The sequence below is a fragment of the Colletotrichum chrysophilum genome, assembly GCF_026319265.1.
Source record: "Colletotrichum chrysophilum strain AFK26 chromosome Unknown scaffold_1, whole genome shotgun sequence".
Lineage (NCBI taxonomy): Eukaryota > Fungi > Ascomycota > Sordariomycetes > Glomerellales > Glomerellaceae > Colletotrichum > Colletotrichum chrysophilum.
The window spans coordinates 620,302-753,269 of record NW_026517288.1 but is presented as its reverse complement, the minus strand read 5'-3'; the positions used below and the strand labels follow the sequence as shown (position 1 = coordinate 753,269).

The window sequence follows — 132,968 nt, the reverse complement described above, 5'->3', positions numbered from 1 at the left end:
AGAAGACATATCAGCATCCCGAGAGCGACGAGAATCGACCAAATTGGCAGCTCTGAACCAAATATCGTCATAGTTGGGTTCGTGTCTTGATGAGCCCCGGTCCATACTGCGCTGCTGCGGTGAACCCCCAAGATAGCGACGTCGTCAAAGGACCAAATCACAAGCCGCTAGTAGCATACTTATCGCAGGTTGTTGGGCACATCCAAGAGCAATACAACTCTTGCCTAGCGCGATGAGAGCAATTCGGGGCGCTAGAACGGCCGAGGAAGCATGCATGGAAGTCCTCAAAACGCCATTTCACGGCAAGGGGGGTCTAAGCCTCACTCGATGCAAAAAGTCCTCAACCGTTAGCGCGTTCACCGGCCCATTCCCGTTGACGAGTTAAAGTCGATTTTGCCGTGGCCAAGTGCCCGCCTCCCGCCATCCGTCAACCGTCACCTAACGCGCGAACTGCTCCGGCCAGAACAGCCAACCAGTCAAAGGAGGTCAAATGAGGTTGATGCGATGTTGTCATCTGCTCCCATCTACTCCGAGCCAGCAATCTTTCCACGACCTTTAATGGCTAGCACATCTGTTTGTCGCCCTAGACCTCAGAGGCGGCTATCCGCAGACCACAAACAGACGCCCCCAACACCCCCTTCCCACCACAAGACACAGCACCCCTGGTGCCATTTGAACCCTATCACACTTCGATGGTCTGATTGGAGGCGGCGGATAGTTATGACTGTCAACACCATCTTTCGTTGCGGCCTCTCACACGATGCAACGAGAGCCTTCACCAAGTGTCTCTGAGAACAGGTCTCTGGGGAGACTACGTAGCCTGACGGATGACTCACGACGCCCGCTGTGTTCCTGCCAATCACTAAAGGACATACATCATAGCACAGAACCGAACATGATCTGTCTTGTGTGAGCCCACCGCCACTTCGCAACCCCAAAACCTGCCCTCCGATCTAGCGCTAAATGCCTGGTGAGGTGAGCGGAGGTGACCCCCAATTCTCCCCGCTCAGCCTAGCCCTTCACGCAGCGTTCACCACCACAAGGATGGCAGGAATCCACGCAGGACAGCGACATGCAGCACTAGAGTGCGAAACCATGGTTCCTCTCTCAGGCTACCTCTCTCAGGCTACCTCACGTCAGGTCATGGTGCACATTGGACCCCCCCTTGTTCAGGTGGCCGCAAAGCGCCACGACCGTCATCGAACACATCAACAACATCTTCACAAACTGCTGATGATGACCTGTGCCATCCCATCATCCCGCGCGCCGCTGGGAGGCCTGTTGACAGCACGCTTTGGCCGGGATTCCTGGCCTAATATCAATCCCTGCCCACGAGCTCGCTAGGCACTTGGACGTCGATGTTCACAGCCTTTTTCACCGACTGGCTCTGCCCGAGGTCAGATACCTGCCATTGTCCCTGCTCGGAAATTTGCTGCCGCCCTGACACTGGTGGTTTGCTGGCAAGCTCGCTTCGACGTTAGGTGCGGGCACGGCCCCATCGCCTGTTGGCATCCTTGACATCAGGGGCCTTCATGCCCCGCGGATGGGTAATGGAGATCGCAAAGAGAATCACGGCTTTCGTCACTCACAAGCCCTTCTCCCACCAACTTGTTCCGAAGCTGTGATCGTCGCTCGGTTGGCTTTATTTATCACATCGTAGCAAATCGTCTCGCCTCAGGACTTGGTTCAAGTTAGATTTGCCGCTATCTCATTGGCGTTGCAACGTTGCAATCACGATCTCAACACAGACAAGCGTGCTCTGGACCTAACGAATGACAGGCGCCTATGATCGTGTCCAATGGGGTCGAGCTGAGACTGCGAAGTGGAGTAGACTTCATAAAGGGTCCTCCACACGTTTGAGTGGAGGATTAGTTCTGATCGACTCCAGTTCTAGACCGGTAGCCCGCCTTCATTCCCGATCTCACTGGTGGCGCTACTCGGACCTGTTGCGTCTGACCATTCGTTCGGATACACCCATCTATCCGACTTCCTGCGGCACCAGAAAGTCCACACCGAGCCGTACAATATCTATTGCTGCTCTGTAAACTGTGGCCTGGTGTTAAGGCAACAATCAGAATTGTCAGCTATGACAATTACGTTCGGTCTGGTTCGCTTGCTGATAGAGCTTACATCAGTCTAGTATCAACCTCAGAACCCCAGCCTGATTGGCGCTTCGTCTTCCAACTCAGAGACTTACACGTACTCTAACACAGGTGACCGAGAGGATCTAGTTCGCTAAATGCGTCTTTTCTCCCTTCATTCACAGGAAGGTTATCCAGTCTTCATGCATCTGCATCTTCTCTCATGACAGGCTCAACTAGCGAGACGCCACTTTGATCTAGCCAACGGTTACTTCACCGTCGTCGCGTGCCTTTTATCGACTCTCACCTTTCCCCGCAAAGTCGGGTGCGTCCCGTGGCCACAGCTTCATCCCCAGCTTTAACCTTACCTACGATACCGACAGAAAGGAATTTGACAAGACGCCATGACTAAAGATGAACCTCTAATTTGCTAATGCCAATGTCACGAGCTTCTTTCTCCGCAGGCGCTCACAGTCGATTGGCGGCACTTTCACATAACTGTGATTCCACATGGGACTCGGCCTCGATGATGAAGGGGCCGGACGAGTCCTCATGCGGTTCCATAACCGTTTCCCCGCATTGCCTTTCCAACATCCGTTGCACACAACCCTTTCCCAAGCAGCCTCTCATCTTGGACGTGAGGCTAGCCGGCACGCTATCTCGAATCCCGTTCTTGGCGAATTGCCGCCTCGGCTTCGTTCAGATTAGGGGTTCAACTGGTCGTTGCTTTCCAATCCGATGCCCCTTGACGCTCTGCGAGTACTGCCCCTCATCGTGGCGTTTCAACCGTCCTGAAATGAAGATCGTGGCTGGGATTGTTCATCTATGAGGGAAATATCCCCGAGAATGAGTGTTTCCTCTCACGAGGAACCTTTGACGCCAGAGACAGAGCCTGGTTGACGCTGCAGTTTTCGTCCCACGCCTAGCAACAAAAGCTCGGGTACGTCAGGCACAGGATGCCAGGTCCAGCATCCACTGCTCGAGCTCTTTGCCCGATTCGGCGTTGGACTGGGCTTGCGGGGGGGTGTTCTTGAGTGAGGCCTGACCCCCGCTTGGCTTCCACAAAAGTTCCCAGCCGGCTGCCGCAGGCCCGCATCGGCACAGGGGGGTCAAGCAGAAGCAGGGGACGCACATCATGTACCTGCTCGCACACGGATGGAACACTTTGTTGAGCGGTTCGTCAAGAGCCACAGGACCTCCTGACGTGAATGGGCTCTCGCGTTCCTTCCGGTGAAGCAAGCAAGCGATGGATTTTGCTCTTCGTCCATTGCGCATCATTCATTCACCATCTTGCTTGGCTGCCTTGCAGAACCGAACTCAACGCTGTCAGGAGGATGTATGCAACCCTACTCGGCGCGTGTGGACCAGTGACCCAATGAACGATATCGAAGGGTCCTGATCCTTCCCTCTGTGGCCGTTGACCGTCGAGATCTACTACTCCAGCAGTGCTCAACAGGGCGAGATTCTCGACTTGTGACGCGGTCGAGGCCCATCGTATGAGGTCTACGGTATCGTTGATCTGCGACATCGGACGACTTTGAACGATTGCAAGAGGCCATCGCCACACCTTCTTCCCATTATCCTCCTCTTCTAAGTGGAAGACTCACTACTTGGCCAACATCTCGATGTCTAGACCTGCAAAGCCACTTCTCCCGGCGCTCGCCGTGGGGCGGTGCGTCACACTGCGACGCAGGATCGCATTTCCTCTTCTTCATGCTCATGAACGGGGTGGGCACGGTCGTAAATGAAGCGAGCGGCATCTGCGGTCGCTGCCGTGCAAGGCAAGCAGGTCTTGGCTGGGCCCGTCACTTCTCACGAGGACCACATGCTTGAAGAGAAATGAAGAAGGAAAAACAGAAAAGCACGGTTGCGGGCCAAGCCCCTTCTGCGCGCGAAGGCCCGCCGTCTGCTGGTGACCCCCATCTGTATGGAAGCCAAGTCGGCGGCTATGACCATCTGTGGGTTCTCTTCAGACTTTTTTTCCTTTGCAAGATATCGCGAGGGAAAATACGAGGAAAAATTGCGTCTTCGCCATTCTCTTTTTCTATGGCGTTATACAAACTAGCAGGCCCTCTTGTTTATCTGAATGGCCTCCCTGCTCTGCAAAAGTTCTGCTCGGGGGTCCGTCCGTGAGGCTTTTCAACCCTCGTTGCCTCGAAGACGCAGGCCGAGAGGCAAAAAAGCTTGGGTCGACGTGGTACAGAGCACCGGCCACCTTGGTTTTCATTACTTGATCGCTCCAGGGCTTCGGTAGTTGCCTGCTCTAGCGAAAGTCTTGAGTTGCAAGTGGGTTTTCTGATGTGTTCACGCCGTTGCTACACGCCATGAGGGTGAGACATTTCGATGCCTGGTGGAGAGAAAGGGACGTGTTTTCTTGACGTGCTGAGATGAGATGAGATGCGGCGGCGGCGGCGCAGTGTCACGGCGGACGGACGCCGTGGGGGGCGGCGATTGTCACACCGGAGTCACATGGCGGCAGTCTCACATCACTTTTTCGGTCCTTATTGTTTTTTGGGTCGTGGGTTGCGCTTTCTGTGTGACGGCCTAGGTGGCCTTGTCATACCCTTTGGGTGGAAGCTGTGCCAGTCGTTGATGTTAATCGTATATCGATGGTGTGTCTCGTGATGCTGCGTGCTGGTGGACCGCGAGTGCGGCTCTTCTTCGTGTTGCGATGTCTCGGTCTGTTGGTGCTGAGCATGCGGGTAATATCGTGCCTCGTCTTGGCCATGTGGTGGTACTGCGTTAGACTTGGACGTCGGTAGTTTGTTAGCTAGTATGGGCCAACTAGCTGTTGGTTGGAAGTTTGGATTACACTGTGAATGGAAACATGAGATTATACATTTGATTTATGAAAGTGTTGCGTAAGTCTGGCCGAGCTATGGATACGACAAGAGATTGGTCTTTGCGAGCAGTATTGTAGCTGTCACAACACCTCGTATCCCTTCAGGAATCCTCCAGCCTTTCGTGATATCCCACACGACCATGTTTTTCCCCTGAACTGGACGAAGTCGGGCTTTACTCCGAGGCTGTTGTCAAGGTTTCGTTCTAAGCTCTCGTGAGACGCAGACCCTCACTACTCCTGCCTTCTGATGGAGTCCCGCAACGACCATTCATGGTGTGAATGTACAGTGGTCCATGCCTCATTGCGATCGATACGGCGCCGGATCAGCTTCCTCGGCACAAGGGATACCTGAAGTGAAGACTGTTTAAATGATTGTCTTTCAGGTGCTCATGTAACCCATAATATCGCAAGAAACTTATTGTCATGGCGCAAGCAAAATAGCCAGATATTATCAACCAGCGCCTTGGGTACGTTCGGCATCGTGTTCGTTGAGAATTCTGGGGCGAGAAGCATCTGCCTCTCCCTCGAGCGCCTTCCTTTCCCATGTATTACTCCCAATACTTCCTATCCCAGAGGGTCTTTGTAGCTCGCTCACGGCAGATTCCCTTGTCATGCTTGAGTTATTAATCAAAGATGACTTCAAGAAATTTGTGACACAGTTGTAAGATTCGAAGACCCAAACCAGAGCCGAGCGCACTGTCTGCTGTTTCTGAATCTCGTAGACGACTCCTCATATACTACAGCTGTCTCATATACAGCTTGTTTCTATCCTATAGACTGCCGAATAAGTTCCTCGTGTGGGCTCACTGGGTATATATATACCAAGAGAGATCAACAGTCACCGGGTATCTTCGGCAATGGCGCGTTGGTATGCTTTCTTACAATTATCGGCTTAGCTATAAAGTCTTCAGAGCCAGGCATGAAGGTACGATCTTCCTGTTTCCACTTCTGACGAAAGCTGAGCTGCCTGTCTCTAGTAATTACCATTTCTGCTTGTCATGCGAGTATATCAAGATGTATAATTAATATGGCGCCGGATATACCCTCCAAACGAGAGTGAGAATTCTGAAGAGTAAACACGTGGCTCTATTGTACTGTCCGGGAAGGTGTTGTGAGCTTTTTGTACGATCGCAGGATGACATCTGGACCCAGCGAAAGTTGGTAATTCGACCGTTCTAGGGCTGAAGAGAGCTCCGATCTTTTAATACTTCTCAACACCTTGCGCTTGCTTCATGTTAGCCAGGATATCCAAGCAATAAAACGACTCCGGCTCAAGATCAGCACTATGCAAAAGATTCCGATAAAGCCGCAGGGGCTGCAGAGAGCTCTTTGCTGTGCTTATAATTCCACAACCCAAGAGGTTATGTTCAGTAGCAGACGGAGGAAGTGAATGATTCCAAGACGCTCTGGGACCATCCGGGACAACCGGACGGGAGGTCGGGGACTATGGTCGTTACAAATAATGCCATCACTGCCGTTCCGGCACCCATGGGTGTCACCGTGCTTGTCTGAAAATGTATTTCGAGTTCTTTTGTCCATAGGGTATCATTGTACAGATAAGCATGAGATGATAGGTATGCTGAACGAGAAAACGCGGAGGAGCTTTGGATGACCCTCCGAGTTCGTGACTTGAGACGATGCAGGGTAGAGACGAGAAACAGCACATCCTAAATCGAAGGAGAAAGTGAAGTGTGGCATCGATCCATTCTGGGTTGCTGCTGATGAAAGCAGTTTGCTGGCCTTTTATCAAGGCCACAGCTTGCCATGTTTATCACCGTGTCTACATAAAGCACATAACGTTATGTACAAGGTCGAAATGACTTTATGCAAAGATCAACTCCTCGGGTGTTTCTGTAGGACGGAATGAATGGCAGGTAAAGTGTCTTAAGATAGATATATCCAGCACTATACCATGTTTAATTGCATGGATTGATGGCATCATTTCATATGGGCTGAATACTGAGAAAAAGACACGAATGGTGGACAACATATTGATACATTGAACATGATCTGGTCTCTTTTGTCGATGGGAGGCTCTCTTGCATACTTTTGAGTGACACTGTATCTAGCAGTTACGCGAACTGTAAGCTAGAGCATAGAGTAGTCGCGTAGGTAGCATTGTCTGCTCGGCTTACGTTCCATTCCATGTCCGTGTTTAAGTGTCTTTAAGTGTCATTAAGTACCTTTAATCAAAATGATTAAGTCTACAGCTCAAGACTGTCGCAAGTCCCTTAATGATAGGAGTGTCATCTACAAATGTAGTATGTCTTCTCTCTTATCTAAGACAAGGCTTTTTCCAGCTTCACTCCAAGGATTCAACCCTTGGCTCGCCGTCGGTTCTTCTGTTTCCAGCAAGTGTGTTCAGAGTCAGATCCTGCAGCCTTCATCGGGAAGCAAGCTACACGATACCTTAGTGTTTCTAGAAACTTGTGATTGTGGTAAAACATCATGTGCTATAAGCCCGCCGTTGATACTTCATCGTAGAATACGTGGCGGACGCGAAGCGTATGCTTCGAGATCGTGGCTTACGACAGTGCCCTCACTGCAATCAACCTTGAGAAAGAGCTCATTCCTTCGCGCTGACGTTGATTTTCCTGGAGCACGAAGCCTAATGTAGGAGACTCTTGGTCATGTTTTAGAACAAAGAGTCTGGCCTGAAGCTTCGGGCATAAAACTTGCGCGTATATTGAATCTCTTGAAGTCTTAATCTTCAGAATCTGAACTACGGGCGAGTTTCTCAAGTTTTATGCAAGACATCATTCAAGACGACGAGGTCTCGGATCATTGGAATCATAGGTGAGGACCGCCTGGATTTGGCTTCGACGAGAAGACATACCGACCCATACAGTTCCTCTTCTTGGCAGAAAAGTAATCTGACCCCATCTTATGGTTCTCCAGGCATCTCGTGCTGTACAGCATTTCTTCTGCCTTTTGAGGCATTGCTGTAGTATACAGAAACGGTCCTTGCGTAATGGAATACATGCGTGCCCGCGATTTCTGTATAGACTGCTATGCGTGGGATTTGATGCTCTCTCGTGGAAAGAATGTGGTTCAAGAATACCTTCATTTGGTCTACTTCAGAGAATGAAATCCTTTTATCTCCTTTATAATGAAGGTGCCAATGAAGTGAGCACTCAACTAAGGTCTTTGCCGATCAGTGAGCATTGCCCATAAGCATAAACGTATTATTGGCCGAATATTGCAGCCTTCTTGAGTGCTCGTCTCTGAAAACATAGTTTTGCATTCTTGCGCTGAAGAAAGCCGCATATAGGTGCAAACACTGAAGCCTAGACAGAGAGGTAGTTCCAAACAAGGGGTGTACAGCTTGAAGTCGTCTGTGTCCGAAGTCTCTACTATAACAATAGTATTCCCAAGATGAATAACTTGAAGGGAACACGCAGTCAGTCCGCTTGAATGTCGAAGGAGAGACGTAAAGTTTCACATGCTCCATCCATGAAGTCAGGTCTTAAATGAAACGACACAATGTCTCCGAATGCTGATATTATGTGCTGTTTCGTTCTCTCGAGAGCGGACGATCTCGTTTTTATGCGCGCCATTAGGTACACCCTTGGTTGCAATGGGTGTCAGACTTAAAGCTGCAAAGCATCACTGGATATAAAACACATTAAAGCTGCGTCTGCAGCTTATTTCTCGCGCAAGATTGAGTGTCGTCTTCTCCCAAAGACCAACTCAGAACATGGGTATGAAGGGCGCATGTTAGGAGTGTGCATCTAAAGCCGGGGTCATTGCGGGGACCCTATCCAAGAATACAGTCGAATAAACGAAGAGAGAGGTTGAAAAACGGGCACGTCAGGATAGGTGTTGATGTGGTAAAGACGGGATAAGTATTAGTTTTGAGTGTAGATGAGCTTGAGCGATACGTGCCGAAAAGTCAGAAACAACCTCTCGATTCTCTAAGCTTCGAAGCAATTAGAGGAGAGCATGGCTTAATATGAATTGCCACGTCAATGACGACGCAGGCCTCCCTTCAGCGCTGCGACTGATCTCAACGAGGATCATTAGACGCAGGCATCTTGACGAAATGTCTTCCTGTACGATTTGCAGAAGAAAATAAAAGTCTATGCGGGAGAAGAAGTTGAAGCCTGCAACAACCAACTGTTGTTGAACGCTCTTGCTGTAGTATGTGCTACGACTCGGAAGATGGGGCTGAACGGGGTTGTAGCCTGAGTCCACAGCTCTCAAAATCCGCAAAACACGGTCTCATAATCAAGATGTCCTTCTCCAGAGTTATCGGAAGAGTATTTGCCAGCTTCGCTGCTGTGTATTCCTTGATTGCCCATCGTCAGAGTACGTCTGAGCAAAGTCAACCCGCATACTAGAACCGGTGAACTAACTTCAGTTGCAACCAAGCTTCCGTGCCATGGAGCCCAACTTCTGCCCAAATTACGATTGGCGTTATGGCATAACTGTGACCCGCCCTCTCTGGGTTATTTATTCCAACCTGGGTTATGGAGTTGCCGCTCGCATCTGCGGCCCATGCGTGTCATGATTCCACCCACATGTGAGCTAAGTGGTGACATGGGAAACTTCATTTGTCTGTAGCCTCTGAAAACATCCTACTTGAGTTGTCATTTCCTTGAATTAGATACTGGCAGTCTAGAAAATTGGTTAGGTGAGAAGGATATGGAAAGGTCCCTAGAGACATGACGCGTGGCTTATCGAAAAGTATCTTTCGTTTGTTCAACCGCACATAACAGCATGTCAGCGGAAGTCTAACAGAGCATGCAGAGCACGTACCAGGACCCTGAAGAGTCAGTTCCAGGCACAACAGAAACAGCGACGGGAACAAGTTTCATCAAGCACGTGCCAGGCATGTCGTCAGCGTCACATGTTTGATTGAACGCGTCATCATTCGTGACTTCAGGTGGATGTTATCGTGGGCAGCGCGTTGCGTAGTATTTTGTGGTACGGGGTGAACTTGCATCACGTCGCCAGCGGGATTAGGCAATAATTCTATTGATTCATATCATCAGATTCTCCCCAGAGCAAGCTATCACGCCGCATCATTACAGCTCGTCTCCTCACACACAAGGTATCAATTTGGTCACTCTTTCACGCTCGCACTTATTTCTTCTCCAGCTCCTCGAGGATGGGCTTCTCGAGGCTCTCGGGCTTGGTGGTGCTCGCCCAGCGGCCCTTGACCTGGCCATCACGACCGATCAAGAACTTCTCAAAGTTCCACTTGATGCGCTTGAGGCCCATGATGCCGGGCTTCTCCTCCTTGAGCCACTGGAACAGGGGGTTCGCATTGTCGCCATTGACGTCGGTCTTCTGCATGATGGGGAAGGAGACGCCGTAGTTGACCTGGCAGAAGTTCTGGATGTCGTCGTCGGAGCCGGGCTCCTGGCCGCCGAACTGGTTGCAGGGGAAGCCGAGGATGACGAAGTCGTCGCCGTGCTTCTCCTTGATGTCCTTCCACAGCTTCTCGAGGCCGGCGTACTGCGGGGTGAAGCCGCACTTGGAGGCCGTGTTGACGACGAGGACGACCTTGCCCTTGTAATCGGCGAGGGGGACCTCCTGGCCGCGCTCTGTTGGGGTGGGAGATGTGGTCAGCAATGCATGATTGGGGTGGGATGCAGGTAGGCGGCAATGTCAGGGGGAGCGCGCGCGTGGGAGAGGTTACGTGACGTACTGTCAAGCGGCTTGAAGTCGTAGAACTTGGTCGCGGAAGCCATTGTCGCGAATGTTTTGATGCTGTGGTTGTGTTGTTTTTTCGCAAGAAAGAAATTACCCCGCTATCGGAATGTCGTCAGTATGCACACTACAGCGCCGGTTCCGCAGTGGATTGCGGCAGGGCGGGAAAACACACGTGTGGTACAGAGGTTGGGATTAGTTTGTTTGCGAGGTTGGAAGAAGGCGGGAGGTCAAGCTGCGGAGGAAAAGCGTGTTTAAGGGAGGGAGAAGTCGGGAACGTATGTGTAGTAATGCGACGAAACATGCCACGCGTGACGATGAAATGCATCGGTAGGTGAGCAACGGTAGTACTTGTATACATTTGTGTTGGATGTTCGTCCTGCCGGGACGAAGTTTCAATCCGGTTTCCAATGGGGCCCGGACGCACGGGGCGTGCACGCCTTGCACTGCCGCTGTGTCTGTGATGGAACCCTGGACTTCTATTTGCATTCCATCGCCTTCAGCGTTCGTTGGCCGCTAAACTATTTACACAGTTGGAGGGGCCCAACAACTACTCAGTAAGGATGCAACTGGCCAGGGCTGCTGTCGGCTGTGACGGGGTCTCGGTCAGGAGTGGGGCCCGGCCGTTGCGATTGAGGCGGGAGGGTCCTGTCGCTCTTCATCGACCTCGGTACGGGACCCCTGACCCGAGCTTTTTTGTTCGAGCTTCGCTCCAGCCTGCCCCGGACGTCGACAGTACGGATACGTCGCAGCTTTGGTTTCTGGGTGTTCCGGATTACTAATTGCAGCAAGTGATGGCCAAACGGTGCTGCTATTCATTACTCACACCTACAATGTTGCGCCACATCCTCAATAGACATGGTGCGATATGATAGAATCAACAAACTTCACTCCCAAAGACCTCCCATGCCGGCGAAGCTGTCATGTGAGAGTGGATCCAATCGGCCCAATGCGTTGTCCCGGTCGCCGAGTCCGTTGCGTTCAGTCTGGATCTGGACCGGGTCCCTGATGCTCTTCAATTCCTCTCTTCGGCGTAGTCACGAACAGAACCTCTCAGCTCCGGGTCTTCCGTCCCGGCCGATGACTCCAACTAGAGGCAACTAGACCGAAGGTGCACGGCATCCCGCTCCATTGGATCGCCGCCCACATCCCATTGGACTAAGCTCAATCCTCCTCGGCGCCGACCTGCTCATTGGACGTAGAGCTGCGGATCAATAAAGCACCTGCCCCGATATGACTTGCGCCCAACAAACTCCCGCCGAGGTGATTTCCAGATCTGGACGGCTTGCATCCCCATCTTGCAGTCACCTCAGCCAATGTTCTCGGGCCAATTACTGACCCGAGGACGAGCATCGCTCTCAATCCCGCAGCTTGTTCCCGTCTCGAACCACTCAAGTCGACTGGTAATTGTTAATTCCGCCCTGGCCAACAGCTGCACCCCGCTGCTGCTTTATCGATAACGGAAATCTACCCCGCCTGAGCACAGCACCACACCACCGAGCCCGCAGCTCACCCGGCCCCGCGGTGACGACACCGAAATGACATCCCCCGTCAAGAAGCCTCCGTCAACGGCCAAATCCAAATCAAAAAAGTCCGCCCTGCAGCAACGCGCCAAACTCCTGCAAGAGGCATTGAACCTCCCTCAACCTCCAACAATGGACCCCCAAGCAAAGCGCAACATCGTCATTGTCGGTACGTCTCCCACCACCTCCCTCCCTTTGCTCATGCGCCCCTGAAGCTAAGCACCGTCCACAGGTGGCGGCATCATCGGTTCCACAACAGCCTACTTCCTCACCCGCCACCCGAAATACAACCCCGCCCTCCACCGCATCACCGTCCTCGAGGCGTCCTCCGTCGCCGCCGGCGCCTCGGGCAAGGCAGGCGGCCTGCTCGCCCTCTGGGCTTACCCCTCCTGCCTCGTGCCGTTGTCCTACCGCCTCCACAAGGAGCTCGCTGAGGAGCACGGCGGTGAGAAGCGATGGGGCTACCGCCGCGTGCAGTGCGGCAGCTTCGAGGCGCGCATATCCAAGACGAAGCTCGAAAAGATCAGACAAGCGACCGCCGCCCTCAAGCCAGGTGTCATCGCACCGGGCGCAAATGACGAAGCGCAGGAGAAGGACTGGGAGAAGCTGCCCAAGCAGGACGAGAAGGCCGAGGCGCTGCTCGAGGAGTCGGTGCTCCCCCGCGACCTGGACTGGATCGACCGCGGGGCTGTGACGTCGTACGCAGAGATGGGCTCCCCCGGCGCCACGGAGACGGCGCAGGTGCACCCCTTCCACTTCACGACCTCCATCGCGGCGCTGGCGCAGGAAAAGGGCGTCGAGGTGCGGACTATGGCGCAGATGAAGAAGATCCATTCTTCGAACAGTGTTGGTTTGCACAGCGTGGAGTACCTCGACCGCGAGTCCGGCGAAACCAAGACGATTGAGGATGTCACAGACGTAGTTGTCTCCGCGGGGCCGTGGACGGGGCGGCTGGTCCCCGGATGCAAGGTCACGGGGCTGCGAGCGCACAGCGTAGTCTACAACGCCGACGTCAGCCCGTACGCCGTGTTCACGAGCATCGAGCTTCCCGCGGATTTCGTGCCGGAGCACCGGGCGAGCAAGGGCCAGAAGAGGAGGCACAAGAGGGTTGTCGACCCGGAGATCTACGCGCGACCCTTTGGTGAGGTTTACGCTTGTGGCAAGTTCCTTCTCTCCTCCCCCTTATGCATCTGGACGAATGGCTGACGGAGGCGTGCAACAGGTGAACCGGACAAGAACGTCCCGCTCCCAGATACCGCGGACAAAGTCCAGGTCGACGAGGCCAACTGCGACGACATCATATCCTACATCGCCACCTTCAGCCCCGCGCTGGGCGCCGCCCCGATCAAGGCCAAGCAGGCGTGCTACCTGCCTCAAGTCGATTATGGACCGCTTGTAGGCCCGACGTCGGTCCCCGGGATATGGGTCGCGTCTGGACACACCTGCTGGGGAATACAGAACGGGCCTGCGACGGGCAAACTGATGTCGGAGTACATACTGGACGGCAAGGCGACCAGCTCCGACATTTCCACCCTAGACCCCAGGAAATACAAATGTTAGACGGGCATTATCACGAGTCCTTGAGTGGCACCCGTGGTAGGGACAGAATACGGCTGGGCGAGGTTAATAGACACTAGACAGCATGCGATGAATGAATGATTGATGACGTTAAATTTACCCTTAGGACTTGGAATTCTGAACAGCTGCATTAAACAGAGCTTCGTCCCTTGATGTCATTTACTCTAAATCGAGTCTCAATCATGAGCACAGCCGAAGCACCATGACTTTAAAATCACTATTCGGCGCGGAAACATTAAAATCATGATTTCATAAATCTATTAACGAGTCCTTTGGATGCTAGTCATCAGGTGCACCGCTAGCCTGACCTGCACAGGCCCGGTGAATGCAAAACCCATCATCCCAATCGTAAATATCCCAGCGTAACTCCCTGTTCGAACTATCGACAAAATGCCAACCCGAATGGTTTATTTTTTGAGCGAACTCTGGTACGGGGCTACCACGACCTCGGGGTATCATCGTCCCGGGTATTGACCCGAGATCGTAGCCCGGACCACCACGGCCGTGATCGGTGGTCACTATGCCCCACCAACCTGCCATGCCGGAACTGGTCACCCGCACTTGTGTTTTTTTTGTGTAAATTATCATAAGAACATTGAGAGAGTCTATCGTTTAAAGGGACTTCTCAATCTCCATGACCTCACGGATGCCCTCCTCAATGGAGGTAGTCCTAGCCTGCTCGAGGCGTCTGAGAGGACGTCTGGGGTATCCACCGTAGCCAAAGTAGCTGTGGATGGCGCCCTTGGTACCGGCAATGGCAGCCTTGGTCAGAAACCAGTCGCCGCGGGAAAGCTTCTTCTGGAGCTCAATGGCCTCGTCACGCTTACCCTCGGCGTATAGGTTCCATACCTTGACACAGACCTTGGGCATGACGTTGGCACCGCCGGCAATGATGCCGCTGCCGCCGCTGGCAAGGGTCTGGGCAGTGAAGTCGCACATGCCACCAAAGGCCATGTAGCCAGAGCCCTCAGACCAGGGGGTCTTGGCGTCGGTAGCCAGTGCGACACGGGTGAGCTTGCCAGTGTTACCGCACGTGAACTTGGTGCCGATAATGTTGGGGTGCTGGGCGAGCTTGATGAGGAGGTCGCTGTCCATGTCGATGCCGGAGACGGCGCCAGGGTAGTTGTAGAGGACGAGAGGGATAGGGCTCTGGTCGGCGACGGCGACGAAGTAGTCGTAGATGGTGGTCTCGTCGACCTGGGCGCGGTAGTATGAAGGGGGGAGGATGAGGGAGGCCTCGGCACCAGCCTCAGCACAGGCCTTGGAGAGCTCAATAGTGCCGCGAACACTGCTCTCGGTGGCACCGATCAGGACGGGGACGTTCTGGAAGCCGGCGGCGTCGAGAGCCTCACGGGTGGCCTTTGTGACGGCAACCTTCTCCTCTCGTGTGCAGTGGACAGCCTCGCCGTTGGAGCCCATAACAACCAAACCGGCGAGACCGGCCTTGGCCAGACGCTCAGCGTGCTTCTTTATGGTAGGGATATCGATATCTTCCGTCTCAGGGTTGAAGAAGGTCATGGTGGGGGCGTAGATGCCGACGGGGAGGCCGCGGCGGGCGGCGTTACCATTGGAAGCAGTCATGATGGGCTGAGAATGTGTGTGAAGAAAGGAGAGGTGGTGAGAGACTGGCCGGGAGTAGAAGGCAGGCAGGACAAGCTTGGAGGGGTAATGAGGGGTGAAAGGACGGGAGAAGCAGTGGGAGGAGGCGGAAGGTATATTTATACGAGAGGAGAAAAAGAGGCGGCGAGGAAGGTTTGTCATGAGCTGATAGGCTTGCAGGCGTCTGCCTGCGTGGGGTGGGATAAGTCTGGAAATAAATATTTGACGTGTCGCGAGGGACTGCTCGTGTGGACATTGGCCCGAACTATCGAACATCGTGTTGAGTCGAGGCCAAGACCGGAGGAGCTAACAGCATGTACTACGGGGCCGGCCATCCTGGGATGGGTGCTCCCTTGCACCCCGGTTGGGGGAGGGGGGGACGTGGATCGGAAACTTGAGGAGCAGGACGCTAAGAAAGATGGAGATTGGGGGTGGAGGGGCAGTCTGGAAATCCATCGCCGAAGCGTTGATGTTCCTGAATTGTGATGTTGAACATCGGGATTGTAGTCAGCATCTAAGCGACCCAAAGGGCTTCGGACAACGCAGATGTACCCCGGCCTTGGGTGTAACATGGCAGATTGTCGAGACGGAAACCGGCAGACTCATGTTAGCTTTCAAAGTGCCTTCTATTTCCCTACTGCACAAAGCCAATGGTACTGGCCAACACTTGACGCTGTGACATCCGGGGAATTCCCTAGGGATGTCGTAAATCGCGGGGGCTTCTTGGTCTTGGAGGAAAGCCGTCACAAGACGAGCAGCATCCGAGACAACAAGGGACTTCCCTCGATCCCCTCAAATGCCCCGGGCTGGCCCAAGCTAAGGCCAGATACCCACGTCCATGGTCCGTGGGCCCCGGTAATAGACGGTAGCGACGATGCATCTAGCTGTATCTGTGGCCCTGTGTTGGCCGTGGGATCTGCTGGAAAAGATAGATTCAGATTCTGCACCGCGCATCGAAGTGGTTTGCGCCAATAGAGGCAGATGTTTCCCGGCCGGCGCGGCGAGATCTGCGCTGAGGCAGCCCGTTGCGAGTCCGGGCTGATGGTCCGTTCAGAAATGCTGCGTTGGAAGCGAAGGGAAACGGTAAATGAAGACGAGGTTGCCATTGGAAGAGAAGCCGTAGTGCCACACATCGCAAGGCTTGTCGGGCCCGGCCTGGACATTAGCGTGGAGTGGGACATGCAAGCTGCAAGACGGAGGTGCCTGGCCATCTTCCGGCCATTGGCTGCCGCGTCTCGGTGTTGCTCGCCTGAGGTGCATGACATGAAATTTTTGTTCGTCACAGGTCTTGATCTGTTAATGAGAAACCACCCGCGAGTTGGTTGACGCGAAACCCGACTTCGCTGCGGTGAGTTGCAGGGCTGCCGAGCCACCAAAGCAATAAGAGATACAGTTGATCGATACACTTCTGCGGTCAGCAAAACATGCGTCAAGCTGACAACGGACAGAGAAGCAAGCAGAGCGAGTCCCCTTGGTCCATGTTTCAGTGCCGCAACTGACCGGGCCGGGTTGCAGACCGGCTCAGTGACGTTGATGGCTGGTAGCCGGTGTGCAAAGTCAGAATGGGCAACAATTGTTGAGCAAGTAGAATACACTGCGGCGCATGGTCTGGGGACTGCTTGAGATTTTGGACAAGTGCAGTTCCACTGGAAAGGTGTCGAAGTCGGACGGAATCGCGGTGGTGAGTGGTCTGCTGTTGGAGGAGAGGTCGGACGTGATGGAAAATGGAGATGCTCTTATTGGACGGAGAAATTGCGAGGAAGATATTCCGCCAATGAGAGCAACGCTTGATTTTCTGGCAAGGCAAGTGGGGTCTGGCGCATTAGTCCGAGGGTTGGAGAGCAGGAATGGAGGGGCACGAGGGGCATCGAGCTAGCCATGACAAGCCTGGACCTGTCCTGACGGGAAGATATCCGCAGACGACATTTGCACCAAGTATTCTCTTAGCGACTTGAAGGAACTGTCCTGTATTATCTTCCTGGAACACCAAAATTTGCAGGTACTTTGGCCTTCTGTACCGATTCTTGACGCTCATGGCACCTAAGGTACTGTGTATGTAAGGCTCTGAGGGTTCTCTGTGTGAAGCCTCCCGGTACTGAAACACAACCTCACGCGCGGAAACCTGCGGGTGGTCGCTTTTAGCCGAAAAGACGTTATTAACTGCAATAAAAAAGTATGAGATGTTTCTTTTACTGAGTAACAAAAATAGAAGACCATGGAAGAAGTAACATTGGCTCGCAAACACTCGAGACAGTTGATGCAACAACTTTGCAGCGGTCAATCGCAGAAAAGCGGCATCAACTGACTCTGCCGTCTTCAACCGTCCTGAGCCCGATGCCCTGTTTACTAGGTGCCTGTCCTACACATATTTCACAGTGAAAGACACATATCCTTGGCCAACTTCGCGTCTTAGCGCACTCCGGAAGACGTTCGAGGGACACACCGTTCCACGACAGCGGGCATCCATGTCACGGGGCATTGCGGGGCAAACGGGGTGGAGGCTGTACGTGGGGGCGGGGAATTGGCCATAGCAACCGTGACCGCTGCAACATTTGGGCTCCGAATGAGCTACCTTTTTCTCTGGATACGGGCTTCACTTTTCCCATCTGCTGACTTTTATCAATTGCGAATTGGTATAACTTCAAACGAGGGCTCGCTCCCGAATTGTTCCAAGAAATTGCTTGTTACTGCTAATACCGAGAGTAATTCTCTTCGGCCATTGAGGATCTCTGTGTTGATGTTCTGAAGGCTTTGGCTCAAAGCAAACATGGCCGAGGGCATTACCGGCGTGAATTGCTCCAACAGGACACAGTTCTTTTTCTCACTCGCCTCAATGAGTAAAACCGGCATAATTCTCCATTGGTTCCAGCCACTGCGTAGCTTGAGAGCAGGGAATCCGAGCCCCATTTCAGCCCCACTGCAGAGTTGGAGAAGCCCCTCCCCCTCCCCCTCCTCCTTCCCCTCACCCCTCCTTCTTTTCTGCCCCTCCAAGTCTCATCATCTTCAGCGCCTCGCCGCAAAGAAGCGCGCTGCAGACCTTTGTGGGATGTCATTTCCAAGGGTACCAATTGCACACAAGAAAAAGATTTCGCAGATACAGGTTCGAAATATTCCGAGCCATGCCACGAGTTGGCGAACTGGGCATGGCCTTGGCGTGAACCTTCATGCGCCAGCTACTGGGGGCTCCGTGAACCGGCGCCTGGGTACGATGCGACGACTTCGGGCGTGCTCGGTATTGACCATTCGGGAGCGGCACCAAGTCCCCAGTTATTAGCTACAATGCGTTTCCCAGCTACCATCGAATACATCCACTGGTCCAGCGTTGCGCCTGGTCGTATGCCTGACTTTTTCGTCACTGGTGACGAAGAATGAATGCAACGCCCTGGCATCCTCCAGTGCTTTACATACCACTATGTGTCTTCCAGGCCACATCTGCACAACTGCGCAGCGCCGAGACCAACGTCAATTAGGCAAAATCGTCTAACGATACGCACCTACGGATACTCTACGGAAATCTCACGGAAAGGTATCAGAGCAGTCGGGGACTGGGAAGCTGGTGCACGGCGGCGTGCGGGGCAGATAAATCCCTCCAATTGTCTTTTCCCCTCCTGCCCCTCAATTTTTCCGGGTCCTTGACGTGGAGGAGCTACCTCGTCCTTACCAGACGGGAGCTACCCTTGAAGACGGCTGGAGACTGGAGCCTTTGGGGCGAGCTTCATCCAAAACATCCCTGGCCCGCTTGCCGCTGCCCATTGTCACGTCTGTCGCGTACTTTTTCCTTCGTGGATCGCCCGAGCTCACGCTGTGCTTGGCCTAGGAAATAGTTCCCTTAAATAGACCGTGGCCCACGCGCTTGCTCTCCAGCTTTAGGATCTCGTCTTCTCCATCCCCAAACTTTCCTCCCCTCCTCACACAAATCTTCCAGCCATTGAATCCTCAGAATCGGTCATAATGGAGCCGCTCAACGTCTTGATGGTATGTTCTATGCTTCTGGCCATCCAGATCACCTAAAGCTGACGTTTTCCAGGTCGGTACCGGCGAGTACACCACCGGCTTTGTCGGCGGTGGTGCCTCTGGCTCCGACAAGAAGGTTGGTGTTGTCGGTCTCACTCTCTTCGACCTGAGGAGGCGAGGCAAGGTCAACCAGCTGGGCATGGTCGGCGTCAACGGAACCAAGTTCCCTGCCATCAGTACGTTTAATCCACAGAGACCACGGCCGTCAGTCATTAACCAGACGCAGGGGAGCATCTCAACAAGAACATCACCCAGGTCTATAACGGCCTCGATACCTCCTTCGACTCATTCCCTGCCAACGACAAGAAGGACCCCGACTCCTACAAGACCGCCATTGACGCCCTGAAGCCCGGTGACGCCATCACTATCTTCACACCCGATACCACTCACTACCCCATCGCCCTCTACGCCATTGAGCGCGGCATCCACGTCCTGCTCACCAAGCCCGCTGTCAAGGAGCTCGAGCACCACCAGGCTCTCATCGAGGCCGCCGAGAAGAAGGGCGTCTACGTCTTTATCGAGCACCACAAGCGTTTCGACCCCGCTTACTCCGACGCCCGCTTCAAGGCCCAGAAGCTCGGTGACTTCAACTACTTCTACTCTTACATGTCTCAGCCCAAGTCTCAGCTCGAGACTTTCAAGGCCTGGGCCGGAGTTGACTCCGACATCTCCTACTACCTCAACAGCCATCACGTCGACATTTGCGAGTCCATGGTCACCCAGCAAGGCTTCATTCCCGTCAAGGTCTCTGCCTCTGGCTCTAAGGGTATTGCCACCGATCTCGGCTGCGACCCTGCCACCGAGGACACCATCTCCGTTCTCGTTCACTGGGAAAAGAAGGGCGACCCCAGCAAGAAGGCTACTGGTGTCTACACCGCCAGCTGGACCGCACCGCAGCGCGCCGGTGTTCACTCGAACCAGTACTTCCACTACCTCGCCGCGAACGGCGAGATCCGTGTCGACCAGGCCAAGAGAGGTTACGACGTCGCTGAGGATTCCGCTGGCCAGCTGATGTGGTACAACCCCTTCTACATGCGCTACGCCCCCGACGAGGACGGCAACTTCAACGGCCAAACCGGCTACGGATACATCTCCCTCGAGAAGTTCGTCGACGGCTGCAGGCAAGTCAACTCTGGCCAGCTGAAGCCCAAGGACCTGGACGCCAAGGGTCTGCCCACTCTCAAGAACACCATTGCTACCACTGCCATTCTGCACGCCGGCAGGAAGAGCATAGACGAGAACCGTGATATCAAGATTGAGATCAACGACGGTGTGTGGAAGCTGGTGTAAGTGGGTTTTATGATGAGTGATGATTTGTGGATATGTGCATAGGGATTTATATACCATCTGCTTTGCGGTTCAATAAAATTTAAATGATGATCAGAGGACTTCACGTAACTTGGATCGTCATGTTCTCCCAACTGTGAATTGGCTCTCCGAAGCTGTCTGCAATATCGAAAGACAGTTAGGGTACGTCCACAGGCGAAGGACTTTGCAGAAAGAACGAACGTGCTTTTCTCCGCCAAACTTCACATAATAGGGAGAGCAGGTCCCTCACACGCCTACTTATCCACAAATAAAAGGACTAACACTCGAAGGCCAAGAATACTATCCAGGACACCTTGATGGCATTATCGGTGAGGAACCAATACGATCCTGGCAGTCGAAGTATGTAAGTGCCCTCACGTGATCGTCAACGGCCGCCAGTCTCACACATAATCTCGGCATAGGCACCCGCGGAGCAAGCTGCATGCCAACCTAAAGTCTACCTCGCAAACGGTCTCGGGGAGGTCTGCCGCCCGAGGTACCTCGGGTCCTCGATAGAACACCCTAAAACCCAGTCTCAGCATCTGGTGTTTAGATATGGCGGTTAGATAACAGCATCCCCATACAAACCGGCCAGCTTGACCAAGACGCGATGGCTAACATGGATCTAGACCAAGAGATCAACACCCACCAAGATGGATGTCGAATTACCCAGAAACCGGACAGGCGGTCTTCCTGCTCGCGCCCTGCAGGAGCTCTGCCCGTCTAAAAACCCGTCTCCCTGATTGAGGGGTTACATTACCCCAAAAGCCGCCCGTCTCAACGTTCAATTGACTTCCTATCTCCTCATTGAGCCTAGCGGGCCAGCAGATACGAAAGAAAGTTGCCCAGCCTGCGAGCAAATTTCACTCGTGTGGCTTGGCCCCTGGACCATCCCCCCTCGACGAACAAGCCTGTGATCAAGGCCACTTGCAACAAGTACCGTTCACGGCTCGTGGAAGGATTCTTGCCAGTGACGACGGTGGCTTGTCCGTCGCATCGTTCCTGTCAAACCCACATCTCCTGGGCATGGCATAGCGAATCATGGCATAGCGAATCAGTAACACGATAGAGTAAACTACACAGAATAGGGAACAAAACAAAAGCATAGCGAATCAGCCATCCGGTATGCACTTGATCCATTGACAAGCGCCGTAAGGCTGCCTGACACCATGCCCTATCCAACAAGAAGCTTGGACATCAGAAATTCAAAGTTTGGGTTCCGATTTACTGTTCCCTCGAGGTGGAGGCTGCGCAATCATCCCATCTCTACCTGCGGAAAGATTTGACCGCGACCCCCGCCAGCATCGTTTCGACACCGAACCATCCGTGCCGAACCCCCAAAGTTTCGACGGCCGGCCCAAGCAAAGTAAAGCTTCATCTGCAGTCTGGTCTCTAATACTCGACCCCGCGCGTCTACATCTGAATGAAGACAAGGAGGGCCCTACCAAGGAATAGTCCGGACGGGGCGACAACGTTTCCCGAGGGGCATCGTTTATTGTTTGATTTTGTGACTCGGCGATCTCATCCAATCACGACGCCGACAATTGTCAATGTCCAACCCTGGGGTCCTTTTGACAACGCCCCCCTATCTGGAAACTACCATCGTGCCTCCTGGGCAGCAGGGCGCGCGTAGATATCTAAGGACGAGCAAAGCAAGGTTTCAAACTTATCTCCTCACCCTTGGGCGAGAGCTACGGCGTAGAGAACTCTGGTTGGTTCCTTGCTGGCGGCCGACGTGCGGCATGGGTGACTATTTGACATCCCGTGCTGAGTGGCGTACGGCAGAGACATGGAATGCCTCGTTTGCAATCAAGTCTTCTTACCCCAGGAACATAGCTCGAAAGTACACCATGACATGTGGTAGATGGTCTGGAGGCTGCATACTATGCAGTAACTTGTGTTGCTGGCAGACCCGTAGAGGAGCTAGCGGGCACACATGGCTTACACCCCACCGTTCCAAACATCTGACGGGGTTGATGCAGCATCATACCTAGATTGATGATCCTGAACTGGGCTTAGAGCCGGTAGGGTATTCGAGGTACCCCTGACGTTGACTGGTAAGATAGAGGGACATGCTTTGAGCTTGTTTGTGTCTCGAAGCTATCTATATAGCTTGTCCCAGCTGCTTGTTTCCGAAGATCCAGATATTGGTCGTTAGAGAACAGCATCTTTAGACCACTGTTTTAGTCTTAGTGTTACAAGAGCATAGATAATACCAACACTTAGTCCAGCATCATGGGAAGCCTCCAGATCCCTTCATACGACACCGCGTACTGCACGGTAAGCATCACACCCCTCTCTCATAGACATCCAGTGACTAACACACCAAAGCTGGTAACAAACGATGGCTACGTCGTCGGTACGCTTATCCCAACTCCCCTCCCATCGTCCCCAAACTAACCACCACAAGCCGCCGCCGTCCTCGCCCAGTCCCTCCGCAAAACATCAACCCCCCTCCCCCTCTGCGTCCTCGTAACCCCCTCCACAATGTCCACCAAAGCAATCTCCCAGCTCCAATCCGTCTTCGACCTCGTCATCCCCGTCACCACCGTCACGGCCCTCACAAAGGACAACCTCTCCCTCATCGGCCGGCCTGACCTGCACGCCACCATGACCAAGGTCCAGCTGTGGTCCCTGACGCAGTTCACCCGCGTCCTCTACCTCGACGCCGACACCCTCGTCATGTCCAACCTCGACCACCTCTTCTCCCTGCCGCTCGACATCCCCTTCGCCGCCGCCCCGGAGATCGGGTTCCCCGACTGCTTCAACAGCGGCGTCATGCTCCCCCGCCCGGACATGGCCACCTTTGCCGAGCTCACGGCCTTCGCGACGCACGTTGACTCCTTCGACGGCGGGGATCAGGGTCTGCTCAACGTCTTTTTTGGTGATGGCACGCGGAACCACCCGTCGACGCTGCTGCTGAAGAAGTCCAAGGGTGGGCCGGGGAAGGAAGCAAAAGAGGGCAGCGCAGAGAGAAACTGGTACCGGCTGAGCTTCACGTACAACATGGAGATGCACAAGGTGTACCGCTTCTACATCCCCGCGGCGCTGCGGTACCGCGACGAGCACAAGATCCTGCACTTCATCGGCAAGGACAAGCCGTGGCACTTTGACGAGGGGAGGGTCGAGATGGAGGAGGACGCGGGGCCGTACCAGCACTTTTACGCGGACATGGTCGGGAAGTGGTGGGATACGAGGAGGTCCATCCAAGCTGCCATTTGACGTTGTTCATAGACTGTCGATGATTCAAACACTTTTACTATACCCTCTCTGGAATTACGTATTTGATGTGAAAGCTCAACCTATATGCACTTAAAGCATACGCTTCTACATCAGATACGTAACTCTAGAGAGGGAAAATTCTAAACTGAAGCCTAGTAATGGGGTAGTGTAAGTTGTGTGACGATGACATGCGATCCTGAAATCGGCACCGTAGAAGAGTAGGCCCATGTGAAAAGTAAGAAGTTCTCTTAGAACATGCTACTCTGCCTAAAATTTAACACAAATCTTGCGTGATGTATCGTTTTTTTTTGTTTCTTAGAGTGAGATGATGGAGCTGTAAGCTGCTCACCGAGCCATCCTCGGTCGGTTTCGGTGTGTCGCAGAGAGCTGGTCCGAAACAGGACTAGTTCCCACCCGATAAGATAAGAACCTCAAAAAATTCAAGGTCAACTCCCAAGCCAAAACCTCAATACCAATCGCCATCGCCTCCAACCTGTAAACCCATCACCATACCGCACCCGTCGCACAACCTCCAGCAAAATGGGCCGAGACCTCCAGAAGAAAAAGCGCCGCGCCGGCCAAAAGACCAGGCAGCCCAACAGGCCCAAGAAACTCCTCAACCCCCTCGGCAACGACATCATCGCAAAGAACTGGTTCGTCCCCCCCATTCTTCTCCCAGCCCGCGCAAGCACAGCTAACAATTCTTTCCCCGTCCAGGAACAAGAAGGAGACCCTCACGCAAAACTACCGCCGCCTAGGCCTCACAGCCCGCCTGCGCAACCCGACAGGCGGCGTCGAGAAGACGCTCTCCCAGGTCGAGCGCCTCAAGTCCGCCAAGCCGGCGCCGAGCCCCTTCGACATCGCCCCGATGGAGCAGGCCGTCGTCGACGAGGCGCGCATCGAGCGCGACGAGAACGGCAAGATCGTCAGGATACACTACTCCAAGTCCAGCCGCGCGAACCCGCTCAACGACCCGCTGAACGAAATCGAGGCGGACTCTGACGAGGAGGAGGAGGAGGAAGAAACTGAAGAGTGGGGCGGCATCGACGACGAGAGCCGCCCTGAGGTCATTCGTCTGCTGGAGAAGGAGGCGTCGAGGGGAGAGCTGAAGAAGCCGAGGCACATGAGCCAGCAGGAGAAGGAGTGGTTGGAGAGGTTGATTGCGAAGCACGGCGACAACGCGGAGGCCATGGCGAGGGACCGGAAGCTGAACCCGATGCAGCAGACCTCGGCGGATATCGCTCGTAGGCTGAGGAGATTTCACGGAAAGGCTTAATCGGAAAAGAATGCGTCTAAAGGGGTTGTAGCATGGCGGGGAAGCCTGGAAGATATTCCCTGGAGTTACGGCGTTTTCACCAAAACAAAAACCTGCAAATATCACTTCACTTGGTACACGAAATGACTATTTCTAAATGTATCGTCATGCCATCAAATTGATGTCTACCTAGTTCATGCCTGGTATCTTCTGTGTGAATACCGTTACAATGGGACGCCAACAACACCCCCTAAGCCGAAGCCAAAAGAAAAACCCAAGCTGTCTATGTGAACACGGGACTCGGTCCCCGAACAATTTGGCAGGCCGTGGCCCTGCCGCTGTGTCTCAACTCAACTCGTTCCCCACTGGGGAGACGTTTACCTCATGGTGCGGTCGTAGTTACCAGCAGGGAACTGAGCGGGCCTGTCGTCATCGTAGGCGGGCGCGGCAGTGTAGGGCTGGATAGTAGACGAGGAGTAAGGGTCATTTGCAGGCGAGGCGGTAGGGTGCGGGTGCGGTTGCTGGGAGTGGTACTCGGTCTCGCTGTCAAACATGGCGGCGTTCTGGCGCGAGGGGAGAGAGCCGTAGCGGTTCGGGTCGTCGTCCTCGGGGCCGTAGTTGACACCTCCGTAGGCGGAGTTGCTTCCGTAGCGGTCACCGTAGCTGCCAAAGTTGCTACCGGCGCCGGTGGTGGGATGGTCGTCGGCGTGGTCGTCCATGTTGACAGGGGCGTAAGCCTCCTCGTCGTGAGGGGCCATAGAGAAAGCAGCCTTATCGGGGTCGATGTTGTCGCCGGCGATCTTCTGCTTGTCATAGCCCGGAAGACTACCGTGGAACTGGTAGTGCTTGAGGGTGTAGAGACTGACGAAGGTGCTGACGCCGAACAAGAGGCTTGGACTTGCCGTTAGCAACAGGACTGGCAAGCATGCGTCGCAGAAACTTACGTCACGAAAACGCCAAGACCGACGATGGCCTTGCTGAGGTTGCAAGCATCACCGCACTGGTTGGCGGTGTTGTAGGCAGCCTGACTGGCGAAAGCGGACAGCCAGATGATGGTGAAGACGGCATCAACGATGACCATGGCGTAGGGGTTCGCAAGCTTTCGGGTTCTCGGCCAACGGGGCGCCATAATTAGGTATATCCACGCAGGAATAGAGAGGAAGCACTGTGTCGCAAAACTGTCAGCATGCACGCTTCGAGATGTAGCCCGTCGCATCATCAGGGTGATTACTGACCACTCCAAAAGTCCAGCCATTGTTGCCTACGATCTTTGCATTGTCGGCTCTGAAAACAGCAATTTCCAAGCCCCAGATAACGAAGGACAGGATGAACTGGAAGATGTGCAGGCCCAGCTTGACGCCGGGGACGTACTCGGGGTCGAAGTCGAGGTTTCCGAACATTGTCGTGGTTCGGTCGGTCGGTTCGGTATAGGTGTTCGGTTGATCTCGCAGTGTTGAACAAGCTGCGTTTGGTGATCGATTCGTTCGAAAGGGGAAGCCTGGAGGTGGTGGGTTGGGGGAGGTTGTGAGCAGCTATCGGGCTTCAGCTCCCCTGCTGTTTTTTTAATACTAAATAAAGATCAAACTCAATCCGGCTCGGCAACGGGTTTGGCGAGACGACCCAAGTTTGCAGGACCAGGTGGGGTGGCCAATCAGGTGGGAGATGAGGACCGTTTTAATGATGCAGTGGCCGCTCTCAAATGAATGAATCTGGGACCAAAGAGGGTGACGATGCTGTCGGCGACGATGGTGATGTTGAACGGGAGAGAAAGGTTCAGAAGGATGGGGACACGGTGGAAGAGAGAAAAGTCAATCAGGCGCAGCAGCAACTTCTGGGACTGTGGTCGTCGGGGACGCGTCTGCCTTTTTCTCTTGTTTAAAACGAAACAGCCCCGGCTGGACTGGGCGTTGAACTGCGGCAGTGACGAGACGTGGATTCAGTGGGCAACGACTCGTTACCTCTCGCAGTGTTAGTGGACCTGAGTGCACTGGGTGCAGTGTGGCCGCCGGCAGTGGGGTGGGCCCTTGGAGCTCCTCCCGGCCAGTAAGTGTCCAGCGTGTTTTACGTTACAGTGTCCCGTCATCATGAGTTGAGTCTTTCTTGTTGATTCCAGGGAGGCTCTCTTTCGCTAGTGCTGCGTAAATGCAGCCCAGCACGCGGAATTATGGGACGGCTGCCACGGGATCGGGGCGCTGCCCACGCAGCAGAGCGCAGCGCAGCGCAGACGGCAACGCGGACAGGCTGCGACTTCGGTTGAACCAAGCCACTGAAGCGCTGGGTTTCACTGCGCCACTGCTGCATAGGCAGCGAATCCCAGCCCTCGAGCCGCGAGCAGCTGAGCATCAGACCCCTGCAAGCCACGCCTCCCGAGCAGATAGTTCAGTCCAGGGACGGGGCAGTTCGACTTCTCTTTCGTCCTATTTTTTGCCTTTGGCCCTACGGCGGCGGGAACAGGTACCGTCGGTAAGACGCTCGAGGTTAGGTTGAAAGGATTGATGAACGAAACAGAAGATAGGGTGTACTTTGGTACAAGCCAACCACTATCGCGGCCGCCGTTTCTCGCCCGTAGCAACCGTCGCCGCCGTTTCCAAGCTTGATTACCTGATTTTCCTGCTGTGCCTTGCCGCACTGTCGAGGCTTTCCTTTCTGGTTTCTGGGGTGATGCGCGGAGGCGAGGCAAGGGGGAAGATCGTCAATGATGACAACCTGCAGCGGCGGGGCTACAATGGAACCTCCGTTTTTCCTTTGACGGTCGCGGCAGAGCCAGTCACCTCACCTCAGCCAGTCGTCGGTCGACCAACAGCGACAGCGTCAGCAAATGGACCGGGCGTCGTCCGCTGGCGCCCGGCTGGCAGATACGACCTCGACCTCACTCCCCCGCAAACTGGAAACACCCAGTCTCGCGTTGCCTGGACACAAACGCTGTTGTCTCGTACGAGGGACCTGAGGGAGAAGAGGCGGCCAGAAGAAAAGAAAGACAACCCCCGAAACGGATGGATGCGAGATCCGGGCATCTCACTTCAGTTCTTCTCCATCAGCTTACTTCGTACCTAGGTCTACAAACTCACGGACCCCAGGGTGCATCCATCGCGGCAAGCCTTTTGCACATTGGCACTCGGTTGACACCAACGACAGCAGTCATTGGGTGCGCACTGAGTTCCCTGCGCAGAAATAGAGTCGCGGTGGATACCATGGCGTAAGTCTTGCCGCCCAACGTCCCTCCCGCTGCTGAGATAAAAGACATCTCCATACAATCTGGCTGCCTGCGAACGTCGTCCCGCTGCTTGGCTTCCGCGAGCCACCGTGATTGCGCGTTGTCAATATGTGCTGCCGGGTTGAGCCTTATGATATGCTTTTCGACTACCCGGCATTCCCGATTATGTCCGTCTACAGGCCGTCTAACATGACTGTCAGCTCTGGCGCAATCGTTCGGAATCTTTCTGAACGACGACAGACATCTGATGCATGTCAGTAATATGCCCTAGCTTGCGGCTGAATACGCCGGAATTTTTGCACAGACCAGGAGGCTTCTTGGATGTCTAAGGCGACATCGCACTTGTTTCTCACCCCTGACCATCATCCCTCATCAGTCAATTGATTGAACTCACGAGATTCCATGTTCAGTTTTTTTTCAATTCACTATGGACTTGCGTTGGGAATCGCTGGAAACTTCACGTCGACAGTGCTGAGTGTACTGTATTTGCCATAGAAACCCCACATTAACACAGTGCATCTATCTCACGACACTGCCACACATGAAATTTCCGTGAAGCTTCAACACCGAAGGTCCCCTCCCCACGCACAACATCCCTCACCTACAGCCATCCCAAGCCCCTACAACCTGCACAAAGCCATGGCCCATACGACGTCACCGGCCCTGTCGGACATCATCTTCCCGACGACCGCCAACCACAACTTCTCGCACATCCTCACGGACCTCAAGCGGTCCAACCTGTCCATCGCGAACCGCCTGCGCTCCTGCAAGCAAGATGCGGAGTTCGTGAAGGAGGTCGCCACGTGCTACAACCGCCCCCTTGTGGCTAATGAACGGTGTGGGAGCTGGTACGTCCGGCCCGAGGAGAAGGCGGCGAGCGCCTACTTCAAGAGTACCGACGGCCACACCAATGCCTGGAAGTTTAGCACGCGGAGGTTGAACCTGCACTTGCTTGAGGTTATAGGAAAACATGATGGGTGAGGCTTTGTGCTACACTTACATGATACGGGAGTACAAAAACTGACAACACCAGCTGCATCATCGTAGATTCAACCCGCCGCGGCAAAAGTAAGATTCCATTCTCATTTGCTTCTATTCTCACTAACAACCTCAGGAATGCCCGACGCTCTCAGCAAAACCATCCCAGTATGGTGCACCGTCCTCAACATGGCCCTCTTCCAGGACCATCCCAAATCATCCCTCCTTCACACCCCTCCCAACGTCGTCTCGGCCTCAGAACACTCCCAAATCGCAGCCCTCCTCCCCTCCTTCCTCGCCTCCCTCAAAGCCCTCAACCTCGACCTGTCCACTGCTAGAGCCCACATCTCTAAGCCTCTCCGTCCCTTCTGGATCACCCAGGAAACGTCCCTTTCGGAAACGTCCACCGTCTTCGAACATCACCACCCCGTCATCTGCCTGACCTCGTCCCGCCGCGTCGCCGGCACGGAGCTCTCCGAAGCGGGCTACATTCAGGGCGCCGGCGACGACACGGAGAACTGGGCCCTCGGTCTCACCGCGGACGTCTTCTGGTCCAACGTGGACACGCTCCTCTCGGCGCCCGAGGCGGACCTGCCGGCTCTCGTCACGGATCTCGTCGCCAGGAGCAAGCAGACCGTCAAGACCACGGCCCCGAAAGAGGTCGCCCCTAAAATCTCCGTATGCCCCCTCCCCCTAGACGATGATTCTGATTCACCCGAGGACGCAGCGGCCGTGTGCAGGGTCGCACTCACACAAGACGTGACACAGCGCGAGACGTGGGTGAAATCCTCGAGGCACATGCAGGTTGACCTCGGGAAGCACAAGGTCGCCAGCCGGAACCTCCGCCAGGCACTTCCCGACGTCTGCGCCTTCGTATCGCGATTCTTTGACGAGAACAGGGACGGTAGCGTCGTGTTCGCGTGCGAGACGGGCAAGGACCTGGCCATTGGTGCGGCGCTGGCCGTCTATTGCTGGTGTTTCGATCAGGAGGGCAACTACCGCGCGGCAGACTCCAAGACTTTCTTCAACAAGGACATGATCCGCGTCAGGCTGGGAACTATCATGACCACGTACCCTGAAGCCAATGCCAATAGGGCCACTCTGCAAAGCGTGAACAGCTTCCTCATGGATAGGAGATGAATTCGTCTAAAGCGAAATTCTACCTCTATGTAGGCGTAGATGCCTCACCGAGACCCTCCGGCCAGAATGCCGCTGGAGCAACCACAAAGGAAACGGCCCTCTCACAGAGAAGCCTTCTCACCGCCGGCTAGTCAAACACTCCCACTCTCAATCTTGGCCAGGACATCAGGGAACTCGCTCCACTCCTGCATAATGACCACCGCCCCAGCATCCCGCAGCACCTTCTCCATCTCGGCCTTCCTCTCCTCCGGGTACGGCCCGACATACCCAATGACCTTGATGCCGGCGCGGGTGCCGCTGAGCGTGCCGCTCTTGGAGTCTTCAATCGCGACGCACTCCTCGGGCTTCTTGCCCAGCTTCTCCATGGCCCACAGGTAGATGGCCGGGTCGGGCTTGCTCGTGGGCTTCGGCAGCGATGTCGCCGCGCTGAAGGTCTCCTCCTCGGAAAAGTACTTGTCCTGCCCGACCTTGACCACGGAAGCCCACACCCTGCGCTTCGCCGACGACGAGACGACGCTGAGCTTGTACTTGCCTCCCTTCTGCAGCTGCTCCAACTGCTCGTCGACGCCCGGGCACGGCTTCAGCGAGGCCTTGAGCTTGGCGATGACGGCGTCCTCCTCGCGGCGGACGTACGTCTCGAGCTCGTCGTCGGTCATCTCGAAGCCGTAGCGCTTCTGCAGGCCAAGCATCATGCCGCGGAAGTTCTGGCCGACGAACTCGACGATGAGCGACTCCCCCGTGAAGCGCTGCTCGATGTTGCGGCTGCTGCAGATCTCGTTGATGAGGTCCGCGCACGCCTCGAAGGCGAGCTCCTCCGAGAGGACGAGCGTGTTGTCGCAGTCGAAGAGGAGCGTTGTGATCTGCAAGGCATGAGATTCCCACTTTTGCCCGTCGAGGAAAGGGAAGAGATATTCTGCTTACCTGAGGCATGTTGGGCGGTATTTACGGGTCTTGTCTGGTTAGATCTGTTGTCAGTCGACGAGAGCGGGGTTCGAGAGCTGCGGTCTCTACCAAAGCTTACCTTGCAAGGTCTAGGATCAATGCTCGATGGAAAGCAGCGTTTTCAAAGGGGACGCTGAGTCGGGGAATAAAAGATGGGGTTCCAGAACTAAGGTAGGCACACTAGGAAGATGACGGGGAACGAGGGAATAATAAATAAAAAGCCAACGCGGACAATTCTCCCGGGAAACCCAAGCAAGCCCGGATGGAATTCCATGGGCCTGCTCTCCCAATCGAATTCCAGCACCACACAAGCCGCAACACCACCGCGCCTTTCTTCTCTTCGCGGAGGACCTTCCCGAGTCTGGGCTTGTCAAAGAACCGCAGGCACCGCCCCACCCCAATTACCCCTCCCCACGGGCAAAGTAGTGTCGCCAAACGACCCCTCCATCCGCCAAAACACTCCAGGCCCATGTGAAGTGTCGTCATAGCCAACCGCGGGGCGCCGTCCTCCTCCGGCCTCTCGTCGGCTCACTTCACTCATGCCATGTGGCTCTGCACGGCAACGGACAACCTCGAGCCGTCGGCTGCTGTATCTCATGCAAGTCACTCATAACCAAAAGAAGAATTAAATCCCTCTTCCACATCGACATGCAAATGCAACCATGGCAGAGGCATCAGCCTCGGGGCACAGGAACCAATCCCGATAACCCCTCCCCTGATAGGTAGTGCGACGCCGCACCCGCAACCCGCACCCGCCCGCAAACCTTCACCCCGAGCAGCCCTCCCTTCCCCACGTCCCAAGAAAAAGGCCAGTAAGCACAAGGTTAAGCCGAAAAGTGACGGGGAAACCGGGTAAAACAGCACAACGTGCATAGCAGGTGAAGAAGCCCAAGAAGAAAAACGCGCTTGGACGGCGCGTTGGTACTCGCTGCCGGCCTGCGTTCTTCAGCGTCCCAATCATGTCGTCCCTCTTCTCCAGCCGGGGCATCGTCTGTTTCCGTCAACGTACTTATACAGGACGCTACCCGACCAAGTCATCCGTTACAAGACGTTGGGCAGGCTTCATCACTCCATTATTTTACATACACAAGGTAGCGCTACGGATACATGTAGGGAAGGTTCGGTCCCACTTACACTCAATGACAGTTCGTCGGCCGAGATGGAGGGGACATCCCGGGACCGGCTCTCTGATGGCACTTCGTAGACTGGGGTAGCTTTCCATGCAGTCGGACAGTTCGCTCCGGATGTTCGCTGATTAAGGGAGGTTGGACGATGATGCATTCGCTGAGTTGTGACTTTTCGTTTCGGAGTCAGTTGCGATGCAACTTCGCAGCCTCTGAAAAGCATTCGTTTTGTACGTGGAGGCATTGACACAGAGTTATGGTCGTGCATATCACTCGTTACAAGCACTTGAACATGAATGCATATAATTCCTTTTCAATCTCAGAATTACCTAATACCTATGTACTCATCCGTAGGCATTCGTTTGACAAGAGACCAATCCGCAATAGCCTACGCGAAATGCTCAAAGAGGCCCACCGTGCCGAAGCTCAATACGCCCAAAACTCCAGGTCATGATAAACATCCCGTCGTCCCCAATTCATCCCCTCATCGCGGCGCCAAGCCGCTCATTCACGCACGCTTCACATCTCTATCCATGCCGTAACAAACGCTTACAAAATCTCCCTCAACTTCTGCTTCTGTTGGGGCGTAAGGCTCGTGGGGAATTTGACGTTGTACTTGATAATGAAGTCGCCCCTCGTGCCGGGCTTCTTTGAGATGGGCATGCCAAGGCCGGGATACTTGTCGAAGCTGCCAGGCTGCGTCGGGCCGTTCTTGTCGATGTTGAGCTGCTTGCCGTCGATGGTCGTAACGGTACGCTTCCAGCCCGTCAGCGCCTCCTTGAGATCCAGCTCAACGGTGTGCACCAGGTCGTTATCCTCGCGGACGAAAAGCGGGTGAGCTTTCTATTTACTTGTTAGTCACTGTTTTCTTCTCATCTCGTTGTGGGAATGTGCGACTTACCTCCTCCAAGATGAAGTGCAAGTCCTGCTGACCGCCCTCTTCTTGGTCACCGACACCCTTGAACTTGATCTTGCTGCCCTTCTTCAGACCAGGCTTGATGGGCACCTCAAGCACCTGATCTGTGGTCGTCCTCTTGCCCTGATCATCGAATGTCTTGCGCTTGATCTTCATCTTCTTCGTTACGCCGCGGAAAAGCTCCTCAAGCGTGAGCGGCAAAGGCCTCTCAACAGTCGTAACTTCGGGGGTAGCTTCCCTCGGTCTGGGTGCGTCAAAGCCGCCGCCAGTGCTCCTCATGCGCGTGGACCTTCCGCCAGAGGACCTCGGCATGCCTCCGCCGCCAAATGCCGTAAAAATGTCGGCAAAGTCGTCCATGTTTCCGGCACCGCCACCACCACCGCCAGTGTTAGACCGCATGAAATCCGCAAAGATATCATCTGCATTGCTGAAGCGGAATCCACTGCTGCCGCCGTCGCCTGTGCTGAAGTGGAATGAGCGAGCGCCGCCGCCACCGCCCTGGGGCATGCCTCCAAAGTTGAATCCGCCGGGCATGCCACCAGCACCGGCGAAGGGGTTCGCGCCGCCGGCATCTGGAGGCGGGGCACCGCCGCCACGGAGGAGGAACTCGAGACCGTAGTCGTCGTATGTTTTGCGCTTCTCGGGGTCGGAGAGAATCTCGTAGGCTTGGGAGCACTCCTTGAACTTCTCGGCGGCTTCCGGGTTGTCCTTGTTCTTGTCAGGGTGCCACTTCAGAGCGGCCTTGCTGTTGCACGTGATGCGGTTAGCTTCTCTTGTTCGTGAAATTGGGCTGAGGTTGGGCGGTGATGGGGAAAAAGTGGGAGAAGGTGAGGGGCGAAAGTCACTTACCGATAGCCCTTCTTGATTTCATCTTGAGTTGCGGTGGGCTTGACGCCCAGTTGGTCGTAGAGCTTGGTTTCTTTCACCATGGTGAAGACGAGGCTGTGTGTCTCGCGATCGACCAGTCAATTCGAAGGTAGGTTGTGGATATATGTAGCTGCGATAAAAAAAAGTATCGTCTCGAAGCGATCGATTGATCGAACGATTGCTTGCTTGTGTAGCAAGTCTGGCTTTATGTTTGTGTGAACCCTTCGTGGGGTTGTTGTCTGCAGTTGACGTATGCAAGAAAAGCAATCGTTTGAGAAAAGTAGTAGTGAAGAGGAGGAATCGAAAAGAATGGTTGGATGCTGGCGCAGAGCAGGTCTGGGAAACTGCGTGATATGTATGTATGCAGGCTCAGAAATACTACGGCAAGGTCACTACGTAGGTCCTTACTCTGTAAGGTCAAGAAGACTGGGGCGGGAAGAGCCCAACTGGCTGAAGAGGCCCCCGGCCGTTCTTAATGGAAGAAACAGGGCGTGGTTGTGGAAGGTTCGGTCTCCTTCAGAAGCCCAGGGAGCCATGGCCACCGTCCCCGTGCGACTAAAACCTGGCGGGGCGTCGAATCGGGTGATCTCACTGGGCTGATTTGATGGAAGTGCACAGAAGGCTGGCGGGGGCATTTCTGCATTTTGCGTCCAAGTTGCCGTTTAGGCCTGTATCGCTTTCCATTTGCACTTGATGATTGACTTACGCCTGGGATTCCAAGTGTACATCAACCCGTTTTACGCCGTTCCCGCGCAGGTTTGACTCGTTCGCAGAGCTGTCAAGCTGCCGACATTGAAGAGCATTCAACTGTCAGGCAGGGAAGAAGTTGGCAGACTACAGACAATGACGAATGGCGGGGTGTTTGCCGGGCGGGAATAGCGGAGTCAGGCTCAAGCCGTGGCTCGTGCGCCGCACTAGACAGGCCCCGGTCCTGGCGGATACAGGGATACCTGATAGCTGCATATAGAACCTTCGAGAACCTTCTACGGCGATATGCGTCAAAGGTCAGGCGTAAGGTTGAACCATCGCCAACACAGCCCCTGGGCCATGCACTTATTGGGGTATCAAACAATTGGTATTGCACTGCCGCAATTATCATGTACAATGGAATAAGTTATTGCGCTGCGCAGCAGACCGTATAGCCAATGCTGCTGTGTGCCTGTCAGCGACTCGCCATGATGCGAATGCCATGCCGCTATATCCCTGTTCCTATCCATAGTCGTGTTCCTCTGATGCTCTAGTCTTTCGCTACTGATGCTCATCAGGCATTTCCATATCCATAATCTTAATCGTCTTTTGTTCGTCTCTGGGGTCGTAGGGTGGTGGTGACCCAAAGTGTATTGAACGCCTTGCCATGAAAGGTGATCCGCCCCCATTGCTGCTTCGCTCCTGCATCTCAGGTCCCTTAGGCTGATCCTCGAAATCCGGCGTGACTGTGCGACTAACATCCACACCACCGCTGGCTGAAGCTTCGTTAGAGCTTTCTGTAAGCTGCGGTACCGATAGTATGTCGGAGGTTCCTGCTGCCGGGGCTCCGCCGGAGTACATGACCTCGGCAAGGCTCTTGCTGTTGTCGATAATCTGGCTGTGTGAAAGGTCCGGCATAGCGATGTCTCCTACGCCATCCCCGGCACCGAAAACATCATGGTCCAACTCGAAGTCTCCATCTCTGGAATTTGTATCGCTGCCTCCCAAGGAAGCACGGTTGGTGTCCATCGAGTCCACGCTACCAGACCGATACTGTCTCTTCGCGGGCGACACCCGAGATGTGTTTGCGTTTACGTCCCTCGCTTCTGCGGCTCCATCTGTTGTTTCCCGGCTCAGCTCTTGGCGGAAGTTCTTGTTCTCAGCACGAACGAAGCGCTGGAGGGCGTCCGAGAGAGGCACAGGAGTTTGGTTGATAGCGTCTTCCGTGGCGTACACAAACATTGGCCTGCGTGTTTCTTGGAACATTTGTCGCATCACCAACTCATAGGACACTCTCTGTTAAAGGTCAGAAAATGTGTCGATACCTGATAGACATGAGCCTCACCTCTGCTTTTGCAGGCTGAGCGTCGCCTGTAGTATAGGACAGCCGCCACCACTGATCTACTGGACCAGAGTTTTCATCAAGCTCAATGAGGCTTGGCTCCTCCCTCTTGCAAACATATGTCACATCTTTGCCAGTGGACACACCTCTGAGGAGGTACTTCTTGCCAATGAACGGCTTTGATAGCCCCCGATGGTTAGGGTCTGTGAGTAGCTTGCCCAGAGATCGTTGTCTCTCCGTGAGCCGCTCTCGCTCCCACTTGAGCTCTTGGCAGGGTTAGCATTTATTCATTCATGTCAGCGAAACTTGACTTACTGGCGAGCTTCGCCTCTTGTTCGGACAGAAGTTGACGGCACCTCTTGACCATTTGTTCTGCGGTTTTCGACAGTTCTTCTTCTTCCGCCGTCTTGACGCAGGGCACATCCTCCGGCCGGACAGACTGCTTCTCGTCATCGGCAAGCTTTTGCAGCTCTCGGAAACGTCCAAGTCCGTCGAGATATTGAACCTGCCCCTCGTACTCCTTGATAGTCTTCTCCAACATCTCCTTGACATCGTACACCTTGTAAGTGTCATTGTCCACCCAATTGGTGGCCTCATACTCCATCGAGCCTGCCTTGTAGAGACGGTTAAAGACCCACGCGATGTGCTCCTGGATCACCCTCGCCTCCTCTTTCCGACCAGCAAGGTAGCGCTCGGGGTACCAGACCTCCGGGATATCCATTGACTCGGGAGGCTCAGTCCCGTCGATGGCCATGATCATAACTTCACCAATATCGTCGAGATAGACCATTTTGGTCTCTGGTGTGATTTCAGTCCATGTACAGGCGTCGTTCCATACCACCCAATCCAAAGCTTCATACAACGTCTTGGTCTTCTCATATTGATCTTTCTGAAGCTCGAAGCTAAGGTAGGAGAACCTTGAAGGCTCTTGGTAGTTCTCGAGCGTCATCGTGTAGATTGTGTGGGCTGAATGGGTTAGTGGCTTTATGACTTCAGGATCTGTGTGATCGTGCAAGCTGTCAAAGAACTGCCTCTCAAGAGGATAGGAAGATGCGGGCACGAGGTAGGCCATCGCCTCGACGGATCCGTAACTTCTCTCCGTTTGATCCAAGAAGGCCATGAGGCGATGGATCTCCTCGTGAAAGTCCGGTTTTGCGTCATCACCCCACTGGAGTTCGTCCCTTTCCATGGCGGCCAGTACATGGGGTTTGTATATAGGTTGACCTTTCCACCACTCGCTATTGTAGCCATATGACGCCGCCTGCTCGCCAGCTGATAGAAGAGCATTTCGAACTAGAGGGATCTCGTGAAGAATCGTCAGAATGGAGCCCAACCGGTGTTGTTCGGTACGCGAATGCGGCTGCTGAACAAGAAAGGCGGGGGCACCCGGCTCTCTCTTCCTAAGTGAAGGCGCGGAATCGTCGTTACTCTTAGATTCCGACGAATCCACTCCGGTAGGAACCATAGCCCAGCTGTTGGAGTCGTAGTCAGCACGGTTAGCAGGTCCGAAATAAGCTGCATTGGCGCCGGTGTTGGTTACGCCGGCTTCCTGCGGCGTGAGACCTGACTCAATGGCAGAATTCCGAATAGCTGCCTGGAGGTCTTCGTCTTCTTGAGCCGCGCTCGTCGGCGCGCCTGTACGCACGTCAGCTCTGGCTCCCCACGGCACGGAGGGAAGTACCGGAAGCATCCCCGGCCGTCCAGTCTATCATCCTACCAAGCGGCGATCGATTGTTTGTTCTCGATGGCGGTCGTGAGGGGGCCCCGGCAGATTGGCCGTAAAAGTTGTCGGGAGCTGGCGCAACGCCCTGTATAACGGCACTGTCGGGCGCTTCGATGTTGAAGGCTACGCTACAAAGTCAGCCACAATGCCCATGTGAGAGGGAAGCATTTAACGTGCCTATGCCAGTGTTATTGGCAGCCCCATCTCGGTCGGCACCGAACGCAGTGTCATCCCACGTGTACTTCTTACGAAACTATGCCCTTGTTAGCTCGAATGTTCCCTCGTTGCTCAGAAACACATACCGCTTCGGGGCCATTGTAATACTCCTCAACGAGTTGGTCTACGCTTCTGCCGGACTATGCGATGCGTCAGTGGACTCGAAGCCATATAAACAGGCTCGGCAACGCACCTTCAAGGCCACCGTCGCCATAGCACGATCATGATCAAGAATTATGCCTGTTCCCTCAGCTACTAAGGCTGTCCATTCGCAAAATGTAGCAATATCTGCCTCCGATGGCTGCCCCGCCATCTTGTCGGCTCGTCCCGCAGGAAAATTACAGCTATCGTATCGAATTGAGCGACTTCGTCGGTTAGAGTCGTTGTTCTAGGTATGTTCGAGGCATGCGCATGTCGTCGGGAGGCGGAAGAGCTGGGGCTACGAGAAGCCAGGCGGGCGAAGCTACGAGTTTGGAGCGGCTACTGAGGTGAGGTCAAACGGGCAAGAAACACCTGCAACAGTGATGCACCGACAGGCAGGTTCGAGCTGTCTGGGCTCCGTTTGACAAAGGTGCGGGGGCTACGAAGAGAACAAGTAGTAGACGGAAGGCAGCTATGATAGCTGGAGGGTTCAGTCGTCCCGTCCCGTATCGTCTTTTCGGGACGCCTGAGCTGTGTTTGGTGGAAGCTGCACCGAGACTCGACTGGGGAGGCTTGGTGAGCTTCCACTCGTTGCGGCGGCTCACAGTGCGGTTCCAGAGACGTATCCACTATTAGCCCCCCACTTGACGACGTGACGTCCCGTCTTCAGTGAAGAGGCAACTAACTACGCTGTTTACGACTCGGATCACTGAAAATCTACGATTCAAGGACAGTTCGGGTCTGAAGTTGAGATATTCTACAGTAGCATGCTACAGGCCGGGGTGCATAGCTTACCTTACCTCTTTTTCTATTTCAAGAACATGTTCAGTGGTCTGGAATCTGGCAAGACATACGACGACGAGTAAACGATGTTAGCGGGGCAGGCGTCCGTACCACCATGCCCTTCTGGTGCTCTGATTGTCCACCCTGTCGGAGGGCAAGCGCGGCTTTCCGTCCCTGTCGGCCCCCTCCATTGCTGCTGGCGCTCACAACCCTGCGGGGATGCACAGGCCGCGGAAGGGTGGCACCGGCAGTCATAAGCGCAAATCCGACATTGCGTCACTCGCGCGACCCAGATGCTTGTGAGGGTATCCGTAAGCCCCTCCAAACGCCCGATAAACTCTTCATGCTTTACAAACAGCAGTCAAGGTAGGTATGATCCAAAATTTTCAGCCCTAGGCTTTGTCGGAGCATGCGGCAAACAATGCTTGATTCATTGGCTTATATGATACCTTTTTTGTGGTGCCTCCGTCGATGACCGCTGCCAAAATCTAGTCGCTGTTCCCTCGCCGTAGAGCCAAATGTGAAATTCCATCCCTGCTGCGAAACACCCTCCCCAGTAAAATCCAATGATGCCAGAACCCAGGAAACGAGACTCCGTTCTGATCACCTAAACAGGCCGGGCAAGACAGCCGGCAAAACGCCTGGGGCCGTCGCTATGCATCATCCATCATGCGTATAGGTTGTGAGAGGGGGAAAAAAAAAGAGTAAAGTAGAGAGAGCCAGCCCAGTGCACAACTCCGCTATGCTTAAAGAGGACGTTGAGTCGGTGAGATGAAGTCATATGAGTAGTGGTTTTCAGCTGTGAGCCGGGCTTGGCTCAAGGCTTTTGAGGCTTCTCGTCTTCGTCGTCATCCTCGTCATCGTCGTTGAAGTCATCCATATCCATATCACTGTCGCTGCCTCCCAAGTCAAAGTCGCCCTCGTCGTCTGTCTCGTTCCAGAATGCGTCATCGTCCAACGGCTTCTGAGGAACAGGCTCCAAGTCCGCTGTGGTAGGGAACTTCACGCCTGCCGGGATATCCTTCTTGGACTTTTCGACGGTCTCGCGGGCCCTTTTCTGATACTCCTCACGCTTATCACGGTACATGACGCCAGCATCGACGTTTGCAGGCGAGTTGATCTCGGGGTCGTCCAGCAATAGCAGTACTGAACGCAGCACAGACTCAACACCTTGCAGAGGCGTCCACCTCTCGCAGGCGAGCTCGCCGGACTGTTCGTCCTCGCCGGGAGTATGCAGAATGGAGATGCACAGCTTGCCGTCGGGGTAGATGTTGGGATGGCAGATCCAGCGGGTGAGGAAGCGGAAGGTCGGCGGCTGGATCGGGTAGTCGCGTGGGAAGGTCATCTCCGCCTGGACTCAGCGTTTAGTCGATATGCCCTTGTAGGCAGGCATGTTAGAAGTCAACTCACTCTAAGATAGGCCCCATTAAAGGCACTGTCGGGGTTAACGACCATGAGGCCGATCTTCCACATCAAGACATTGCGGTCGTCGACGTCAATGTGCACCCATTTCTCCTTCTGCAGTGTTTGCAGCTCGCTCATCAGTCGCTTCTGCGCCATGGTGGACTGTTGGTTGTGGACGAGGCGGGGTCTGTTGGAGAAGAATGGGTAGCAGCGGAGTGTTTCGTCGTGAGCGGCGGTGACTACAAGCGGCAGAAGTCGTCGCGGTGGCACTAAGCACTCTTGAGGAGATGACGGTGGTCAAGTCGGCCGTTGAATCTCGCAAGAGGCGTGATCGAAGCGCAGGGACCCTAACGTCGAGGAGGGACGGAGGAGGGAGGGATGACTCGTCTTGTATGGACTGACTCGGCGCGAAGGAGATAAGATAAGGCGAGGGACCGTGGAGGCGGTAAGTGGCGGTTGCGAGCAGCCCCGTGGAAGATGGAAGGGTTGAAGTCGGAGGAGGGAGGGAGGAAGGTGAGAGGTGGGGGAAACGTGCTTGTAAATGAAATAAAATCCGAGTTGCAGTCAGAAAGGGCAAGAACGGAGAAGATCAGGGTAGGAACGAGAGAGAAAAGAGGTGACGGGAGATTGTCGCGGTTTATCAAGGTTCCAGGTGCATCCAGTAGCGAAGATCCACGGGCGCCGTCGACCGGAAAGCGAACGAGGACAATGGGGAAGAGACAAAACGCCAGGGCACCAGTCTCCCGCCCAAGTCCCTCCACTGTCCACAATGGCAGGGCCCAATCCGCCCGTCAAACCGCCAACGATGTGAAGGGGGTGGTCACGCAGTGTCTCGGATCCGTGGCCAGCGCAGGGCGCCGCCTGTCCTTGCTGTCGCTGCCTCCGATCGGGGTTGGTTGGAAGTCACAGTCACCTCACCCTCGCGCCAATCCACACTGCAACATGGCCTGCCAGGGTCAGCCGTCCAGCACATCTTCTTGGGCCAGGCTTGCTAATACGGAAAGCAATACTCACTTGTTGGTCTGCAGGCGCCGCCACCAGTACTTCAAGTTTGCCATCATGCCGTCCTCACGGGGGTTGCTTACATGACCGTCCAACTCGAACATGATGGAATCCTGAAAGGGGCCTAGACTTTCAAATAGTGCGGACTGGTCAGGCACCTCTTTGTCCTCGCCTTCCGGCTGCTGGGAAAATTCTTTCTTCAACAAGTACCACTGCATATGAATCAGTTTTTGTTTTTTGCTTACCTAGGTCCTCAGCCAGCCAGACAGACACCTTGATGCATCCAAACCAACGTCGCTGACTGCACTCCCTCGAGCTGCAAGGATACCCAAGTCCGTCGAAGGCACGCAAAGCCCCATCTCGCAAACCCTCTCCTCAGCGCTTCCTTCGACTGGAATCTTCCCTACTCGCCCGGAACTCAACTGCCTTCTCTCAAGGCAACAAGCTCCCGCAGCAACTCTTATGGCTGCCGCCTCTGCCGCTACTAAGATCTGACACTGCGGCTGCCAGTCTGGGGTTTCGGTGCCTGCGCTTGGGAGTTTGCTTAATGCATGAAGCCAGCCTCCAACGACAAAGCGTCTGAGCAAACAACGCCCTCGAGCCAGAAGGAGCCAAAAGACTCGATCCAAAGAGGCTTCCGTCCTAGTGCCTGCCGCCCACCCATGCAGCCCACAGAGGCTGACTTCAAACCACCCCTGCGTTTGTTCTGCAGGTGTGGTGCGTCGCCGCAAACTCACGATGCTGCTGCCCTGCTGTATGACATGACGCACTTGAAGCATGCACTTTGCCAATAATCCTGCGACAACGCCAAATATTGTTTTTCATTTCGTGTCAACTGCGACAATTATCCTCCTCATCCAAATCGACGATAGCCCTAAAACCTTTGATCATGCCCCAAGGTCGTAGTAGATGCAGTTCCCCGTCCTGAAGTTGTAGATGAACGAATGCCGGCTGGCATTCCTCATCTCCCACGCCGCCTTCGACTTGACCATCTCGGCGTGGATCTCCCGCACGTACTTCTTCTCCGCCGTCGTCACGCTGTGCTCCAGCTTCCTCCAGCTCTCCGCGTCTGACAGGCACGTCTCCCTAATCATGTCCATGACCTGATCCGTTGTCTCTACGGCCAAGATGGGGCCGTCAAGGAACGAGTGCACCAGGCTCGCCGCGCTGAACTGCGCCTGCTCCACCACCGTCCTCCGGTTGAACTTCTTGCTCCGCGTCCCTGCCACCATCACCCGCACATCCTGCTCGTGCTCGATGACCGGCGTCGACTCGGACTGCTGCTGCACGCCGCGCATCTTGACCACCGCCTTGGAGTCGCGCTCGCGCATCTCGCCCCGCAGCCACGATAGCAGCTGCGCGATCGGCAGGTCGACGTCCGGCGTGTCCTTCTTGTCCATCGTCTTGACCTTGACGATGGCGTCCTGCTTGATGATGACGATCCAGCAGTACCCCTCGTCGCGGTTGCGGGCCAGCAAGTCTTCCGGTGATCGCGCGTCTTTGGCGAGCTCCGCGCTGATGCCGTTCGCCCAGAGCGTCTGCAAGATTTCTATTCCCATGGATCGCAGGATCGCAGCGTCAAAACTGGCGACAAGCGCATCGCACTGAGAACATGTTAGCAACCTGATGAGAAAAATGCTCGCTGCTTTGGCCTACTCTTCGAGCGTTGTGGAAGATATTATTGGTATCTTCCTCCGTCTTCTTGAGGAACGCTTTGCCGCTCGTCTTGGGCACCCTAGATAGCTTCTCCCAGTTGAGGTTGAAGCCCACGGCGTGCCGTTCTTCGTAATGGCTACCGATTCTGGGCCGTTTCTCTCTGATAAGACTGTCATACCGGCCGCCGGCGGCAAATACGTCTTTGACTTTCTTGTCGTAGACGCAGGAAAACATGATTCCTCCCGTGTAGAAGCTTTCCTTGAGACTGTTAAGAGGGGTGACATAAATCTTGCTTGCGACTCCGAGTCGTTTGGCATATTCCGAGACTTCTTTCAGATGAGCCAGAGTTGATGACGCCCTTCGATACATGTCTGTCCCCTCAAAGATTGACTTCAACTTGGAGAACGCCTTTGAGGGGGTGTCTAACTCAATTAATTTGAGCTCGTCCGTGTTCTAGGAAGGATTACATACCTCTAAAGTCGAAACGCTGCAACTCATCCACACTCGTAGCCGACAAGCCAACAATAGGAGATCGTAACTGTACCCTGATCTTTTGCCAAGTCTGGCTGTGGATGTTCAGGTTGCTGAGAATGTCGGCTGCAGCTCTTCGCGACACGGGATCTACACGGCAGTGATCAAAAATCAACTGCAAAAGATCCGAATGTCCTAGATGGAAGCACATCTGGCTTGACGACAAGGACGGAAATACGGCGATGATCTCGTCAAGAACCTTGATGACCTCCGCTTCTTTGAGGGCTAGATCCAGGGTATCAGTTGTGACGATGTCAAAGTCGACCTCGCCAAGCATCAGAGGCTGGCCCGTGTCGTTTCTATCGCGGAAGACGTTGCCGAAGGTGAAGATTCTCTGAACACTCGCGCTTCCGCTGGCCTTTGCCAGCATTCTTGCATGACCCATGGTAAGATCAAATGGCAGCTGGAGCACCATTCCGTTCGCATCCAGCAGCTTCACGGCGTTTGAGTCCTTGTAGTGCGAGGAGCGAGGGTACAGGCAGTTCCGTTGGCACTCGAGTGCCCCGTGCCGACGAAAGATGTCTATCAGTGTTGCCTTGACGGTACTTAGGTTCACCAAGTCCGTCTCGCTGGGACTCGTCTCGTTCATGTCCCACGCATAGTCTTTCGCCTGCTCCACTGGTCGCGCAAACAAGGTCGACAGCATCTTTTTGTAGTACGGCGAGCTAGGATCCGCAAGACCGGCGAGAGTGCGCCTGATGGTTTCGCTTTCCATCTGGACAGGCAATTTTCCGCTCTGCAGTAGCTCAGCGCTGGAAGGACGTTCCTTTGGATTGTGTGTTAATAGAGAAGTGACGATCTCGGTTTGTATCTTGTCGGCTGGTCTGAAGTCTGATGGAAGCACCGGGGGTGATTGACGAAGCTGCTCAATCACCATGGCTCTCTGCATGCCTAGCATAGGTTGGTAGCACATTTCGAAGAAGATAATTCCAAGCGAGTACATCTACGTACTGATTAGCATCTTCAGTTGAAACCTGGTCAAGAGCTCCTACATCGACCTTGGAACTGTACATTCCTTGTGAACCAGAGCGCACCTCCGGGGCCGCATACGACGTTGTGCCGATGCTTCGGGTGATGTCGTCCGATTCCATGGCATTTGGGAGGCTTCTGTCAACAGCGAATTGGCCGCTGGTGGCCAGACCAAAGTCTCCAATCTTGACATTATCCGTCCCGTCGCTGCTGTGGGCGATAAAGACATTCTCAGGTTTCAGATCTCGATGAACAATGCTGAGGCCATGAATATGAGCAAGGCCTTCGAGTATTTGTCGGAACAAGCGCCATATCTCAGGGGTATTTTGATACAGCTTTCTGGTGATCAAATCGCGAAGTGTCTACCCGTGGTCAGCGAAGAACGTGTTAGATGTGAAGACAGAACTCACTCGTTTCTCACAGTACTCCATAGAAATGTAGAGGATGGTCCTGAAGGGCCGCTGAGATCTGGCTCTAGCATGCGCTCGAACATGCCCGACAGCCCGGTTGCTGTCCTCTTCCTCAGATTCACTGTCTTCCTCTGAGTCGTCTTCATCCTCCTCATCGTCGTCCTCTTCTTCCTCTTCAGAATCGTCATAGCCGAATTCAATTTGTGGGTGGCTCGACGACATGAAGTCCAGTCCTCCAGTACTCGTAGCGAAGTGAATCGCTGAGCTCTGGGAAATAGTGTCTTTGGAGTCCTCCGTTGCGTCCTCTGTGGAGGTGTCACCCTCGGTATCCGACTGGTCCGCAATCTCCTCAACCCAAGTATTATAGTAACGAACCACGGCTGGGTGGCTCAGCTGAGATAGAAGTCGAACCTCTTTCAGGATTTCTGTGAGACTGGCTTGCGAACGCTGACTGACCTTTTTGATAGCGTAAATCTGTCCGTCAAGCTTTTTCCGAGCCTTAACAACCTCGCCGAAGCCTCCCTTTCCTAGTCGTCCTTCCTCATCAAAATCTTCCCGGTAACGTGATGAGGTGGTTCCCCTGTTCGTTAAGATTCCTCTGTTCGTTGACTCGCGCCTGAGCCTCGGTGGCATAGGTGACAAAGAGCCGAGGGAATGGTAGCTCGACATGATGGCAGTGTTGTCTTCCACCACTACCGGCGCGTCTGTGGCAAGAAACTCGCTTGAGCCGAGCTCGAAAGCGCGAGGTCTCTTCTTAGGGTCCATCTTGAAGAGTTTTGTGACCAACTCGTGCAATGGTTTCGAAAGAGATAGGGAATCGAAAACATCAGTCGGCGATCGATACTTCTGGGGGACGTCAAGCCCAAAGATCATCTGCAGGAAGACGAGGCCAAAGTCCCAGATGTCCGTCTTCGCTGTATAATGCGGCTTTGACAGGGTTGCAATCTCGGGCGGCAGCCAGTAGGCAGACTTGGCAGAGCTTAGGCCGGGAGGTGCCTGTCCTTTCGAAGAGATATTGTGCAATTCTCTCTGATAGCTTGCATCAGACAACTTTGGCACCACCTCCCCAGTTTGCTCTCTGAAAAGCAGGATATTCCCTGGATGGATATCTTGATGAACGAGCGACTTGTTGTGGAGGAAGTTCAAGGCATCCAAGAGGTCCCTCGTCCAAGCGCGCACCTTACTGGTGTCTAGACGATCAGCTAGATCCAGTAACTCAGATAGAGAGCCCTTCTCGGCGCTCGGGGTGAGAACGCTGACGGTCCAGAGATGCATCGACGACTTCTCTGCGTTGTTCTTCTCCTGCTCCACTCTGAAGTCCAGAACCTCAAGCAAGTTTCGATGGCGAACCTGTTTCAGCGTCTCAAGCTGGTTCTCTAGGGACTGGACCTGCTTCTTGAAAACAGCAATGTCCTTTGTGGCAGGACGCAAAGTCGTCTCCTTCAGGGCCAAGTTGGGGCATTCTTGGCCACTGGGAACAATGGGCCAGACAGAATAGACGGAAGAAAGGGGACCTTTTGCGACCTCAGACTTTCCGAAGACAGCCTGGAATGAGATGATATTTCCAGTCTTGTCTGTAGTCTGACAGGGACGATCGAAGACGATGCGCCCGCTCTCGGTACCGTTTATCCCGCCCATGGTGCTAAGCGGCGACATCCCGTTGGGGTTTTTCTTCTTGCGTGACTCCTTGGCCTTCTCTTTCTGGCGCTTAAGTTCAACTTGCAGCAGGCCGCCAAGTACTCTCTCTTCCTCCTTGCTCTCTTCCTCTTTCTTCCGCTCCTCCTCTTCTTTCTGTTCCTGCGCTAGTTTGGCAAGGAGTGCTTCGTGGGTGGCCCTCTCTTCTTCAAGTGAGGGCAACTCTCGACCTTTCGCCTTGGCTTGCGCGGCGTCTTCCAAGATGTCTCTCAGTCCTTCAACAATACGATCTACCATCTCCTGCTCCTCAGTGGCGAAGACCCTCGGCTGTATCTCGAGGTACTTCTGAAGTTTGAACAGCACGACCTCACGAAGGTCGCCGGTATCTTTCAAAGTCAATAGTGGTGGGCTTTTAGGATACGTGGCTGTCATTACGACGCTCAGTGTGGCAGCGAAGTCTTCATCTGAAGAAGCCCTAATGCGAACGTCGAACGCAGGTTCTGATTTCTAGTGAGGCATCAGCACTGCTTTTGCGCCGGTGAGTCGCTATCGACGATGACATCTTTACCTTCCAAGCACTCTGCGTCTCTGCATGCTTCACGAAGTCCTCCCCGTACATGGATTCCAGAACGATGAGTTCGTTCTGCTGGAGCTCCTCATATTCAGTTTTTCTGGTTCTTTCGGGACTCCTGGGTTTGAGTCCCGGGAAGCTTGAGTCATCTTTTTTCTTAGTCGGTAGGTTGACGGGCTTGTTCCACACCCCGGATGATTTCGACGCCATATCGTAACGACGAGAAAAGGCTTGACAAATCACCACAGCATGAGCCGTGATAATCCGTTAAGGGTAAGCCATGTTGTTCTGCAATATCGTGGTAATCTGGTTCAAAAGCATGTGTTGATGATGGTCAAAAAAGGAAAAAAGGCAAACGAATTTCAGCTGACCGGGTTGAAGCGCCACCAGGCATCGACCGCTATTCGCCTTGCTTGATGCGCTGTCACAGTACGGCTGTTTGGGCGTACGTCAAGTGGGGGTTGACAGCGACAGCCGGTGCCCCTCACTGATGACGCCCATGGCCTCAGGGGTCCTTCCAGTGGGGATTGGGAGCCAGAGGTTTGGACAGAAACGCTAGCGAGGGGCGAAGAACGCTAGGCACCGTGATGGCACCGTACGCGAACTGTATGGGGCAGGCGGAGGAAGCGACGAACCACGGACGCGCCATCCACATGCGGTAACAAAGTAAACAACCAAATTCGACATGGAACCACATCCGTTCGCCGCGGTCAGATCACCAACTACAAACTAATTAAAAACCCTCCAACACGCCAGCGCAGGTAATGCGATCGCTTTGGGCGAGCATTGCGGACTTGCTACACGCCACGGCCAGCAAGTGAACCAATTCCTCCGCGCTTTCAACCTTCATTGCGGACATCATTCATTCCCCACGAAAGCAAGGATGCTGGGCTGGGTACTTAGGCGAGGATTGGAGGGCGCGTCCGGAGGAAACAGAGCACAAGCAGGCGGAGGAGGTACATATCACCAACACCAACGCCAGACACACGATATGCCAGGTCAGACTAACATGGCAGCAGATGACACCACCCAGATCGAGCAACCAGACACGCCAGCGCCCGTCTTCGCCGCCCGAGCATTGAAAAGCGCAATCTTTGGCACTCCTGCCCGAGACGACGATCGCGACCACCGTGCCGCAGGCATGTCGCGTAACAGGAACGTTGACGACTCCGAAACCGAGTCGCGTACACCGGTGAAGCAGCCACAGGGCATTTTGCTCACTCCCGGCACCGGTACCTCTCGACGAAAACGCGTCTCGTTTGGACACGATGTTTTGGACAAAGGCGGCCTCAAGAAAGGCAAGGGAAAAGATACGGATGACAAGCCTGGAAAGTTCCCCAGCAGCTTCGATAGCGCAGGCGACTCGGCAAGCAAACGGACGAAGCTCACCGAGGCAATGGAGAACTCCCGCAAAGGGAAGGCGCTCAGCAGCTCGCGGGAGACGCAGCCACCCCAGCAGATGCGTCTCCAACCTCAACCAGTGAGGAACGACGATGCAGAAGACGAATGGGAGGAGGCCGACGACGACCAATGCACGCATGACATGACGATTGATCTTAATGAGCCTCATTCGCGGTCAGGAAAGTACTGGAAGTCGGAATTCGAGCAGTATCACCAGGACGCTAAAGCCGAGATGGAGAAACTGCTCAAATACAAGCAGCTGGCCAAGTCCTACGCCAAGCTGAAAGACGCCGAGGCTATCGACCTGAATGTGAAGCTCAAGGAAGAGCAGGACAGGGTGGCTCAGATGGAGCAGAAGATTGCCGATATGGCGGCGCAGATAGCTGCAAAGCGCGTCAGCGGCGAAGAAAGAGACAATCCTCAGCTTATGAAGGACCTGGCGAAGCAGACTGCTGTTGCTGTCGAGTACAGGACCCAGGTCAAGGAGCTAGCGGCTCTGCTGGAGGGTCGCGACGATGACGGAGACCCCCATACGCGCAGACGACAGACAGCCTCTCCACGGACGCAGAGGACCCTTATGGAGACGCAGCGTGAGTTGAGGAAAGCCAGGTCTCAGGTTAAGGAGAACAACCAGATGAAGGAGGAAATCGAGAAACTCAAGTCCGACCTGCTGTTTGCCGAGCAGCGAGCAAACAAGTTGGCCGAGGAGAACAAGCGTTTGGCCGAGCAACAGTCTCTCCCAAATAAGACCAAGACAGCTTCATCTGCCGAGTTGGAAGAGCTGGAAGAGTTGCGGGAAGAATCACGCCAAAAAGATGAAGAGTTGCGCCGAATCAAAGCAGACTTTGATGCCTACAGAAAGGACGCTGAAGCTGCGCAAGAGGATACGAGACGCATCCTCCAGAAAGCCACCGACAAGATCAACGACCTGAAGAAGGAAGTGAAGACGCTCAAGGCGGCAGGGACTGTCGATGGACACAAGCCCAAGACGTCCGTCAGCTCATTGCCTGAGCGAGAGACTGTCGAGAAAGAGAGAGGGCATCGCAACCATGACAAAAACCGTTTCGATGTTGCCCCCGTGCCGATTCGTCGCACGTCGAATGACACGAGCTCCAAGCGGCGGAGTCTCGAAATTGTGGAATCCCTAGGCAGGAAGCTCAATCAGTCCAAGTCTCACAATCTTCGAGACAAGTACCATGAGGATGCCGGCTCTTACTCATCGGGAGAGGAAGACCTTGTCCAGGCGCGTCCCAAATCCGAAATCCTCTCCGGCAAGGTCACATTGGACAAGCCTAGATGGCGGCCATTCATTCCCAGGTCCCCTCGCAACAGAGCATACCTCGGATCCGAAATCAACGAGCGAATCGTCAGCTCAAGCGAAGTTCCCTCAGGCACCACACCCGCGCCCCGGCATAGGTTTGCATCCAAAGAGAACGACCCGCCCATCGACCTGCTTCAAGACCGATTTGCTCGACTTGGCATGCCTGAAGCCGATGCTAGCACCATGGCAGCAAACACGTCAAAGAGCACCCTGCCACCAGAGCGGCGAGCCGCGGCCATTGCACGAATTGAACAAAGAAAGGCTGAGAAGAGGCGCGCCTTGGCAGGCCTGAATAAGGAGAACATGAGACCTTGAAGATAGAATGACGGATAACTGCACAGGGGCGGCAATGTCCTCGCCCGTTTTGTTTGGAGTTTTGGTGTGCGTGGGAACAGAATTCAGGCATTGTACATATTTTACTGGTAATTTGTATACTGGGTAGCATGGTGTTCCGGGGTATCATACCAAGTCGGAGTATCTCTAATAAATCCGACAACATTTTCACCGCATTGCCCATTTTTACTTTTAGTCTTTTTACTTATTTTTGACGTCACCCGCGTTTATGCGCTCAGAGTTCCCTTGGTGCTAGGAACCTCACCCTCCTTACCAGCAACACGGCTCGTCGCCATCTTGACAGCCACGGCCAGGGCCTTGAAGGCGCTCTCGGCACGGTGGTGGTCGTTCTCTCCGTGCAGGCAGTGGACGTGCAGGGTGACTCTGGCGCCCTGGGCGAAGCTCTGCAGGCAGTGGGCAATCATCTCGCAGCTGAGGTCACCAATCTTTTCCCTCTTCAATCCGAGGTCGACAACGCTGTAGGGACGGTTCGAGAGGTCGATGACGGCGCGAGAGAGGGCCTCGTCGAGGGGAGCGTAGGCGAAGCCGAAGCGGGCGAGGCCAGTCGCACTGCCAAGGGCGTTGGCGAAGGCGTATCCGAGAGCTATGCAGACATCTTCGGCGGTGTGGTGGTCGTCGACTGTTTTGCGCAAGTGCCATGTAAGCGAGGGGATGTTCACGATGGTGGGCGAGGAAATGAAGAGGGAGGTGACGGACTGTGCAGGTCGCCCTTGCAGATCAGGGCCAGACTCCAGCCAGCGTGCTTGGAGAGGGCATGGAGCATGTGGTCGAGGAAGCCGATGCCCGTGTTGACGCTGATGGTCTGGGACTTGCTGGACTGGGAGGCGTGGCCGTCACCGAGGGCCGCGGTGAGTCTCGAGTCGGTATCGGGTGGGAATGCCCCGCCATCCAGGTTGATGGCAAGCTGGATCTTGGTCTCGTTCGTGTCGCGAGCGAGAGCGGCCCATCTGGGAGGGTGGGAGGTCGACGACATTTTGCAGGGTGTTTTGGAGGAATACTCTCGGATTGGTTCGCGGAGAGGAGATGTTCTTGGAGACGTCGTGGATTTTCCAAGAATATTTCAGCACTTTTTTTTCCCGAGTTACTAATCTTCAAACGCCGCCGTCGGAGCTCTCAGTACACTAATGGTGGCGGTCGACGTGGGGGGCATTGGCCAATTGCAACGCGGTAACTGTCAGCGACCTTCACCACCCGACGTTCTCAGCACGAATGTCCCGGCGCGCGTCGCCCACCATTCAGGGCGGTTTTCACCGCTTGGGCGTGCCCCACCACCGAGCCCCAGCGGCAGAAAAACGAGTTGAAAAGCCCGAGGCTGAGGGCGCTTCTTTTGTCTTTCCAGCTTAATAAATCCCTTCCTCCAGAGGACACGGGTTCACAAACGATGAACCAACACATCAGCGCCACAGCCTGGTGTCTCTGATTGGTCCTCTTCCACACCACCTGCAGATAGAAAAAAAGAGGGTTCCTCTTACTTCTGCACTGCCTGCCATCTGCAACCTTGCTATCCCGCAACTCATCGAAACCTCACTTTCCTGCTTATTTCACCATTCGCATTGGAAAACACACATTAACCCTTTACTTTTGGGGTCGTGTACTGAGACAAGATGTCGGAGATGCTAGATGCCTACTGGCAGGCGCCGCCCATCGCAAGGTAAGCTCTTCTCTTCATCTCACCTCATCTCACCACAGCCTCCCAACTTCACGATGCTGACTTGAGCCCCCTCAGAACCCTTGCGACAGCCGCCTTCGTCACGTCTGTCTCTGTTGTCCTAGGCTTCGTGAGCCCGTACTGGTTCATCTTCATGCCGGACTACCTGTTCAAGATCCCGCCGCAGATCTGGCGCCTGGGCACCAACTTCCTGCTCACGGGTCCCCAGCTCGGCCTGCTGTTTGACACGTACTTCCTCTACACCTACCTGACCGCTCTCGAGGTCGGCAACCCCCGCTTCCCCAGGCGCGAGGATGTCGTCTGGTACCTCATGTTTGTGTGCACTGTTATCACGGTAAGTCACTTGTCGTCACTGCCTTGCTGCCACGGAAGCCTGTCCTTGCCCAACACGTCCATCATTGTGTGGAAAGTTCCTCCCATGTATCACATCCGCGAAAGAAGCACTCGCGAAGAGAAGAAAGGTCTTCTGCACCTCTTATATCTGCCCGCACAGTGGATTCCCACAGCTGTAGCGGTTCCTGGAACAGAGGGAGATTACCCTCACGGCGCGGTACAGTCCACCTCAATTCGCTTTAGGACTGTACTCGTGGCGTGGGCATGGTGGGATGTCTTATGGATGGCTTGGGTAGCGTTCAATGCTGCTCGAGTGGTTTTCTTAGCGCCCTACATTTTACCACCCAACACCCTGGGTTTTTGTTTTCATCTGTCGTTCCGTTCATCATGACACCATTTCCATCATCAAATGAAGATGAAATCGCTCGACGTAGAAAACCAAGCGCTAATATCGCACACAGGCGCTCTGCACCTACCTCATGGGCGGAGGAGCCTTCCTACCGGCTTTGATTCTCGCCATGTGCCGCACCGTCACGCAGGACCAGCGCGGGATGAAGGCAAACTTCTACTTTGTCACCATCCCCGCCCAGCTGACGCCCTTCTGCATGATGCTCGTCTCCCTCCTCTTCCCTGGTGGCTACTACAACTTCATGCTCCAGCTCATGGGCTTCCTGGCCGCCCACCTGTACGACTTCCTCTCCCGCATCTGGCCCGAGTTCAGCGGCGGCCGCAACCTGATCCCCGCACCCGCGTTCCTGTCCAGGCTAGTCACCACGCCGCGTTTTTACCGCCGCGACTATGGCACCGCTGTGAACAATAGCGGTCGCGCCCCCGCGGGAGGCCAGTCCTCGGGCAGCAGCACCGGCGCCTCTCTGGGCAACGGACCCCTTCCCGACTCGTGGAGGACGAGAGGCCCTGGACGCCGTCTGGGTGATTAAGAGGCGGTACGATAGATGTGTCAGATACCGCATTTTTTGCATCCATTGCAGAGCATTCCTCGGAGTTGCATTACGAATAATATTGTATTCGTCCTTGAGTTTCTTATCACTCGTTGACAGTTTAGTCTCTTTAACGCCGTGAACCCAATTCGCTCATTAAAATACAAAAAGCCGTCCTGTGAGTACTCCGAACCTCGGTCATGACATTCATCGTCGTGACATTATTTTTCTCATCCGTACAGCGTGCTCTTGCCACTGCGGATGGGCATGTCGCCCTCATAAGTTTCGGGATCCTCCCTGGCCGGCGCGACGTTCGAAATGACGCTATGTCCGGCCAACGGCTTATCCTGAAATCTATCCTCGTGGACCGCAATCGGCTGCGATATTTGCATGTTCCCGGTCTCGCCCTTGTCTGCTATCGGCGTCGCGTCTTGGACTTTGATCTGAGGCGGGGAGTACTTCTTCGGCACCCGCATGCGTCGCACCGAGGGGATGGATATTGACGGTATCTTGATGGATGTCTTCCGGGCCGGCGGAGGCCCTGGGGGCGGTGGCGGGAGGTTGCCCATGATGGGTGCCGCGGAGCTCAGGTTCTCGTGGTGTGATTCGTTCGACCTCCTCGGTGAGGGCGTCCGCGACATGGCGGCGGTCGGTGGGGGTCTGATTGGTATTGTGCCTTCTTCGCTGACGGCGTTGAGGTATGTCTGCAGGGCGTACGAGTCTGGTGTATTTGTTCTCCGGGCATTGGGCGGTGTGGGTGTTATGGCGCCGCCGCGAGTCGACTGCCTGCTCATGGCTCGGGGGATGTAGGCCGGGTGAGTGGGAAGGGCGCTGCCGAGGCCGTGGTGGCTGGAGCGAGGATCGAAGTTGTAGTGGGCCATCTCGCGTCCGAGCTGGGCTTCTTGCTCCATCTGGTCGTAGTAGTCGGCGTTGTTGAATTGTTGCTTCTCCTGCAGCTCGTAGTTGTACGAGTTGATGGAGGAGGACTTCTTGTGGTCCGCGATTGGCATGTAGGGGCTTCTGTTGATCGCGGTGAAGGAGCTCGCGTGGCACCTGGGCGGCTGGGGCGGGAAGTCGGGCTCCGCAGTCTGCGCTCTTGCTTTTCGTTGCTTGCGGCAGTGGATGATGAAGAGGCAGATTGCGCCGACGAAGACCAGGCCGCCGCCTACGGCGATGCCTACGATGGTGCCGGTGGTCATTGTCGTTGAAGAGGCGCCGCCATCGCCTGGGAGGGTTGTGTTTGTTGCCGGTTCGGTGATGTTCACCGCACTGTCCGAGAACAGCTGGCCAGTCAGGCCGATGATGTTACCGTCGGCTGGCTTCTGTTGGCAACCAGCTTTGAGCGCAATCAAGACTGGGGTCATGGGTCAGCATGTTTTCAGGGCAGTGTGTTTGCGTGGAACTGACAGTTGGAAAGATAGCTCTGGCTATCGCTGGACTGCAAACACTTGGCACAGGGCCACCAGCTGTTCGAGAATTTGTCGCCGTCGGCTGTGCAGTAGTCGTATGAGGTGGCGGCGTCTGGAGTTGTGAGACCCGATGTGAGGGCGCTCTTGAGAGGCCTACAAGCACTGTTGATGATGCATGGAGAGTTGATGTGGCTGATGGCGTCGGGGAAGTCGAAGAGGCAAACGTCTACCGCATATCGAATGTTGTCTATCAGGCATGGTCAGCCAAAAAAAAAAAACCCCTTCATTGCTTCCCAGATTGCAAGCTCTTACACAAGAACCAAGCCGCATCACTCGAAGCCCCCTTGGTTGCCTCGCTTTTCTGCAAGCAACTGACGCAGTTCTTGAATTTGATGCCCGTGCCGGTCGTGTGGTACTGATCGTTCTCACAAACAATGTCGGACGAGTTTGTGCCTGGTGTCGTGGCCTCGATTGTCGTTCCGTTCTGCCCACCCATGCACAATGCCGCACAATCCGAGCCGGGTGTGACTTCGAGCGCGAGTATGGCCGTAACAAGCGAGAATACGGCAAACAGATGCCACAGGGAGAAGGCGGCCATGGTTTGACTTTGGCCTCACAAGTCGAGGAGGGGCCGCAGAGGAATGGATAGGAGGAGGAGGGAGGCGTTTAGATTAGGAGGAACGCGGATAACCTCGTAAGCATGGCAAATCACTCTTGTCATGTAACTCGGGAGATGTCAAGATGAGAGTCTCTTCCTTCCAAGAGGGTTGATGGCTATCTGGAAAGAAATCCAACACCCATCTCGAGGAGATTCCATGGTCCTTTGCGGGACTGATCGCACATATATTCCCGGAATTTCAGACGTAGCACTGCGGCACGGGCGATCTCCATGCAAGACAGGCAGGCGGCTCTGCATTGCAACTAGACATTGATCTATTTTTGCTGGTGTGTGGTGGTCTAGCAATCCAGCCAGCGGATAGCCGTAGGATGGAAGTCCCAAGACGGCAAAGCTCATATGGAGGTGCGTTTGCTTTCTCCAGATCGCCAGGCGGGGAGGATTTTCCGTAGAGCTGAGAATAGCAGCCAAGAAGTGAGCGGGTATATGCGAGTCCAATAAGATCGCGCGTAGCTGCGAACCCTTGGCTGGTGTAATCGCGCCCAGGCTGGAACTTGACGAATGGCGACGGGGGGAACGAGTCTTCTCAGCGCCAAACAAATGCACGTCAGGCCGGGATGTGAGGAAACGAAGAGACGTAAGTGGTCGGAATAGAGAGACACACGGGAAGTTGAAACGGGAAAGAGAAGATTGAGTGGTCTTGCAGGCGCCGGCCATGAATGCGACCCTTTCCAGGACCCCTGCTCAACGCGCAAAGTGGAAATCAGCCATTTAGCGGCCGTCTTCCCGTCCGATAGACCCGCCTACTGGCAAGCTTGACTGAGCAAAAGATTGACGGGGGCGGGGAAATCAGACCACTTTGTTTTCTACCCTCACTCGTGGCCGAGATTGCCACGCGACCAGATCTTGGACCGGAGCGCCGAGTCTCTTTCGTCCTCTCGGCGTTCTGCCTTGTGTCGACGGAGCAGGTCGCCTGGCCAGTAAGATGGCCGACCTTGTCAAGCGGGGGATCATCTACCGGGCTTCCTCCGTGGCTGGCTTCTCTCAAATGCCACATTCTAATCCGGTTCAATGACGCAGTCGTCTCTTCTGTCATGGACGGAAAGGTATCAAAGTTGTCAGGACAAAGCCAGCCCGATCACGGTTGAATACCACCTGAAATCTCAACCACCACGGCCCAACGCGTTTATCAGCCAACTGCGAATGAAACCGGCACACGATAGCTCTGCCGCTGCCGCGATAGTTTTGGATGCAACTGTGGCCGAAAACGACTCTGATGGGTCAGGGCGAGCCACACCCACCAGGCGGCATTTTACGTAGCGGCGTAAGTGGTGCCCCCGTTGTGGTGCCAGGCAAACTCGTCACCTGCAGGCGAAATTCTCTGAATAGGAGCGAGTGTGATGGTGGCTGCATTAGCCAACCACCTCAGCGTTCCAACCCTTCAACGAGAGGAGGAGAGGGGTGACTTCCCGTCAGCGCGAACACCACCAGGACGATCCGGACCACTAGATTGAAAGGAGAGGATTCGAAGTAAGTGAGAGCGTGATGAGAGCAGGCGTTGTTCTGGCATCCTGCGTCTTCAACTTGCATTGCTTCCTGAATTAGATTTGCGTTCGAGACCCAGGAATTCGGGTTAGCTGTGCTTTGCTGTTTTATAAGAAGATGTCATTCTCTCATCCCCTCGTGTTGTTTGTGAGATAAGAGAGGTGGACTTCAAGTAAGTTTTCGAAGACTTTACCAACTGAGATATGCCAGAAATTTGTTTGCGTCCTTGAAACGCTCATTCTACCGCCATCTCGGACTTGTTCCGACCGATACTACTCACAGCTTGGCTGATGTCGTTCCCCGTCTTCGACTCTCTCCCATTCCCACGGAGAAGAGCACCGGCTCCGAACACCCTCTACGTCCCATCCAGCCTGTGTTTGACGGCAGGCTGGGCTGACCGCTGTTTGCTTGTACGACATATCACCGGAAGGATTACTGGCTTAGATGAGTATGCCAGAGGACACCTGCAGTAATTAACTCAGCCGGCCCTTTGTTTCTCTTACGTCTGAGCTGATTGGGAAACATGGCGATCAGAGCGCTTTCAATGCATTGTCTAGTCCGGCAGCCAAGCGTCAATTTCAACCTCGAATGTGTTGCGTCCCTTCTCAGATCTCCAGGCGCATGAGTTATAGTTCAATTGCTTGTCTTCTTTTCTATCATGACATCTTGTCTTTGAACGTATATATTTCGAATGTCTATACTTTGCTCAAACACTATGTCAGCAATCTTCTCTCTCGTACGATTGAATCGGTGTTTGGTTCCCTGGTCCCTCGAGAGACCAAACTATGCTAAGCAATCATCACCATACCACGAGCGAGGCCTCTGGTGAGGATCGTGTAATCTGCAAATTTAAAAATGTTACCTGTGGCGAGCGCCCAAACCTCAGAACGGCACGCTGTCGTGAATCAGGTGTCCCTCTGACGGTTTCCCATAGACACGGGACTCAAGTTTGTGGTCCACCATTGCTCTAACCGGGACACGAGATCGATCCCTCTCATAATTCTAAACGGGTCTCGATTCCTCTAGTCCCAGCATACAGTCCACGGAGCTGTTTCGGTCCATCTCACGGATGTGCGACTGCACGCTCCTCCTCGACCGTTGCGCCTCAAAAGGGGGTCCCGTTTGGGTTGTACATCAGTGCTCACCAGCTTCCACAGCCAGGGTCTCACAGATGAAAAACGCTTCAATGCTGTCTCTTGGTATTTGGAGATGTTTACGGTCGAAGTTGCCTGTGTCCACGTTCTTCGGGAGGAAACACGCATAGATGGGATTTACTTAAAGGCCAGCGATAGTCGAGGAAACCAACACTACAACAGGTTCATCTTACATCGCACCATCTATCAGTAACACATCCAACATGATCTTCAACACCCTGTTTCTCGTTGCGGCACTGGCCACTCAGGCCATTGCTCTTCCCACCGCACCCGCGGAGCCGGCTCGGGACATGAACGCCGAAGACTGGAGCATGCTGCACTTCCGGCGCGCGTGCGCCGAGGACCAGAGCAGCTGCGACTACAGCTTCTCAATCACCGAGTTTGCTTCCAAGGAGCCCAAGTACTGCCAATTCAGGATCAAGGCCGATGGCCGTCCTGCGTATCAGACCGGCTTCTCACTCATCAAGTGCCCTGAGGTGGCAGAGTACAGCATCAACGGCGGCTGGAACGATCTCGGATTTTTCACGTTGTCTGTGATTAATGTCGAGAAGAGCCTCATCTCGTGGTTCTCTTACAAAGACGATATTCTCATGAATGGTGTCGAGGCTGGACCGCAGCATTCCAAGGTGTACTTCCACCCGATTGCCGTTCCCGCCGAAGTTGAGGTAGCGAAAAGAGATAGCCACAACCTTGCCGCCGCCTCGGAATGGCAGCTTATAAACGTTGTGAGATGTAAGTCAATATTTTCTCTAATACTCATCGTAATATGCCAATGACATGACTAGACCTGGTGAAATCCGGAACCCCTCAGGAAACGGTTGTCCTCTCTTTCTCGATCGAGGGTGGAGATGAACCAAGCCAGTACTGTCTCCTCCAGATTCCGGTCGTTCAGCAAGACGGTACCTCCACGAAGAGCTTCTATAACCGGGCCTGTTTGGAGGGTGCCAAGGGCTGGACAGTGTCTTGGGGCCAGGACGAGACCACTGACGAGGCCGTCATGACACTGGTCAAGTAAGCATTACTCCTGCCGTGGACAATGTGACATGAGCTAACCAGATTACAGCCAAGACCAGCACAAGCATGCCTTCTTCGGATTCAACAATGTAAGCAAGGGGGTATTGCTGGGAAACAATGGACCTAGCCCCACGAAGGACTTGCCCAAGTTTATTTAAAACATGCTAGATCTGATCTTTTAGTGCTCTGTGCCTTTCTGGGCAGAGGTTTCTGCAAAATTGGTTTGAAGATGTGTTGGTGGTCGCTATAGTGTCGCAGTCTGTCACCTCACATGCCTTGTGTGTACTTTTACTTAGAGATGTTCATCTGTATGGGTGGTCATGTATTATTATTATATTCGTCGCGAATTCAAACAAATCTTGGTTAACTTCCTCACATTGCATTTCTATAGTGAAGCCAGATGAACCTGTCTAATGTTTTTTTCCACATAGGGACAGCCACTATCTAAGTCATAAATCCAACGACGGAACTTTTCCACAAATTGAATTCCCCTCAAGGTAGAACTGCAACGAGACAACAGCGAAAGAAGGTGACAAAGTTGCCCTGCATAAGCCTAATGGGATGTGGAAAATTGCGTTCCTGGTACCAACAAGCCGAGTTCCCCGAAAACTTTGAGGACATATCTGGTAAAGGGCTGCAGGCTGTGCCACTTGGCTACATGATCAGAGGGGCGTTGGTATCGAGAACCTGGGAAACAATGCTGCTTTCCCCGCCAAGAACCAGTCTAGTGTTGGTTCATCCAAAACCCACAGGTTCGTCGTTGGAACGCCCTGTCCGTACCAACAGGCTGGGAAGACGCAATCTGCAACGGATAGAGCAACTGGATTCGTGCTAGTGTTGGTGGAAATAAGAGAGAATTGACGCAAACGATGGACACAAAGGGGCTCATACTGTAGTTTCTGGGATACTAGTTGTCACCTTCCATTATGCCTGAGACTTCCCAAGCAACTCTAGATCGATCGGGCGAAAATACAGTAGCCTAGCTCAACTCATTCAGCGACCAAATGTGACATACATCCCCTTGGATTCATTAATGTCGGTGAGGAACTATTCATCAACAATGTTTGTATGACCGGAGAGAATGCACCTGAATCCGAGCGCCCGTTGGGATGCGGATAGACGACTTGGATGTCACCACGACCACGTTAAGAACGTGCGTGAGTACCGAATCCCCGTAAACCTGTCTGCAAATTGGTTTGTGAATGTCACGTAGGAACTCTGGGTGCCCTGGAGAATCCTTCGAAGGTGATTTCGGCCAATGTGGTTGCTCGACAGCCACCCCGGTCCAACATTGGTCCCCCGGAAGTGACGGTTGAACGGGAGAAAGGGCTGAACTGGCGCAATTCGCCAGGCCCTGCTATCACAGTGCAGCTGCATCACGCCTAAGAAGACATGACAGGCTTCGACGCTGATCATCGTAAGTGCTCGCAAGCCACCGCCCGGCTATACGAAATTGCTAGTCAATTATTTCCATGCGCTGTAACGGGGCTGGCACTTGACTACAATACGCATCAGAGGTTAGGCTAAGCTGTAGAGATAAGGGAGATGCATTTCCATGGAACAAATGGGAGATAGACAGTAGCGACCATATATCTGGGATAGTGACATCCTCAACCAAAGTCCTGGGACAGTGTCAACCAAATGCCGGGGCGAAGGTATCACAGACGCCGGCATAGAACACGGGAGAAGCCACAAAGTGAGCGTTGCCAGGGGTTTTCATCTCTTTTGCGAAAAGAAGCCCGGAAGATGACGCAGGAGGAGGGGAGTCTAACGGTGCGATCCTGCCAAACGATGGGCTGAGAGCAGACAAGCAATTGGTGTGACTGCAAGGATGCCATGGTGCATATCCCGTTGGTTGGTGGTGGATTGAAGTTGAGAATGCGCAGCGGCCGGGAAGACAACGGGAACAGTGGAGATACCTGTCGGAAGATGCCTCTCATGGTGGCTACCGCGGTATTGGAAACTCCAGAGCAGGTACCTCTTGCGTGCTTCGTCGGGCCTCTTAGGGCTCACCCCCGCAGGTATTCAGGGGGCATCTTTGAGCTCACGCGGGTGCTCTCCGAACGAGCATCGCATGAGCAGCCAGAAGAGAATTGGTCTAGCGACTGGCCTGTGCTCTACAGCGTTGCGAAGTGACGAATGGCGCAGCGGCACTAGCAAGGTCCCCTGTATGGAGAGAGCGGCAAACGTCGACGTCTCGTTGGCTGTTCGCCGCGATCATGAACCGACATCTCCTACAGGCTTGTAGACGGTCAGGCCGTGTGGCAGGTATCCCGTGCGACTGCCCTTGACTGGACATCACAATCAGAGAGGCACTTACTTGCCTGTACAGCACTCGTGGTCTCTGATGGCCTCCGCCGTTGCACTCGCATGGTCAAGCCGCATGTTCTACCTCACCGGCCCCCGCCAAGAGACAGCCCCCAAATATCGACGTGTAACCCACAAGTTTTGCCCAAAGAAGTAGCCCCTGCCTCTTCGTTTCCGTACCCTTTTACTATCTACTTCAAAACTTTGTGCATTTTCCTCTTTTGAATGTCTCCGTCATCGTCAGTCTTGTTCACTCTTACGTCTGCGGCGGAGCGTGCGATCGGTCGACCGGTTTTGGAGTTGGGAGACTCGGCCTGTGTCGTGGTTTCGTCGTGGTCGTCTTCGTTTGCCCGCCAAGATGAGGATAGCTTGTCTTCAGTTTGCTCCCCAGGTGGGCGATGTTGACAATAACCTCAACCGAGCCGACTCGGTACTGAGCAAGGCAAACCCCGAGGATTTGGATCTTCTCGTCCTGCCCGAGCTGGCTTTTTCTGGTATGTTGAATCTCAAAATTTGAGGCCGGGGCATCATGTTATGCGTTTGGCTAGATCAGCGCTTCGGCGGTTGTTGGTTCCAGCAACCGCGCACAGTATCAACTGTCGCGGCTCATTTGCCCACTAATACGATTATATCCGGACAAAAACTGATACGAGAAACCTTAGGCTACAATTTCAAATCGCTGCAACACATTTCTCCCTTTCTCGAACCGTCGGGCTCTGGCATCACGTCGCTTTGGGCTCGGACAACCGCGCTAAAGTACAACTGCAATGTAGTCGCTGGCTACCCCGAGAAGGCGGATGTGTCTGGCAGTTGGCCGACCGGGCCTGAGTATTATAATTCAGCCATCGTTGTCAACGAAGAGGGAGAGACGATAGCCAACTACCGGAAAAGCTTCCTCTACTACACGGACGAAAGCTGGGCCCTTGAAGGTGACGGATTCTTCGAAGGCTTTATTCCTGGCCTAGGGCATACATCCATCGGCATTTGTAAGTTCTTCTCAATGTCTATACATGAATTTTGCTAACCCTTTAATGCAGGCATGGACTTAAAGTGAGTTTCTTTGGATCTGCAAATCGATGTGTTACTAAATGCTTTAGCCCATACAAATTTCGGGCCCCATGGCACGCGTTCGAGTTCGGCTTTCACATCCTCCATCATGAGTCAAACTTTGTCATTGTCTCCATGGCATGGATGACCCGTGAAGACAGCCGTACGTTCAGTAGGATGCCCAATGAACCGGACATGGACACTCTCACCTACTGGGTGACTCGTTTGGAACCTCTGATCCGAGCAGAGAAAGACACTGAAATCATCGTCGTGTTCTGTAATCGGACCGGCATGGAAGATGATGCTGTCTACGCCGGAACAAGCGCTGTTGTAGGCGTCCAAGACGGCGAGGTCAAGATCTACGGTGTTCTTGGCAGAGGCGAAAAGGAACTGCTTGTCGTCGACACCAAGAATCCCCCATATGCCAAGTTGGTCTACCGCCCAGAACCTGAAAAACCATTGGGAGTCCGGTCAGAGTTGCAAAAAACGCCATCTTCTCCGGCATCGCCTGGAGGACAAGCGCCCAGCTCTTCGTCATCTCAGGGTAGTGCTTCTCAGAAAGGCTCCTCCTCACATGCCCCAAGCCAGCCCCGATCCCCCCCTGACGGTTCCTCAACCACCTCAGACACACCTCGGAAATCACCACAGGGGCGACAGAATGCGAAGCAGGTCAAATTGCCACCAAAGATCCAGATCCCTATATCATACGCCCCGCCACCTGTTATGTCTGGCAGAGCACCAGCAGACTCGCCTGGATCTAAGAGTGTCAATCTCCCAACGCCTACTGCTCCAAGCCCGACTCCTTTGTCAGCGCGGCCAAAGTTGGCTTTCCCTCAGTCACGTCTGAACGAGAGTTGGGAAGCCAACAGCCCTGTTCCTCAAAGCGCACAGTCAGCGCGCTCGATTCAGTCGGTCCAGTCTATCCAGTCCATTCGCTCCAACCAATCGGTCAGGTCGAATGTGCCCAAGTTGATCATTCCGCAATCACCGCCCCTGGCGCCGTGGCAATTTGGCAGTCCTGTACCCTTGTCAGGTAGATCGTTTCATTCGGTTCACTCTGTCAGATCCGTCGAATCTGTTCGATCGAACGAGTCCTATCAGTCATACCAGTCTGGACGCACTAACAGCACTGTCACGTCGAACCCACGACCACCTGAGGACAGCACGCCCTACCCTCAGAGTGGTCTCCCCCTGAGTGGCTATCCGACACGGTTTTCCAACAGGAGAGTCTTCGACGACTTTCCGTCATTGAATCAGGCGCCGTTTACTCCCATCACGCCTTTCGAGGATGCATCGCCTTCAGAACCGCGGTACTTCTGGCGTCCTTCCGAGACTCTGTTGAAGTCGCCAATGTCGCCTGAAGTACGTACAGCCGTTGCAAAGCCAGAAATGCGCACTGCTGCTGCAGAGTCAGATCAAGGCAGAACCCAAAACTTTGACAACTTCGCGCTGTTCTCACACAAGGAAATACCGTCTCGCTCGCACAGCTCTAGCTCCATTCGAACGGCGGCAACGGCTGTTACTGCCAAGAAGTCCCAGGCACATACAAAGAATCCCGCGCGAGCCCTTTCTCATGGCGGGAATTCTCGAAATATTAGTAGAAGTCGCACCGCAGAAGCTGTTGGCGCCGATGAGAGGATATCGCGAGCACCGTCGTCTCAGGAGTTCGACTCTGGAAACCGAAACCGAGCGTCGTCAAAAGGCAAAACGCCTCGCACCTCAAGCAGAGCCCGTCCCTTGGATGATTCGGGGATCGCCAATATGAAGCGAACTTCTTCCCATCACCGAGAGTCTCGAAGCACTAGTCACGCTCGGCTCATGGATGCAACAAGTACCATGACAGGCAAGCACATCTTGCCAGACCCAGTATCTCAAGCCGCTACTATCGATCAAAAACGTGCCTCTTCTCAGCCAAGATCTTCTCGAAACACGAGTCAGAATCGTTTCGTGAACAAAACAAGCAATACGGAGGCTTCGACAGACCCGTCTTCCCAGGATGGCATACTTGTCCGCCCGTCCTCGCCAAAGTCGCGGAATGCTAGTCGATCGAGGAGCCACCAGCGATCCAACTCCTTTTCCCACAGGGAACATGCAACCAAAATTTCCAAGTCATTGGAGACCATCTCTCGAAGAGCAGAGTCGGTCGATCGGATGCAGGATCTCCACAGAGAGGTCGTTGAAACTCCACCTAATGTTTCTTCATCATCTAAGCCACGCAGTTGCAGTAGAGGCCGGTCTAGCGAGCAACACTCCTCAATCATCATCGCTGCCAGCCGAAGCATTCTTGACTCTGACGTTACTCAAAAGTCCACTGTCAAACCTCAAGAGGAAAGTCGCCAGCAGCAGCACAAGCGAACGACGTCTCTGTCCAGTACGGACTTCCACGCAAGATCCGGATCAGCCGCTTCTAATGGGCGCGGCATAGCTCCAAGGTCCAGAACCCCGAGTACAAGTGAACGTTCTCGGTCCCGTACTCCGTCCCGAGCTGCCAGCCGCGGCCGTAAACCTGGGCCGCCTTTCTCGCCTCCTAGAATGGTACCTCATGATCCTTCACAGCCTGTGGAAGACCATGGGATTGCCTGGGATGCTTTCATGAAGGCAGGACAAAATTCTTCGAAGTCTAAAGGTGCAAAGGTCTCGCTGTTCTCAGAACGTGTTGAAAAGAATGATAGGATTGAGGCCATAGTGTCTCTCTCGGGTCTTTACGGAAAAGTTTCTACTAGTTCATCACCCTCAAGACCTAGAGGGTCTCCAGAGTTGCCCACTAGCAGGTCCAACTCAACTCCGGCTGTCGCGGCTGGTAGCAAGACAAAAGATCGAGTTGTAGGGGACAAGACGGGAGATGGACCGCCTTTCTCACTCAACTCGCTCGCTGAGACCGTCGCAACAATACCGTCGTCGACCCGCTCGCCATCCACGCCCAGTTTTGAGCCAAGCACTCCGAAGGCCATGGTTCTCATCCGCGACGACGAAGACTCTCTCACAGGAGGGCCGCCATTGCTTGATCTAGCAAACAACTTTCCCAATCTCACCTGCGTCGACAGACCAGTTGGCTCCCACTCAGACGGGTCGAAGGCCATTGCTGCATAGAGTGTTGCGTTATTGACAGGAGTAAATGGTTTTTTTGTTTTTCATCTCATATGTATCACTGCTTCGTTCAATTTTGGTTTGTCACTGAATCTTGGAGTCTGGTTTGCATTCACGTGTTGCATGAGATGACTGTTGCATGAGGGGATGAATACCACAAGGCGTCTAATAAACGGGCGGTCGGATGGGAAAAATAACAGGTATCCGATGGGGAAGACGGTTGGAGTTCTACAGAGATGTTCCAGACTTGCTGTTTTATGCTTTGCTTGGTGTCGTTTGTTAAATACTGTTAGCCATATTTGCAGAACCGTAGCAGCCATTAAGATAAAATATTCTTGTTACATTAACTGCGTTGTTGCAAGTGAGGTTTTCGGCACAAGTACATAGGGGTTCTCTTGAGGGTCATCCGTCCGCTGCTATCACGTTTGCTCCCAGCACTGAAGAGCGGCCTCTGCCTCTTTTAGTCTCCTCTTCTCTTCCCTGAGCTGTCTCTTTCTCATGGCTGTATCATCATTCTCCTTGGTGAGTTCTCTGATCTGATCCAATGATAGGTCGTCAGGTATCAGCTGCTCAATCTTGCGAAGGAAGTGCCGCTCCTCAACCTGCATGAGGACGTTCGCAATGAAGATGTCTCGCGCAATCTGGAAGACAAGAACATGATAAGTCCAGGTCAATCTTGGTGAGATCCGTAAGACTTACAAAGTAGTGGGAATGCATCGCTTTCAGATAGCCTTTTGCGACGTGGTTCTGGTGGATCTTCGGTCGCGACAGCTGACCATCCTTCGCATAAGCTTCCGCGTCGACCGTTCCTGGGCCGTCTCCGTTTACGCCTGTTCCATTTCTGTGGCGGCGGGTCGCGGCTATGAATTCTTGGCATTGTTCGGCATCGCGAAACTCCTGCTGCTCCAAAAGAAAGCGGTCGTCAGCGTTCTTGGCGAAAGATCGTCTATCTGCTTCGAGGCGCCATAGTTCGTAGCCAGCCTCCTTCTTCGCATTATGTAGCTTCGGCATGATGTAGGTTTCCATGAAACGAGTGGCCACAACATCAGGGTTATCGAAGCCATCCACCTCTTGATCAAGCTCGATGCTCTCGCGTGTTCTTGGGAACTTCATCTTGGTCATAACCTCAAAGTATACCTTGCAACGAGTGTGAATCTCGTTCACGTGAAATTTGGCGATTTCAAACCAAGGCCTCGAAAACTCCCAGAAAAACTGGTCAATCCTTTTCGGGTTGTAGAAGTTCGCCAGCTCGGTGCCTTTGCTGTCCTCGAGCGCTCCGGATGCCATGTTAGTTTCCTCGTCGATATCTGCGTACTCCTTCCGGTTCGAGGTTGAAAACGATTCTGGTGGAATGTCTGGCATTTGGTGCTCGAGCACGTCATGGTTGGAATGCATGGGCGACAGGCTGGCAACAGAAACCCACGAATGGCCGAATTCATGCATGTATAACTTGAAAAGATGGTCCTGCTTAACGACGCGTGCTCTGAGACGTTCAGGACCATCTTTAGGTCGATCAGCGAGGTCGTGTTCGTACTCGCCTTTGGCGTGATCCCGAGCAGCCGTTCTTAGTCGTTCGACTGCTAACTTGAATACTGTTTTCAACACATCGTCCCGCATAGGATCGTCCAAATTGCGGAATTTCTCGGCAGCTAAGAGTTGTTCGACCTTTCTTCTGAATCCAGGAATTTCCTTACTGGTGGCTGCGAAGTACTTCTTCCGCAGCCTATACCGAAGCTTGTGAATCCCAAGTTGGCGTGCGGGAATTTGATTCCACAGGGGCTGCTTAAAAAGGTCCTTCTCCTGACGGTTTCTCTCACTCATGGAAAAGTCTGCACCATCGGAGTCTCGGTCAAGATTGCGAAGGACGTGCCATTCGAACAGCTCGTAAGCGGGCTCTTCGCCTTTCACGATTTTCACGAATCTCTCGGTATCAGAAACCTTGTCAGGTTTCGTGACTATTCCAATCGTTCGTCCACGTGCGTGTTCTTTGCACATCGTCAAGATCGCCGCAATATCGGGGTCGCTGCTTCCGTCAACGATGGCAAGGACGGTTGAGTTTTCCATCATGACGTGCTTGAGAACGAGTTGTTTTATTGCATCGATGGTCTCTTGGTCGGCATGAAACGCAATCAGGCCGGGAAGGTCGACTAGCTGCAATGGCTTCTTCTTGGGACCCTTGATTGTTATTGAAAGGACGTCTTTGCTGATTCCTGTCACTCTGCCGTCGTCTCTGTCATCATCTGGGAATATGACGTTTTGAGCCCTCTTCATGTGGTCTTGTAGGGTGTTCCACGAGTCTTCGGTGAGCTTCTCGCTGACTCTGAACTGTTCCAATCTTCTCTTGTCTGCATCATTTCGTTTGGGCTCAGGCTTGATGCTCATCTCCAGAACATCATCTTCGTTGTGGGCCAATGTGACCTTAATCACATAACGGGTGCACATCCCTTCGCCTGAAGGGAACGGAATCTCCGCGATTGCCCCTAACACAGAGCTTTTCCCCGAAGATTGGGCGCCGCAAACGACAAGTTGTGGAGGTTCAATGCTTGGAATACCCAAAGCTCGAACTCGGTCCATGGCCATGATGATTGCATGTTGGTCTTTGCTATCGGGGTCAGGGTCGAGGTAGGAGCCAGGCTGACTAGAATTCTGGCCCGCCCCCGAGGCAATGCCATTACGCGAATCGGACATAACGAGAGTTGAAAAACAGAGAATGTGAGGTAGACCAAATGAGGTGAATAATGGAAGATTTTCGGTGGAACAGAAGGTTGCTGCGGTTGACACGAGAAGCAAAGCCTGTTCGGATTGATGAAATTGGAAAGGGGATGCGCAGGACACCCTATCTTGTGTTATACTTGGACTTTTACTTTCTTCTTGTTTACCCCCATTGAGCCTCAATGTTTTTCCCAGCGTGAGGCAACCGTCGGCACACCGATTACGTACGACCAATACGACGAATGGCGGCTTGATGCATTTGGGGTTACCACCCATCACAACGAGGCGGGCGGGCGGTCTGCCTTGCTAAGCTGAAGCAAGCTGAAATACTTACCAATATCAGCCAACGTGAGGCTCTTCTGTAAAACCGCCGCGTCACTCGATGGCATCGGACTGCTATGAATGGTCTACTTTTGCACATTTCATGAGACACACACGCAAGCTGATCTTGTTAGTGTGTATTTTGAGGCTCTAGACGAAGTCTGCCTGTCCACATGCCGTCTTGGCTTCCTTGGCTGTCCGCCTCGTGTAGTTCGCCAGCTTTCCTGTACTCTTCCAACGCGCGCATTGACATTGTCGGCAGCCCTTCAAAACGTGTTAAGAGCCATAACGCAGCGTGTCTTGCAAATATCTGCCGAATTACCACACCTATTATTCATTTCTGGCAACAATGGACCCTTTAACGATTATAGCAACGGTGGTTGCTGTAGCTCAAGGGCTGGGAACTATCGCTCAACTCATTGATGACCATCTCGAGAAACGAGACCAACGGAAGGAAGCCAACGGTCTCCATCCCTCCCAGGCTGCATTGCAACTATCCCAGGATGTCAATGATCTCTCATCACGCCTGGGCCGGACTCTGCCCGATCAGATAGACCGTGAGTAATCCCTGTTGCTTTCAATACTGTATGTTTCCCACAACTGTCATGAAACTGACCTTATGTTACAGAACAGCTTCTTAGCGACCTCAAAGGCCTCCAAGTAAAAGTTCAGAACATGTTGAGGACTTTGAACGATGTGAAGAGAGTCTCATCTGCGGATAATGTGGACTTGCCGCCGACGCAAAAAGAGAAGCTGAGGTTGCAGAAGACCACGGCGATGACACTGAAAACCCAAGTTCAAGAAGCAATAGACAGTTTTCGGGTAAGACTGGCGAAAGGCAATCAGGATACAGGCGGTGATGCGAACTCATCCTTGGATCTTAATGATACCCCCAATAATCGGCGGTTCTGCTACGGCGCTATTCTCTGCCAAAACAATAGAGCAAACGCCGCGTCTCTTGCCACGGCCACTGAAGAAAGGACTGGAACACCTCAGTGGGGATTCGTTTGCAAATATTGCAGCCTAGAGGTTGGAGACTACATGGCCATTCGACTAAAAGCCGACGGAACGCCTCTGGAGACGCCGGACCTACTTGCAGCCTCTCATCTCTTGGCCTGCGACTTGCGTCATCTGCGAGCATTCTACAGATGCCTCGCTTGCCATCTCAAGCAAAAGAAAACAGATTTTGCGACTGCTGTCGAGCTCGAGAGGCACATGGATGAACATGAGGGCTTTTCTTTCCTGCCAAAACTAGTCCAGTCTGCTGGTGAAAAGGCCGCAAAGAAAGACATACAAGACTTCCTCAGTCGCGAAGCACCTACTTACTCACAAGAGGAGACTCAGGTTGCAGAAGTCGAGTTTGACTTGGAGAGACCACCTCCCGCTCCTTCTCCCCAGCCGCACCCTAATAGGCCTCCCCCTGTGCCTCCCTCAATGCTACTACCCATGGTACGAACCAAACATTCCTTCCAATGATGGCGAGCTTTCGGAATCATCCAAACTAAGAACGGTTATAGGGCGACGTCGGTGCATAGTCAGGTAGCACTCAAATACTTGACCCTGAAATAGAACAACATCATGATGATTTTAATTAGGAGCGTCGTTTGGGTATGGCTCTGGCGCTCATCGAGCAGCAACGAGTAGTCCGCCTGCTCATCATATCAGTAGTAACAACAGGCAAGATTTGAATCGAGAGTCGGAGTCAGGGTATCTCCTTGTACGCGTTTCGCCTTCGTTGAGGAAACCGTGCAGAAGCAACGTACGCTTTTGACCAGGAGCTTTCCTCAGTGTTGACACTGCAAAACGCTTTGGTCGTGGATGTAATTTTTGAAATAGATAGACATTTTCATTTTTTAAATTGATTCGATCATCCGTCTGCCCCTGCTAGGCTTGTGAAGCACTCTCCTTGTGTGGTTCGATTAGACGTCAACCGCTAACATCAGCAGTACTCCAGCCCTCACTTACAGGCAAAGCCTCGGCCAGATTGTGCGACCACTTTGACAACCCATACAAACGTCAACGTCATACCGGAATCTCTGCCGAGGACCGACAGCCTTTAACACGCAGGGATTGATAGCAATGATGGCTATGATCTCAAGACTGTCATGCAATGGCTATCCGCGGCAGCCGAATAGACGCTCGGTCAATAGAGCTTGCGGCAAACTGCGCGACAAGAAGCCGATGGCCTCGATTGGCGCGTCAATGATGCGAGGACGGGGGCATCTACCTTTTTGGAAGGTAATGAGACGATGATCATGTCAAAATGACCAGAAGCGCTCGGCGGGGCATTATGTTTGTTGGTCCAACATGCATAATTCGCGATGTCGCGTTATCAATCTCCTTAGATGGTCTTCGAAGGAGGTCTCCGGGGGCCAGATGTTGATGCGAAGGAGGGAGGGGCTATTGAAATTCGGATGGCATGCTGACCAGTGCGGGAAACCAGGAACGCCATGGTTCTCCTCCTCTCAGGGCGCTAGGCCGTCCAACGAGCCTCTTCCGTGAGAATTCAAGCTCATGAGATGTCCAATCAACAATCGGAGATGGCTGCCCGCACCGGATGAGGTTGCTGAAGTGTGAATCCTGACAGGGATTCTTGCAGCTCTAGCTCGGTCGCCAGCCGGGATCATTGCATGCTAAGTGGCTGGGGGCTGCCAACTACACTGCACGCCACCTTCCACCAGGGGACTTCAGGGCGCTACGAGAGCCAGCGACGAGAGCAGATCTCACCCTCCCAATGCCAATGTTTGCCAGCCAAGCCTACAGCGGTGTGGGATCGCAGACCTGGGTCAACGGCCAACGGGCTTCTCCAGCCCGTCCAGCTCACCAGTTTCTCTGGCAGATGCATCTGCTCACCAGGCTCCGTTCGTATTATGTATCTGTTGGAACGGCCCGGACTTGTGGTCGTGTGGACCGACCTCCTCACCTCGGAGTGAGGAGAGCAACGGATGGGAGGGCGGGAAGTGCACACAGTTCGCCGTGCCACCCCAATTCTTCTGGACACCAATCACACGCTCCGGAAGAACCAACGAGGTGATGGAGATGCAGATGGCTGCGTCTCTCATCACAATCACAGCGTGCCCTTCTTCTCTCTCGCAAACACCGAAACACATATGAAGCGTCGTCTCGCATTGTCCGTGGTCAACATCGCGAGTCGTCACATCGTGATATCCTCCTGACGGCGTCAATTTGCGACTCTTCCCCTTCATCGCTTGGCATCGCCGTCCATAAGCTCTTGCGCAACGACCCGGACTCCCCATCACGCTCCCGCAGGCATGTAACACTGGCGACTTTGCCCCTCAGCGATTGAATCGACTGCAAACCGGTATTTCCGTGCGCGGCCGTCCAGTACATAACTCGAGCGATTTCCGATTGCGATTTTGCCGGTCGGGAGCAGTATTTGACGTCTCCCCGCACTTTTTCACTCATAATTCTTCATGATGAGGTTTGCGACGGGCGCTGCGGCGCTTAGCCTCTGGTTCCGCCATGCGACGGCTATCCACGTGGCAAAGGGTTCACCTTGCCAGACACTCTGCGGCAACGTGCTGGATGCGACCACGAAAGATGACGTTGTCTGCAAAGAGTCGGATTACTCTGTCAGCGCTGCCGGTTCTGTATACCAGCAGTGTGTTTCCTGCGAGTTGACGAGCGACTACTCGACCGCATCTCAGACTGACGTACAATGGCTTCTTTGTATGTTGGGTACTTCGGTCCTCACTGGCCAAACCATGACTAACATTATCAGACAACCTCCGATACGCTGTCTCATACTGCATCTTCGGGTACCCAGAAAACCCCAACGTCGGGTCGAGCCCGTGTCTCACGAGGTATGTCAACGTGCGATGGCGTTGTTCGTCTCACCTAGTAACCCTTCAAACAGAACAGCTTGCGAGCCTTTCCAAGATGCCATTAAATACAACGACCTTGCTTCTAACGGCACCGAGTTTGACTACTGTGACAACTGGGATCACAATCAACTCGCTGGCTGCACAGCCTGCCTCCGTGCCGGCGACAACCATTACTTGACTAATTGTATGTCTTGCTGCCTAGAACACTACGGTTCTTTGACTAATTGGCTTCTAGTCATGACCATCCTGGATGCCGGATGTCAGCAGAAGCCTGACCCTGGGCAGACCGTCTCTGTAGAGGGTTCTCCCTTCTCTAAGACTTCAGTCAATGCTACTGACCCGACGCCAACAAACACATATGTGCCAAACTACAACAGCGGCCCCATTTCCTTAGGCGGCAAAGTCGGCATCGCGATCGGAGGTGTTGTCGTTATTCTTGCTTTGACCGGTTTCTGCATCGTCTGGAATGGCAAGAGAAGACGAAGGGCATTCCTGAAGAAGATGGAAATGAAGCAGAAGGGCCCCGCAAATGGCTGGCCATCGCCGCTTAATGTCGCTGGACTCAACGGCACCCCGCTGAGCCAACGCCCTCTGCGAAGTTGGGAGAACGATACTCCAAACAGCTCCAGGCCAACGCATGGCTGGGACGAGTCTCCTCTCAGCCCCCAAGGAGAGAAGGCCTTCCCGAGATACTTCTCGCCGTACTCATCGCAATACAACAGCCCGGTGAGTGGCACAGAGGCGCCAAATATGCAGTGGCCAACCAACGGACCGGACCCTCAGCATCAACAGCAGGAAATTGGCCTTGCTCTAGGAGGCGATGATGCGCAGCAGGATTGGGATGACTCTCACAAGGGAAAGGGACGATCTGAGTCCTATGAGTTGAGAGAGGTTGATCATCAATGGGACGCGCGACAGAGACATCCCAGTCCGCCTGTGCTTCAGCACCCGGCGCACCCTATGTATGCGGAGCACAACCCGGCTGCGTATCACGGCATGACAGAAGATGACCTCAGGCGAGGATACATCTGAGTGGTTGCGGTTCTTGCGAAGGATAATGAGAAGCTGTAAATAGTTGCTTGGGGCCTTTGCCTCTTGGCGGATCTGGGTGTTATTAGCGGGAGTTTGGAGTTGCACGATACCGAGTGAGTCTCATGAGTCTTAAGTACTGCTCATGAGATGCAGAGACGAGGCGAAGACAATGTGAATATGAATACAAAGTACATCCCAAAGATTCCCGTGTTAAGCGCTTTGTGACTGCAAGGGTTCCATTGTCTCCAGGTACGGACCGTTGTTAGTTCCGCATGATGATGTTTTCTTTCGAGTTTGAGAAGTCCATGCTCAAAAGGCGGGACGGAACCGAGTCGCGTCTTGGGTCCTGTGGCTAGTCGAGCGGACTGGCCAATGAAATCCTATCAATGGCTGTCCGACGCCACAAAGTGGAGCGGAATGGATTTTTTGGCAGCTCGCACCCCACAGCAGGAAAAAAAATTTGGATTGGGAAGCTTCAAGCCAGTCCTCCCAACACCACGAGACCTTCCTCTTGGACGTTCGCGACTTCCTTCCCACCGCAAACGCCCAACACCCGACCGACACCTTCCCTCCCCATTGAAACCTCCTGTCGTTTCGGGATAAAGTCGGACAAGATGGCTATGGAAATTGTTAAGGCCTCCGAGGAGGAGGAGTTCGCCATCAAGCCTCAGGCTGCTGTCCCCCAGTTGGACACCAGCAGCTGGCCTCTGTTGCTCAAGAACTACGACAAGCGCAAGTTTCCTTCCCTCTGGATACGGAGCGAATGCCTCGTATAGAACGAACACATGGCTGACCGGTCCTGCAGTTCTCGTCCGGACGGGTCACTTCACTCCCATTCCGGCAGGATGCAGCCCTCTGAAGAGAGACATCAAGTCGTACATCTCCTCCGGAGTCATCAACCTGGACAAGCCCTCTAACGTATGTTATCATTGCTAATAATTGAATTGATGACCATGTGTGCTGATTTGCGCGTAGCCCTCCTCTCACGAGGTCGTCGCTTGGGTCAAGCGTATGCTCCGGTATGCAATCCCATTCCATTCTCTAGCTCGCACGATCGCGATGCATCGTATGCGATTCGCTCCCCGAAATCGAAGACGAATCGACGGCAATGGCATCCTCTTAAGCGGACCGCGATGGCTATACGGGCAGATGTTCACGACGTGGCGCGCACGTGTACGGCCAGGCTTTTGCGAAACACAGACAAGGATTGGTACAACGTGGAACACGATTCCAACGTCACGACATGTCTGTTCAGGCTGCATCATCGCGAGGCTGTAAGAACAAGGCACAGCGTCATTATCGATTTGCATGCCGACTTGAGAAGTTTTCGCGGGAGGCTGTGCTGGGAACCGACCATCATGGATTGCCCTGGGAAGTGTCGTCACAATTCGCGGGAACTGCCATTGCCGTCAGTTTGTCAACGAAAGGAACGATCGAACGATTTCGGGGAGCCGCAAGCTTGGCTTTTGCCAAACTTATGGTTGGAATGAAGAAGGCATTGCTAATTCATTTTTGCACAGCGTTGAGAAGACTGGTCACAGCGGTACCCTTGATCCCAAGGTCACTGGTGAGTAGCGACTCGTCCCACATTGACGTCTCGAACGTGTTTTGCTAACTTTCTCAGGATGTTTGATTGTTTGGTTAGTAGCAACCTTCCAATTCCGACGAACCGCATCCTTGAGGAATTGCGACTGACGAAATTTTCTCATTGCAGCGTCGACCGCGCCACCAGACTCGTCAAGTCTCAGCAGGGCGCCGGTAAGGAGTACGTTGCCGTCATCCGCCTCCACGACAAGCTGCCTGGCGGTCAGGCCCAGTTTGCTCGCGCTCTCGAGAGTATGTTCAATCCAACCTCACCGCAACTGCCGACATCATCGTCTGACTCGTGATCTAGCTTTGACTGGTGCCCTCTTCCAGCGCCCTCCTTTGATCTCTGCCGTCAAGCGTCAGCTGCGTATCCGTACCATCTACGAGACCAAGCTGATCGAGTTCGACAACGTGAGTAGATCCACTCCTGTCTTAGAAATATTGCTGACCGCGATTTTAGGATCGTCATCTCGGTGTCTTCTGGGTTTCCTGCGAGGCCGGTACTTACATCCGTACCCTCTGTGTCCACCTTGTACGTAACGTTAAGAAGATCATTCAGCCTTGTTCTGATTGCTTACATGAAATAGGGACTTCTGTTGGGTGTTGGTGGCCACATGCAGGAGCTCCGCAGAGTGCGCAGTGGTGCCATGGACGAGTCCAAGGGCATGGTCACTCTGCACGACGTGCTTGACGCTCAGTGGATGATGGACAACACCAGGGATGAGTCTTACCTGCGTAAGGTCATCTCTCCCCTGGAGACTCTCCTCACTGGCTACAAGCGTATTGTTGTCAAGGACAGTGCTGTAAGTTATTCCCGTTCATTGCAACCCAACCGCCCCTCACGGCCGATGCGACTTTGTGGATTATGTCTTAGACCGATTGGCGCACGAAAACAGCTGCATCCGATACTGACGTACTTCCAGGTCAACGCTGTCTGCTACGGTGCTAAGCTTATGCTTCCCGGTTTGTTGCGATACGGTGAGTTAAGCTTCATAACAACGTTACCAGGATACAGTGACATACTGACACCCTGCACAGAGTCCGCCATTGAGGTCCACGATGAGGTCGTCCTCATGACCACCAAGGGTGAGGCTATTGCCATCGGCATTGCCCAGATGTCCACCGTCGAGATGTCAACATGCGGTTTGTCCTCCTCCGTCACTGTACATTGACGATCCATAACTGACCCGAGACCAGATCACGGCGTTGTCGCCAAGGTCAAGCGATGCATCATGGAGCGTGACCTTTACCCCAGAAGATGGGGACTTGGCCCTCTTGCATCGGAGAAGAAGAAGATGAAGGCGGACGGCAAGCTGGACAAGTTCGGACGCCCGAACGAGGCCACCCCCGCCAAGTGGGTGTCTGAGTACAAGGACTTCAGCGCTCCTGCCGGTGATGCGGCGGCGGCTGCATCGGCTGCGCCGGCCACTCCCCAGAAGGTGGTCGAGACCGTCTCTACCAGCACTGTCGTCACCCCTGCCAACAACGAAGAGGACGGCAAGAAGCGCAAGAAGCACGAGGGTGAAACTCCCGACGAGCGTGCCGAGCGCAAGCGCAGAAAGGCTGAGAAGAAGGCAGCCAAGGCCGCGAAGAAGGCTGCCAAGTCAGGCGAAGCTGACGATGATGACGACAGCGAGTAAGCTATTGTTGCGCTGCATCTTACCTCGATTGGCTCGATACCAAGTGTTTGTTGAACAATGGTCGGCGGTTGGCTGTTGTACCATAAAATTGGCTTTGGCAAGTGGCGTTTGGTTTCTCATCATTTTCTCTCTCCCGTTGAACATAGTACGGACTGGCTGGATAGGAGTAGATAGGTCCTATATGAAGAAAAAAAGTGGCGACTACAGCTGCTTGATCAGTTCAAACCAAAAAAAGTTCTCGACCGGTCGAGAATGAGACGAGAAGCACATGGCAGCGCAAAATGTCACGAATCGATGTTTTAGGCGGTTGAAACGGAAACACGGAAACCCTTGTTGGCGGACTTACGTAGTCCCAGCAGGACCCCGGCGGGTTTTCAGACAGCAGCTCAGTCGGGTCCGAGCCAGCGTGGATCTCATCCGAACGATTTCTGTTTGGGAATCTCAGTCATAAACAGCGACAATATACGTGTTCCGTCCATCGTCCGAAGGCGCTTTCCCTGAGAGGACACCAAAGACAGGGAAGCATTGTCACCAAGCATGTCTCAGGCCACATGCGCTGGCCAGTCACGGAAACAAGGACAACTGCCACCCGCCCTCCTTGATGCCTCATGGAATTGGGATAATGCAACCAAGAACCACGCCGTAACTGGGTATAATTACTTTAGCGGATCCTCAATGCCCACCCCTGAGATGGCAGCACGTCACCCCGCCTTTTTCTTCTCTCCTAGTGATGCGTGTCTCTGGTGTCGTTGCCACGTTGGGTGGGAGGGGCACCGGGGAGGGGAGGTGAGTGAGTGAGTGACCTTGAGACCTTGGGACCTTGGGTTGCGCTCTCACAGCCCCTCTCCAGGATCACGGATTTGCCAGTCGCGCCTCAATCCCTCGTGCCCAGTTGCCCTGCTTCGCCCATGCCCGATCAGCGGGGCCGACACCGCCAGTTGGCGATCCCCTGTCGACCCCCGTCACCACCGACATCCCGGTTCCAGGCCAACCCAAGAGCCTCCATGACGACCAACTTTTCTCTCTGACCCCCTTCCCCCCTAACGTGGGTAGCCCACATGGCAGCCAGCACATAGGGCCTAGCAGCCGACTGCCGGATGCGTGTAATCCTCCCGAGGGGCTTTTTTTTTCTTGTCCGTCTGTCATGTTTTGCTGCTATTGATCTGCTAGCCTAGCAGCTGCAGTTTTATGGGCTGAAGCCTAAAGAGGATTTGCTATCTGACCACACATCTGACGCGCGCCCAGCCCTAGGAAGAGCAATTTTAAGCAGCATAACCTGGGCGGAAATGCAAGGCGATTTTTGACCTTGGAAGCAGCGGGAAGCAAGTTCGGAAGCAAGGCGAGAAGAGAAGCAGCTGTAAGGTGGGAGCAGCAGCACCGGAGAGGCTCTAGCTTCTGTTTTTTTTTTTTTTTTTTGCTGGTTCGTGCAGTTCCCGTCGGGTATCCGGTCGAGCAAGACGCTGCCACGCACTCACTCACACTTCTCACCCCCGGCCCACCTGTTTCAAGCATCTGCTTTGACGTGAATGGAACAAACCCACCTAGGGCCAGCTCCCAAGTCTCTGGGCAATGCGGATCGGGAATGTGAGATTACCACTGCAAATGCGGGTGGAGGTGTGTGTGTGGCTGTCGGTTCTTGCTTGTCGTCGTAGTAAAGGTGTGTGGTGTGGTGTGGTGTACTTGGAGCGTGTACCTCGTAGGTGTGTGAGTGAATATAGTAAGGTCTAAGGAGGCATGTCGTTCCTGCTCTCAATACCGTTCTCGTCTCGGGATGTAGCTGGAGCTTGGAGCTGGCGCAGCTGCTGCTGCTCTCTCCCACATCTCGTCCTTTTCGTTCGAGTACAAGTAGGACCTCGCTCGCACGCACCTCGAGACCGGACAGCTCTTGTTTTTCCTCTCTGCTTCTCGAATACAGTTCGCTATGACATTCATGACGGCAGCACTTGCTTCGAAGTAATGTGTACTCGGTGTTGGCAAAGCTAAGTAATAGACCACCGTCCAATTCCTTGAGAGAAAGACAGAACGAAAGCGAATACCCAAGAGAGACCCAAGACCACCCACGACACAGACACTCCTCCTCTCATCACATATACATCAGCATCCCAAGGTCTTTTTTTTCTGCTCAGACTGCAACTTTGTTTAGCTCCACGAGCGCATCACCTGGCTGTTGCTGTTCTTTTTTTGTTTACACTTTGTCCGGTTTTTTTACGAGAGAGATACCTTATATAATTGTATCGTTTCTTTGTTTATTATATATACCCTCAGACCGAGAGAACAATGCTCCCAACATCATCACTATTGGCCGCCGGCCTGTGGTGCTTGGCCGGCTTACAACCAGCCCTGAGCGCACCCTCAAAGATCGACGCCCTCTACATTGTCGGCAGACAAGACAAGGTCATTGAGCCCAGACTCAACCGTGACTTCCCGGACCCGGCGCTGATCCAGGCCGGCGACGGTAACTGGTACTCCTTCGCGACCAGCAACAACGACAAGCAGATCCAGGTCGCCAAGGCCGCCGAGATCTCGGGCTCCTGGGAGTGGCTCGACATCGAGGCGCTCCCAGACGGCGGCTGGACGACGGGCAAGAACACCTGGGCGCCGGACGTCAGACGGCTCGACAACGGGTCGTACATCATGTACTACTCGGGCGAGGTCGTCGACGGCGGCGGCAGGCACTGCATCGGCGTGGGCATCTCAGACGCCATCACGGGGCCGTACGTCCCGACCAAGGAGCCGTGGGTGTGCCCGTTCGACCAGGGCGGCGCCATCGACGCCGCTGGCTTCTACGACGAGTCGACCAAGAAGCGGTACGTAGTGTACAAGGTGGACGGCAACAACGTGGGCAACGGCGGCGACTGCAACAACGGCGTGGAGCCGCTCGTCGGGACGCCCATCATGCTGCAGGAGGTCGAGGCGGACGGGTACAGCAAAGTTGGCGATCCGGTGCAGATCCTCGACCGGACGGCGGCGGACGGCCCGCTGGTGGAGGCGCCGGACCTGGTGCGCACCGACGATGGGCTGTACATCCTCTTCTTCAGCAGTTTTTGTTTTAACTCGGACAACTACAACGTCAACTACGCGACGAGCCGCGACATCAAGGGCCCCTACGTGCGGCCTAGCCGGATGCTGCTCAAGACGGGCGACTTCAACCTCACAGCCCCGGGAGGCGCGACGAGCGTTGCCGGGGGAGGGCAGATGCTCTTCCACGGCGACTGCGCGGAGGGGAGGTGTCTCTACCAGACGCAGTACTCCGTCACCGGCAGAGATGTAATCATCAGCTGAGCGAGACAGAGAGAGAAAGGTAAAAAGAAACGAAACGAAACGAAAAGACGAAAGAGGAAATAATTTCTGTAATCATATTTTTTGTGTTACACACTCACAGCATCATCTCAGTTGTGTATCCTTACTTATTTCTCTTCTTGGGGGAGGAAGGATCTCAGCGAGCACCCAGCGTTTTGGACACACATATTTGTGCGGGTTTTGCAAAGGAAAGTCTAAAAGAGACTTCATACATGATTCGGGGGCATACAGGACATTCGTTTTTTACATTTCTTGTGCGGGCGTTTGGAGGACTCTGCATCATATAGGCGATGAAGGCCCAACCGGTCGTTTTCACGAGACAAATGACGAAGAACATATCATACAAACCAGAAATCGGAACCAGCCGCAGACCGTGAACACACCATTTGGTAAGCGACCGTTGCGCGAACCGGAAGGCAATTGGATGCCTCGACTGTAGAGTTTGCGGTTGGTGCGGCGAATGGGACGGACGTCTTTCAGTGAGCACACCGTCAGCTCCGACTCGGCGGCGAAGCAAAGTCAGGACAAGCTTTGAGTTGCGAAAAAGAAAAGGTTCGACGCAGCTCAGTAACTGGGCCCCAATGCCAACCTGCCGAAAGGGGACAGCTTCTCTGGTTCGCATCGAACTTTGTAATGAGAGGCAGGGAACCCTGGGGTTGGCGACATGGTCCCACCCCCTAATAGCTAAAGTCAAGTAAAAGGGTGAAGAGGAAGGGGGGAGGGATAAGAGGGATAAGACAGGGCCCGGGCTGTGATGCCGAACGACTATGCATTGACAATTCGATGTTTTGGGGGCGCTTGAACGACAGGCAGTGTTCAGTTAAGGAAAAGAAGGTAGGCGGGAATCCGGGAAGAAAAGGGAGCATTGACTGAGTGATCGTCGCGACTGTGCTGCGGACGACTATGCCCCCACTTGGGGCCCGCAGTGGACCGAATGAACCAACACCACACTGAACATCGAACACACTCAGAAGCTGAACTGATCAGAGCACGTTGAGTGAAGCTGAGTGGGAAGGTGAACCGAGCTCGCGGCTTTAAGTGGGGTGCTTTAAAGGGCAGAGCACCGACATCAATCATGGATGGGGCCCAAAGACACTGACTGGAACTCCTCAGGACTCAGGACTCAGAACTCAGGAGAAATATTCCGAGGATCAGCGGTGTTCGGGTTCCATTCTCTGTGATCGGTAAGCGCCCGGGCTAGATCGAAAAGGGCTGACTGTCACCTGCGTCCAACCACAGTCATCTCCAAACGCTCGTCTGCGATTGGTCACCAGGGGGGGGAGAAGGACGCAGGACCCGTCACCTCATCGCAGTCGTGCGCATCTCGCAGCCGCCAGCGACCGTGATTACTCACACGCACACTGCCGAGCATTCTTGCGCCAGGCACAGGCACGCAACCCGCGAGAGACGCTGCAGAGAAAGGACACTATCGAATGCCGCGCTACCCCATCTGGCGCCTGCGGGAGAGCTAGTTGGTTGTCGGTTGGCAAGTGTCCGCTGTTAGTCGTGCCTGAGAGGTTGCAACGGCGCACGTCGTTGGTTCGTCCTGCAAGTGCCAGGAACGGTGCCGCTGGCGCTTGTGTTGGTGATGTGCGCCGTTCGTCAGGCGAGCTTCCAGCAAACATCGTCGGCTCTCTCTGGCAGGCGGCGTTTGCTGTGCTGCTTGGGGACCGAAGTCCGGGGTCATTGCCACTTTCCTTTCCTTTGGGACTTGATCGTGCAGGCTCATTGGCTCCTTTCTTGAGAACATCACCACACCCTCTGTCGATGAATTGAATACTAACTAACCCACTCCAGGTCTCGCAGCCGGGCGGCAGGACCATGGCCCAGTCCCAACTATGCTCATCTCAAGTAGGCCTGCGTCGATGAAGCCATCCGCCTCCCCATACATTCGGAATCCTGCCCATTGGCTCCGTCCGGCTGCGTTCTGCGGGCGACTCCAGACCGTCACCTTACCATCCACACGTTCCTGCAGCTGCCCATGTCTGATCAACATGGACGGCAAGAACTTATATCACCGTTCCCAGGTCCCGAGCCTCATCCTACTGAAGCTTCCCTCTCTCGTGATTCTCTCCTCTGAGCTTATTCCATTTTCGCGCGTGTCTTTGTTTTGCAGGCGTACAGGCAGGATCGTTACCTAAATGTCACATTGAGATACCCTCTTCCCTTTGCCTCACCTTATTCAATTGTAATCTGAGCAAGGCGCTGGAAGTCTTGTTTCTCACATCCTCTTCACCAACACTCGTTTCTTTCCGATTCCGGAAAACGCACATCAACAATGGCCGTCCGCACCACCACCCTCGTCCTCCTCACATCCCTCCTGCCGAGGTATGTCGCAGGTCTGCAGGTCACGCCCGACTCGCCCTGCGCCTCCTTCTGCCTCGACTCCAACGACCTCGACTACTCGGACCCCAACTCGTCAAACACCAGGAACAAGGACATCACCTGCGATGACAGCAAATACCAGACAGAGAACGCAGGCCGCAAGTTCCAGCAGTGCGTGAGCTGTCTGCAGGACAGCAACTTTGTCAAGGGGGGCGAGAATGACCAAGCCTGGTTCTTGTGTAAGTCAATAGGTCGTCGTTCACATGGCGAGTTTAGACGCTAACTCATGGCAAGATAATATGAGATACTCGTTTGACTACTGCGTGTTCGGGTACCCAAACGCCACCGACACCGGCGGTGGTCCCTGCATGACCTCCACGGCCTGCGGTGCTCTTGAGGCCGCTCTCACGGACGGCGATCTGGACCCGTCGTCCGGGCAGTACTCATACTGCGATGCAGACGGCGGCGCCATACTCGGCTCCGCCTACGACAAATGTCTCTCCTGCGTCAGGGCAGGTGGTGAGCACTACTACCTGGCGAACTGTAATTCAACCCCCTCTACGACGTCTTCATATTCATCTCTCTAATATCCTCTAGATCTAGTAGCCCTCGGCGCAGGCTGCCAACAGAGACCAGACCCGGGGACACTCATCGGCCTCAACCAGACCGTCTTCACAAAAGGCGTCATCACCGTTGTCGACCCCAAGGATGCAGCCTCTGCCGACAAGAAAAACAATACAAGCATCCCCATGACGACGATCATCGGCATCGTCGTGGGCGCCGTCGTGTTGCTCCTCCTCATCGCTGGATGCGTCTTCATCCAGTACCGCAAACGCAGGGCTCGCCGAGGGATCAACCCCGAGCTGTCCCGCAGAGCAAAGGGCCACCGCCCCGTCTCATCCCTCTCCTTCCGATGCCAGACGCACCTCACCCCCAAGACGCCAAACTTCTTCCCCGTCGAGGAGGAAGAGATGCAGAGCGAGAAGGCCCGCATGCAGCTCCAACAACAGCAGCAGCAGCAAGCCTACTCGCCGCATACCACACCGCAGGACCCCTGGGCCCCAAGCACAATGTTCTTCTACCGCTCCCCAAGCCCGACAAACCTCACCGACAAGAAACACAAAGACGCCCTCCCCCTGACAACGATCAAAACCTCCCTCCCCATAATGCCCCTGAAATCCCACTCCCCGCGCCACAACGCCTCGCCGGAAGACTACACCCCGACCTCGACAACCTCCACGGCGCCCCTCATCCCCCTGCGCCCCTACATCCCCTCAGAACACGGCTTCACCTCCCCGTCGACAGGCTACGCCGCGACCTTCGCCCCGCAGTCGCAGACGACGTACTCCTCCCCGACGTCGGGGAACACCGCCAGCCCGCTGATGAGCCAGGGCGGCTGGCCCGCGCCGCAGAGGCACCACCAGATCCCGACGATAGACTCCCTCCCCGCCACGGAGCCGGCGAGGACCATCGGGATCGTCGTCAAGGACAGGGCGAGGCCGATGCCCAAGAGGGTCACCTCGCTCGGGGGCAGCCCGGTCGAGAGCCAGAAGATTCAGACTTCTTTTCCGCCGCCGCCGGGGGGCAAGAAGAGGTGACAAAGTGGTCTTTCTGTGTAGTTTGAACGTTTTCGTCTTTTTTTATACGGTGAGCGAGGAGCATTGGAAAACGGGAGTTTTCAGGCGTGGAAAGGGGGGGACTTATTTATCTGCACATACAGTCAATCATATAGACAAACACGTAATGCATGAGAACATATACTGAAGGACGATCCAAACCAGTCTCTTCTAAGGGTATTGTATGCCCGTGATTTTTACCTGGAAAACAAAAAAAAAAGGAAACAGTTATGGGAACCCAATCATTTACATTCGCACACGCACTCCGTTCCCGGGAAGAGAAAAGCCGCTCAACGCCTTTGCTTATGCAATCCCCGCCTCCTTGCTCATCAGTTCCGCCCCTTAGGCCACGGCGAGCTAGCCCTGCTCGCTTCCTCCGCCTGCATTATGTCGTTCTGTTCCCTGAACCATTCCGTCCCTTCGTCGAGATCCACCCTCGAACTCCTCAGCGATTCAAGGTTCTCCCTCGCCTCCCGGATGATCCTCTCCACTTCGGCGTTGCTGGACGGGCGCTTCTTGGCGCGGGCGTCCTGTGATGGCGAAGCCGCGCTGTCAGTGGGCCTCTTCCTCTTACTAAGCTGGGAGTTCCCGTTGCTTTGCTCGGCGGCGGCGCTGCTGCTGTTAAGAGACTGCGAGAAGCGCCGACGAGCCTCGGCCGCTTTGTCGAGGTCTGCCGACACGCTCCTCCTCCGCTCGGTGGTGTCTCTGTCCAGACCGAAGGAGCCGAGGCCACTGTAGCGTTTGCCGTTGTACCGCATTTCGTCAGCGATTGCTTCCGGGAGAGCAGACCCGTTGGGCATCGTCACGAGGCCCATAGCCTTCAGCCTCCAACGATCGGACACCTTGCTGACGCGCTTCGGTGATGCTTCGGACGGTGTATAGCGTGACGACGCTGAATGAGCCGACATTGGAGGCAAAGACCTGCGGAAGTCTACACTGCTGCCGAATTCCGCACGAATAGCCTGTGTCTTTGCGCCGCCCGGCCTGGCCGAGACCGACTTGGAGAGACTGTTTGTCGATGTGGTTCTGGCCGGTGGCGGCGGTGTCTTGAATGTGTCGTTGATTGAAGGAGCTTGGATGACTTCAGCGATTGCGGCACGCTCATCTGTAACGCCAGAGAAGATACCGGTTGCGAAAAGGGCCTCTGCTTCGGCCTGGAGGTCTTCTGGCGGGTCGTCTTTCTTAAGTTGCAGGATCTCTCTGAGTTCCTCGACTGGATCAACGCCATGCTGCTCCACCAATTTCCTCCGCGCTTCAGCGACACGGGCGGCCTTCTTCCTTTTCTTCGTCTCCTCCTCTCGCATTTCCTTCTGTATCCTCCTCATCTCCTCTCGCTCATGCCTACGAATTTTGCTCAGACGAAGATTTCGGGCAATCTTCTTCCACTGGTAAAAGTATCTGACTGAGAGGGTGCGAACACGGAACTCTCGAGCCTCCGCGAGCGCTTTCTCCTCCTCTTCCTTTTGTATCCTCTCCTCTTCTTCGCGATGGTACTTTTCAAAGGCATCTGAAACAATTTGCTCGACCATGAACTTTTCGAACTCATGGATCAAGCCATTGTCACCTTTCACGAACCATTTTGCAAAGTCGCCCATAACATCTTGCTTCGGCAACGGGGCAGCCACTGGTGGTTTGGGAAGAGGTGCAGGGGTAAAAGCCGGGGCCGGAGTAGAAGTCGTAGCAGGGGCCGCTGGGAAAGGGCTTGCTTGAGGTGCCGGTACTTGTTTAGGAGTGGGTGGCGTATCGCTTGGCTGGAAGTTGAACGTCGGCAATGGAGACTGACCTGATGGCGGCGCGGGAGAGGGTAGTTTGGGTAGCTGTGGTGTTGCAGATGTGAGGCCGCTGAACGGGCTTTGCGCGGGGGTTGGCTTTGGCTGCTCAATCGGAGGCTGTGTAGGAGCTGGCGCGCTTTGAGTAGGCAAAGGGGGTTGTGTCGATTCCGCTGGGTTCACAGGCGGTTGGAATGAGATGCCAGAGAAGGGAGATGCTGCAGATGGTGCTCCAGCTGCGGCTCCAGCGAAAGGGCTCGGAGGCTTTGAGCCACCGGACGCACCTCCCAGAGGAAACTGTGGTGTGGGTGGCGTCACAGTAATTGCTGGCGAAGAACTGTCTGTCGATGGTGCCGTTGGCTTCGGTAAGGCGGTCTGGCCGGCTTCCTGCGTCTTTTGCTGAGCGCTTGGCCCAAATCCAGAAGACGCAAACGAAGGGAAGGCGGGTGCAGAAGGTTTGGAAGCTCCATTCGGTTGCGCTGGTGGCGCGAACGGACTGCCGCCGAAGGGAGAAGTTCCAGGTGCTGGACTGGGCTGGGCAAACGGACTCGACTTCGCAGCGAAAGGATTCGGAGCAGGCGCTTCTGTTGATGGCGCTGGTGGGTTCTGCGCAGAGAATGGGTTAAAGGGGTTTGACGGCGCGTCATTCCCTTGGAAGCCGTTGGTTGCTGTGAAATTTGAAGTTAGCTTATGTTCCTCTCGTTCATGGGTATGCCCCCGCTTGTCTCGAACGCGACGATCTGGACGTTTTGGCGGCCCAAAACGCCTGGGTTTGCGTGGGTTGGTCGATGTGCGCATGATGTTAAGGTTACTAGGCCAATATTTTGGCTTCTAAGATTCCATGATAATGTTGTACTGTCCACAGAGTACAAGCAGTCCGAGGTTTTGACGGAGTTGACTTGCGAAGAGTAAAGCGGGGGCGATTTCGAAAAGGGCATTAAATGACACATAGTGATGAAGGTTGAAGTGATGGTAAGAGTGTTCTTTACCTTTGTCGAATGGTGACGCTCCTGCTGGATTGGTCGGGGTGGCTCCTGACGTAGCTGAAAAGGGAGACTTGAACACCCCGTTGCCGTTGGCCACGGGCTGAACGGGTTTTGGAGCAGGTTTAGATGCATCGCTGACAAACAGACCATTGTTGTTCGAGGCAAAAGGTGATTGTTCTGCGGGCGATGATTCGTCTGGTATAGTGCTGTGTATGACTTCCGGAAGGCTGCGTGATCCTCGCTTTCGTTCTACCAGGTTCCGGGAAAAGCTGTGCTGGATTCTAGGCCAGGTCAGGCGGCTCGAGGTGTCTAGGTACTGGACCAGCTCGCCAGAAGGTGATTCCCCATCCACAAAGGTCAATCCGTGTTGTTCGGCAAACTCGACAGCCTGGGCCTCCGTGTCAAAGTTGAGGAATCGATTAAGTGCTGAAGGCGTGATGTCTTTCGCTCCGTGCCTAGGTCGGGTATACGCCTTCTTCAAAGATCGAAGTGCCGAACGACGTAATTGGCCAAGATGAATTTCTGCGAAACATGCCATCGTGTAGGATACTCGGCGGCTTTCGACAATCTTGAAATAGGTCCGGTGCGCAGCCGATACTGCCATAGACGGTGCAGAGCCAAGAGGCCCGTGGAAATCTGCAGAACTCTGCAAGCTTTCCACAAGAGACACAGCTGTCCTGATCTCGTCCGAATCTGCCCAAAACCGCGAGTCACCCCATTCCTTCTGAACGTCATCCAGGATGTTTGGCTTATTCGCGCTGAAAAGCAAGTGATAGGCCCTGAACTCGGGTTCGTTTTCGCAAATCACGCCGTGTGGTTTGCAGTCGTCGTATGCGAACATCAACGAGAGCAAAGCCTTGCCCAGTTGTTCGATTTCCTGTTGTTCTGAAAAGTCTTCAGGCCTGAAGCCTTCCTGAGAGAGCAAGTGAAGCGATGTGACGTGGAATCTGGCAATCGTCTCGAGGCAGTAAACTTGGTCCTTCATTTCTGCCGGAGCCATTGTGGAGTGGAAGATGAAGTCGCGCCGAATGGCACGCGTCCTGTCCCATAGAAAACCATGCAACACAGGAAGGTTGTCGTCTGTTTGTAGTAGGTCGTCGATCAAGTAGTCCAAGGTTTTCCTCAATGCCGCCGTAGATCTGACGTCCATCGGTAGTGGAGCTTCCTGTCCAGCCGCGGATCGAGCAAGCTTCTTCACCATCTTTGAAGTAACAGCAAACGTCGTGGCTGAGTTCTTCTCGGGGAATTGTACGTCGAACTCGGTAATGCGCGTGATTTTCTCGAAGTCGGGGCACATGGCGTCGCAAATGCCTTTGAAGTCGATCGCGTCTTCTAATCGCTTGGGTTTGTCGGGATCGTCAATCAAGCCCGCGCGCATCAACGATGTCCTAGCACGATCGCGGTAGGTCTTGTAGTCTTCCCTGAACTTGGCCATCGCGGCCTTTTGCTTCGTGTTTCCCGGATCGGCAGGCCATTTTGGCGGCGCGATTCCATCCTTCTTCAGCTGAGCAAAGATCCGCTCCGAGTACGGTGTGCCATCGCCGCCAGTGCCGCCGTTCGCATCGTCGGTCTCGTAGTCGGTAGAGTCCGCGCCTTTGTGGGAGTCAGTATTTTGAGAGCCGAAGCCACCACGCGACTGTGATGTACCAAAGCCTTTCGCGCCTCTCGTCGCGCCATTCGACCTCGCGCCTGCCGCCTGCGCGGTCTTCTTCTTCCAATCGCCGGGTGTGTTCGTCTTTGTGTTTTTTCGCCTGCGATTGTCGTCTGAGCTCGCGCCGTCGCCGAAGGGATTGACGCCCTTTCGCTTCGTTGAGAGGGTCGTCATTTCGACAGGTTGAGTCTTGTGGTTGCGTTTCGACCGCTTCCCACCGCCGGCGCCAGCCCCATCGAGGCCGGAACCGTAATGATGCTCAGAAGGCTTTCCTCCAAAGCCTCCTGATGATGATGCTCCGAACGGCGATGAAGTTCTGTCGGGTCTGCTTGGAGGAAAGGAGACCGACGTCATGTCGAAGTCGCGGCTGGACTTCAAAATGGAAGCAGCGAAGCAGCTGGCGTGAGGGTGGAGAACTGGGATGGAGCTGGCCAGCGTTTGCCGCGTGTTCGGCGCGCTTAGCCAATCGGCGTCTATTCAGACCCACAAATATTTCGAGGCGGGGTGTGTTTAATGCTTAAACACACGCCCGTTCAGGAAGGCGCTTTGGAATTTGCGACGGTGAATAAACGATCCAATTCACTGCTCAAGCGACTTCCAAGGTCAAGTTTAATTCGAGGGAGCTAACGACATTGACATATTTTACGAAAGCTCAGTGGGTACAGTGAGTCGAGGTGATCGAAAGAGGAATCTATTTGGGTGTCGTTTGCTCATTACAGAATCATCTCATGCAGATTATTCTGACATGAAATGAAGGGTATCTCGGTTTCAGCATCTAGATGGCGCTGAATGCCTCAGATATTCAGACTTCAACCCCGTCCGCTAACATGTGCCTTTCCACGCAGGCGAGCTGGGCCAAGGCCCCTTCTAATCTCGTCCAGCTGCTCGAGTCCACTCTGTGCCTTGTTCTTCTTGTTTGTCCTCTTTCCAGGCTTGGTGTAGCTGCCAAGGAAATCATCCATGATGCTATCAAAGTCACCTCTGGTGGGACCCGTGACACTGGACACCGTTGACATTTCCGAGACTGAAGCCATGTCGTCGCCGCCCATCTCACTTGTGTACTCCTCCTCGATCCTGTCGAACCTAGCATCCAGAAGTGTGAGCTGTTCTGTCCTGACCATTGATGATGAGGTCATGGAGTAGGTAGAAGGGTTCGTGAGGGCACCCTTTCTCTTCTTCTTACGGCCGCCCATCGTTGTCGTTGTCCAGATGGAGGACTGTAACTCAGATGGAGCAGCCTTGGCTTGGGGCTTGCCCTCCTTTTGATCCTTCTTAAACTTCTTGAAGTCCTCGAGCCAGTCTTCGTTCTGATGCTCTGGCAGTGCCTCTCCCTCGACCGCAGCAACAGGAACCAGCTCAGGCACGCCGTCCTCCTTATACTCCTTGTTTGGCTTCGCCGTTGCATCTGATTCCCAGCCGTCATCGTCGTCATAGTCGTATTGCTCCTCGAACTCATATTCGTCGATCTCCTGATTGTCCTTGGCCAGTTGCTGGAAAATGTCATCATCCTCATCATCCACGAACGCCTCGTCCTCCAGTGCCTCCAGAACTTCACGCAACCGAGGATCCATGTCAGGTTGGAATCCGGCAATCGCATCGGGTATGTTTTGCTGAGACTGGTAGTTCATGCGCGAGAGGTTCTTTGACGGAAGGACGGACTCGTCGAGGATGGCCTCGCTCCTATGCTCGAGATCCATCTGGCGCAAAGCGTCCTCGAGAGATTGCGGTTGCTTTCCCTTGCCCTTGTTCGCTGTGGCTGAGCCCTCAACCCAGACGGCCTCGCCACCGCCCTGGTTGAGGTCGCGCATATGCTGCATGTAGTCATACTCGGTGTCGTCGTAGTAGATTCCATACTCTGCGGCCTCGCCCTCATTGTCTCGAATGCTAGCGGCATCAGACCCAAGGTCGGATGCAAGATCGCTCAGGTGTTTGCCCTTGTCACCACCGCGCTGGGCGACAGGGTTGAGAACCATGGACGGCGCATTTTCGTCGTGGATGAGCGGGTCATTTTGGGGACGGTGGACGAGGGTGAAATGCTGCGCACTCTTCTTGTCGCTATGAAAGGGAAAGTCAGTCCGAGGCGCACATCTTCAGAAAACAGACAAAGACTCACATCCACTTTCCCTTCGCCATATTTGCTGATGTTGATACTTCGTGGCAATCAACAAGCTAGTGGTGTCGGGTTTCCGGGCTCAAAGATTGAATGTGTGGGACGAACGGAAGTACCCCTCGATCGCATGCGCACCTGGACGGGCCTCGAAAAAAAAAAGTCCCTTGGTGGGATGGCTTTTTTCTGCGCTTATCGTATGTTATCGTTCTATCGATAAGAGTCCAAGCGGCCGAAAAGGGTTTTTACTTGCAGCGGGGGACTTTTTTGCCCCGCGACCTACGCCATTAATCAGCGGGGCATTGCATTCTCTTCTGACCGTTTGCGACGGGCTCCCACTTTCTACTATTACTCATATTCAACTCGCTCTCTTGAGCAAATCCTATTTTTTTCGTTGGAATATCATTCGAGAAACACCGCAATAATGGTTCTCGCCAAGTCGAAGAAGACGTCCGGTTTGGGCAATGCCCTCATGAACGACCGCTTCGGCAAGGGTCGTGGCACGGACAGAAAGAAGGGCTCATCCATCACGCGAGTGAACCATGCCACCGGAGAAGAGGTAAAATGATAGCCCACAATCATCGCGCAATCATAGCAGTGTTGACAGTGTAATAGTACCTCACGAACGAGCGACAAGAGGCAGCATGGGTCAAGATGCGATCGGTCACGGAGCAAGGCGCTCTCGACGAATTCCTTGCGACAGCAGAGTTGGCTGGAACGGACTTCACCGCCGAGAAGATGAACAACATCAAGATTATACACACCGACCAGAAGAACCCCTATTTGCTTTCCGGAGCCGAGGAGCGGGGTGTGATTGCCAAGCAGAAGGCTCACAAGGGACGACTGACCGTACCGAGAAGACCGAAGTGGGATGCGTCCACTACACCTGAAGAGCTGGACAGAGCAGAGAGGGATAGTTTCTTGAACTGGCGCAGAGGTCTTGCTGAGTTGCAGGAGAACAACGATCTGCTGATGACACCATTTGAGCGAAACCTCGAGGTTTGGAGGCAGCTTTGGCGTGTTATTGAGCGTTCGGATCTTGTGGTTCAGATTGTCGATGCGCGAAACCCACTGATGTTCAGATCCGAGGACTTGGAACAATATGTGAAGGAGATCGACACGAAAAAGGAGAACCTCCTCCTCATCAACAAGGCGGATATGTTGACGCTCACCCAACGAAAGACGTGGGCCAAGTACCTGAAGGAGAACGGTATTGCTTACAGATTCTTCTCTGCATTCCTCGCAAAGGAACTTCAGGAGTCGATGGAAAGCGACGAAGAGGAGGAGGAGGATGAGCCCGAAGCCGGCAGCAGCTCTCAAGCCAAGCCCGCGGCGACGAAAGCTGAAGCTGACGAGGAAGAGTCAGAGAGCGATGACGGAGAGGAAGGTGGTGCTGAGACAAGTGCTGAGGCCGGTGCTGAGACTACACAAGAACAAGTCGAGCTCGAAGATGAGGACACAAGGATCCTGACGGTCGAGGAGCTGGAAGATATCTTCCTGAGCCATGCCCCTGAGAATGCCGGTATGTTGATGCAAGTGTCTCCAATATCAACAGAGAAGCTAACTGCCAAAACCTAGACCCTGGCCACAAGATGCAGATTGGTCTGGTTGGATACCCCAACGTCGGAAAGTCCTCCACCATCAACGCTCTGATCGGCGCCAAGAAGGTGTCTGTCTCCTCAACACCAGGAAAGACAAAGCACTTCCAGACCATCCACCTCAGCGACAACGTTGTGCTGTGCGATTGCCCTGGTCTTGTTTTCCCCAACTTTGCAAGCACCAAGGCCGACCTCGTTTGCAACGGTGTCCTGCCTATTGATCAACTGCGCGAGTTCACCGGCCCCGCAGGCCTCGTCACTAGGAGAATTCCCAAGCCATTCCTAGAGGCTGTTTACGGAATCACCATCAAGACCCGCGCAATTGAGGAGGGTGGCACTGGAATTCCCACTGCACAGGAGCTGCTTGCTTCTTACGCTAAGGCTAGAGGTTTCCAAACATCAGGTCTGGGTCAGCCTGATGAGTCAAGAGCTTCCAGATATATCCTCAAGGATTACGTCAACGGCAAGCTGCTGTACTGCGAGCCACCGCCGAACACCGTCGACGGCCCAGAATTCAACAACGAGCTCTACGACGCCGCCCACCTACCGGAGAAGCGTCGTGCGGCGCTGGCGGCGTCCCTCGACACCATGTCGCTCGTCGGCGACGACATCTCGATAGCACCCTCTGATCTGGCAGTGCTCCCTGCCGGCCCTAAGTCCAAGCAGATTGACAAGGGTTTCTTCGGAGCCGGCGGCAGCGGTGCTGGCCACCTTAAGATGCCATTCAGCCACAAGTACACCGAGCAGGGCCAGAAGCATTTGAGTGGGAGGAAAGCTCGTGCTATGATTGCTCTGGAAAACGGTGTTGACCCCAAGGACGTGCGCTTGTCCTCTGGCAAGAAGCACTTCAAGGGCGGAGCGAAAAGCAGGAAGGGCAAGAAGAAGGCCGATGAGGATGATGATTAGATACCAATAAAAACGCTGTCATGTTTTTGCGTCAAGAAATGAATGCCTTTGTCCCGTCCCGTTGTAGATCATAGACGAGATAAAATGAACGATGGCATGAATTACTGAGTATGGAGAAATAACGAGAAAGGGCTTCAGTGAGATGGTGCTGTAGGTACCGCGTACTTTTTAGTGGAGCCTGTCAAGCTTAGTTCGGGTCCCGACGCGTCTTTTCCCAGAGCATCGCGTAAAGTGCTTCTGCCACCCACCAGCACAACTCCAAGTTCCTCCAATTGCGCACCTTCACGACAACCATCGGGCCAAACAACCATGCCTGCACAAAAGACGATCACCAAGCCCGAGGAGGTCGGCGAGTCCTCAACTTCTGCGGCCAAGAAGGCTCTGACCGCAGCGTCAAACGGCGCCCCCAACTATGAGCTTCCTTGGTAGGATTCCATTGTCGATGGCAACGAGGCCACATGCTGATGCATTTCTCAGGGTCGAGAAGTACCGTCCCGTCTTCCTTGACGATGTTGTCGGAAACACCGAAACGATTGATCGCCTCAAAATTATTGCGAAGGAAGGCAACATGCCGCACGTCATCATCTCGGGTATGCCTGGTATTGGAAAGACGACAAGCGTGCTCTGTCTGGCACGACAGTTGCTGGGAGACTCATACAAGGAGGCGGTCCTGGAGCTGAACGCCTCCGATGAAAGAGGTACGATTGAGTTGGTGCTTCACATACGCAACCGCTGACATGTTTTCGCAGGTATCGACGTTGTCCGTAATCGCATCAAGGGTTTCGCCCAAAAGAAGGTCACTCTCCCCCAAGGCCGCCACAAGCTTGTCATCCTCGACGAAGCCGACAGCATGACATCGGGCGCGCAGCAAGCCCTTCGCCGCACGATGGAGATTTATTCCAACACAACCCGTTTCGCCTTCGCCTGTAACCAGTCCAACAAAATCATCGAACCTCTCCAGTCTCGTTGCGCAATCTTGCGTTACGCCCGCCTCACCGACGAGCAGGTCGTCAAGCGTTTGCTGCAAATCATCGAGGCTGAAAAGGTCGAGTATAGCGATGACGGCCTCGCTGCGCTCGTTTTCAGTGCCGAGGGCGACATGCGACAGGCCATCAACAACCTGCAGTCAACCTTTGCCGGTTTCGGCTTCGTTTCCGGTGACAACGTCTTCAAGGTCGTGGACTCGCCGCACCCGATCAAGGTGCAGGCCATGCTCAAGGCTTGCTACGAGGGCAATGTCGACTCGGCTTTGGACAGTCTGAGGGAGCTTTGGGATCTGGGATACTCGAGCCACGACATTATCAGCACCATGTTCAAGGTCACCAAGACTATCCCCACTCTAAGCGAGCATTCGAAGCTGGAATTCATCAAGGAGATTGGATTTACGCATATGAAGATCTTGGAAGGAGTGCAGACGCTGCTGCAGCTGAGCGGCTGCGTGGCGAGGCTGTGCAAGATCAACATGGACCCGAAGAAGTTTGAGGCGCCGTCAAAATGAAACGGATAATCAGCAAACCTGCGCAAGCAGGAACTAATGACTTGCATGATATGGCGTTTGGGGATTTATGTCCGCGATACTTTGACAGTAAAAGCCATGGATTCAATATCCGGTGTTACACAGTAAAATGAAAGGATCTTAGAACATCTCTTGATATCCATCGATGGCCCAGGGCCTCGACTGTGAGGCCGCTTACTTCTTTTCCTCAGGGTTCTCGAGAAACTCCTGCTCAAACCTCTCCCACTTGGCTCTGTCCCTCATCAGACGCCTCTGCATTCTGATCCTGGCCTCATACTCTCGTAACCTATGATCGGCTTCCAGCATACTTCCTAACACCATGGCGGACATTTGTATGTAGCTGCCACCCACGTTAGTCCGTTTCCGAGTAGTATCAGCAGTGTCGCGTGACGCATTACCATTTAAACTGGATAGTGAGACCTTTATACAATGGCGAGAACTTCCATGCAGCTGCACCCAACACCGCAGCGCCGATGCCCCATCTTGCGGCGCCGACGACGGCACCCCGGGTAGCTTCCCACGCGGCGTCATTGGCCTCGGCGCTCTTCATCTGGTCGTGCGACTTCATCTTGTGCGCATTGCGGCCGGGACAGGCTGCGGAGAAGAGAGGGTGATGACGTCGGTGATGAGCTCCTCTAATCCGATAATGAGCCGATGAATTCGTGTGAATCGAGGTGCGCGCAGTTGGTAGCAGAGCTCTGAGAGAGAACCGCGAATCGTCGAGGAGGAAAGAAGTGAGATTCCCAAAATATGATTGGTGAGAATCGTACGATAGCTCTCACCCACAATGCTCACAATGTCGAAAGACCTTTTTACTCCATCAGTCCCCGAAGGTAGACAAGTTGAACGGCGAAGTGGGACGAGAGCAGACGCCGAAGCGCAACCCCTGCAACGTCCACCAGCGCGTCCCGATCTCCTGAGGCGGGTTCCATTCAGTGGGGGTTGCGCTCACTGAGACCCCGCCGATGCCGCTGACCCCAAGTCTGCAGGGGCCCTTGGCGCTATCAAAAGCTTATCAACTCCAACACTTTCCATGCCACCTCCTGAGCCGTCTCGAATGGCGCAAGACGAGTCTATTGCCGATGCTGAGAAGGAGGTGCTGGAGTTGGAAGCGCGTCTGGCCGCGGCGAGGGGCAAGTTGAAGAGTCTCAGTGGACAGAATGAGGATCACCCATTACCATCAAGAAGTCTCCCGAAACCATCATGTCAGCCACCCATCTCGCAACATCCCAAGAAGTTCTCACAACTAACACACCCAAAGCTTCACTCACAACACCAAATCACTATCACCTTCTTCTCTCAGACTCGGCTCTACCACTAGGCTCGTTCGCCTTCAGCAGCGGTCTCGAGTCCTACTTAGCGCACACCCGAGGCCGCTCCTCCTTCAACATCTTCCTTCCAGAATCCATCTCCGCCTACGCCTCGACGACGCTTCCCTTCGTCCTCGCAGCGCACCGCGATCCCTCTGCGGTCGCGGAGCTGGACGACTTTCTCGACGCAGCAATCATCTGCACCGTCGGCCGCCGCGCCTCCATAGCGCAAGGCCGCGCGCTGCTGTCCATCTGGGAACGCTCCTTCGCCTCGTCTCTGCCCCGCGATGTAGTCGAGACATTACAGCCATACGCGGCCATGTTAAAGTCTGCGTCGTCCAGACCGAGCGCCGATGAGTCTGACGACCCGCCGCTGGTGTTTACGCATCTTGCGCCCCTTTTCGGGGCCATCTGCAACTTGGTCGGGCTCACCCTGCATCAGACGGCGTATGTCTTCATGATGGGCCACATCAAGGCTCTGGTATCGGCGGCCGTGAGAGCGAGCATGTTCGGGCCATACCAGGCGCAGAAGGTCCTTGCTAGTGGACAAGTCCAACAAATCATCACTGCCGCTATCGAGAGGGAGTGGGAGACACCAGTAGAGCGAGCCGGGCAGACGATGCCCGTCATGGATTTATGGATAGGCAGACACGAAGTTCTGTATTCACGAATATTCAACAGCTGAATTCTTTCAGGTCGCAAGCCTGTGTCCCTCGATGTTCCATTATCAACGGGTATCATGATCGCTTTTGTCAATTATTGTACAATGCCCCTGGTTCCCACCATGCTCACTCATCGTCGTCGTCGCTGTCGTACGCGACTAACGGTCCCGCAGACGCGGCGGGTTTCGGCTTCGATGCCACCGCTACCTTGGCGGTGTTTAAGGCTGCCAAGGTGCTGCTAGAGAAGATGCCACCAGACAAGATGGACTGCTCCTGCGGCGCAGGCAGGGCGTACTGTGCCTGGTTCGCCGTATCGCCATTCTCAAGCATAGGCCGCTCCTGGTATTCTACCTCGAAACCCTCCCGCCCAACGGGGTTCACAGCGTTCGCGCCACGCGCGAAGTGAACCTCGTCCGGCGCCTCGTAGCCCTCGAGCCCGTAGCTGCTCTCAATCTTTCTCCTTTTCCTGGCTTCCGGGTCTTTGCCCTCAATCTCTGCGACGAACTCCGCTGGCAGTGCCCTGCGGATGGCCTCGGCGGCTTGCTCCTCGATTCGCCTCGCCTCGCGCGCCTGGGCCATGGGGTTCGGGTCGGCTGTCGCCCAGCGGACGTTGAGAATCTCTTCGTGGTCCAACGACTGGTGTGCCATTGCCTCCTTGGCAAATTGCGCATTTGCCTCGTTGGTGTATGTGATGAAAGCGACTCCGCGTGTATTGAGCACACGAACTATACATATGTTAGCAGTAGCTCAGAGAAAAAAAGGGTTTGGTAAACATACTTCGCTCAATTTGCCCCCATTCTGCGAAATGACGCGCCACGATTTCTTCAATATCATCCGTAACATGTATCCTTCCCACATAGACGGTTCGGTTCTGCCTCATGAAGCTACCAACACCACCCATGTCGTCTCTATAGTCGGAATGCTTGTCTCGTCCAAAGCAGTCCACGTTCGGGTTGAACAGGTCGTGGATACCCGGCAGCCGGTGCAAGTATTCGCAGTCCTGACCCTTAGGACAGATTCCTCTGGCAAAGAATAGACAAAAGTAGCTCCCAGTGACCTTGTCGGCCCTTGTGTATCCGCTGTCTTTGGCAACATTGCAGCGTCCCTTTGCGTGCGTCTTGGACAGGTACTTGTCTTCGCGGTCACCGCCAGACCACTTGTTGTACCAGATGTTGAAGATCGTGCCGGTCTGCGGCGGGGGCTCGGAGGTGATGAAGGAAGGGTCGACCTGCGGACGCGCCGGGCGCTTCTTCTTGCGGATGATCTTCTTGACTTTCCTCTCTGCCGGCGCGGCGACTTCGGTGTTGGTCGTCGTCAGCGCCGTTTCTTGTGCCTCGGGCGCATCGACATCTTGGGTTCTGGAGACGGCGACTTCTTCGTCTGACATGATTGCGTTTTCGTATACTCGAACTCGTGGATTCGCAGTTTGTGATGAACAGGACGTCGAGAGAATGTTGTCGCAAGATGAATTTCTAGGTTCGCCGCGCGACGCATTAGGTAAGCCTCACCGCGTTCTTCAATGTGTGGCGCAGTAGCTGTGGTTAAGGGCGGTGAGTGGGACCCATGCCGGTGGAAGCAGCCCCGCGGTAAATTCTGCCACGGCCATCGTCTTCCCACGCCGGAGTGTGGCTGCCCCACCTTGGAACCTGTGAAGCCTGCATCGACCCGGCGTAGACGCTCTCTTCGTGTCATCTTTGAATCATTTTAGACGGGGTTTTCGGAGTCGTTAGACTCTGAACAGATAAGCCGCCAAGATGGTCAACATTACGGAAAAGATCAAGGAGTATGGCCCCCATGCTGAATCAGTACGAGCAGGAAAACTGACGTTGAGGGACCAGGATTGAAGATGAGATGAGAAAGACGCAGAGTAAGAGCACATTCACTCAATGATGGGGTTTTATTTTCGGCAAATTTTCATTTTCGTCCGGGCAACCTATGGCCGAGCAGTGTTGTTCGAAGCACTGCCTGAAGCAGTAGCGCATAGGGATGGTTCTCGGAGGGGTTGAAAGTGCTGAAAAGACCAACCATGTGTTGTGCATTATTCAACCAAGACATTTACTGACATTTTCTAGAGAACAAGGCCACTGGTATGTTTGTGATGAACGTCGCATTGTCTGAAAGCCATTAACCACACCCTTCCAGAATATCATCTGGGTCTTCTCAAGGGGTAAGTTGCCTCGCAAACCTTTCGAAACTACACCACTAACAGTGGACAGTAAACTCGCACGTCTAAGAGCACAGCTTCTGGAACCCGGTCCAGGTTCAGGCGGTGGTGGCGGCGCCGGCTTCGACGTCAGTAAAAGCGGTGATGCAAGAATAGCTCTTGTCGGCTTCCCCTCCGTCGGAAAATCCACATTCTTATCAAAGGTCACCAAAACGAGGTCCGAAGTCGCATCTTATGCCTTCACAACACTCACAGCCATCCCCGGTGTCCTTGAGTATGGCGGCGCCGAGATCCAGCTGCTCGATCTGCCCGGTATCATCGAGGGTGCCGCCGAGGGCAAGGGTAGAGGAAGACAGGTCATCTCCGCGGCCAAGACCAGCGACATGATTCTCATGGTCCTGGACGCGACCAAGAAGGCGGAGCAAAGGGCCCTGCTCGAGGCCGAACTGGAAGCCGTCGGCATTCGTCTGAACAGAGAACCTCCGTAAGACTCCCACCTTCACAAACTTCTTCCAATCTAACCCTTCGCAGTAACATCTACCTCAAAGCAAAGAAGGCCGGCGGCATGAAAATCACCTTCCAATCTCCTCCAAAGGCCATGGACGAGAAGATGATCTTCAACATCCTGCGCGACTACAAGATCCTCAACTGCGAAGTTCTCGTGCGCGACGAGAACGCTACCGTCGACGACCTCATCGACGTCATCATGAAGGACCACCGCAAGTACATCAAGTGCCTGTACGTCTACAACAAGATCGACAGCGTCTCGCTCGACTTCCTCGACAAGCTCGCGCGCGAGCCCCACACGGTCGTCATGAGTTGCGAGCTCGACCTCGGCATCCAGGACGTCGTCGACCGCTGCTGGCAGGAGCTCAAGCTCATCCGCATCTACACGAAGCGCAAGGGCATCGACCCGGACTTCGGCGAGGCGCTGATTGTGCGCAGCAACAGCACCATCGAGGACGTGTGCGACCGTATCCACCGGACGCTCAAGGAAACCTTCAAGTATGCGCTAGTCTGGGGCGCGAGTGCGAGACATGTGCCGCAGAGGGTGGGTTTGGGACATGCCGTGGCGGACGAGGATGTGGTTTACATTGTGAGCGCTTGGAAGGCGTAGACAACATGACACAAGAGCATACGAATGGGACGAAGTGGTTTAGTGCGTGAGGAGTTGTATTTCCTGCCCAGGCGAAGCTGCATAAGGCCAGCCGATGAATACAGTCCCTCCCAGAATTCTAGCCATTAAAAGAACTAGAGGAGAGACAGAGAAAGAAAGAAAAAGCTGATGTCGTTTCGTGTCATGTCATGGTACAGTCCCTTTATCCTAAAGCAAGACAGTGGTACCCCCGTTGAACGCCGATGCCCCAGGCCCCTCTGAAAACATCAAGAGGAGGCCGCAGGTTCAATAACCTGCCAGAAAGAACCGTGAAAACAACCCGAGAGAACCCATCCCATCATCAAAAGCTTTTGTACTTTGGTAAAGAAGATGCGACGAGTCGATTTCAAAAAGCGTTCTCCTTGGGTGAAGCGGTTTTGGAGCTGAAGAGGTTGCTGCCACCAACCTTCTTGGCGGACGCCTGGGCAAAGAGAGACTTGGGCTTGACCCTGTGATGAAGCGATTAGCATCACTGCTGGATCGAATGCTTGGTGAAGAAGAAGAGCGACTTACTTGCCAACCTGCTTGTTGCGGAGGGCGTTGAGCTTGGCGGTGCAGGGGCTCATGATGTTGTCAGAAGGGGAGATGTAGTCCTTGGAGCTGTTGTCGCAGTGGTCAGCACTGCAGTCTGGTGTTGTTGAGGTCGAGGGCTGTCCTACTTCTCCTGAGCCATCTTGTCCTGCAGGACTTGGCGGTGGTATTCCATGCTCTTAACCTCCTTGGTGGCCGAGTCGGTCTTAGCGACAACGGGCGTGTTGGTGGACTTCTCGGTAAGAACGTTGGGAGACATGGCTGCTGGTAGACTGTCTGTTGATTTTCTAGAAGGTTGATGTATGCTCGGTGCAGCAAGTTGCAGAATTGTAGGTGGTATTGGCGATGCGATGCAATTGATTTGTGTGTGGCAGGTAGAGCTTGAAAGAGGCGCAAGACCGTACGTAGGGAGATGTGGATTTGCTTGGGGTGTGGATGGGAAATCGGGGCCAATGCAGAATGGGAAGAAAGGCTTTGTATTTGAATGCGAGTGGTTATGCGCTGCGCACCAGGTCTGCCGTGGAGTGTTTATGACGTTCGTGAATGGATGTGAAAAAGATGCACGCCTGGCCCGTGGAGTAGTTGCTGGGCTGTAGAAGTAAACGAATTTTCGGGCAGTTGACAGGGCAACCAGGGAAACGAAACGGTCGCGCTGATGTGTCGCCGGTCGTGGTGGACAGGGGTTCAGGGGGTTAAAGTGGAAGGAGTTTTGCTGGGTGGGCACCTACGGAATGCGAGTCTCACTGGGCTTACCGGGAAGGGGGAGGGAAGTTCTTAGCGTTGTCAGGCCTTCTGCGGAAGGATGCCCAAGGTCAGTTGTCCGTGTGATGGTGCGCTGTCAGGTTTTTCGCCGGTTCTAGCGGGCTTCCCAGGTAACCCCGTCACCCCCCTGGGCCCTCCCGGCGCGCGTTGCTACCCGGATCCGACTCGACTTGTTCTCGATCACAGCCTGAGGTGTTCGTTCGGTGTTGTGTTGTGTTGTGCATTGCATCTCGTCTCTCTGTGGAGTTGCCTTGACCCCTCCTCCATCTCCTGCTAGTGGAGATGCGAAAAGAGTCAAGCATCCTGGGAAGGGTTGCATCTGTGTGTACATCGCAACCAGTCAGTGCTCCTGGCATGCGCTGGTCTCGAACTGTTGGGAGGACATCTCCAAGGTGACCGGCCTCGGAGCTTAATGCCGCATGGTTTATGATAAGCATCCCCAGAGTATGCATGGCCAGACAATGGGATCGACTGCAAGTGACTCACAGGAACGGCGGGCCAACGGCCAAAGGATCTACACGCGTTCCATTTCCAGTGGTACCTGTTTGTTGTACACAATATGCGATTCAAACTACATGGTAAAAGCAGGGGCTAGCAACCTATATTACAACTTGGAGCGGTTGATGTTGGCTCCGGGCTGGAACCTCTGGGTCTTGTATTGCGCCAGCAATTGGTCAGACTTCTGCTTCTGCCACTGGATCTTTTCCGTGACCTCCTTGCCCCGCTTGTTCTCGTTGCGGCCCATCTGCTGGAGATGCACCTCGTCGGGACCGTCAGCGAGACGGAGCGTCCTGATGTTGGCCCAGGAGCCGGCGAGGGGCGTGTCCTGGCAGACGCCGGCCGCACCGAAGGCCTGGATGGCACGGTCGATGACCGTCAGTGCCGTCTGCGGGACGAGGACCTTGGCTTCGGCAATTTCCTTGAGGGCCTTCTTCGGGCCGTGGTCGTCCATCTTAATGGCTGCGTTGAGGACAACCAGGCGCGCGGCGTCGATTTCGATGCGCGACTTGGCTACCCACTCCAGAATGACGCCGTGTTCCCTGAGCTGCTTGCCGAAGGGGGTCTTGGTCGGGTCGTTGATGCGCATCAGCATCCATTCGAGGGCGCGCTCGGCCTAGGAGGATGTGTCAGTCAACAATTACAGGTGTCGCTTCCTTCTGAACTTACGGCTCCAATGGTGCGCATAGCATGGTGAATACGGCCGGGTCCAAGTCTGCCCTGGATAATCTCAAAGCCGCGACCCTCGCCGAGGACGAGGTTGCTAGCGGGCACGCGAACATCCTTGAAGCTAATGTGGCCATGGCCGTGAGGGGCGTCATCGTAGCCGTAGACGTTCAGCATGCGGTGGATGGTAATGCCCTTGGTTTCCGCAGGGACCAAAATAACGGACTGTTGCTTGTAGGTGTCCTTGTTGTTGGGATCGCTCTTGCCCATGACGATGTAGATTGAGCATCTAGGGTCGCCGGCACCGCTAGACCACCATTTCTGCTGTTGTCAGCACTCCACACCTCCGCGCGAGCATCTTCAAAGCTTACCGAGCCGTTGAGGACGTATTCGTTGCCCTCCTTACGCATGCTAAGCTGGATGTTGGTAGCATCCGACGACGCGACATCAGGCTCCGTCATCAAGAACGCAGAGCGAATCTCGCCGTCCATCAGGGGCTTCAGCCACTTCTTCTTCTGTTCCTCGTTGCCGTACTTGGCCAGCACCTCCATGTTGCCGGTATCCGGCGCCGCGCAGTTGACAGCCTCGGAGGCGACCCTCGACTTGCCGAGCCATTCAGCCATCAGACCATACTCGAGGTTCGTGAAGCCGGGAGACTCCTTGTAGTGGCCCTTGGGCAGGAACATGTTCCACAGGCCGAGCTTCTTGGCCTTGACCTTGAGGTCGTCGACGATGGGCGGGTGGTGGTCCCATCTCGCGTCGCCCTGGCCGATCTGAGCTTCTAGTACGGGGTCGGCACTGTGTTCGCCGGCGTGTCAGCATCGTGGAGGATAGGCCTGAGCTGTTATGGAGGTGCAATTGTGCTTACGGAATGCATTCCTCCTCGACAAACTTCGCGACGGCGTCCAGCGCCTCCTTGGCGCGATCGCTAAGGCGATCCAGGACCTGGTGGCGAGCTGGTTAGCTAGCGAGACCGAGCTCTCCCCGCAGCGAGCACCTACAATGGCTGGAACTCTGGACGTCATCTTTGCGACACTGGGAGACAGATAAACCGATGCAGATGGAACGAAACTTTCTCAGGGTGGTTTATCAGGATTGGTTGCGGAGGCCAGGAGTACAGGAAATTGGTGGGGGAAATGATGGGCGTAACCTCCCTTTTGAACGGGAATCGTTTAGTATGCATCGTACGGTAGATGGATGTTAGGACGACCCGGAGCCGAGGTTGATTCTGGAGCTACAGGGACTCCAAAATGTGGGGATCCTGGGGTAACTGTCTTGACCTCCGCCTCCGCGTCTGAGAGTGGCCCCTCAGCGGTGGATGCCGCCAGATCTGTCTGCAATTGCTTGCCTTGGCTGTTAAGACACTCATTCAATTTGTCAATTCATGTTTGCGTGTCCGTTCGTCAAAGTGACACATGCTAACATATCCTAACAACAAGATTTTCATCTTCATTCTTGATCAGTGAGCAGACCGCAGCTAACTACCATCTATCATGCCCAATCCCGTCTCCAAGTCGAAGATTACTGACGAACGCCGTGGCTCGGCGCCCGGTTACCTCTAAATTCTCAGAGCCGCTGTGGCACCACTCTGGCGCATCAACCATGCGGGGAGGCGCCGGCTGTGCCGCGTCTCCAATGCCGCGTCTCCAATAGGAGCCTCCATAGTCCACTCCGGTGCCTCGGTGCGGCTTTTGGCACCACTGGGTTTCCGGTGGGATACTCTTTCGGATTTCAATCCCGAACCAACGTCCCGAACCAACAACCGTCGGATGAACTCATGCTTGTCGACGTTGATAGGCACTTCATGAAATTGAAACTTCGCTGTATTCTTCTAAATCAACATAAACCATCATACCGCATGATTTGATCTAAGTTTTGATCGCGCATGGACTCTGTCATCTATCTATCACCCGGTTTATGTATATAACGCCTTTCTATGTGCGGTAGTCGCCGTTGATAGTAATGTACTCGTGGCTGTAGTCGCAAGTCCAGTACGTAGCCTCCTTATCACCAGTGCCAAGCCTGACAAGGATCTCCAAGTCCTCAAGCTCCAGAATCTCAGAGGCTCTGGCCTCATCAACCATCTCGGGCTCGCCGTTGACCAGAAGCTTCAGCTCAGCGCTGCCGTCAGTGGGAATGAAAGAGACGTTGGTCTTCTCAGGAACGACCTCGGGCACATCAATGACGGCCTGACCAGGCTCGGAAACCAGAGAGTAACCAGTCGCACACAGAATGCGGCCCCAGTTGGCGTCACGGCCGTAGAGAGCAGTCTTGACGAGGGGGGACCTGGCGATGGTGCTGGCAATTTTCCTGGCAGCCTCCTCACTGGCAGACTCGACGACGCGGATGGTGACAAACTTGGTAGCGCCCTCACCGTCACGAACGATGAGCTTGGCCAGGTCGATGGAGAAGTCGGTCAGAACCTCCTTGAAGGCGGCGTAGTCGGGGGAATCCTGAGAGGTGATCTCCTTGCCGCCGGCAGCGCCGTTGGCGAGAAGGGCCATGGTGTCGTTGGTCGAGGTGTCTCCATCAATGGTGATGCTGTTGAAGGAGCGGTCGACGGCGTGCTTGAGGACCGAAGGCATGACGGCAGGAGAGATGGGAGCGTCCGTGGCGACAACACCCAGAAGGGTAGCCATGTTAGGGTGGATCATACCGGCGCCCTTGGTGGTTCCAGCAATGCGGTACTCGACGCCCGGCGAGGAGGGCAGGGTGAAGGTCTTGGACATGAGTTTCGGGAAGGTGTCGGTAGTGCAGATGGCGGTAGCAAAGCTGAGCCAGTGCTTGTGTGAAGAGCCCAGAGCTCCCTGGGCAGTCGGGACGTTGTCTACAATCTTTGCGATGGGCAATCTCTGTCCGATAACGCCTGTGCTCATGACAATGGTCGACGAGGCATCGCCAGCACCACCAACGGCCTTGTCAGCGGCGTGGGCCATGAGGGAGGCATCCTCAAGACCTCCCTTGCCAGTGACGGCGTTGGCACATCCTGAGTTGATGAGAACACTTCGGATGCCCTTGTTGGCCTTCTTCTTCAACAGGTTCCTGCTGAAGGTCACCGGGGCCGCCTGGAACTTGTTCTTGGTGAAGACAGCCGCCGCGGCACAAGGACGGTCTGAGCTCAGAAGAGCGAGGTCAGGCTTCGTCTTGTTTGAAGGCTTGACTCCAACCAAGATGCCAGAAGCCTGGAAGCCCTGGGGATATGTGCCCTCCGTCGGGATGTACTTCTTCTTTGCCGCCGGAATGCTCTCAGCGGAGACCGAGTAGCACCGCACAAACTGAGCCAAGTGGCCGGGAAACCTCTTGACGGGCTGCGACATCCTGTCAATTGGGAGCGCCCAAGTGATGCAACCAAGCGTAGGATATGTGCGGACTAAGCTCGAGAGCCAATGGCTCAGGATTCGGGCTGTAGAGGTTCTGGTCCCGTGTGAGATGTTCGTCGGAGGAGAGGGTTGTTAGTCACGAAAGAGATGAAAGATTTGGGTGAGTGCGATAACGGCAGCAACCTAAAAATTTCGGCAGGGGTGTCGCAGCGCTGTTACGCAAAGGCGGCGCATTGGGACCCAGGACTGAGTCCTGATCCTGGCCATGGACCCTGACGCTGTGGTCCAAGTCGGAGGGCCGAGTCAATATGACCGAAGCTTCTTTTTAAATCTCACATGTGGCTCGATGTTTAATTCCCGGTGTTAATTGTGAGGAAATAGAAATGAGATGGCTCCTTCTCAATGATACAGGAACTTAGAGCTCTCAGACAGAAGTTGACGGGAGTCTTGCCCATTCATGGCTCATGCAGGCGCGCTGCGCTGGACTTAACAGTGTTGGAGCGCTGAAGTCGGATGGCGGGGAGCGGACCCACTCAAGCTTATCGCACCCGTCGCGGTGAGCTTATCGCTCTGCGCAGACAGAAAAAATTCTAGAATCTTGCGTCTCGGTCCCTCCAGCTTCTCGTGTCGCGCGACCAGTTCAATTCAACACCAATCTACACCGAACGAGTCCCTGTCGCCCACAAATCAGTCACAATGCCGCCAAACAAGACGAAGACGATCAAGAACAAGCACGCCCAGAGGGGTTCCGGTATCAAAAATTCCAAGGAAGCCTCCAGGAGCGGCCCTCCCGATGGCATCGTTAGGAAATCGAAGGACACCCCGAAGGGGACGAAGCCGCTGAAAGGTAGCAAGAAGTCTGGCCTCGAGGCCCTCCTGAAGAAGCGCAAGAAGAAGGTCTACACGGAGAAGGAGCTCGACATTCCCAAGCTCAACACGATCGTCCCCGCGGGCGTGCAGAAGCCGAAGGGCAAGAAGAAGGGCAAGGTCTTTGTCGATGACAGGGTAAGGCATCTTGTGGCGCGATGACATTCTTATATAGCATTCGCTAACAAAAGACGAACAGGAGAGCATGAACACCATCCTCGCCATGGTCCAGGCCGAGAAGGAGGGTCAGATCGAGTCCAAGATGATGAAGGCGAGACAGATGGAGGAGATCCGCGAAGCCCGCAGGGTAGAGGCCGAGAAAAAGGAGGCGGAAAAGAAGTCGAAGCTGGAGGACACCAAGGAGTCCCTGCGCAAGAAGCGCAAGCGCAATGCCAACACCGAGAACGACAACAACATCAACGACATCGCCGTCGCCGGGTCCAAGGCCATCAAGCCCAAGAAGAAGAAGAGCGTGTCGTTCGCATAAATGCATCCGTCGGGCATCTTGCCTCTACATTAGTATCGGTCTTATTTTGCATCATGGGTGGCGTTCAGGAGTGCCGAAAACAAAAAGAACAGACTGGGCTGGGATGTGCGGCAGGGGACTTTCAACCCTTTTGCGAGTTTTGGTGGCGTTCAGAGCAGATACCACGGCGGATCTTGCCCTTCCGCATCAGCTTAATGCATTACCTAGGGCATTCTTCATCACGTCGGGTGGCCAACTAGTGATGTACATCTATCTTTATGGCGAGTCCATCTATTTGTCTTATTCCCTGTCTATAGCTCTGTATAATCTCCAGACACGTCTAAATGAAAGGGAAATGGCTAAATCTACACACTGTTTTGACGTTCTATGCAACCTTACTACTCCCGGACCTTGATCTCCATTCTGTGTTTTGCTGCATCAAAGTGGTACTCTGCGCTGCCATTGGTGACGGGAATTCCGTTCGTCTTGGGAGGCAATGCGTTATGATCCACGTTGAAAGCCATGTGGTTGAAGAAGTTTGTGACCGGCTTGGCGTGCCATCTTCCACCACCCGGCTCAAACCAGCAAAGGTGGCCGCCGAGAGAGGTCGTGCACAGAACCGTGTAGGGGTTCTTTTGGAACTCTTCGTAAGGAATGGCCTCTTCCACTGCAATCTGTCGGGTCTGTGAGCATGAAATCATCTTTTGGCGCATGGCGGGAACACTTACCGGATCGTCCTTGGCGTGAAGAGCGAGGAAGGGAACCCTGATGGCCAAGATGGCATCGCAAGACGAGGCATCTCTGTAGTATGCTGACTCCGTTGGGTAACCCCAGCTGATGCACCTGCGGCAGTCAGTAAAGAGTTGGCTTTTCACTAAGTTTTGACACATACTGGACTTCTCTGTCGAATTCATCGAGGTACGTGACGTTGTTGAGACGCTCGAGGTCTAGCTTGGTGTACTTTTCCATCGCCTCTCTGTGGCCGTTGATGAGTTGCTTCATGCTCTCTGCATCCATGTGTTAGTTTGATGTTGAGTTGTTTAAACCAAAATATGGAGAACTTACGGCCCATAACTCTCTGGTAAACCTCCCTTCCAATGAGTGTTCTCTTCAGTGCCTTGTTGGCGACCTCCAAGTTGAAGGGGTTGGAGCAAACGATAGCAGCCGTCAACAGACAGTTGGTACCCTCCTCACCGCAGTACTATCAAGTCAGTATGAGATACACACAAAAAGCAGTTAACAGCTCCCACTCACGTTTGTCAACATGTTTGCGCCAAGGGAGAAGCCCAGACCAAACAGAGGCCGGTTGGGGAACTTTTCTCTCAACCACTTGACCGTCTGATTTCAACATCGTGTTAGTCACTTCTCGCTCGAAAATACTGACGAGCAACCGACCTGTCTGAAATCCCAAGTTGCCCTTGCGTTGTACAACGTGCCGCTGGTGAACTTGCTCTTAGCGCAACCTCGTGAGTTGACAACGCAGATATCCCATTCTCCAGACTCGACAAGCGGTGCAATCGCATGTCGTAGGTAGATCTCATGAGATCCACCAGACAGACCGTGAAGCACGACCAGCTGTGGCCTTTCGTCGTCTGAAGGCAGTGCCGCGAGCTCATCGTCCTTGAAGTAGACCGTTCGGGGCGGGAGAGTCTCGTCCGTCTCCTCGAAAGGCTTCGTCACAAAGTCAACCGCAAATGTACCCTCAACAGCCCTGGAGTCGGCGTCGAACACATGGCGCTTGTAGTAGATAGGGGGGCCGTGTTGCTTCGTCGCCGTCCACATCGTTTGCACGTGGCCATTGAACAGGAGCGGGTTCATCTGGCACGGCGGTATGACCTTTTCGCAGACCTTGAGAATATCGGTCTTGGAGCCATCCTTCTCTTTCAGCGACAGAGGTGCCGGCGAATGCGTGAAGTTGATCTTGGCTCGACCTAGCCACTCCATGATTCGGAGATTTCGGGAGAGTGACGCTCGAGACAGATTGGCTTAAGAAGGAACGGTGAGTGGCGGGAGTGGCGCCTCTAGGTTGTTTTTGAAGGTTGGGGTCAGGTAAGACAAGCGCTCAAAAAGTCACAGAGTGATCAAAATGCAACCTTTCCTCAGAAAACGGGACGAAGTTGAGAGCTATCACGTTAAAATTATATATGGCCATGTGAAAATGGAGGACAGAGACTCAAGTCATGACGGTGGAGCCCCCAAGGGGCCCCCAAAATGCCCCGTAGCTTGTTTGCTACCGCTGGGACAAACACCAACGGCGGCAGAAAGGCAAGCGGACGACTTGTCTTCTTTTGGTGCAGCACCGAGGCTCATTCCAATGAGGTAGATCGGCACCGGGTTCACCGATCGCCCGTCCTGCAGAGAAGGAATTCGCTCCTATGCGAGCATATGTACGAGTCCCGAGAGCGTGGACAAGAAAAACTAGCAGTTGAGCAGCCCAAAATACAGAGGCAGCTCGAGTTGAGCCGAGGCACAGGCTACTTAGCCACCCAATTAGAGTGGGCTGTTGAGTCGGACATTTAACTCATTCTTGGCCGACTACGTAGCTTCAGGAGGCGAGCACTCCTAGTGTTCTCTTCTCGGCCAGTCGAGGCGATGGGTTCAAGACCATCAGTCTCAGTTACGGGCTTCTCGCCCGCTTCCATGAAAATGACAATCGTCGAATGAAAAGAAGACAGGTACTGCGTAGGTTCTGGCAACAATGTGTTCCAGCCAGGCGAGACGGGACCAACCCAAAGCCGCCTCGAATGTCATGGGTTCGGTGTCCCGTGCACCGGTCGATGACCCGACTACCTAGTCTCGTCTAAGTGGATCCCCTTCCCATGCACGTGTAATTATGTAAGGCGTGCAGGGGCTCTTGGGCATCTCCCGCCAGTGGTTCCTGACGTGAGCCTCGCGACCTGCAGGTGCGGCTATTGGACAGCAACCGCGTCGCAACAATCAGCCCAGTTCTTGTCGCAGTCGATTCAACAAGGCGGCCATCGAGACGATTTGTAGCGACGTCTGCGCCTGCGCTCCCTATGCAGTCCCAAAGATGACCTACCGGGGCTCCTTGCCTTCGGGGCAAGCCTTTAATGGCCAGCAGCACCTACCTCAGACATACCACGATCCGTACGGCAATGGCAACTCTAACGGCCAGAACCAAACCTTCCAGAATGCCTCCTATGGCAATCTCGGACAGGCGCAACCTTCCCATGGCAACTTCCATCAATCGCCCGTTCCTTCTCCCATTGTACCTCCCGCGCCCGCGCCGATGAACATGCAGCCAAACGGCTACGGCCACTATCCTCCTGCCTACGGCGGCAACTTCCCGCAGCAGCAGCAGCAACCGCACCAGCCGCAGCCGCAGCAGCACTATCCCCAACATCAAAGCCAACAGTCCTTTGCCCACAGCAATGTGATGAACTCCCCCTTTGTGTCTCCCCACGTACCTCACGCTGCTTTTCCTCCCCAGAATACTCAAGCAGTGCGATCGCCCGCCCTCGTTACAGCATCCGTGCCGACCCCAGCAGCGCCGACCTTCGCCGAGTACCCGCCGCACACGCCGCAACAGCCGCAACATCAAGCCCAATACCAGCAACACTTTCAGCAACCGGTCCAGCCGCAGCCTCGTCATCAGGTTCAGCAACAGCCGCAGCACGTACAACCGCAGGCGACGCAGTATGCCCAGTTCTCTCCGCCATCAATGGGTCACAACCAGAGTGTCCCCGTTCTAAATCAAGCCTTCGCGGAACCCTCGCAAGTACAACCGAGTCCAGAGCCCAACCACGCGAACTCTCCTGTCGTCCAACCTGCCAGGTCCCCCAGTCTGGCGAGGAAGTCGCCTGCCATATCGTCTATGAATTCTCCGGCGGTGTCATCGCGGGGTTCCCCGGCACTGTCCACAAAAGCGAGATCCTACGATACCACCGCGATCCTCATACACGTTGCCGAGGAATGCTTCGAGAAAGCTCACCGCGGCGTCCAAAAGGTCGCTGCGTCGTTAGCGGAGGAGCAGGTGCGCGAATACCAAAAGCTGATCACTACCGGACTCGCCTGCCTTGAGGCGGCTTTCCAGAGCAACCGTCTATCGCCGAGACAAGAGGCCCGGGCACGGTTGAGATATGCCTCCATTCTCTGCGAGGAGACTGAGAACCTTCAAGAGGCCGAGACGGCGCTCAGCAAGGGTATTACTATTTGCGAGAAGGTTGGTTCCACACAGCTCCGCCGTGCTGATCACCGTACTGATATACCCCTAGCATAGATACGCTGACCTGAAGTACTGCATGCAATACCTGCTGCTTAAGGTACTTTTTCAACGAAATCAAAAGGCGGCCTTCATTGCCATTGACAGAAACATATCCGACTCTCAGACGTGCGTCGCTCCCGTTATAGTGAGAACGTGGATATGCTGACTCATGGAACAGTTTCAAGCACCATCATTGGGTCTATGCCTTCCGCTTGCTGAAGGCTACATTCCATGTGCATGCTGGTACTCCTCCTGATGCCCCATTGCTGGAAAATCTTCGCTCTCTTGCGATAATGGCAATTGAGCGTCACGATAGCGCAATGGTAGTGTTTGCTTCTCTCCTCGAAGGTCTCGCACTGCTTCGGGTGATTCGGTTTGATACGATTGAGCGTGTGCAAACCTGCCTTGCTCAGGTATCGAAGTATCAATTCGACCCGATTGTTCGAATTCCGCAGCTAGAAATCTTGACATTGCTTCTCGATCTAGCCTGCAGCATGCACCAAAAGACGCCGGATATCTTGATACACAAGCTGAAGTCTCTTCAAGCGAAGCTGGATGACAACATGGGTTCTTCGACATGGAGCGACTTGAATCCTGAGATTCTGATCCCAATCAACAAACATTCGGCACCAGCCGCTATCCTGAGTGACGACACGAGCGCTATTCTCAGAGCAGGGTCATCGAGACACGATTACGTGGTGATGACGTTCATGAATAGACTCGAGATTGTCGTTTTGACGTAAGTCTCCCAGAGCTGTTTGCATAGGCGCAATGCTAATGCCATGCAGTTATACCTTTAGTGGCCTTGCCGGCATGTACAGACCTGGTCCAGAATCTAGGAGAAGTCACGAGTTCTGGAAGGAGGGGTTTGAAGTATTGGCGAAGTGTGAGTCTAAATGTGGTTCAAATTGGACTGTGTGCTAATTCGATCGAAGGGAACAAAGAAGTGGTGCCAAAGTTGTCTGGCTCGTCCCTGCAGGGGTCTATCGAGCAGGCCAAGTGGAGGACTGAGATGTTCTGCTATCTGCAAGCTCTGACTGGACTGTACTTTGCCACTCATAGCCAATGGTCTAAAGTCGAGCAGTGTGTGGCTCAACTCCAGCAAGCGATTACGCCAGCTGTCAACGACATTTTCAACATCTTCTCGCTATACCTTTCAGGAGTCTACCATCAAGGCACGGGCGACCTTGAGACCGCTCTCATTCTATTTGAGGACGAACGGCTGGACCTACTGGCGGGTTTTGGTAATTCCAGCGGCAAGAAACCAGCATACATGGAGCTGTGCATTCTCGCTGGTCTGAATCGTCTTTGGATTCTCCAAGATCCCGCATACCGCGATTCAATGACTTCAACCGAACTCTTGGACAAGTTGAGGGGGCACTGTATCGAGCACCAGGACCCAGACATCCGGACTGCTTTCAATCTTGTTCAAGCAACAGCTCAGACCAATCCTCCTCCGTCAATGCACCAGATCAAGACGAGCATCACAAACTCGCTGAATGGCTCAAAGGTTACGGGGAACACACATTGCTTGGCGATAGCCCTGAGCATCATGCGGTACAGGCTATTCGACAACGTGGTGGGAGAACAGGCTCTCAAGAGCGCGAAGGCAGCTTCCACGCAGGCCAAGCGGAGTGGGAACTTGCTGTGGATGAGTGTTGCAGATGGCATGTTAGCCGACTCTTTTGAGGTACAGGCAATGTTTGCAGATGCCGAGGCAGCACGACAGACGGCGACAGTGTATGCATCTTACGCGTTGACAGGCAAGGAATAAGCTTCGGTTGAGCTTCGTTTGTAGAGGGCATAGGATCTGGCGTCTGGAACGGTATTTGGTTTGACGTGAGTTGGTGGTTGTTTGGGAACGCATAATACCCCCCCACATGTATCGCTTCCGAGCGAAACGGGCGGCTACTGGGCTGATATCACCCATTTGATCCCGTCACAAAAAAATGCCCTTAATCGAATTCCAAGTAAAAATTCCCGTCCAGTGTTGCTCGCAGGGCTAAAGAGGTGAGGTTGTTTCAGACGGATCATAGATACACTCCGTTGCGTTAACAGCGTCCACCCCCACTTTTTATTGAAATTACGCACGTATAATCCCTATATATATATATATATATTTACTTAACGTTATATAGATATTTATAGTATAGTAATTAACCTATTCTAATAGCTTTAATTAATCTATTTTCATTAAATCTTATTATTTAAGGATATTATAATACCTTTTAAATACTACTATATAGCTTCGTAAGTAAATAATAATCCTTTTAGGTATTAATTATTTATTATTTATTACTAATAGTATTTAGAAATAATAATATATATAATAACTAGTATAAAATACTACTAGAGATCCTCTTTAACGCTCTATTTTACTATTAATTAGAATTATTATATTTATTAAAAGGGTTTATTAAGTTATTACCATTAAAGAAGTTATTAAAGAAGCTATTACTAAAGTTATTATTATTAAAACTAAACTTAAAATTAATAATTTAGTAGTAATTAAATCTATATTATAAAAAAAGTATATACTTAACTATAGCTTTTCTATTATTATAAAGAGCTCTAAAACTATCCTACTACTAAAAAGTAATAATAATATAGAAGAAATAAAAAAAAAATCTATTATACATAATTTAGCTTTAAAATACTTTACTTTTATTAATATTACTATTTTAATTAAACTTAACTTTAGTTAACTTAACTTCTTATTAAATTACTTAATTTATAGATAATATACCTATAGCTTCTTATTATAGCGCTAATAATATATTTATATTATTCTATAATATATTTAAGGAAGAGGATAATATAGGTAATAAAGAACTAACTCTACTATAAATCTAAGTTACTTATAGCTTAACGCTTAAGGTAATAGTTTATTTATTCTTAATTTAACTAGCTATATAAAGTTATACTATAAGTTTTTTTTCCTGTTCCTTAATAAATATTATTTTAGTCTTTTACAATAGTAATATAAACTTTTTATTAATTAATTAGTATAAAATAAAGTAATGAACTAGGTTAGTAATACCTCTATAAGTAAATTAACTATCATAGAAGTATTAGATATATACTTTATATCTCTATTATATAGTTATATATTTAAATACTATTATAACTATAATAATTAATAGTAATTAAGGTTTTAGTAATAGATTTAGTGCGTTTGGCGTATAATGTAGAAAAATACGTATTATAGCGTAAAATTAGCTTTTTTTTATGTTTTTGTATAAGCGGGGAAAAAAGGGGGGGCGGACGCTGTCAACGCAACGGAGTGTACTATGCAGTACGTACAGGGATCAGCATGGCAATTAAGGTCGTCCCGGCAGGTGGACCCGGTCGCGTCAATCATTGCGCGCCGTAGAACCAACAAAAAAAAAAATTCAAGACCGATTACAAGCCCACCCTCTTGCACAGTTCCCCAATGCGCCCCAGGGAACTCGTCGACAATCCACGCAATGTTCCGTGCGAACCGTCTGCGTATTCAAAGCCTCAGGGTATCGCATGTTTGCGTGTCCTGCAAACCATCTACAGCATCGCCATGTAGAGTTCGACCTCCCTTCCTCACGAACGCCACCCTTGCTGGTGGCCGAACGTACTCAGACGATGCCCAGGCACCAGATGCTTCCGAAGCCGCAACGGCCGACTCGACCGACGAGCAACTGCAGAAGCCAAAGAAGAAATCCAAGGGACCTCGCCGCCCGATGACTCCCCGCCGAATCACTCCAACGAAGAAGACAGGGACTTCGGATCAAACCCCGCAGGTCTCCACGGGCGAGCCGACTCCCGAAGTTATCATGGATGTCTATAAATCTTTACAGAGCCTCGAAAGAAGCTATCGTTCGATCAACAATAGGATGGCTGGCCTGCACAGAGAGGCGACAAAGTCCCCCGAAGACTCCGACACGACCGGGAAGGGGGAGAAGCCTATTCTCTATGATGCGTCGCTAGTGCGACAGACAAAAAAGCTGAAGGCCAAGATTGCCACGGTCAAGGGCACTTTGAACGTTCTGAAAGATGTTCTGGGCAACCAGCAGATCCCTCTCGAGAGCTTGACGAAACGACCGAGCGAAACAGCATCTTCGCCTCAGCCCGCCGGCTCGAAAGAGGTTGGAGAATCAGATGCGCAAACGAAACCACGAAAAGGCTCAAAGGCACCGAAGAGTTCAACCAAATCGCAGGGAATGTCGGAGCAAAAGGCAGCTGGGGAGAGAAAGGCGGTGCAATTGACATCGTTGGCCGGTCGCTTTGCTCTTGCGGCTGCCGATGCGTCAGCATCTAGCGCTTTTACCAGTTCCCCAACATCGAAGACACACGACGACGGAAACACTAAGTCGGCCGATCCTAAAAAGAAAGGGAAATCCAAGCGACCCTTGAATGTCGAAAGAGTCCATGCGAACGAGCTGGCCCTGCAACCGGTGGAGCAGGACATGCCTGAAGTACCAAAGTTGTCATATGGTCTTGATAGAGCCCTGTTCAATCCTGGGGTTTACCAGTTGCAAGACCCGCACTCTCGAGTCTACAACTTCGACCCCTACCTGGCAAACATCATGCCAATCAACGAATTTGACTTCAATGCGCTGAAGAAATATGTCACTTCTTCAAAAGACCAGACTTTGTTTGGACTTGCTTCAAAGCTGGAGAAGAGGTACTGCGGATCTACCTCGAGCATGACAGCGATGCTATCACACTTTCACTTCCTGCTTTCTGCGTGGCGGCCGATCAATGCATCGACCTTGAGCCAGACCTTCAGAGCCGAGAATTCCAACTTTACCCAAATCATGCGATCGCCAGCCGCTACATTCCTGCATCTCCGCGATGGGGTCTACTCCATCGATGCGGACAAGGAATTCGATTTTGCTAGCATCCTTAGTATGCTAGGAAAGTCTATGGAGAAACTTTTAACGCTACCACGAGACGAGTTTGAGAGGTATAGAAAGAAGAACTCGGATCAGATTACGGAAGAGGAGCGGAATGCTGAAGAAGCCTTTCACTTCACAACTTTCGGAGACTTTCTCATGCGCTCACAACTGGACGCTTATGATTCACGCTTGCCTGGCACCGGCATGTTCGACTTGAAAACTAGATCTGTTATCTCCATTCGGATGGATGCCACGGGATACCAGAAGGGTCTGGGTTACGAACTTCGGAATCGATTCGGTAACTGGGAATCCTTTGAACGCGAATACTACGACATGATTAGGTCAACGATGCTCAAATACTCTCTGCAAGTGCGGATGGGCCGAATGGACGGTATCTTTGTGGCATATCACAACACTCAGCGCATCTTCGGTTTCCAATACATCAGCCTAGAGGAGATGGACTTGGCTCTTCACGGTACAGAGGACAAACAGCTCGGAGACCTGGAGTTTAAGCTTAGTCTTCACCTGCTCAACAAGGTGCTAGACCGTGCCACCAAGCGTTTCCCAGGACGTTCAATCCGCCTTCACATCGAGACTCGGCCGACCAACCCTCCACTCATGTACATCTTCGCAAAGCCTGTTACGCATGAACAAATCGAGAAGATCCAGACGACTCAACATGCAGCGATTGCTGAATACGAGAAGGAGATTCTTGGACTCGTCCAGGAGGGAGAGCGTGAGCAACTGGAAGCTGAAGACGTAGATTCAGAATTGGAACAGGCGGCTGAGGAAGAAGTCGAGGCTGTTGTGGACGGAAATAGGAGTCAACAGCTGCAGACCCAGGAATTCTGGGAAGAAATGCAGGAGAAGGTGGATGCAGCTATCGAGGATGATGCCTTGGGTGTCGACCACGTGCGCGAAGCCATTCGCGATGCTCTTCAGCAAAGCGGGTTGCTAGAGGCAAGATCTCCCCAAGAAGCGGATACTTACGTCGATGCCTTACTCGGAGTTCTGGTCCGCAGCGCCAAGGATGTTAAGCAAACCAAATCCACGAACGTCGAGAGCGGGTCATTGGCAGTCGAAATCGATGCGGCAGGCGAAATGAGTGTGTCAGACAAGGCGACCACAACCGATGAGCTCACGGAGACTGCGCAGGCAAACGCGCAGGCAGCTGAGACGGAGCTGCTGCAAGACGTTGAGTCTGATGCCGCCGTCGAGGAGCAGGATTCAGCCGCACGCCGGTCTCGCGACACAAGTCTTAAGGAGCTCATTCTTCGCCTCGCCCTAAGCGTGGATGAAAAGCCCGAGTACGACGATATTCAAGCAGCCGACGAAGACGCAGTCTCAGACGACTCTAAGCTTTCAAACTTTGGACTGATTCTCTCGGAGCTTGTAGCCAAATCGAAGGCCAAAGACAGCGGTTTAACTACGAGAGCGGATGAGATCGACGCTCCAAGCAACCCCTTGACAAGCCCGGAACATTCAAGCCAGGAGACTGTCGAGCGCGGACCTGAAGAACAGGAGGATGCGGACGATGAGCTTTTGGGTATGCACTTGACAGTGCGGAACACCGTCAACGGAAATGTGGTGGAACGTCCGGTCTCCAAATCCGAGAGGCTTGATTGGCAACTAGAGTACTCCCTCGATGAAATGGACGTGGCACAGGCTCGGAAGCTTTACAGGCGCCTGAAAGACAGGCGAAGAAAAGCTCTGGAAAAGGGAGACGAGCACCGGGACACTGAGTGGTACAAGATGTTCAAAGGGAATCTGAAGAAGTTCAGTGATGAGGGTCGTCGATATCGCCAGGAGAAGGACAACATTGAGAAAGATTTGCCGGTTCATGTCTTCGGCAAGGATGAAGTCATGACGTACGACGAGGCGTTTGGATATTTGAAGGAGTGGAGGAGGCACCCGCACGAGGAGCTGAATGGTAACGAGTCGAAGGAAGGGAACGTTCTTGATCTTAAGGACGTCGGCGCGGAGGAAAACAAAACGGAGACTGAAGAGAAGCAATCCTCGTCATAGCGAATGCACGACAAAGAAAACTTGTAAACTCATTGTATATAATCACCTGTACAATAGAAGCCTGGGAGAATGACGATGTATCCTGGTTATTCATCTCTGACCATCACGCACGTGATTTGGCGTCCACACGTCTTTGCGGGAGGTTTGTCTTCTTTAGAGTAGACCTCTATTTTAGCTGTGCTAGAGCGACTACGTTTCCTATGAGCTCATGTGCACTCTACCTTACCTTACTGTCGTCGCCGTCATCACCTGTATCGTCATCGTCATCTCTGCTGTCGCCGTCTCTGCTGTCGCCGTCTCTGTCGTGATAGTCCTTTCTACTGCCGTCATTTTAACTACTATCTATAACGAAGGTATAATTCGAATTTTAGGTATGACGTATACAGGAAATCCAGCCGCGCAGTCACAGGAAAACCACGCGATCTCCCTTACTACTGAAGCTCCACTGGTCCTCAGAGACCAGGTTACCTTCAGAACGTTCAGGGCTTGTATTCACTTCTTGATTCGCAAACCACTAGCGAGAAACCTCCCAACCGAGTTGACAATACACGCCAACGTTCTAAACGCCACTTCTTTATGTTCTTCGCTCACTTCGCACTGCTCGTAATGCCAAGCCTCGGATGATTGGGTGCCGCCAAGGGTTCATGCACGATGCTGACGCTGACCTCTGTCCCAGCCTATTTGAAGCCTGGTCTCAGCGTTGTTTAAATCTTTCAACCGCATTCAGGCTTTTCGAAGATGCAGTCACTCTCTGTCACTAGAGGTTCTCGACTTTCATGTCAGATGCTCGAATCTATCATGTCTCCTGCGGTAGACTCACAACCCGACGAGGTTCAAGCACACTTGAGCAGTCCTCTTGTCTCTGATAAGCAAGAATCATCAAGGCATTCGTCCCGTCTACGAAACTTCCTCAGGAACTGGCAAAGACTGTCTTACATCTCAATCCCGACCTGTTTACCTGACATAGTCACTTTTCATCTCTGTGGACGCTGCCGCGAGCTTGAGGAGAGACTTCTGCGCCCACAGCTACCAATTATCAGTGTGCATGATCATGAACTGGCCGAGTTCAGATATGAACATCACGACTGGGACACTCTAAAACAGTCATCTGAAAGAGGCTGCAGACTTTGTCAGGTTTTCAGAGCCGGCTGTCTAACCCAGTTTCGGGAGAATTCCTCAGATAACAGGCTGGAGACCATGAAAGAAGTAGACAGCTGGATTCAGAGCCACGCGTCAGGACCAACCCTTATTGATGGTCGTGTCATAAGAAGAGCGCTTCGCCAGAGGTCCGATGGGCGCACTAATCTGGAGACTAACAATCCGACGCACAGCTGGGATTGCAGTTTTATTTCCTTCAGATTCCTCAGCTTTGAGAAAAGAGCCGGCTTTCTAATTGGGAATGATGAAGGCAAGTTCGTTAGTTATTTCTCCCGAGAAACAGACCGAAAGCCAAGCCTTCAAGGATGTCAAAATCTGATTGGACACAGGAAATACCTCCAGCTTACAAAAAGGGGGGTTCATGGCCAGGAAATGTGACAAAATTCCAGACTTGATGCTCGCTAAGCAATGGATTTCGCACTGCAATCACGACGACCACATTTGTATAGAGAGATACACGTCTGAACAACCAGATCAGAGCGAGAATCCCATACGTCTTCTGCAAATAGATAAAGATGCTCACCGGGTCCGGCTAATTCAAACAATTCAAGGGGAAAGATACGAGTACGTCACTCTAAGCCATCGATGGGGCCACAAGAAGACCGCATCAACCAGGAAGGAAAATGTCCACAGCCACGTACACAGAGGGATTCAGACGTTAGATCTCCCTGCAACATTCAGAGACGCTGTTATTGTGGCACATACTATTGGATACCAGTACTTGTGGATCGACTCGTTGTGTATCGTACAGGACGACACGCAAGACTGGGAGCTTGAGTGTCCTCGAATGGCATCCATTTACCAGGGCTCCGTTTTGACCATAGCGGGAACAGCAGCGATAGACTCTCATTCCGGTTTATTGAGAGAACGGGAGTTTCTTGGGAACCCTTCATACCAAACGAAGCTGCGATATCGCGATGAGCTTGGCAATGCCCAGGAGCACCTAACTCTGTACTACCCAGGACGACCCTCTACCCGCGGTGGTCCCCATGACACCTTCCTTGAGTTACCTGAAGACCATGCTCGGAGTTCAGTACTGCAAAGCCTCGGTTGTACGCTTCGCGACACCCTCTCTGAATTCCCCGAAGTGCCGGACCACAACTCCGTACTGCAAGGCCGTGGGTGGATTTTCCAAGAGGGTCTCCTTTCGCGCCGCACGCTCAATTTTGCTCCAGGACAGATGTACATGGTATGTCATCAGGGTGCACGATATGAGACGAGCCTTTATCAGGGGGCGTTCTCTCATCCTGAGTCAACTGTAAACCCAACCTATCCTCCCGTTCATGCAACAAGGTGGGAGACGGATTTCGGATATTACCGTTGGTGGAGGGGAACAGTTGCAAAGTATTCGTCGTGCCAATTGACCACCATCATGGATCGCTTGCCAGCATTATCGGGAATCGCAAATCGCTTCAAGCCTCCCGAGCCGGATCAATACCTTGCTGGGATATGGAGACATGATATCCTGAGATCTCTGCTTTGGAGGCGCAGAGGGAAGCCACACAGCGATGCACCTGCTGAATATCTTGGGCCCAGCTGGTCTTGGGTGTCTGTACCAGCCAGAATCGAGTTTATATACGTTGAAGACGGCAGTACATCAGTATCTTGTGCAAGTTTGATGTCCGCTGTTACAGTGCCAAAGGGAGTCGATGCCTACGGAAGAGTTGCCAGTGGAACGATATTGATTCGAGGCAAGGTATCCAAAATAGCCTTTGAAGAAGCTGTTCAGAAGGACGAGCAGTTTTTGAAGCCACGGCCTGTCATTTCCAGACCTGGTTGGTACGAGCCTCCAGAGTTCTATGTTGACGACCCCGGGTGGACACCTCCTGTATCTGGATCTGCAGAAGTAGATGATGCTCCTGACGACGAAACATACCCAGAACCCCCGAGATTTCTGCTCATGCTGATCAGCATTGTGCGGTTTATTGGTGGCAGGGCATACCTATTGGCTCTGGAGCGAGTGTCTGGGAAGGAGCTCATATACCGACGGCTCGGTGTTGTCGTCAGGAATCAGACGCGAGTCGACATTGATGAATTTGTGGAAAGCTTCGAAGATTGGGAAGAAACTGAGATAGCTATCATTTGACACAAGGGATGATCGAGACGAGATTGTTACAACCATAGATTGGCTTGCAGCTGATGAGTTCGAAATTCCAAATTCCATTCGGAAGGCTACTTCATGAATGCGAGTGGTCTAAAACACAGTGCCATCACTCTTGATGATGATGGGACTCGACTTCGTCTTCGGCCTCCGCTGCGCCGCAACCTCACGCCCGGACTTCCACGTACCAGCCTCCAGGAGTTGCGCCATGCTGAGCTGAACACCATCACCCATGCGGGGTTGGATCTTGCCGTACAGCTTGTCAATCAGCACCAGCGTCATGGCTCTCCACTCAACAATCACATCGTCTCCCGCATCAAACATGGGCAGCTCTTCACCCGATGCTTTCAGTCCGCGGTCGAGCGTGTCTTTCTTCAGGACAAGCACACCGAGATCGACGAACAGACCGCCGTTGCGGTATTCTGGTAGAGCGGTCAGAGAGTCTGCGTTGGTCCATTCCAAACCCAAGACCCTCTGGAACGGAACCATCAGGGAGTAAGTAAGCCATTGAGTGAGCTTATGGAAGGGTTGGATACCCTCTGCGGGGTCAGAGCTGCCGGATGTGTTCTTGAGAATGCTCAAAGGCCATGCGTCGCCAATCGGTGTGCCATTGATTGTCGTACGGTCCTTGGGCCAGCAGGGAATAAGAAGAGTTTGGAGGGTATCCCAGAGGAAGAGAACGTCGAGCTTAGCGGAGTCGCCGGCTGACTTGATCAAGCAGTCTGAAGTTCCATTAGTGGGGACTTACATCTAAGTTATGAAAATACGAGACTTACCAACCAGGTTACCTGGGCGGCCTTCAGCTCCGAAGACATCTGGGTGAGCGAGCAAAGAGCCTCCCAAGCTCCTGAGAAGCGCCGCACGAGAATCAACTCCCAACATGGGGTTGCTGTCAGACACTTGGAAGCCCTTTGCAAGCTCGTCGGTCTGGAGCTTCTGCAGCCCCTTGCCTATTCAAAACATGTAAGCTTTCCATACACAGAAAAATAAAGAGCCGTAGTGCTTGCCATCGACTATAGGAATGGATCCTGAGGTATAAGACAAGGACTTGAACATATGAAGACTGGCTACAGCGATTCCCTCACTACGCTCATAGACTTGATCGGTTCCGGGCTCTGTATATCTCCAGTGGTCGCCTGCACCAGCATCCAAAAGTACGGAGACAAAGAAGAGGTCGATGAGACGGCGGGTCACTTCAGTCTTGTCGCACCCCTCCTTCTTCCACTCCTCTATGATGTTGGCGACGCGGGGCACATTTCCGACTTCAAAATGTTGCCAGCGCCCGTGAGGAGGGATGGTGTCAAACTTGTCTGGGCCGTAATCACGCTTAAGGTGACATGTTAGTAGGAGACAAGACTGAGAGAATCGGATATCCCTTACTTTGATCACAGAAGCAACGAAGTCAACAACCTCATCCAGCTTATCTTCCCGAACCTCAAAGTGGCTCAGCTTGCCAGACTTGGCCGCTTCTCCCACAATCTTGGACCGATCGCGGACAGCCTTAAGGGAAAGCAAATACTTGACTTGAGAATCCATGGTGAATATCGATGAATGGTAAAAGGAAATAGGTTTGGATGAGATCAAAGAGTGTGAAGGTGGTCGTTCAGCCGCTGCAGCAGTGGTAAGCCGGGGAACCCCGCACTCATATAGCACTCGTGACAGGCCTGGTTCAAGCCACTTAGGCGGTGGATGTGCCTAGCAACAGGGCGCTAGTGACCTGGAAACACTGATGCATGCAAGGGATATCGGGAGGCTCCGACGAGCTTATCTCGATTACAAGAGGCGGTGGCCCCCGGGCAAAGAGGAGAACGGTCCACGACTCCATCAAGGGACAACATTGAACGTCGTGATTTGACTCGAATTGCATTACTTTTAGTCAGACCCCTTTGCAATGAGCCTAGCAAACAGTGGAATTGATCCTAGTTATTGACCTGGCAATGCGGGGTAGTGACGTTTCGAAGGCCAAGATGCATTACCATCACGCGCCGCTGAGCCCCGAAACGCGACGGATATGCATGCAGGCCCATGCAGACAAACGTAGCTGTCTTCATTAAGTAGTTTGTCACTGCATCAAGTTTGACAAAGACTAACTTCTCAGTCAAGCGTACTCAACAGCCAAGACAGCGAGAAACACGTTCCGGGTCACTGATAGACTATCGACACCAGTTGTTAACTTCAATGCGTGATAATATTTACGATGGCCCCAGAGGTATCTATACGACTGTTAGCAATGGCGACCCCGTCCATTTGAAGTGACGACAGACCATTGCAATGTTCTCGACCTATTTTTGACCAACTCCCATGATGTTCCTTTCCTTAACGCCTGCTTTGCATTACTGTGATATCCCATTGAGGGCAACTCGATACCGGTAAAAGCGATCAACATCCCTGAGCCATTCATCGCCTTGGGAAACCGGGCGGGTTGAAGCCCGGAGGCGGCATAAAACCCGCAGGAGCGGGAGGAGTTCCAGTCTGGCCCGGAGGAGGGACGGGAAAGTTAGGCGGAGGCGCAGCGAACCCTTGAGGCGGAGGACCGCCGCTAGGAGGACGGAACCCGGGGGCGCCGGGGTGGAAGTCGGCAGGGTTGGTGTAACCACCCTGGCCTTGGGGCGGACGTGCTGGCAGACCGGACGGAGGAGGCGGGAGGACGTGACCACGACCGGCCCCGGGTCCTCCCATATTGTGCGGCGGCGGCACCGCATTGTACTGCGCAGGTCCTCGAGGGGGAGCGAATCCGGCAGGGGCCCCAGGATTAGGTACGGGAACTGGTAGACCGTTCGAGGGGTCGAAACCGGCGGGCGCAACGGGTACGGCGCCTGCAGGAGGGCCATTCCCGTTCATCAAGAAAGCTGGCGGTACTGCCTGGATCTCGGGCACGATGTTCCTCTTCTTCGCCTGTGCAGCCAGTTCACGCTCCGCTGCATCACCATGCCTCTCGCCCTTTCCGTCCTTCTTGAATGCATATTGAACCGAGACTTCCTTGCTGGCAATGTATTGTCCGTGCAAGTTTGCTATAGCTGCATCGGAGCTCTCGAAGTCGGCGTACGAAATAAAACCGAAACCCTTGGAGTTGCCACTGTCTTCCCTGGCAACCTTCGGCAGGCTGACCAGCGGTCCAAAGCGCGAGAACGTGTCGTACAGAATCTTTTCGTCGACCATAGGATCCAAGTTACCAACGAAAAGCTCGGCGCCAACTTCTGCCTGCTTTTGCTTGTCGGCACTGGCTTTGTTGACGCGCAGCGATTTGCCATATAGCTTGATACCGTTCATCACGTTCGCGGCGTACTCTGCGTCTCCGGGGGTGCGAAACTCGACGAAACCGAAACCTTGATGATTCTGGGTGACGCGATCGCGGGGCATGTGGATGTTGTGAATGGGGCCCATCTGGAGCATTATCTCGTAAACCATCGCCGGGCTCGCGCGCTCGTCGATGTTTCCGATGTAGATGGTCGCATCTTTGTCCTGTTCCCTACACAACCAGATGGTTAGCTTACTTCTCCATGCGCTTGGATCGAGACGCACCAATGCCTGTTCTGCGCCATTTTGGTTTTCTGACACTCCTAGTGCGATCAAGAACCCAGAGGTAAAGAAGATGAAATGCGTGGGTAAAGGTGTGTTTGGGCGAAATGACAGCAGTTGGCCAACCTCCCGCCTGGAAATTTTGGCCTCGACATGAACGCGGTCGAGCTGCGAAAAGGTACGTACCTTATCGCATTGCAAGGTCCGATAAGAAAGCTTGCGTGGTTGTTCCGGCCCCACTGGAGTCGCGAATTTTCCGGTGAGGCAGCTGAGAAAAAGTTCAGGTCCAGTCCAGCGCATCCACCATCGCCCGTCCGAACGCACGACGACGAGACCCCGCGTATACAGGCGAATACCCCCGTCGAGCACGAGACTTGACCGGATAGACCAAAACTTCACACGTCCAAGTCTGATACCGCCGTGAATATGTTCGCCCTCTCCGAAGAGTCCAAGGTACTACAGCGCCCCGCAGCTTGCATGCCGTCGCATCAAACAGAAACTCATCATCGATTCTACAGGAGCGCATTGGCAAGATCATTGAGATCTCCCGCGTCGCCATTCACTAGTATGCTTCCATCACATTTCCATGACTTTTGACCAAATTACTGACAGAGCTGTAGTGGCTACCTTCCCTTGATCCTCTACCTTGGTACGAACGACATGTCGAACGATAGATAACCATCGACCTGAAACTGACTTTCCAACCACAGGCTACACTCGCAGCGAGCCTCGCCCGCCTTTCATTCGGTATGCTTTATTTTCACGGTATTTGTCGCTGACTTGAAAGCTAACCCTTCGCAGCCTCCTGTCCCCCCTCTCTTAAATGACAAGCGGCTCGACGTCAACTTTATGTACTATACAAGGCTTTCGGAAAATACCTTCAGGCAAGCTGGTATTTCAGGGATGAAATCATGGATATCCGGCTTGGAAGGCTTGGGAGGAGAAGGCCACGGCCTCGACGAACTGTACAACTAGATATGTAATCGAATGAAACCTCTCTGACGACCCAGACGTTTTCCCGTATCATGGATTGGTCTCAATGCAATGGGAGTGAGCTTTCGAACAGAAATCTGGAGTTGGGGCCTGTCGATCGACCCTAAGTCGGAGACCCAGAAGGACTCGATCTAGGGGTCGACTGCGCTTCATTCCAACAGAGCAAAGATACAGGATGGGCAGGCTCAAAAGCAGGTCAACGTGAAGAACAGATCAGTGGGGCAGAAAGGAAACGCTCCGTAGATGAGCTATTCTGCGTACGCCCTCAACGCCGAAAACGTTGTATTGGGTAATGCGCAATTGATGACCGAGGTGCGCCTGTGATTTCTAAGCCTTCCGAATGTAAGAGATCGGCCCAAACTGGAACATGCACCCATCAACACTGCCGTGACAGCTAGAGTCACTGACGTCTGCTTCCCTCGTCACGATGAGCCGTTGAAGAAGTCGGTTGTGGCTAGAGCTCCAACTATCGTGGCGGAGCCGCAATTTTGCGAGCTAAAAAATGACGTAGCAATTTTTTGTAAGCTGCTGTCAGCCACACTAAAGCTTCACTCACTCAGCTACCATCTTCAACTTCCACCTCGAGAGCCGACGTCGATAGACTGCACGAGGTGGGTTTACATCTGCATTTTGAAATGTGACGGAAGGTCTCGTTTCTATGTCAGACAGCAAACATGCGGGCCTCTCACCCGCGCTCGTCGAGTCCATCGCCGGACTCTCGGCCGGCTCAGTCGCGACGTTGACGGTTCATCCGCTTGATATCGTTAAGACTCGGATGCAAAGTAAGTAAACCCCTTTTTGAGATCTGAAATCACAGAAGACTGACTGAATACGCAGTCCACAGAAGCACTGCCGGAACCTCGACCAGCCTGACCACAATTTCCCTCATCCGCAGTCTCACCCAGAACCCGCGCCCCATCGCATCCCTTTATCGCGGACTGACGCCTAATCTCATCGGTAACGCCTCAAGCTGGTCAGCGTTCTTCTTTTTCAAGAACCGTGTTGAGCGCGCCATTGCGTACTGGAAAGCCGGGCCGCTTGCGACCTCACACGGCTCAGGCGCAGACTCGCGAAGTCTGACGAAAGAGGTGCTCTCAACGCAGGACTTCTTCCTCTCATCCGCCCTCGCCGGCGCCCTCACCCAAGTCCTGACGAACCCTATTTGGGTGCTCAAGACACGCATGGTATCATCTGATCGCACCGCCGTGGGCGCGTACTCCAACATGTGGTCTGGGGCGCGCCAACTGTACATGACTGAAGGGTTGAGAGGATTCTACCGAGGACTCGGAGTGAGCTTGATCGGTGTTTCGCATGGCGCGGTACAGTTTGCTGTGTACGAGCCTGCAAAGAGAATGTACTTTGCCGGCCGGAGGCAGAAGGGTGACAACGGGGGCCGGCTAAGCAACGAGGCGACCGTTGTCATCTCGACAGTATCGAAGCTTGTGGCCGGTGCTGTTACCTACCCCTACCAAGTCCTGCGCAGCAGACTGCAGAACTATGATGCTGATGAGCGGTTCGGACGCGGAATCAGAGGTGTCGTGAGGAGGATATGGCAGGAGGAGGGATTCAGGGGCTTCTATCGAGGCCTGATGCCGGGTGTTGTTAGGGTGATGCCAGCTACCTGGGTTACGTTCCTTGTGTATGAGAACGTCAAGTTCTACTTGCCTCACTGGGCAGAGTAATTTTAATGATAGCGATGAATCAAAGGCTATCCACTCAACGTCTGAAACTGGTCTTGATGATGTTGACTCGTATGCCAAAGGTCGGCTGTGAACAACGATGGCGTTCTCGATCATGTATGAAGCTCGCAATGCTTCAACATATGATTCCAAACCATGATTTAGGGTTTGAATCAAGCCGGTCTTTCCACGGTGCTAGCATCAAACCAAGAGACGCTGCTCATGATGCAGGGAAAACAGCGACGCGGTTGGGGAATCAAAGACGGCTCATTTCTCAAAGGAGTTTCTGATGAGAGCCGAATTGGTTGAAATCATTCATCACTTCAACTCATGCGCAACCAAGTTTTTGAGCCGGCCGATAGTAAACTTATCAAGAAACGTGGTCTGCTACCTGCTCCAGACAATACGCCACGCTGATGCGAGCTTCCAGCATACTAGGTCAAAGCTCCCTGCCGTAGCTTTGAGGTGGAAGAGTTGAGGCGATCACCATGTCTATATAAATAGTAACGGTCAAAGGCTAGCCACAGGATATGCTCTTCTCACATTCCCTTGAGGCTGCCCAACTTGAGTATATGACTGCGGTAACGAAATGTAAAAATGCATTGCCCATCAACTTCTCAAGCATTCGCAGTACGATACTCAGTGAAACTCGTCGGCAATGAATTATGCGCCCAATCGGCAACAAATATAGCTCTCACAGTTGCGGAAAACAAAGCAAGCCACGGTTCAAATACAGTCTACCACCACAGCTGATGCATAATCTCACACTTATGAGTTGAGGCCATGAGAAATATCTCGATGATGGACTAGAGGGACGAAAGGATGAACATCAGATCAACCATGTCGAGTTTCGTGTTAGCTTTCGATCAAAGAGTAAACATCCTTCATGATTTTATAGGTCCATTGTAGCTATACGTATCAAAGTGGTCCAGTGTCGTGGATAGACCGCCTGGTGCAGCTTCAACGCCCAGAACCCAACGCTGCTATAGTTGACTGTCAATCACACCGACTTTCGAAGCATACCAGGTTCTTCAACGATATTCTCAAAAGCTCGCCAACCATTGACGTAATGCGATATGGGTGACACATTCCACTGAAGCTTCACTTCCTTGGGGAAATAGAAACCCCCTGAAGCCGCGATGATGTGAGGTCGAAACAAGGCAAGATGAAGCGAAGAAACCGCCACAAAGTCTTGGTTTCTTCGTCATCAGATTAAAGAACAAAAGTGCGTATAATGATGCAAGATTTCTCATTTCCTTGACGCAACCTAGTAATATAAACAGCGGCATTACCCGTTTACAACTCAGTGAGGCGAGAAGGATCTCTCCCAAGCTACGACCAAGAACCCCAAGAAACAACGGAGAAACACGGCCGAGTCCTTAATATAATCAAATCCCCCGAGCGTCCCCCGTTTCATATGCTTCTATTCTTCGATCCAAAGGACCCTTGGTATCTCCTCGGCCCTCTTGACGAAACATGACTGACACCCTCGACGATGAGCAGCATGTAGCAGCATGGCCACCGCCACAGAACGCAGAGAAATAACAGCCGAGGCTTACGAAGTACTTTTCAACTCTCGGCACTTCTATCACGCTTCATTTTGACCGCAATCTATCCCAGATATTGCGGTACATCCCGTCAGCCGCCAGCTGTCAACACGCATGACCTCGAAATCAGGGGGTGGTGAAGAGGAAGATCAACATCGAATCACGATCACCCTTTCTCCCAACTCCACTACCACAAAAAACAACTCACCAGTCAAAATTCAGAGCCCATCCACGAAGGAATAGAAGACCACTGTAGAACCCAATGACACAGACCTGCCCATCCAGTACATCCCACGATCACAGCTCAGTAGCGGGCGCACCCTTTTCAGTGTCCACTCCGAGACAAGAGATTCACCAGAAAGACACACACGCAAACCCGCACACCCCTCGAAGCCCCCCGTGCGAAACATGGTCCTCTCCTCACAGCAGAAACATCACCTCGGCCGCCGAGACCGACGGATATCATGATCCGTCTGGGATACACCCAACCAGCCAAGCCCACGTCCACATAGCCAGCCCAAAGAGGCCACTCACACGCAAAACCTAATCTGCTATATCGCCCAATGCCGTGCAAAACCACCCCACCTCACTTGTCACTCAGACAGGAGCACACCCTCTCACCGCGTCCCCTCCCGGCCTCTCCCCGGCGCCCACGATGTCCCCGTGAGTGATCAGAGTGGTGTGAAGGACACGAGACCCAGAGGAAGACAGAAGACACCTCCACCCCTAACGGTCCCTCCCATCGGACGGGAAACCGCATCGGCGCAACCCTCCCTAAACCTCCCACCGCGGAAAGCCGCATTACATGACCGTCCGGGAATGCATCAACGCATCTCCCGCCTTCTCATCTCAATGCGCAAATGCATCTTCCTCGAAGGGTTGCTCCTTCGAATCGGAAGCTTCCAGAGATGCGGACTCAACGAGAGTCCAGACACACTATGGCCCCCTAAAAGGCAGGCAGGGTCCATATTGGTTACACGAACAAGGCGGAAAAGAAAAGGGGCCAGTCAAGCAATCACGATCCTGTTGCTCTTCTCGGCATCTTCCTGCAGTGATGCGTTGAAAGGAGGGGTAAGTGCAGGATCTCACGAAAACTGTCAAAGTCACGCCGCGTCAGGAGCGAGCAGCAGGAGCCGGCAGAATCTGTCACATTTCACAAGATCTGGGGGGGCTGGCTGTCTGGCTGGCTTGGGTCACGGTTGGTCGTGATTCTCCCGGGTCGGGGTGTCGTCCGACTTGAGACTGACCACGTCGGGGCCTGTAAACCTCGTCATTGTGAGCGGTAGAAACGACTTCTTCATGTCATGTTTCGCGAAGCGCGAGACTGTTGGACCAGTAGCGATGGAGAGAAGGTAGAGAGAAGGGAACAGAGGGGAGGGGAGTGTGGTGCAGATACAACGTGTGCCCAAACTGTAGCTCGGCGCGATATCAATCGCCAGCCAGCCGTAAGAATCCCCAAAGTCCGATCTGCTACCCAAGCATTCCTCTCCCGATCTCAGACACGCGCGACCACGCAGTCAAAGCTACACAAGCACTCATTTCCTCCATTCTCGTTCCAGTTATCCCCGCGACTTGTGTCCCCGTTGGGCCTGTCTGTCCGTGTGGCCGCCTCTCGAGACATGGCAAGAGAGACATGTTCAGCAGTAAAGACATGTACCTAGTAGAGAGACACATTCAAGAAAGAAGGAAAGGCCAAAGAACCTGCAACACGGTCTCTGAGGAAGAGAGGAAAAGAGAAGAAGGGCGCGGGGCACCAACAGCTGTTGGCATGTTCAACGGCGCGGATCCGAAGCTCCGCGGGGGCGCCACCTACGAAGAGACTTGGACGAGGCTTTGCTTTGCGCAGAAAAAGGTGAGATGTGAGGGGCGAGACCGTCCTAACCCAAGGTAGACAGGCAAGGACAACATGTGCGCAGCTATCCCCAACGTCCTTACCTTGACCACCTGATTCCGAGACTCCTCACTTTCTGGATCCTGCTCCTCATGTACTTCTTGCTCCGCGTGCGTGTGTCCAAGCTTGGGGGACCGCAGGAATGCTCGAGCAACGGCTTCGCAGGACGGCTTGGACGACCTAGTGGGAGCTTCAATCTTGCCAGCCAGCCATTCACGATACAATGACGGTTGCGCAGATCGCTGAGCTCCCCTTCTCCCTTGCCCACCACGCTCGGCTCCAGAACAAATCACGCAAAGCCATCATAAGGGTCCAGCCTCTAGCGTGGCAAAACTGCCGCTTTACTCCGTAGGGGGCAACTCAATATGGCTCCACGCCGGACGTTCGACGTCGACCTGGGCGGCGCCGAACAAGCATCACCCCTACTCCGAGTCCCCATTCCGTCTCCCGACCACTGATCAACGGCGTACTTGATAGTTGCCATTTTAGCAGCGCAATCCAGTAGAGATTCAGCAGCCGTCCTCATGCGCTGCGCCGCCGTTGGGGGGTTTCCAAAGTCGGAGGCCCATTGACGCAGAACAACGTGAGTCATCTGATATGGTTGATCCAGGGCTGTAGCCAATGGCTTGCAACGGCGACAACTCCGAGTCCCGAGTCCCGGCGTCCCACACACATCGCAGCCTGTCCCAGAAGACACAAAGGAGGAAAAAAAAGTGTCCGCAATCGTTGGAATTGCCACGAGGACGGGAAAGCGGGCGGCGGGCTGGCTCCCAGCGAAAACGACAACGTCGCTACCTAGCGGATCGTCTAACTCCACCCTCGCACTCGCCCCCCGCGCGCGAAAGAAAATGTGATTGTGCGACAGAAGCTTTTCGCGGGAGGGAACCCGAACGTCGCGACGAACGAATCTGTAACGGCCCTCTTCCAGATGATCAGGAGTCATGTTCCCCCTTCCTGGCCCTGTCTGTGTCTGTTCCCATGCAACACAGACCGCCTGGAGAGGGGATAGAAGAAAAAACAACGAAGGGACCCAAGACGTTGTCAGGATAACGTACTGCCGTGCTCGTTTATGACAGAGTTTAGGCGCTCGGCCGGGGTTCAATTCGAGGGAACGAAAAGAGACTCGCCAAAGAAGCCTGTCAATTAGCGGGACCGTTCGCGATGACATCGTCAAAAAGGGTAGCGTGAGGGAAAAAATGAAAGAGGCTTCCTAGTTTCCTCGCTTTGGCCTGCCTAGCTGGAGCTTTCTGCAGCGTCTCGGGCGCATCAGATTGTCGCATTGTCATTCCTCATCTGCATATGGGCTGCCTTACAATCGCGATCTCCCTCTGATGACGGAGGGTCGAGCGGTGGGGAACCGAGGACGTGGGTGATGAGATGACTGATGGGCAAGATGTGATCGGAGGCGAGTGATCGGACGCGATGGTCCAGTATGGAGGTGCCGTTACCATGGGTTTACGACGCAGGACGCGAAGCCTATTGCGAGCAAATTCTGACTTGTCAGTGTCCGAGAGCGCACTGCGTGTGGCCATCGGTCCAAGTCGACGATTTGAGACTATCGAGAAAGAAGTCCGTTTGGCGTCGCAAAGATTGTTGCCAATCGGCCCCGTGGTCGGCCGCCGGATGCGCTGTGGTTTGGGAACTCGTCCGCCCCTGGGCCATATTTGCTCCTTGGCCTGGCTATAGCCAGAGGGGGGGAAAGCCGCTCTCTCCACCTCCGGGCGGGTTTCGGAGTCAGAAGGACGTGAGATGTGCCTCCGAAGGACCTCACGACATGATCGACTGTCCATGCCGGTTGATCGCGTTTCCGTGACCTGTCAAATTTCGATATTGCACGGGATGCGTCCGTGGGCTTTGTGGCCCCGAAATCCCATAAATCGAGTGGCTCGGAGGAGGATAGCTGTTTTGGGAAATTGGGCCGCGATCAAAATGGAAGAGCTTGCGAAAAATGCTGCATATGTTGGTAAGGGCAGATCTCAGCCTTCTCGTCACATATCACATTCTCTCCTGCACACAAAGCGAGGAAAGAAATAAAAAACAAAGACCAAAGTCATAAAGGACCCGGCCCGGCTCCACTGCAGCATGCCACAGGCGCCATCCTTGTGGGCTGGAGCATCAGAGTC

The 132,968-nt window shown here is 53.7% G+C and overlaps 44 protein-coding genes across 44 annotated transcripts; 22 read left to right on the top strand and 22 right to left on the bottom strand.

Moving 5' to 3' along the window:
• Positions 1–10,008: 10,008 nt before the first annotated feature.
• GPX1 (glutathione peroxidase gpx1) lies at positions 10,009–10,619 on the bottom strand (the record flags this gene model as incomplete). The annotated part of the gene is made up of 2 exons (XM_053173179.1): positions 10,009–10,472; positions 10,577–10,619. 2 exons carry the CDS (start codon positions 10,617–10,619, stop codon positions 10,009–10,011), a joined length of 507 nt encoding a protein of 168 aa, XP_053042885.1.
• Positions 10,620–12,116: 1,497 nt separating this feature from the next.
• On the top strand, positions 12,117–13,661 carry COL26b_000208 (uncharacterized protein; the record flags this gene model as incomplete). The annotated part of the gene is made up of 3 exons (XM_053173178.1): positions 12,117–12,270; positions 12,334–13,242; positions 13,324–13,661. 3 exons carry the CDS (start codon positions 12,117–12,119, stop codon positions 13,659–13,661), a joined length of 1,401 nt encoding a protein of 466 aa, XP_053042884.1.
• Positions 13,662–14,291: 630 nt separating this feature from the next.
• Positions 14,292–15,260, bottom strand: LGA1 (L-threo-3-deoxy-hexylosonate aldolase; the record flags this gene model as incomplete). The annotated part of the gene is made up of 1 exon (XM_053173177.1): positions 14,292–15,260. One exon carries the CDS (start codon positions 15,258–15,260, stop codon positions 14,292–14,294), a length of 969 nt encoding a protein of 322 aa, XP_053042883.1.
• A 3,969-nt stretch (positions 15,261–19,229) lies between these two features.
• On the top strand, positions 19,230–20,582 carry COL26b_000206 (uncharacterized protein; the record flags this gene model as incomplete). Its single annotated transcript, XM_053173176.1, has 3 exons — positions 19,230–19,253; positions 19,306–19,468; positions 19,519–20,582. 3 exons carry the CDS (start codon positions 19,230–19,232, stop codon positions 20,580–20,582), a joined length of 1,251 nt encoding a protein of 416 aa, XP_053042882.1.
• Positions 20,583–23,087: 2,505 nt separating this feature from the next.
• COL26b_000205 (uncharacterized protein) lies at positions 23,088–23,822 on the top strand (the record flags this gene model as incomplete). Its single annotated transcript, XM_053173175.1, has 1 exon — positions 23,088–23,822. The coding sequence occupies one exon, from the start codon at positions 23,088–23,090 to the stop codon at positions 23,820–23,822; it is 735 nt and encodes a 244-aa protein (XP_053042881.1).
• Positions 23,823–24,362: 540 nt separating this feature from the next.
• COL26b_000204 (uncharacterized protein) lies at positions 24,363–25,098 on the top strand (the record flags this gene model as incomplete). The annotated part of the gene is made up of 2 exons (XM_053173174.1): positions 24,363–24,475; positions 24,540–25,098. The coding sequence occupies 2 exons, from the start codon at positions 24,363–24,365 to the stop codon at positions 25,096–25,098; spliced, it is 672 nt and encodes a 223-aa protein (XP_053042880.1).
• Positions 25,099–25,454: 356 nt separating this feature from the next.
• On the bottom strand, positions 25,455–26,477 carry COL26b_000203 (uncharacterized protein; the record flags this gene model as incomplete). Its single annotated transcript, XM_053173173.1, has 3 exons — positions 25,455–25,968; positions 26,022–26,242; positions 26,313–26,477. 3 exons carry the CDS (start codon positions 26,475–26,477, stop codon positions 25,455–25,457), a joined length of 900 nt encoding a protein of 299 aa, XP_053042879.1.
• Positions 26,478–28,930: 2,453 nt separating this feature from the next.
• On the top strand, positions 28,931–29,363 carry COL26b_000202 (uncharacterized protein; the record flags this gene model as incomplete). The annotated part of the gene is made up of 2 exons (XM_053173172.1): positions 28,931–29,268; positions 29,339–29,363. The coding sequence occupies 2 exons, from the start codon at positions 28,931–28,933 to the stop codon at positions 29,361–29,363; spliced, it is 363 nt and encodes a 120-aa protein (XP_053042878.1).
• Positions 29,364–29,458: 95 nt separating this feature from the next.
• Positions 29,459–30,409, top strand: COL26b_000201 (uncharacterized protein; the record flags this gene model as incomplete). Its single annotated transcript, XM_053173171.1, has 1 exon — positions 29,459–30,409. One exon carries the CDS (start codon positions 29,459–29,461, stop codon positions 30,407–30,409), a length of 951 nt encoding a protein of 316 aa, XP_053042877.1.
• A 131-nt stretch (positions 30,410–30,540) lies between these two features.
• On the bottom strand, positions 30,541–31,339 carry COL26b_000200 (uncharacterized protein; the record flags this gene model as incomplete). The annotated part of the gene is made up of 2 exons (XM_053173170.1): positions 30,541–31,269; positions 31,331–31,339. The coding sequence occupies 2 exons, from the start codon at positions 31,337–31,339 to the stop codon at positions 30,541–30,543; spliced, it is 738 nt and encodes a 245-aa protein (XP_053042876.1).
• A 1,685-nt stretch (positions 31,340–33,024) lies between these two features.
• On the bottom strand, positions 33,025–34,320 carry COL26b_000199 (uncharacterized protein; the record flags this gene model as incomplete). The annotated part of the gene is made up of 3 exons (XM_053173169.1): positions 33,025–33,318; positions 33,377–34,136; positions 34,241–34,320. The coding sequence occupies 3 exons, from the start codon at positions 34,318–34,320 to the stop codon at positions 33,025–33,027; spliced, it is 1,134 nt and encodes a 377-aa protein (XP_053042875.1).
• A 1,186-nt stretch (positions 34,321–35,506) lies between these two features.
• COL26b_000198 (uncharacterized protein) lies at positions 35,507–38,326 on the bottom strand (the record flags this gene model as incomplete). The annotated part of the gene is made up of 5 exons (XM_053173168.1): positions 35,507–36,241; positions 36,291–36,553; positions 36,603–37,922; positions 38,005–38,138; positions 38,313–38,326. The coding sequence occupies 5 exons, from the start codon at positions 38,324–38,326 to the stop codon at positions 35,507–35,509; spliced, it is 2,466 nt and encodes an 821-aa protein (XP_053042874.1).
• A 1,641-nt stretch (positions 38,327–39,967) lies between these two features.
• On the bottom strand, positions 39,968–40,710 carry COL26b_000197 (uncharacterized protein; the record flags this gene model as incomplete). The annotated part of the gene is made up of 2 exons (XM_053173167.1): positions 39,968–40,501; positions 40,561–40,710. 2 exons carry the CDS (start codon positions 40,708–40,710, stop codon positions 39,968–39,970), a joined length of 684 nt encoding a protein of 227 aa, XP_053042873.1.
• A 1,733-nt stretch (positions 40,711–42,443) lies between these two features.
• Positions 42,444–47,189, bottom strand: COL26b_000196 (uncharacterized protein; the record flags this gene model as incomplete). The annotated part of the gene is made up of 5 exons (XM_053173166.1): positions 42,444–43,160; positions 43,213–43,634; positions 43,684–44,686; positions 44,778–45,074; positions 45,123–47,189. The coding sequence occupies 5 exons, from the start codon at positions 47,187–47,189 to the stop codon at positions 42,444–42,446; spliced, it is 4,506 nt and encodes a 1,501-aa protein (XP_053042872.1).
• Positions 47,190–48,337: 1,148 nt separating this feature from the next.
• On the top strand, positions 48,338–50,365 carry COL26b_000195 (uncharacterized protein; the record flags this gene model as incomplete). Its single annotated transcript, XM_053173165.1, has 1 exon — positions 48,338–50,365. The coding sequence occupies one exon, from the start codon at positions 48,338–48,340 to the stop codon at positions 50,363–50,365; it is 2,028 nt and encodes a 675-aa protein (XP_053042871.1).
• A 245-nt stretch (positions 50,366–50,610) lies between these two features.
• On the bottom strand, positions 50,611–51,377 carry COL26b_000194 (uncharacterized protein; the record flags this gene model as incomplete). The annotated part of the gene is made up of 2 exons (XM_053173164.1): positions 50,611–51,023; positions 51,101–51,377. The coding sequence occupies 2 exons, from the start codon at positions 51,375–51,377 to the stop codon at positions 50,611–50,613; spliced, it is 690 nt and encodes a 229-aa protein (XP_053042870.1).
• Positions 51,378–52,008: 631 nt separating this feature from the next.
• COL26b_000193 (uncharacterized protein) lies at positions 52,009–53,344 on the top strand (the record flags this gene model as incomplete). Its single annotated transcript, XM_053173163.1, has 3 exons — positions 52,009–52,055; positions 52,131–52,407; positions 52,868–53,344. 3 exons carry the CDS (start codon positions 52,009–52,011, stop codon positions 53,342–53,344), a joined length of 801 nt encoding a protein of 266 aa, XP_053042869.1.
• A 230-nt stretch (positions 53,345–53,574) lies between these two features.
• Positions 53,575–55,351, bottom strand: COL26b_000192 (uncharacterized protein; the record flags this gene model as incomplete). The annotated part of the gene is made up of 3 exons (XM_053173162.1): positions 53,575–54,698; positions 54,752–55,000; positions 55,066–55,351. 3 exons carry the CDS (start codon positions 55,349–55,351, stop codon positions 53,575–53,577), a joined length of 1,659 nt encoding a protein of 552 aa, XP_053042868.1.
• A 2,920-nt stretch (positions 55,352–58,271) lies between these two features.
• On the top strand, positions 58,272–59,240 carry COL26b_000191 (uncharacterized protein; the record flags this gene model as incomplete). Its single annotated transcript, XM_053173161.1, has 3 exons — positions 58,272–58,800; positions 58,854–59,079; positions 59,132–59,240. The coding sequence occupies 3 exons, from the start codon at positions 58,272–58,274 to the stop codon at positions 59,238–59,240; spliced, it is 864 nt and encodes a 287-aa protein (XP_053042867.1).
• Positions 59,241–61,747: 2,507 nt separating this feature from the next.
• Positions 61,748–62,984, top strand: COL26b_000190 (uncharacterized protein; the record flags this gene model as incomplete). The annotated part of the gene is made up of 5 exons (XM_053173160.1): positions 61,748–61,883; positions 62,163–62,375; positions 62,427–62,439; positions 62,487–62,864; positions 62,912–62,984. The coding sequence occupies 5 exons, from the start codon at positions 61,748–61,750 to the stop codon at positions 62,982–62,984; spliced, it is 813 nt and encodes a 270-aa protein (XP_053042866.1).
• Positions 62,985–65,942: 2,958 nt separating this feature from the next.
• On the bottom strand, positions 65,943–67,965 carry COL26b_000189 (uncharacterized protein; the record flags this gene model as incomplete). Its single annotated transcript, XM_053173159.1, has 2 exons — positions 65,943–66,164; positions 66,223–67,965. The coding sequence occupies 2 exons, from the start codon at positions 67,963–67,965 to the stop codon at positions 65,943–65,945; spliced, it is 1,965 nt and encodes a 654-aa protein (XP_053042865.1).
• A 4,028-nt stretch (positions 67,966–71,993) lies between these two features.
• COL26b_000188 (uncharacterized protein) lies at positions 71,994–73,433 on the top strand (the record flags this gene model as incomplete). The annotated part of the gene is made up of 4 exons (XM_053173158.1): positions 71,994–72,246; positions 72,299–72,380; positions 72,434–72,585; positions 72,637–73,433. The coding sequence occupies 4 exons, from the start codon at positions 71,994–71,996 to the stop codon at positions 73,431–73,433; spliced, it is 1,284 nt and encodes a 427-aa protein (XP_053042864.1).
• A 614-nt stretch (positions 73,434–74,047) lies between these two features.
• CBF5 (centromere/microtubule-binding protein cbf5) lies at positions 74,048–76,660 on the top strand (the record flags this gene model as incomplete). Its single annotated transcript, XM_053173157.1, has 12 exons — positions 74,048–74,169; positions 74,285–74,351; positions 74,409–74,452; positions 74,954–75,000; positions 75,058–75,073; positions 75,148–75,269; positions 75,328–75,431; positions 75,481–75,552; positions 75,608–75,823; positions 75,944–75,998; positions 76,059–76,163; positions 76,218–76,660. 12 exons carry the CDS (start codon positions 74,048–74,050, stop codon positions 76,658–76,660), a joined length of 1,413 nt encoding a protein of 470 aa, XP_053042863.1.
• A 2,277-nt stretch (positions 76,661–78,937) lies between these two features.
• On the top strand, positions 78,938–79,942 carry COL26b_000186 (uncharacterized protein; the record flags this gene model as incomplete). The annotated part of the gene is made up of 1 exon (XM_053173156.1): positions 78,938–79,942. One exon carries the CDS (start codon positions 78,938–78,940, stop codon positions 79,940–79,942), a length of 1,005 nt encoding a protein of 334 aa, XP_053042862.1.
• A 2,296-nt stretch (positions 79,943–82,238) lies between these two features.
• Positions 82,239–83,883, top strand: COL26b_000185 (uncharacterized protein; the record flags this gene model as incomplete). The annotated part of the gene is made up of 3 exons (XM_053173155.1): positions 82,239–82,524; positions 82,580–82,828; positions 82,883–83,883. 3 exons carry the CDS (start codon positions 82,239–82,241, stop codon positions 83,881–83,883), a joined length of 1,536 nt encoding a protein of 511 aa, XP_053042861.1.
• A 347-nt stretch (positions 83,884–84,230) lies between these two features.
• On the bottom strand, positions 84,231–85,496 carry COL26b_000184 (uncharacterized protein; the record flags this gene model as incomplete). The annotated part of the gene is made up of 1 exon (XM_053173154.1): positions 84,231–85,496. The coding sequence occupies one exon, from the start codon at positions 85,494–85,496 to the stop codon at positions 84,231–84,233; it is 1,266 nt and encodes a 421-aa protein (XP_053042860.1).
• A 1,005-nt stretch (positions 85,497–86,501) lies between these two features.
• Positions 86,502–88,481, bottom strand: COL26b_000183 (uncharacterized protein; the record flags this gene model as incomplete). Its single annotated transcript, XM_053173153.1, has 1 exon — positions 86,502–88,481. One exon carries the CDS (start codon positions 88,479–88,481, stop codon positions 86,502–86,504), a length of 1,980 nt encoding a protein of 659 aa, XP_053042859.1.
• A 635-nt stretch (positions 88,482–89,116) lies between these two features.
• Positions 89,117–90,440, bottom strand: COL26b_000182 (uncharacterized protein; the record flags this gene model as incomplete). The annotated part of the gene is made up of 2 exons (XM_053173152.1): positions 89,117–90,362; positions 90,421–90,440. The coding sequence occupies 2 exons, from the start codon at positions 90,438–90,440 to the stop codon at positions 89,117–89,119; spliced, it is 1,266 nt and encodes a 421-aa protein (XP_053042858.1).
• Positions 90,441–90,838: 398 nt separating this feature from the next.
• Positions 90,839–92,918, top strand: COL26b_000181 (uncharacterized protein; the record flags this gene model as incomplete). The annotated part of the gene is made up of 3 exons (XM_053173151.1): positions 90,839–90,973; positions 91,030–91,936; positions 91,993–92,918. 3 exons carry the CDS (start codon positions 90,839–90,841, stop codon positions 92,916–92,918), a joined length of 1,968 nt encoding a protein of 655 aa, XP_053042857.1.
• Positions 92,919–93,227: 309 nt separating this feature from the next.
• RFC4 (replication factor C subunit 4) lies at positions 93,228–94,416 on the top strand (the record flags this gene model as incomplete). The annotated part of the gene is made up of 3 exons (XM_053173150.1): positions 93,228–93,343; positions 93,396–93,616; positions 93,668–94,416. 3 exons carry the CDS (start codon positions 93,228–93,230, stop codon positions 94,414–94,416), a joined length of 1,086 nt encoding a protein of 361 aa, XP_053042856.1.
• A 192-nt stretch (positions 94,417–94,608) lies between these two features.
• Positions 94,609–95,002, bottom strand: COL26b_000179 (uncharacterized protein; the record flags this gene model as incomplete). Its single annotated transcript, XM_053173149.1, has 2 exons — positions 94,609–94,720; positions 94,833–95,002. The coding sequence occupies 2 exons, from the start codon at positions 95,000–95,002 to the stop codon at positions 94,609–94,611; spliced, it is 282 nt and encodes a 93-aa protein (XP_053042855.1).
• Positions 95,003–95,491: 489 nt separating this feature from the next.
• On the top strand, positions 95,492–96,429 carry COL26b_000178 (uncharacterized protein; the record flags this gene model as incomplete). Its single annotated transcript, XM_053173148.1, has 2 exons — positions 95,492–95,585; positions 95,738–96,429. The coding sequence occupies 2 exons, from the start codon at positions 95,492–95,494 to the stop codon at positions 96,427–96,429; spliced, it is 786 nt and encodes a 261-aa protein (XP_053042854.1).
• A 103-nt stretch (positions 96,430–96,532) lies between these two features.
• CWC2 (Pre-mRNA-splicing factor) lies at positions 96,533–97,793 on the bottom strand (the record flags this gene model as incomplete). The annotated part of the gene is made up of 2 exons (XM_053173147.1): positions 96,533–97,131; positions 97,184–97,793. 2 exons carry the CDS (start codon positions 97,791–97,793, stop codon positions 96,533–96,535), a joined length of 1,209 nt encoding a protein of 402 aa, XP_053042853.1.
• A 367-nt stretch (positions 97,794–98,160) lies between these two features.
• On the top strand, positions 98,161–99,687 carry RBG2 (Ribosome-interacting GTPase 2; the record flags this gene model as incomplete). Its single annotated transcript, XM_053173146.1, has 4 exons — positions 98,161–98,211; positions 98,549–98,573; positions 98,667–99,054; positions 99,102–99,687. The coding sequence occupies 4 exons, from the start codon at positions 98,161–98,163 to the stop codon at positions 99,685–99,687; spliced, it is 1,050 nt and encodes a 349-aa protein (XP_053042852.1).
• A 385-nt stretch (positions 99,688–100,072) lies between these two features.
• COL26b_000175 (uncharacterized protein) lies at positions 100,073–100,516 on the bottom strand (the record flags this gene model as incomplete). Its single annotated transcript, XM_053173145.1, has 3 exons — positions 100,073–100,175; positions 100,240–100,326; positions 100,386–100,516. The coding sequence occupies 3 exons, from the start codon at positions 100,514–100,516 to the stop codon at positions 100,073–100,075; spliced, it is 321 nt and encodes a 106-aa protein (XP_053042851.1).
• Positions 100,517–101,623: 1,107 nt separating this feature from the next.
• COL26b_000174 (uncharacterized protein) lies at positions 101,624–103,208 on the bottom strand (the record flags this gene model as incomplete). Its single annotated transcript, XM_053173144.1, has 5 exons — positions 101,624–102,133; positions 102,187–102,504; positions 102,555–102,981; positions 103,052–103,128; positions 103,185–103,208. 5 exons carry the CDS (start codon positions 103,206–103,208, stop codon positions 101,624–101,626), a joined length of 1,356 nt encoding a protein of 451 aa, XP_053042850.1.
• Positions 103,209–104,117: 909 nt separating this feature from the next.
• On the bottom strand, positions 104,118–105,500 carry COL26b_000173 (uncharacterized protein; the record flags this gene model as incomplete). The annotated part of the gene is made up of 1 exon (XM_053173143.1): positions 104,118–105,500. The coding sequence occupies one exon, from the start codon at positions 105,498–105,500 to the stop codon at positions 104,118–104,120; it is 1,383 nt and encodes a 460-aa protein (XP_053042849.1).
• A 699-nt stretch (positions 105,501–106,199) lies between these two features.
• Positions 106,200–106,857, top strand: COL26b_000172 (uncharacterized protein; the record flags this gene model as incomplete). The annotated part of the gene is made up of 2 exons (XM_053173142.1): positions 106,200–106,508; positions 106,570–106,857. The coding sequence occupies 2 exons, from the start codon at positions 106,200–106,202 to the stop codon at positions 106,855–106,857; spliced, it is 597 nt and encodes a 198-aa protein (XP_053042848.1).
• Positions 106,858–107,234: 377 nt separating this feature from the next.
• On the bottom strand, positions 107,235–108,780 carry COL26b_000171 (uncharacterized protein; the record flags this gene model as incomplete). Its single annotated transcript, XM_053173141.1, has 6 exons — positions 107,235–107,519; positions 107,565–107,679; positions 107,729–107,843; positions 107,902–108,037; positions 108,091–108,174; positions 108,232–108,780. The coding sequence occupies 6 exons, from the start codon at positions 108,778–108,780 to the stop codon at positions 107,235–107,237; spliced, it is 1,284 nt and encodes a 427-aa protein (XP_053042847.1).
• Positions 108,781–109,867: 1,087 nt separating this feature from the next.
• COL26b_000170 (uncharacterized protein) lies at positions 109,868–112,835 on the top strand (the record flags this gene model as incomplete). Its single annotated transcript, XM_053173140.1, has 5 exons — positions 109,868–111,019; positions 111,072–111,187; positions 111,240–111,800; positions 111,850–111,947; positions 111,997–112,835. The coding sequence occupies 5 exons, from the start codon at positions 109,868–109,870 to the stop codon at positions 112,833–112,835; spliced, it is 2,766 nt and encodes a 921-aa protein (XP_053042846.1).
• A 1,693-nt stretch (positions 112,836–114,528) lies between these two features.
• Positions 114,529–117,957, top strand: COL26b_000169 (uncharacterized protein; the record flags this gene model as incomplete). Its single annotated transcript, XM_053173139.1, has 1 exon — positions 114,529–117,957. One exon carries the CDS (start codon positions 114,529–114,531, stop codon positions 117,955–117,957), a length of 3,429 nt encoding a protein of 1,142 aa, XP_053042845.1.
• Positions 117,958–121,309: 3,352 nt separating this feature from the next.
• On the bottom strand, positions 121,310–122,752 carry COL26b_000168 (uncharacterized protein; the record flags this gene model as incomplete). The annotated part of the gene is made up of 3 exons (XM_053173138.1): positions 121,310–121,938; positions 121,993–122,166; positions 122,302–122,752. The coding sequence occupies 3 exons, from the start codon at positions 122,750–122,752 to the stop codon at positions 121,310–121,312; spliced, it is 1,254 nt and encodes a 417-aa protein (XP_053042844.1).
• Positions 122,753–123,613: 861 nt separating this feature from the next.
• COL26b_000167 (uncharacterized protein) lies at positions 123,614–124,758 on the bottom strand (the record flags this gene model as incomplete). Its single annotated transcript, XM_053173137.1, has 2 exons — positions 123,614–124,685; positions 124,739–124,758. The coding sequence occupies 2 exons, from the start codon at positions 124,756–124,758 to the stop codon at positions 123,614–123,616; spliced, it is 1,092 nt and encodes a 363-aa protein (XP_053042843.1).
• Positions 124,759–126,386: 1,628 nt separating this feature from the next.
• Positions 126,387–127,410, top strand: COL26b_000166 (uncharacterized protein; the record flags this gene model as incomplete). Its single annotated transcript, XM_053173136.1, has 2 exons — positions 126,387–126,510; positions 126,566–127,410. 2 exons carry the CDS (start codon positions 126,387–126,389, stop codon positions 127,408–127,410), a joined length of 969 nt encoding a protein of 322 aa, XP_053042842.1.
• Positions 127,411–132,968: the final 5,558 nt, after the last annotated feature.